Raw genomic sequence first — 144,179 nt, 5'->3', positions numbered from 1 at the left:
CATGGGCTGTATAGTCCATGTGGTCTCAAAGAATTGGACACAACTGAATGACTTTCACTGCCTTCTACAGAGAGTCCTAAAGGAGAGATATTTCAAGGTAGTGCTATGGAAAGAGTAATTGTGATGCTGACAAAAACCAGAAAGGTGGTATGGAAGGCTTCTTTAAATTAAATTCCAGATATAGGAAATTTATAGAATTTATATATATATATATATTTATTTATTTATATATATATAGATATATAAATTCTATATATATATAGAATTTTATATATATAGAAATATAGTGTGATATTTAGCACTAATATCTTAAAGTATATTGAGACATATGACAAAAATTCAGAAGTCAGATAAGTATATTTTTAGTCTTATCAATACATAGTCATTAATGAGTATTAAAAAAACATGAAAAGAAACGTAGAGCAAGAAAAGCCCTTTCTCTTTAAACTAAAGGGAATATCCACATTTGGGAAGTTGTAGGAGACAGGAAGAATAAAAGAAAAGCAGGCCCTGACAAGGGCTGCAAAAGAAATTTATAATTATTGATAAACTGGATGCTATAAGGCATGAGGCTCTTGGAACAAGTCCAGAGGGAACAGTTCATAATCTTGAAAACAAGATATGACCCTGGGGTGGGAAAACCGACCCCAGACTGTTTCTCAACTGGCGTCTCAAAGTCACATGTTTTACGTGGAAAATCTATAGATAAGAATATTATTCTTAGCTACTGATTTGTTACTGATTACTGGTTCCTAATTACTCAATGGTTAATGATCATTTTGTTCTTTGGCCTTGAAGGCCACATGAGCTATAGTTTAACTCCCCACATATTCTTTCCTTCACGGCTGAAAGTATAATAAAGCTGCTTGGACTCCGTTTCGGCACCTTCACCTTAGACCAGTGTTGGTCCCCTGATCCTCGCTTTTCTCTAAATTCTTGTGTCTCGTCTCTCATTCTCTAACCGTATCACACTCTCAAAAACTCTGCTTGTCGTGCTGGTCTCGACAGGAAGTTAGTGAGGAGAGAATGTAAAAGTTCTGAAAGGTATGACTGGTAAAAGAAATGACTTTAGGCGAAAAGATCTTTTTCGAGGATGCAGAGTTGGTTAGAAGTGACACATACTTCAGTAAAATTTATAAAAACTAAAGCTAAAAGAGTACATTTTATTATGTAGTAGGAAAGTAATTTGAGATTTAAAGTGCATATTTATATATGGCAATATGTATATGATTGCATGCTCAGCTGTGTCCAACTCTTTGCAACCTCATGGTCTGTAGCCCGCCAGGCCCCTCTGTTCATGGAATTTTCCAGACAACAATACTGAGTGCATTCCCATTTCTTCCTCCAGGAGATTTTCCCCAGAAGTCTGCCATACTTCTCCTGCAACTCCTGAATTGCAGGCAGATTCTTTACCACTGAGCCACCAGGGAAATCTTGCTTTGGGTAAGTAAATCAAATTGAGAATATTAAGAAGAAGAAGAAATTACAATAAAATAAAGATAATTGGCACAGAACACTAAATTGAGAATTTTATGGGCAAAGATTTCTATTTTTGCCTTTGACTGCTGAAAATCTCATCAGCCCTCTTGTATAAAGTTGTTCACACAGTACCTTTCTTTTCTTATATTTCTCTTCTTTTTTTTTTTTTCAAGTCAGTGTGTCTAATTTGGGGACCATGCCTGTTTCTTGGCAGTAATGGAAGCTGAAATCATAAAGAAGGAAACTCCTTTCAACATATGAAGTGTGTTCTGAAAGTGCTAGGTAGCTAAAAAAGCTCTTTGACACTGTGTACTATGATATCATTTCTGTTTGGGTGAAGTATAAAACTCATTTTGTGGAAGAGTGTAAAATTCTAAATATAGAGCTGAGAAATTCAAATTCAGGAGAGTGTTAAGCATCAGACTAATGAATTGAGACCGTTTGGCAAATGATGTACTGTCAAGGAAACAAACAATATAATAGTGTATTTTTTTCAGAAGATTAATTTGGCAATAATATATGAAAGAGAAATCAGAGCAGAATCAAAGTAGTGAAGAGGTTTTTGCAACAGTGAAGTTACGATATCTCACAAGTTCTGTTTTTTCAGTCCTGGTGGCAGCAGAAATAAAAAGAGGTGGAGGACAGTATAATCATATGTAAACTGTGCAAGCTGATTTTAAAAAACTTGACAACAATGTGAAAAAAAAATGGTTTAAAAGTTGAGGCTGGTTCACTATGTTAAGTATATGAAAAAAGAGGAGAGCAAGGTGATGAATTAAATTTTTGTCTTAATGAAGGTTTGTAGTGGAACACTCAGGTGGATATTTAGTATTGGATAATAGACATTAGCAAGGAAGGGGCTAAGTATATGGTAAAGCAAGCATTTTAAAATATAAATGTTGGGAAGAGAGATACATCTTTTTCTGAGACCAGATGATAGAATAAGAGATAAATATGGTAAAAGAAATTTGCTGAGTTTGGGAGGATATTACCTGAGGAAGTTCTTATTGGGAGTTTTTATTAAAGTGTGTGTAAATTGGGGATTTAAAGTGATATGTTAGTTGCTCAGCTGTGTACAATTCTTTGCAACCCTGTGGACTATAGCCGGCCAGGCTCCTCTGTACATGGGATTTCCCAGTCAAGAATGCTGACGTGAGTTGCCATTCCTTTCTCCAGGGGATCTTCCTGGCCCAGGCATTGAACCTTTGTCTCCTGCATTGCAGGCAGATTCATAACCACTTGAGCTACCAGGAAAGCCCTCTTATAGTGATATGGTGATGTGTAAATTTTAGTATTTCTTTCTTGGAAGTATGTTAGGCAATGAGAAAAAATGTGTGAACTAAATATATTTTGCAATAGTGAGTCCCACTAAAAAAATGAATGTCATTTTTTTTTTTTGAAGGAGCATTTGCCAGATGGCTCAGCAGGCAAATAATCTGCCTGCAATGCAGAAGACACAGGAGACATGAATTCAGTCCCTGGGTTGGAAAGATCCCCTGGAGGAGGAAACGGCATGCCACTCCAGTATTCTTGCCTTGAAAATTCCATGGACATAGGAGCCGGACGGGTTATATAGTTCATGGGGTCACAAAGAGTCTGATACAACTGAGCTCATGGCACATATACATGACTTCATGTATTTAAATCTTTAATCAGCAATAATATATGGCCTCAGTTCAGTTCACTTCAGTTCAGTCGCTCAGTCGTGTCCGACTCTTTGCGACCCCATGAATCGCAGCACACCAGGCCTCCCTGTCCATCACCAACTCCCAGAGTTCACGCAGATTCATGTCCATAGAGTCAGTGATGCCATCCAGCCATCTCATCCTCTGTCGTCCCCTTCTTCTCCTGCCCCCAATCCCTCCCAGCATCAGAGTCTTTTCCAATGAGTCAACTCTTCTCATGAGGTGGCCAAAGTACTAGAGTTTCAGCTTTAGCATCATTCCTTCCAAAGAAATCCCAGGGCTGATCTCCTTCAGAATGGACTGGTTGGATCTCCTTGCAGTCCAAAGGACTCTCAATAGTCGTCTCCAACACCACAGTTCAAAAGCATCAATTTTTTGGCACTCAGCTTTCTTCACAGTCCAGCTCTCACATCCATACATGAAAAACCATATATGGAAAAACCATAGCCTTGACTAGACGGATATTTGTTGGAAAAGTAATGTCTCTGCTTTTCAATATGCTATCTAGGTTAATATATGGCCTAGATGTAGAGAAAGGGAATAAACTCTGGGGAAATCTGAGCTTTGGATGGGTGCGGTGGTAGAAATAAAGATCATGATGCATTCTGGAATCAATTACAGCTAGAGATTAAAGAGCTGAGTAAATTGGCAGAGGTGAGTGATAGGAAAGTGAAAGTCACTTAGTCATGTCTGACTCTTTGTGACCCCATGGAATTCTCTAGGCCAGAATACTGGAGTGGGTAGCTTTTCCCTTCTCCAGGGGAATCTTCCAAACCCAGGGATTGAACCCAGGTCTCACTCATTGCAGACAGATTTTTTACCAGCTGAGCCACAAGGGAAGCCCAAGAAAACTGAATTGGGTAGCCCATCTCTTCTCCAGGGGATCTTCCAGACCCAGGAATCAAACCGTGGTCTCCTGAATTGCAGATGGATTCTTTACCAACTGAGTTTTGAGGGAAGCAATTGGAGTTTATGATAAAAATACAAAGAATAAGTTTAGTGAACCTGAAAGAAAGAAAAGATAAGAGGTTTATAATAAGAGAAAGCATCTAATATAAGATCTTGGAGGTGGAGAGGTTCTGTGTGATGTTCAAGCTGATGAGAATATGATGTGGGGCTTGAAAAACATAACAGATGTTAAGAAGTTACTAAATAGATCATGGATTGGCAATAGGAAATATGAGATTGAAAGGATGATTGGGAGCACGGAAAAACAACAAAAATGATCCAGGTTCCATTTTGTTTTAGCTGAAGTCACATTTTGGAGGGATCTCTTGTGTTTAGTAGATGACAGTGTTACACAACCTCTAAAAGGATCCTAAACAGCCTGGTTTGACTTAAAAGTATCAGGAGAAGGCTGAACTTTTAAAGTTGAAAATGAACACATTCACAAGTAAGCAAGGTTTAAATAGGATGAGACAGACAGGATGAATGTGAAGTTACTGTTTTGTTACTTGGGAATCCACCTTTTTATCCTTATCCCCTTTAGCAATATATCTCCTAATTGATATTGGAAGCCTGTGCAGAGATGATTTTTTTTTTTAATTTTTTTATCATTTTACATTTCATGTTCTCTTGTTCTAAGGATGTCTATGTATAAAATTAGAACTTCCCTGGTGGCTCAGACAGTAAAAGCATCTGCCTACAATGCAGGAGACTGGGGTTCAATCCCTGGGTTGGGAAGATCCCCTGGATAAGGAAAAGGCAACCCACTCCAGTATTCTTGCCTGGAGAATCCCATGGATGGAGAAGCCTGGTAGGCTACAGTCCATGGGGTTGCAAAGAGTCAGACATAACTGAGCAACTTCACTTCTCTTCATGTATAAAATTAGGCCAATATATACACACTTTTAAAGGATACAATGTTAAATATAGAATATATATTTTAAATGTATATTTTTATTCAATAATAATTTACCACCTAATTAACTTTCTATGTACACCTCCACCTACTTCTTTAAACATACCCTGAATTCTGAACTCTTTTTTTGCCTGTACCATGTGGCAAACAGGATCTTAGTTCCCAGACCAGGGATCAAACTTGTGCCCACTGCAGTGGAAATGTGGAGTCCTGATCACTGACATGTTTATGTTCAATCGCACCTGACTCCAATGTCCATGGAATTTTCCAAGCAAGAATAGTGGAGTTGGTTGCCATTCTCTACTCCAGAGGATCTTCCCCAGCCAGGGATGAAACCCCTATCTCCTGTGTCTCCTACTTTGGCAGATGGATTCTTTATCAACTGCACCACCTGAGAAACCTCCTAACTGGACCTCAAAGGAATCCCTTCTCCATTCTCTTCTAAACTCTTTAGCCAAATTCATGTGATGTATAACTATCTTAATCCCTGGCTCTACTGGAAAAAAACACGCAACCTAAAAGTTGAGATGTATGTATTATTTGATAGACATTCTGAGGGCTTCAAACCCTCGAGACAGGAATCTCAGGTCACTCTGAGGGGTGGCTTTAAAGAGGCAAGGGGGGAGCCAGGATACATAAGAGTTTTTGCAACAAAAGTCATGAAGTCAGAATATCCGATCAGTTCAGTATCAGTACAGTCTCTCAGTCGTGTCTGACTCTCTGTGACCCCATGAACCACAGCACGCCAGGCCTTCCTGTCCATCACCAACTCCCAAAGTTCACCCAAACCCATGTCCATTGAGTCAGTGATGCCATCCAACCATCTCATCCTCTGGCATCCCCTTCTCCTCCTGCCCTCAATCTTTCCCAGCATCAGGGTCTTTTCAATGAGTCAGCTCTTTGCAACAGGTGGCCAAAGTATTGGAGTTTCAGCTTCAACATCAGTCCTTCCAATGAACACCCAGGACTGATCTCCTTTAGGATGGACTGGTTGGATCTCCTTACAGTTCAAGGGACTCTCAAGAGTCTTCCCCAACACCACAGTTCAAAAGCATCAATTCTTCCACTCTCTGCTTTCTTTACATGACTACTTGAAAAACCATAGCCTTGACTAGACAGACCTTTGTTGACAAAGTAATGTCTCTGCTTTTTAATATGCTGTCTAGGTTGGTCATAACTTTCCTTCCAAGAAGTAAGTGTCTTTTAATTTCATGGCTGCAATCACCATCTGCAGTGATTTTGGAGGCCCCCAAAATAAAGTCAGCCACTGTTTCCACTGTTTCCCCATATATTTGCCATGTGATGGGACCAGATGCCATGATCTCATCCAAAGATTCCTGTTAACTGAAAACACATGCACACACACACACACACACACACACACACACCTCAAACTAAGGAATTTAGGGCTTTTTGGTGTATATGAAGATGCAAATGTCTGGCCTCTCTGAAATCATTCATTTGATATGCACCTTACCATCTGGAGCCTCTGTATACTCTGTATCCTCAGTATCCTGTGTTTTCTCATCCTGAGTTTCCTCAGGTGCACTATTGTGGTGGCTGCAGTGGTTGACTGCTACAAGGGCAGGGGGAGTGCAGGCTGGGGGCAGGCATCCTGTGTCCATCTCGAGTTCTCTCAGGACTCATTGTCAGGGAGGCTGTGATGTGATGGCTTGATGACTGCAACATCCTTTGTTTACTGATATGACAGCCAATATTTTTCATTCACACTTTCTAGTATTTGTTAGTATTTTTATACTTAACATATTCTTCATTTCTCATACTTAAAATATACCCTGACTTTTTTATACTTTTTATTTCTTGCATATGAAATGGTAAATTTATTCATCTTTATATTCTCTGAATTGCCTTACATCAAGTTTTATAGATAATAAACTCCCATATTTGTTTGAAGATTTGCTATAATAGTGACTATAGTTTTTTATTTGATCCTATGTCTCCTTTTAATTTATTCAACTATATCATCTTTCAGTTGTACCATATATTCTGAACATATTAACGTAGTGTCATTCATTTTTTTATTTGTCTCCATACCTCAGTGGCATCACTGATTCGATGGACACAAGTTTCAGCAAGCTTCATGAGTTGGTGATGGACAGGGAAGCCTTGTGTGCTGCAGTCCATGGGGGTCGCAAAGAGTCAGACATGACTGAGTGACTGAACTGAATTGATACCCTAGAAAAATGAGGTTTTAAATACACTAGAGAAAATCTTTTTTTTTAATCATATTTATATCAACTCACTGGTGAATTTACCTTTAAATATTTATAATTTCTGTGTGATATTTGAGTTATAGTAACAATGACAGTAATTGTAGTTTGCCTCACATAATCTGTACTACCACTTTTAAATGATTTCAAAGAACTTTGTCTCCTCCAACAAACAGAAGTATTTTAAGTATTTTGATCACACGAATATCAAATTAATTCAAAGAATGTTTCAAAAAGGAGAATGTGTTCTGATTAGAGAATTCATAAACAATTGTAATCTAATTATATAATGTAAATTTTAAAACATCTAGAGTATCAATTGTATTTGAGTAAATAGTGGTTCTATAATAGTTACTGGCAATCCTTGCATCAAAGAGTTGTTTTCATTTAAGAAAAAAATTTCTGGAAGAAAAATTTAGTGATAATTTATATTATTGTAGCATAACCTTGAAAAAATTTCTATTATAAATGTCAATATAAATAAAAGTAATCTTAATATTGTTTGAGATTATTAAAGCAAAGCAAATGCAAACATTTGATATTATACCAGGATGCCATGATGTCAGGTTAAACAGTGAACAATTTACTCCTATGATACTAGATTGATTTTTGTTTGTGTAATCTACTTTGTACATGTTCTCAGAGTTAACTAGCCTGGCAGGCAGTAGCAAAATATGAATAAAATAATATCAGAATACTATCTCTTGCTTGAAATTGTTAACAAAACATAAAACTCCTAATTATGAGATTGATATTGTTACCGATATTCATTTTCAAATGAGAAAAACAAGGGATACTCTCTGTGAGATATATCACAGTTTGAGTTCTTCAGATGAGGAACCTAAACTTCTTGAGATGAAGGTTAGGGTGCAAGAAATTTATTAGTAATGGCCCTTGAAATTGATATCTGTGAAAGGGAGGAGAAAGAAGCAAGATTAGAGGAGAAGGTCCAGCTTTGATGCAGTCTGAAAGCCTCAGCAGACTTTACAGGAATTCTGGAACTAAAATTGACCTGTCAAAATTGTCCCAGGTTGGACTGAAATTGAAATGGTTCCAAGTTTATAGCCCTGTCCTCAATACATGTAGCCTCCAGGAAGAGTGTGACCTTGGAAGAAATAAGTCTCAGCTCAAACAATCCCTTAAGGACTGACAGCTGCAGGCTTTCGGCCAACAACACTGCCAATAGCTGAGCAATAAGTCCCTCTTTGACAGTGCATCTGAGCAGAGCATCTCTATGTTCACGACAGGGTTGCTTGACGAAAATCACATAGTTACTTGAAGAACCAAGAGCCAAATAAATCATATTTATATCCAAAGTAGGATACTACAAATCCCTCATCTCCCTCTCCTTTCAGGTCCTGAGAGCTGCCCACTAAGCTGAAAGCCTTTACCTTCAATCTAACTATTGCTTCTATTGACAGTACCATAGTTTATTTTTCACTGTCTACTGAGAATGCTCAGGACTATAGAAAGATAATCATCTTCAGGCTCATAAGATCACTTTTTGAGCTTCTAGTACTTTCAGTTTAAGAGAACTTGTAGCTACACAAGCTTATATATTATATACATGTACAAATGTGTATTTATATTATATGTATTATATGTCTATGTGTGTGTGTGTGTGTGTGTATTTATATAGAAAACATTTACTAAAAGTGCATGGGAGCATGCTAAGTTGCTTCAGTCATGTCCAACTCTTTGTGATCCCATGGACTATAACCCTCCAGGCTTCTCTTGTCTGTAGGATTCTCCAGGCAATACTGGAGTGGGCTGCCATGCCCTTTTTCAAGGGGTCTTCCTGACCTAGGGACTGAACCTGTGGTTCTTTTGTCTCCTGCATTGACAGACAGATTCTTTACCACTGGCACCACCTGGGAAGCCTGAGTAACAGGTATTTACCCACAACATGAAAACCCTAGTTTGTGAATAGAATGTAGAGAATAGTAGAATGGTCTTGATTCAAAGAGCATTTTCATTTCATTGGTTCTTTAATCACAGTTCCTTTGGTTCTAGGAAACTGAGAATGTCAGATCATAGATTTTATGCTTACCTACTTCTCCTCTCAAAATCATTCCTTCTCCCTGGTACCCACCAGCATCTTCAGACTATGCACCTGGATTCTCTAACTTGAGTCAGGGTTTTCTCCCAAACTTTTTATGCCGTAGTAGATGAAAGTCATTGATTTTTTTTTTTTTGAATTTTTACTCATGTGCTTCAACATTTATAGAATTTTGCTTACTACCTTTCCCATGGGACTCACAGGTGTTCATATAAATAAAATTCTGGTTGATCATGGTACCGTACCAGTCTTCAACTTGCCCAGAATTTGGTGTGTTCTGTTCTGAGAAATCTACTCTGGGACCATAGATACTTAAATATGGAAATATACATTTGATAGAACTTTATATTAATGACAATATTTCTACTGTGGTGGAAATATTTAGTTACTGTGGTGGAAATATTTGATTTTCAGTAGTAATTTTAGAGATTTCAAGATGGATGAAATGTATTGTAGAGGTGATACCAGGAAAAACTGGCCTTCTCTTTCACTGATACTTTCCTTCATATGGTTGTATCCATCACAGGTGGGGTCTGGCTACTCACCTTACAGTCTCAGAACCCAAATGTGTCAACCACCCTAGATGCAATCTCTCTTTCATGATTATCATTCTACAAAGTAATTAATATATTTTACCAATTTATGCTACCAACAACTGAAGCAATTTTCTTATCTGCATTTTCTGGATACAATTAAATCTTCAGAGGGTTAAGTTACATAGTGTAATTATTCAATAAGCTACCTTAAACTTAGATCTTTTGGACTCCAAAATTTATGCTTTTAACAAATAACAATGTATTTAATTATGCATATTAAATGAATAAACAGTTAAATGCTCAAGATAGGTTTTGGATACTTTGCCTTTTCACATTAATTTTAGAAATTGACACAGGTTCCATTAGCTAATTTTGTATTAAAACTTAAAATTTTAGAGTTATCATACTTTCTAGAATTAAATATTATTTTAGAGTTCACGTCTCACCATTTTCTCTTTATTTTGACTCAAGTTGCTCAGAACCGCCTAAATATTAACTAGTGTGAAGCGCTTTCAAATACACTCTGTATCTGTCCTGTTCAACTTTGAGAAATAACTTTAATAATCCCCATTTTCATGGAGATTATACATGCTTTTCAGAATTTAATTATGTGTCCAAGTGAAAACTCCACACTGACTTCCTGTAGTATAAATGATTGAGATGTTGGAGTTGAGGAGTCTGACAAAGAGAATTTGGTAAGATAAGGACAGCTTTTCGAGTTACCGCAGACATGTAATGCTAAAGGTTTCACTACTGCAAAATGTGTATCTGTCTCTTCAGCCTCTGATATTTTCCTAACTGGTTGCCACCTATTTGCTGCACTATTTGGCACAAACTGTAGGTTTTTAACTATCACCATACTCCATTTCCAAAGAAGTATGTATATTACTCAGGACCAGTTAAAATATTCTGAAGAATCAAATAAAATCTTAAATGCTAATGGCTAATACTTTAAATGTTTACTTCTAACTCAAGCATCATCTGATTCACACCAGGTGTCATGCTAGGTGTCTCTCCTCCAAGTATTGACTCATGGGTTTAAATCATTTCTGTTTTTTTCAGTCATGCTCTTGAAGAATATGGCTTTCAAGGTAACCATGATAGAACAAGGGGTGAGAAAGCTTGAGAGGTGTTTTAAATTGCTAGAGCAGTGAATTTTTGCATCTGTTCTATCTGTATTATGTGCACAGTCATATGACCAACATAATTGCAAGGATGACTAGAAAATCTAGAGGAGCACATGGAAACAGTTTCTGCCCCAGTCTCTCTTTGAATTATCTTGCGAAATTTTGAAATCTGATGAAACCTATAAAAATTTTACTATTAAGATAACAGGAGCATTTTTGGATTAGAAAATCTGTGAGATTGATTCCAGGATTGTTAGTTATGGTTTAGTCACTAAGTTGTGTTTGACACTTTTTGCAACCCCATGGACTGTAACCCATCAGGCTCCTCTGTCCATGGGATTTCCCAGACAAGAATACTGGAATGGGTTTCTATTTTCCTTCTCCAGGGGATCTTTCTGACCCACATTGATACCCACATCTTCTGCATTGGCAGCTGGGTTCTTTTCCACTGAGCCACCAGAGAAGCCCCATATGTCAAGGTACATAATAATATTTGTGTCCTTAGAAACTACAGTTACAAGACTAACCCCTATTAAACTTGTTTTATAAAATCATGATTTTATGCTTAGAGGAGAGGTAGTATAGGAAAACAGGTATTAGAAAGTTGGTGGAGTTGGGCCATAGTCCTGATATAACTGATCTAATCTGACACATTAGGTAAGCTTTCCATGTCTCATTGCCCTCATATGTTAAATGGAGGGGGTAGCTGATGTGTTCTTTAAATTCTCTTCCATTCCTAGACTTCTATGGCTTCAGCTATCTCAGAGGGCAGGACAGCAGTGGTTAAAGTCATAAACTCTAGTGTCAGAATTCCTTGGTTTTCATTTAATCCTGACTTATTACTTATTAGCAATATGAATTAAACAAACGTTCAGTTTTCTTTTCCACAAGATGTTTCCTCCTCATATGTTTCTTGAGAGGATTAAATGACTCAATATATGAACATATATATGTGAAAGTGAAAGTTGCTCAGTAGGGTCCGACCCTTTGCAACTCCAGGCCAGAATACTGGAGTGGGTAATCTTTCCCTTCTCCAGGGGATCTTCCCAACCCAGGGAACAAATCCAGGTTTCCCTCATTGCAGGCAGATTCTTTACTGGCTGACCTACCAGAGAAGCCCAAGAAAACTGGATTGGGTAGCCTATCCCTTCTCCAGCAGATCATCCCAACCCAGTAATTGAACCGGGGTCTCCTGCATTGCTGGTGGATTACCAACTGAGCTATGAGGGAAGCCCTCATATGTGTGTGACTAGGACATACTATTTAATGTTGTGTAACCCCATGGATTGTAGCCCACCAGTTCCTCTGTCAATGGAATTCTCCAGCAAGAATACTGGAGTCGATAGCCATTCCCTTCTCTAGGTGATCTTTCCAACCCAGGTATTGAATCCAGGTCTCTTGCATTGCAGGTGGATTCTTTACTATTTGAGACACCAGGGGAGTCCATAATACTTCACACTTTTAGTTATTATTTTCATCTGAGGAAAACCTCTGAAGGAAAATTTGGTGGCTTGTCAGAAGCACATAGCTATTTGAGAGCAAAACTAGAAATACAATAGTGATTTTAGTTCTTTCTACTTCTACTAGGTACCATTACTACTAAAAATTTTAAATATTTGTATATAATCATTGCTTCAGAAGTTTTTTTTTTTATAAAAGATACAGAAAATGTAATAATATCTATCCAACGGAAAATGTTTACAGATTTTCTTACAAAATGTTTATATACCTCTAACTATGGAGAAAAAATATTGAGAGCTTTTAACAAAATATTATTAAATATTTAACAACAACAGCAACTTATTTTAGACCTGAAATTACTTTAAAAATGAGATTTAAAATGTGAAATAGCCAATCTTATACATGGAATCTGTAAGGCAATTACAGAGACTGCAAAACAGGATGCTTTTCTGATTGTGAACATGGCCCCATTCCTTTGATTTATTTTTAAAAATCCCAATGTTTTAGCAGTATTTATTTCACTTGTTTAGCTAATTTAAAATATGTAATTATTACTAATAACTTGTCATATTTTAAAATAAGCACACTGTATTTCTTTTATAGAACTTAAAGAGGAAAACATTTATTTAGTGGCAGCTCCTTATCACATGTTTCTCACTTGCTTTCAAGTTTCTACAGCCACATTCAATATTATATTCTGGTTCAGAGGCTCACACAGTCTGTGCATGTCAGACCCAGGATTTATCCAAACTCAAATGCCAAACTCTGGATTTATTCTACTGAACATTAGTACCTGCCGCACTCTTCAAAAAACTGGAGCTCCATTGAAAAAGAGAGGCATCCTGTGATAAATCTGAAGGAGTATGGGGTTTGGAGTTAAAGGATCTGGCTTCTTTGAGGCTTAGATCTAATTTTTCTGACTGAAATTTTCACAGAAAAAGAATGACTTTTCTTCACACAAGGAAATATAGGAGAAACTATATTTAGAATTTGTAAAATAGCATGCTAATTATGTTCTTATTATTGTTATCATTCCTGTTTTATACAGAAATACAACTTATAGAAATATAACTTAAATGTTAATTTTTACCATAAAGACATTTGGCATATTTTCCTTCAGGTTATCAAGGCTACTTCTTGATTATTAAATTGCATAGCTTCTTTAATGTAACAATCTACCAAATTTCTTTATGGCATTTGATCTTTATTTACTTCCATTCAAAAACATTTTTCCCAGCTTTACTGAGATATTATTGACATATAACATATACAAATTTAAAGGGTGCAATATAATTGCACAATGATTGCCACAGTAAGGTTAATCAATGCCTCTATCGCCTCATGTAATCACAATTATTTTAATTATTTATTGTTTTGGTGATAACATTTATGGTTTACTGTCTTAACAACTTCAAGTTTATAATATGGTTATGTTAATAATAGTCACCGTGCTGTACATTAGATTCCCAGATCTTATTTATCTTACAGCTAGGAGTTTATTTGCTTCTTTAAACTTCTGTAGTGGCTTCTTGAGGAGAAGGCAATGGCACCCCACTTCAATACGCTTGCCTGGAAAATCCCATGGATGAAGGAGCCTGGAAGGCTGCAGTCCATGGAGTCGCTGAAGGTCAGACATGATTGAGTGACTTCACTTTCACTTTTCACTTTCATGCATTTCACTTTCAGTGTTCATTGAGAAGGACGGGGGGAAATGGCAACTACACTCCAGTGTTCTTTCCTGGAGAATCCCTTCTCAGGACGGGGAGCCTGGTGGGCTGATTTGGTCTCTTCCAGTGCAGTGCCTTGACTTGGTTTCACCTTGATTCATTTAAGTTTTTTTTTTTCTATTCTCCAGATTTATATTCTCAAGGCTCAACAAATTCAAACAAAAACAAATGAGTCTATTTTACAATCATCAACTATTTTTTTCAGGCCGGGTCCTGGGGTATGGACTGTAGCTTATCGGGCTCCTCTGTCCATGGGATTTTCCAGGCAAGAGGCTGGAGTGGGCCATTTCCTTTTCCAGGGATCTTCCGACCCAGGAATGGAACCCAGGCGCCGCATTGCAGGCAGACACTTTACCATCTGAGCCACCAGGGGCTTAATTTCAGAGGCTCTCCTTCCTTGCCTTAAACTAGATAGTCTCCAAATTTTATTTGTCCTAAGTCTGACCAGTGCCTTGGTTGGTTTTCACCGCGACACGCGGGTCCCCGGGGGAGGGGAAAAGGGGCGCCGTAGGACCCTAGGCTGGCGGACCAGACGCGACCGGGACGCTACCTCACCTTGATTCTTGTCTGATCTCCAACCATAGCTTCCTAAATGGCTATTTATTTTCCAAGTCTTCAAGTTACAAGAATCATCATTAATTTGGTTTGTCTTCTTAAAATATGAATTTTAAGTGTAATTTGCCCCCCAAATACATCACAATACCTGAGAGGCCCTGTTACAAATCTAGAAATATGACACTTAAAGGATGGGACCCTGTAGTCAGAGAGACTTGGATTAGCATCTGAGGCAGTCAATATTACTAGTTGTTTGTGAATTTAAACAAGTTTTATTTCTTTGAAGCATAGAATCCTCATCTGATTCTATATAGAATCATAAAGATGTGAGAATTAGAGAAAATATATACAAAACCCCTACCACAGCTTTGGCAACATAGGAGGTATTCAATAAGTGGTAATTAAGGTCTAACACTTCCCTTTCTTTTCAACCCAGTAATCTAAGCATCAATAGATCTGAGATTTTCAGCATTTTCCAAATATGTCTAGTTTATGCCACTGGCTCTACATGGAATATCATTTCTGCCTTCATTACTAAATACATTATTCCATGTTTATAGAGATATTTTTACACACACACACATACATATATACATATATATATATATGTATGTATACTTTTGTGAATTATTCTGTGACATTTAGGTAGCATTTGTGTGATTTATTACAACTCTTTTTTTTTATTACAATTCTTTGTCATTTGAATAACTCACTTAGGTAAGGAATCCCTGTGTCTCATTAACTTGGCACCTAGATTATTTATATACTCAGTAAATATTTGCTGAATGAATACAGTATGATCTTTCTACAAATACCTGCATGTTAGAATTTTGCCCAAATTAAATGTAACTTTCATTTTTTCTCCTGGTCTCTTCCCCAAATCTAGATATTTTAATCTCTATTTTCTAATTTTCCTCAAAATTTTTACCAAATTAAAAAGTTTTTGGAAAGATAGTACCTCAGTTATATGTGCTCTGTCGGTCAGTCATGTCCGACTCTTTGTGGCCCCATGGACTGTAACCTGCCAGGCTCCTCTCTCAATGCAATTTCCAGGCAAGAATAATGAGTGGGTTGCCATTTCCTACTCCATGGGATCTTTGGGACCCCGGAACTGAACCTCTCTTGTGTCTCCTGCATTGGCAGTGGATTCTTTACCACTAGCGCCACCTTGAAAGCCCATTTGTTATAAGAGAAGGTTTTTAAATTGTTTGCCTGTGTTATTTGGGGGCTTCCCTGGTGTCTCGGATCCTGAAGAATCTGCCTGCAATGAAGAAGACCTGGTTTTTATCCCTGGGTCAGGAAGATTAAAATAGCAAAATGAATATTTAATAAAATGGCAGCAAATGTGTGGAAAATATTTATATAAAATATTATAGAGGATAAAGTTATATAGTGGAAAAAAGCACAGGCTTTGAAAACAATCTGCCTGGGCTTTTTCTTCCCTGTATCTTCTTTTTCTTACCTTCTGGATTTTCCCTGTAGCTCAGATGGAAAAGAATCTGCCTGCAGTGCAAGAGACCTGGGTTCGATACCTGATTCAGGAAGATCCTTTGGAGAAGAGAATGACAATCCACTCCAGTATTCTTGCCTGGAGAATCCCTTGGACAGAGGAGTCCAGTGGGCCACAGTCCATGGTAAAGAGTCCGACACGACTAAACGACTAACACTAGTGTGCTACAGTTGTGATTCTCAATGAACTTATTGAAGCTGTATTTCAGCTACTTGATTGTGACTAGTAATACCTATGTCTAAGGTTAACGTGAACACTGAATGTAAAATAAACATGTAAAGTTACTAGACAGTACTTTTACTGAAATGGAAACATTTTCTTCAGATTTCTTCAAAAATATATAAAAATTCAAATAAATAAGCAAAAGAAAGAAAATTTACAGAAGATACATTAATAAATTTTGAAATACAGTATTCATTTTCTGTAAAAACTATGTGTAAATTATATTAACGTTGAGAGATCATTTTATAACCATTAAAGTAACAATATTTTTAGATATATAACAACTAATTCCAGAATAGTTTTGTGGATCTGGTATACTGATTTATTGCTGTTGGCACTATAAATGTATATAACTCTTTCATAAAATGCAATATATGTATGTATAATAAGACCTATAATAATATCTGTGACTTTAGCTTTATACATTTCTATATGCTGCTACTGCTAAGTCACTTCAGTCATGTCCAAATCTGTGCGACCCCATAGATGGCAGCCCACCAGGCTCCCCCGTCCCTGGGATTCTCCAGGAAAGAACACTGGAGGGGTTTCCATTTCCTTCTCCGGTGCATGAAAGTGAAAAGTGAAAGTGAAGTCGCTCAGTTGTGTCCAACTCTTAGCGACCCCATGGACCGCAGCCTACTAGGCTCCTCCATCCATGGGATTTTCCAGACAAGAGTTCTGGAGTGGTGTGCCATTGTCATCTCAAATATATATATATATATATATATATATATATATATATATTCTATATATATAAATATAAATAAATTTCAATTTATTCTCATTAAATAATTCAATAAGAACAGGAAGCAATAAACATTGTAGCCATATTATAAAAGTAAGAAAGAAAAGGAAAAATTAATGTTAGTAGTCCTTGAAATATGGTACATATTTTTTACTTAGTCCAAAGCACATTTCACTTTGGAATAACCATTTTTTCAACCTGAATAGCTACGTATGACAAGCTCCTACCATTTTAGACAGGGCAGATTACAGACATATATTCAGGAAAAATAGAAATATTCTTAATGACTTATACACTGTTGTTTCAAATATGAAGATGAAGTGTTCATTTTCATAAATATTTTGGTATAAATATTTCATAATATTTCATAAATATTTTGGAGAGCACGTGTATACAAAAAAAAAAAAAAATAAAAAAAAAACCTGGATATCTTCTGTTAAAAAAAATAAAAATAAAAATAAAATGTATATATAAAAAAATAAAAAATAAAAAAATAAATAAAGAACAAAGGCCACTTGACAATTTTAACAAAAAAAAAAAAAATATTTTGGTATAAGAAAGTGTAAAAAGAGGAGTGCAAGATTTTGGCTCTTTCTATACAAAATCAATTATTCTCACACATTTTTTTATTTTTTCAGGTAAAAAATCTTAAGCCTTCAAGTGCCTAATTTGTAAACTACAGCCACTGTCTCTGTAAACCTTCATAGAAAATGGTGGTGATTTTCAATTTGTATTATGTTCACATTTTAACCTCGTTTCTATGGAATTAATGTCTTTCTAACTCAGATCTGTTTGGTATGCAAAATAGCCTGAACATTCTCATAGTAACAAATATAATAACTTTGTGAATTCAGTCTGGCAGCCTGCTACTTTCAGTTTGTACAATCTATATTTGGTTGATCCTGTAAGTTAGTAAAGTAAAAAAAAGCACTCAGAACCTCATTTAAAATAATCTCTAGTATTGTGTTTTGTATGTGTTAGACACAAATGCATGATTATTGAATTAGTTTATTGTATCAATTCAGTTCAGTTCAGTTGCTCAGTTGTGTCTGACTCTTTGTGACCCCATGAATCGCAGTACACCAGGCCTCCCTGTCCATCACCAACTCCCGGAGTTCACTCAGACTCAGGCCATTGAGTCAGTGATGCCATTCAGCCATCTCATCCTCTGTCGTCCCCTTCTCCTCCTGCTCCCAATCCCTCCCAGCATCAGAGTCTTTTCCAATGAGTCAACTCTTCGCATGAGATGGCCAAAGTATTGGAGTTTCAGCTTTAGCATCATTCCTTCCAAAGAAATCCCAGGGCTGATCTCCTTCAGAATGGACTGGTTGGATCTCCTTGCAGTCCAAGGGACTCTCAAGAGTCTTCTCCAACACCACAGTTCAAAAGCACCAATTCTTTGGCGCTCAGCCTTCTTCACAGTCCAACTCTCACATCCATACATGATCACTGGAAAAGCCATAGCCTTGATTAGACGGACCTTTGTTGGCAAAGTAATGTCTCTGCTTTTTAATTTGCTGTCTAGGTTGGTCATAACTTTCCTTTCGAGGAGTAAGCATCTTTTAATTTCATGGCTGCAGTCACCATCTGCAGTGATTTTGGAGCCCAAAAAAATAAAGTCTGACACTGTTTCCACTGTTTCCCCATCTATTTATACTTCTATCAGTTGAATTGGAGTGGATTTGTTAAAAATCTTCTCAGGATTTTCTTTTTCTTCATCTACTTCAGTATGATGTGTTATAAGAAAGGAAAACCAGAAACATTGATAACAAAAGTATTAGAACTTTTGACAGCCCTGTAGATGAAAACAGAATTCTTTCATATAGCTATTTTCCACCTAAACATTTCTGCATGAATGAAATATGTCAGAATTTTTCCTTTCCTTTTCTACCACTTAATTGAGGTTTAATTTTGATATGTAAAAAGCCATTCATTTAATGTATACAACTTGATGCTTCAGGGGTGTGTATATATACTTACCTGGGCTTCCCAGGTGGCTCAGTGGTAAAGAATCTGCCTGACAATGTAGGAGACACAGGAAATGCATATCCCTGGGTCAGGAAGATACCCTGGAGGAGAAAATGGCAACCAACCCACTTCAATATTCTTGCCTGGATAATTCTATGGACAGAGGACTCTGGTGGACTCACAAGAGTTGGACAAGACTGAGCACACACACACATACAAATATACACTTGGAACTTTCAGCACAAGGCCATAGATGTATCCCATCATCCTTCAAACTTTTCTATCTCCCCCATTATTATTTTAATTATTTGTGTGTGTATTTGCATGTGTTTGTGTGTTTGTGGTAAGAACACAAGTTCTACCCTCTTTTAAGTATACAATCCAGGATTATTAGTTATACTCACTAAACTCCATAGTAGATCTCCAGAATTAATTTGTTTTGAGTAATGGAAACACTGTACCCTTTGACCATCACCTGCTCATTTCCTCCTCCACATGACTGATGATAATCACTATCCTGTGCTCTGCTTCTCTAGTTTGACTACTTTTCGTTCCACTTATAAATTAGATCATTTAGTGCTTATCTTTCTGTGTCTGGCTTATTTCACTTAGCATAATTATCCTCCAGGTCCATTCATGTCATTAAAATGGGAAGATTTTCTTCTTTAAGGCTAATAATATTTTATTATATAAATTAACATATATTTCATTATGTATATTTAGGATATATATTTTCCAAGTATATATTCCATTATATATATTTAAATAGGTTATTTCCATATCTTGGTTATTTTGGATATGCTACAATGAACTTGGGAATACAGATATTTCTCCAAATTTCAGTTCATTTGGATAAAATACCCACAAGTTGGATTGCTAGATCATATGGTAGTTCTATTTTTAAATAGAACTATTTATGTTTATATTTTTAAACCTCCATACTGTTTTACATAATGTCTGCACAAATTCACATTCCCAACAATAGTGTGCAAGATTCTCTTTTATCCACATCCTCACCAACACTTGTTATCATTTTTTTTAACAATAGCCATTTTAAAATGTATAAGGTGATATCTCTTTGTGGATTAGTGTCAAGGTGCATTTTCTCTATGTTTTCTTCTTAAAATTTCACTATTTCAGGACTGCATATAAAGCTTTAATCCATTTTGAGTTGAAATTTGTACGTGGTAAAAAGAGGGTACAATTTCATTGCTTTCCATATAGATATACAGTTTTTCCAATACTGTTTACTGAAGAGACTATACTTTCCCATTTTGTATTCATAGATCCCTTGTAGAAGAACTGTACAGTTAGCTGTAGCTATGTTGTTTTTGGTGTTGTTTTTCTGCAATCTCTGTCTGTTCCACTCATAACATGGTTTATAAGTCTGTTTTAAAGCCAGCACAATTCTGGTTGGATTACTATAGCTTTGTAATATGGTTTGAAATCAGGGAACATGATGCTTTCAGTTTTGTTATTCTTTCTCAATATTGCTTTTGTTGTTTGTATTCCTTTGAGGCTTCATATGAATTGTAGGATTGTTTTTTCTATTTCTATGAAAAATGTCATTGAAATTTTGATAGGGATTGAATTGAATCTCTAGGTCACTTTGGCTAGTATGAAATTATAGTGACATTAATTCTTCCAATCCATGAACATGAGTTACCTTTCCATATATTTGTATCTTCAAATTCTATTATCAATGGTTGATAGTTTTCAATGTACAAATTTTACTTAAATTTATTCTTGAATATTTAATTATTTAAAATTTTATTTTAAATGGGATTGTTTTATTAATTTTTTTCAGACATTTATTTTTGATGTATAGAAATGTGAATGATTTCTGTATGCTAATTTTGTATCCAGTAACTTTACTAAATTTGTTTATTAGTTCTGACAGTTTTTTGGAGGAGTCTTTAGAGTTCTCTATGTATAAAGTCAAATCATCTCCAGACAATTTTACTTCTACTTTTCTGATTTAGATAATTTATATTTCCTTTTCTTGTCTAATGGTTCTGGTTAGAACCTCTCAGTTCAGTTTAGTTCACTCACTCAGTCATGTACAATTCTTTATGACCCCATGGACTGCAGCATGGCAGGCTTCCCTGTTCATCACCAAACCCAGAAATTGCTCAAACCCATTGCCATGAAGTCAGTGATGCCATCCAGCCATCTCATCTCCTCTGTCACCCCTTCTCCTCCTGCCTTCAATCTTTCCCAACATCAGGGTCTTTTCCACAGAAAGAAGTTCCATAGAACCTCTAGTGCTATGCCAAATAGTAGTGGCAAGAGTGGCTATCCCTGTCTTGTCCATGATTTTAGAGAACATTTTCTGCTTTTCCCCATTGGATATGATGTTAGCTGTTAGCTTGTCATAAATATTTTTTCCTTTATTATGTTGAGGTACATTCCTTCCATACTTAATTTGTTGAGAGTTTTTATCAAGAACAAATATTAAATTTTGTGAAATATTTTTTCTACATCTCTTACAGATGATTATATGATTTTTGTCCACATTCTGTTAATATGATGTATCATATTTACTGATTTGCAAGTGATGAACCATCCTTGCATTTCAAGGATAAATCCCACTTGATCGAAGTATACAATAATTTTAATGTGCTGTGGAATTCAGTTTGCTAGGATTTTGTTAAGGATTTTTGCATCTATGTTTATCAGGGTTGAGTGAGCTGTGTGTGTTCCGTCATTTTTTAGTTGTATCCAACTCTTTGCAACCACATGGAATGCAGTCTACCAGAGTCCTCTGTCCATGGGATTTTCCAGGCAAGAATACTGGAGTGGGCTGTCATTTCATTCCTTCAGGGAATCTTCCCAACTCAGTGATCAAACCACATCTCCTCCGTCTCCTTTGTTAGCAGGGAATTCTTAACTGCTGAACTACCTGGTAAGCCTTATCAGGATTACTGCTCTGTAATTTTCTCTCTCTCTCTCTCTTTTTTTTAATGGTGTCCTTTTCTGGTTTTGATATCATGATAATGCTACTTTCATAAAATGAGTTTGGGAATGTCCCCTTCTTTCCCAACTGCTGCAAGGACTCTTTTCTTTTTGCTGTTCCTCAGTTCAGTCGCTCAGTCATGTCCGACTAATTGTAACCCTGTGAATCGCAGCACGCCATGCCTCCCTATCCATTACCAACTCCTGGAGTTCACCCAGACTCACATCCATCAAGTCAGTGATACCATCCAGCCATCTCATCCTCTGTCGTCCCCTTCTCCTCCTGCCCCCAATCCCTCCCAGCATCAGAGTCTTTTCTAATGAGTCAACTCTTTGCATGATGTAGCCAAAGTACTGGAGTTTCAGCTTTAGCATCATTCCTTCCAAAGAAATCCCAGGGCTTATCTCCTGTTCTGATTCTTTCAATATGGTAAGTGGGACAAGACGGTAAAGGGCCTCCTGGGCAGTGCCTCACAAGGCTGGAGAAGTCAGATACTCACTTAGACTCTGACTTTCCATCAAGGAAAGAGACTCTGGCCTAGTGAGTCTCTTAGCACTGGATTGCATCACTTTGGGCAATGAGTGACACAGATAAAGTGAAACTTCTCTTTCCTTCTTCCAGCATCTATTCTTGGATGTTTTGCTCTAATGAGGCATTTAAACCTCTCAACTAAACTCCTGGGCTCCCATAAAGTAACTCTTGTTTGTGAGTAATTATCGAAATCAGTATTTTTGTGGAGAGTTGAGGACTAGAACCTCCTATTCCATTATTTTACTGATGTCACTCTGAAATTTTCTATGCCTTTCATATTTTATTGATGACTAGATATTTATTGATATTTTAAAAAATATTTATTTATTCTGTAATATAATTCCTATTCTGTTGAAATTAGATTTTCACCTAATTTTAATTTGTTTTCTCAATGAAGTTTCAAACTGCTTGAGGACAGGAACATTGCATATTATTCCTAAAACCTGAATAATCTCAAATGATGCTATGCCTAATAAAATCTTCAAAATGTGTTCATCTAATTTCCTTTATAAATACTAGACTAAAGTTAATTAAGATTAAAAAATATGAACACAAGAATTAAAATTATATTTTTTCATAAATAATAAAAATAAAGGTTTTAAGTACTTTTTAACATAATTGGGGTATCAAAAACATCTAACAGTAAATAAATATGTATTTCATTAAGAAGAAAAAAAACAGAAAGAGTGAAAAGGTAAAAATTATGGAGTGCTATGTTATTTAAAATATTAATAAAATTAAAATGTTTCTTTGTATTTTTTGTAACTTTGTAGAAAAGTCTCCTTTGATCAAAACAACTGATTTTCAAATGATCTATGCCTTCAGACATATCTACTGTTGTGGGCAACAATTCCTTAGAAGAAATGGAGTAGCCCACATAGTCAACAAAAGAGTGAAATGCAGTACTTGAAGGCATTCTCAAAAATGACAGAATAATCTCTATTCATTTCCAAGGCAAACCATTCAATATCACAGTAATCCAAATCTATGCCCCAACCAGTAACACTGAAGAAGCTGAAATTGAACGGTTCTATGAAAACCTACAAGACCTTCTAGAACTAACACCCCCAAAATATGTCCTTTTCATAATAGGGCACTGGAATGCAAAAGTAGGAGGTCAAGAGATACCTGGAGTAACAGGCAAATTTAGCCTTGAGATACAAAATGAATAAGGGCAAAGGCTAACAGAGTTTTGCTAAGAGAACACATTGTTCATAGCAAACACACTCTTCCAACAACACAAGGGAAGATTCTACACATGGACATAACCAGGTGGTCAATATTGAAGTCAGATTGATTATATTTGCAGTCAAAGATGAAGAAGCTCTATACAATCAGCAAAAAAAAAAAAAAAAAAAGACTGTGGTGAGTGGACTATGGCGGCTTAGATCATGAACTCCTTTTGCCAAATTCAGACTTAAATCGAAGAAAGTAGGGAAAAACAATTGACCATTCAGGTATGACCTAAATCAAATCCCTTACGACTATACAGTGGAAGTGACAAATAGATTTAAGGGATTAGACTTGATAGAGTGCCCGAAAAACAATGGATGGAGGTTCGTGACATTGTACAGGAGGCAGTAATGAAGAAAAACAAATGCGAAAAGGCCAAATGGTTGTCTGACAAGGCCTTACAAATAGCTGAGAAAATAATAAAAGTGAAAGGCAAATGAGAAAAAGAAAGATATACCCATTTGAATGCAGAGTTCCAAAGAATAGCTAGGAGAAAATAGAAAGCCTTCCTCAGTGGTTAATGCAAAGAAATAGAGGAAAACAATAGTGAGAAAGTCTAGAGATCTCTCAAGAAAATTAGAAGAGGGTGGAATGATTTGGGAGAATGGCATTGAAACATGTATAATATCATATATGAAATGAGTCACAAGTCCAGGTTTGATGCACAATATTGGATGCTTGGGACTGGTGCACTGGGATGACCCAGAGGGATGGTATGGGAAGGGAGGAGGGAGGAGGGTTCAGGATGGGGAACACATGTATACCTGTGGCGGATTCATTTTGATATATGACAAAATCAATACAATATTGTAAAGTTAAAAAATAAAATAAAATTAAAACAATAAAAAATTTAAAAAATTAAAATTAAAAAAAAGAAAATTAAAAATACCAAAGGAATATTTCAGGCAGATTTGGGCACACTAAAAGACAGAAATGGTATGGCCCGAACAAAAGCAGAAGATATGAAGAAGAGGTGGCAAGAATACATAGAACTATACAAAAAAGATCTTCATGACCCAGATAATCACGATGGTGTGATCACTCACCTAGAGCCAACATCTTGAAATGTGAAGTCAAGTGGGGCTTAGGAAGCATCACTACAAGTAAATCTAATGGAGGTCATGGCATTCCATTTGAGCTATATCAAATCCTAAAAGAAGATGCTGTAGAAGTGCTCCAGTCAATATGTCAGCAAATTTGGAAAAGTCAGCAGTGCCCACATGACTAGAAAAGGTCAGTTTTTATTCCAATCCCAGAGAAGGGCAATGCCAACAAATGTTCAAATTACTACACAATTGCACTCGTTTCACATGCTAGCAAACTAATTCTCAAATTTCCCCAAGCCAGGCTTTAACAGTATATGAACGCTGAATTTCCAGATGTTCAAGCTGGATTTAGAAAAGGCAGAGAACCAGAGATCAAATTGCCAATATCTGTTGGATTACAGAAAAAAGCAAAATTCCAGAAAACATCTACTTCTGTTTTATTAATTATGCCAAAGCCTTTGACTGTGTATATGAAAACAAACTGTTGAAAATTCTGCAAGATCTCCTGAGAAACCTGTATGCAGATCAAGAAGCAACAGTTAGAGCTGGACATGGAACAACAGACTGGTTCCACACTGGGAGAGGGGTATGTCAAGGCTATATTATCACCCTACTTATTTAATCTTTATGCAGAGTACATCATGTGAAATGTCGGGCTGGATGAAACACAAGCTGGAATCAAGATTGCCAGGAGAAATAACATTACCCTCAGATACGCAGATGATACCACCCTCATGGCAGAAAGCTAAGAGGAACTAAAGTGCCTCTTGATGAAAGTGAAAGAGGAGAGTGAAAAAGCTGACTTAAAACTCAGCATTGAAAAAACTAAGATCATGGCATCCAGTCCCATCACTTCATGGCAAATAGATGGGGAAACAATGGAAACAGTGACAGACTTAATTTTTTTTTTTTTTTGCTCCAAAATCACTGCAGATGGTGACTGCAGCCATGAAATTAAAAGATGCTTGTTCCTTGGAATAAAATCTATGATAAACCTAGACAGCATATTAAAAATCAGAGAAATTTCTTTGCCAACAAAGGTCTGTCTAGTCAAAGCTATTGTTTTTCTAGCAGTTGTGGATGGATGTGAAAGTTGGCCTGTGAAGAAAGCTGAGAGCTGAAGAATTGATGCTTTTGAACTGTGGTTTTGGAGAAGGTTCTTGAGAGTACCTTGACTGCAAGGAGATCAAACCAGTCCATATTATAGGAAATCAGTCCTGAATATTCACTGGAAGAACTGATGCTGAAACTCCAATACTTTGGCTACCTGATGTGAATAACTGACTCTTTGGAAAAGACCCTGATGCTGGGAAAGATGGAAGGCAGGAGGAGAAGGGGTCAATAGAAGATGAGATGGCTAGATGGCATCACTGACGCGATGGACATGAGTTTGAGCAAGCTCCTGAAGTTAGTGATGGACAGGGAAGTCTGGCATGCTGTAGTCCATGGGGTAGCAAAGACTCAGGTATGACTGAGCTATTGTTCAGTCTGACTGATGACTGACTGATGTCTTCAGACTAAGTGTGACCAGCTTTTGGGTATACTTTCTTTTCTTTTTATCAACCTCCTCCAATAATTCAGATATTTCCTTTGTAGTCTCAGTTTTATTACTTTTTTCCACCAGTGTATTAGGTCATTGTTCAAAAAAAATGATCACAACTGAGTTTATCTAATATAAAGCAGATTTAGACTGTAAATGAGTCAGCTGCCATTTTTAAAGTCCTTGGTGCCAGAAGTCTAGTCTTCATTTGTAAATCTCCACAGCGATGACTGTGCCGTCTATCACTATCTATAGTATGCAAAGCCAGAATGTGATTACACATATTTTGTAAAATGAGAACTGCTGAAATGTTAGTATTTATGTCTGTTTCATAAATACTAAATAAATATTAGTATTTATGAAAGTGAAAATGTTTGTCACTCAGTCATGTCTGAGTCTGTGACACAATGGACTGTAGCATGTGTCCATGAAATTCTCCTGGCAAAAATACTAGAGTGGTTTGCCATTTCCTCCTCCAGGGGATCTTCCCAACCAAGGGATCAAATCCAGGTCTCCTGCATTGCAGGCAGGTTCTTTATTGTCTGAGCCATGTGTGTGTATATATATATATATATATGTATATTATATCTATATATATAGATATAGATATAAAAACACCAATTATGTATCTAAGTAACTAAGATTTTTAATGACACACTAAGTATTTATGATATATTTTCTTGTATACAATCTTCAGTTTCCCCATGAGCTATCCTAATTTAGGCAGTTATTTAAATAGAATCACTTCATTATGGTTGTTTTTCAGTTGTCTTGGGAACAATGTAATAACGTTAGTAAGATATTTTTTTCAAGATCTAAAAAAGAAAATATTTGGAAGATATTTAAGCTGTTTAAACATCAGATTTGAAGGAAAATAAGAACTGGCTAGTTGATTATGGATAAAATATCATTGTAGTAGGTGATAGACATGTAGATATTTATATGCCGATAAATTTCATTAATGTGAATCCACTGGATTTCTATTCAGTTGTTTTAACTGCTGAACCATTTTCATGTTAGAACTTATCAAATATTATATGCATTTCAATAGCAGCAGCATTTTAAAAGACCTTAAATTCCCTAAGGCAATGAAGTGTGTGTTGTAATAGATCTCTTAATGTAAAGTTTTGCTTAGTGCTTGACCTGAATGACTTTGCTGAATCTCCTCGCCTGGATCAGTACAAATGATATTTCAGTTTGGCTCTCAGAGAATCAAGTGTTAGGCCTTAATATATTAGAAATTAAATGGTAGTTCTTTATAGAAAATAATAATGGGGCAGAAAACATTGTAGTTGTACTTTTGAATGATGCAACCAGATTTCTGCCTTTACAGAGTTATCTTTTTTGATTGAGAACATGATTTTAATGTATAGTTTTGTTCTGATCTGCTAGCTTTGTTCTTTTGTTTCCCCAGAACTATGATTTATAAATTGTCAATAGGGGTAGAAATGTCCTAAATATGCATTGTTCTCAAGATACAGGGCAATTAAAAACTTGTAATTTATAAACTTAAAAATGTTTAAATATATGTAGCTCCCATGGTTTGACCTTGGTCATCCTTTCTTTCTTATCAACTTTACATTTGTAAGTAAAATTTTCATTCCCTAACTTCTGATATCATCCATAGTGCATACTCTCCATCCTTTCTCTCTCTTCTAAGCTTCATATTATATGTGTGCATGCTCAATTGCTCAATCATGTGCTACACTTTGCAACCCCATAGACTGTAACCTGCCAGGCTCATCTGTCCATTAAATTTTCCAGGCAAGAATACTGAAGTGGGTTGCCATTTCCTACTCCAGCGGATTTTCCCTATCCAGGAATCAAAGCCACATCTCCTGCAACTCCTGCATTGGCAGGTAGATTCTTTACTACTGAGGCAACCTGGAAGCCTTCAAATTAGTGTGTGTGTGTGTCTGAGTGTGTGTAGGCTTCCCTGGTAGCTCAGCTAGTACAGAATTAGCCTGCAACGCAGGAAACCTGGGTTCGATTCCTGGGTCAGGTAGTTCCCCTGCAGAAGGGATAGGTTACCACACCAGTAGTCTTGGACTTCCCTGGTGGCTCAGATAGTAAAGAATCTAGCTGCAATATGGGAGACCTGGGTTCGATCCCTGGGTTGGGAAGATCACCTGGAGAAGGGCATGGAAACCCACTTCAGTGTTCTTGCCGGGAGAATCCCCTTGGACAGAGGAGCCTGGAGGCTACAGTCCAAGGGGTCACAAAGAGTTGGACATGAGTAAGCAACTAAGCACAGCACAGCATACACACACGCACACACACACACACAGATATATATCTTCCTCCTTCAGTCTTAGTCATATGAATATATAGCATCGCATCCACTCTGTTCATGAAACTAATCTATTAGTATCATTATTTATTTGACTTTCAGCTCTCATACTTTACCCATCAGTGCATCCTGTCATTTCTTTTTAAAATGCATCTCATTTGCATTGCTACTGATTTTCAGCTGCGTAAAATTTTACCAACATAACAGTGCTACTTTTAACTTTCATCATATATTTATATTTTGCTTTAAAGCCTTGATAAAGAGCAAATATGTATTAAAGAAAAGCTTGTCATAGATAGAGAACATATTGTGAAAATGTATATTTATTGAATTCCAAGGTATCTATATAGAATCATAGTTATATCCATAGAATCAGTGTTATATTTTTAAACCTCATTCCTGGAAGCACTGCAGATGTCAGATCAATTTGGAATGCTGAATTGTTCCTCTGGGAATGACATGGCAGCAACCAAAATAGTATTTGGCCAAATTAAAAATGTATGCCAATGATGCCAAAAGTCACAGTAACCTGGCAGGTATGTAGCTATTATTTAACTGCATGATAATTGTTGGTTTTTCCACTGAAAAACTATTGGCTGTTTATGCAGAAATGGAGCCCATGACTTAGGCAGTCTCTCTTTTGATGTCATTGGTAACTGGTTGGGGATTGTATCCAGTTACAGGACACAATCTCACAAGCAAACTATTTGGAAGAAGTTTTAATAAATTACATAGTATCTCACCTACAAATGGAAATGGGAGAATATCTAATTAAGGACTAATTTTCATTATACATTTTTAATAATCAGAATGATGTCCATATTCTGAAATGATAACAAACTTTTTTTGTTACAAATTAGCCTGATCTTAGTGTTTACTGAAGATTCTTTCAGTTTTAAATGTTTATTCATAAGACCACTAATAAAATAAATGTTACTGTAAGTGATTTTCTTTGTATGTTCATGGGTTGTAGAACTCTCCTCTCTCACCTGCATGCTTGTCTTGTGGTTTATGTTGCTATTTGGAAAGAATTTTGTGTTCATAGTTCTTAAAATTCCAAATTGGCCAAAGTGGCCCAAGTGCCTGAAAATGCAGCATGTGTTCTTAAGTTTAGGAGAATTAGTAATATTTATAAATAGTCTCCTCTGGATCTACATTATTGTCGTTTTATTGGATAGTACTCAATGGGCAATATTATAAAGTGGGACAGTCTGCTGTTTTAAAAGTGCTGGACTTTTTCCATTTTATCATTCATGGAAGAATCTCACACTAAAGACATTACTTCAACCTTATAAATACATTATCCAGGAAAAAGTTGTATGAGGATACTTTCATATTATAAAGTTTGGAGTAGTCAAATAGTCTCATTAATTATATATACAGCGAATATAATATTAAATTTGATCTGTATTTGTGACTTGCCTCTTCCAGGTAGAGTGTTAGATCACATCATTTATCTTCAATTTAACTCTTTAATTGATAACTGTAATGATACTTAGCAATGAAATAGTATTATTTTAAATAAATGCAAATAATTATTACATCATCATCACTGTCACCTTTATCATCACCAATTTACATCATGATTATCATCAAATTTAATGTTATTGTGGAAGATTCCAGAACCCTCGCACTACAAACATATATATGAATTTGAATCCACTGTTCATTGAGTTAAAAAGTAGAATTCAGAATTAATATATTATCAAGAAGCAAATACAATTTTGGCTATTTTCTACCTATTCTATGCTTGGACATGCCAAAATTTATAAATAACTAACTTGGAAAAATGAAATAAGATACAGAAAGTATAGATTTGGGAGGTGAAAATGTTTAATTCACATAAAATAGATTATCAGGTGCTTCTAGGCTATTTCATGGCCAAGTTGAAAACACAGAAAAGGCTTTGGGCAATCACAAATAAATGAATGCTCTATGCTGAATTTTAACTCCTCAAACTATCTTTTAAGTAATGTTGTTATATCAGTTATAGAATCTGACAGAGAAATTACATTTGCTAGAGTTATTATAATAAATGAATAATGATACAAAATAAATTATAATATAAAAATTAGTTTTGAAATAAAATATACTTTATGCCATTTGTGCTGAACAATGATAATCTAAGATAAAATTAGATCATTAAAAAATTCAGAAATTCTCTAATATACAAATGAAAGTATTTTTGATAGATTCAATAATCAGCATTGTTTACAGCAAAACAAAAAGTTACACACATCTGGCAAATAAAACTGAATCCTTTATCATTTGTTATAAGTTTAATGTTTGCCCTGCATGTTTTCTGACTCTTACATTGGTATTGTGTGGTTTTGCATAACCATACATGACATATTATGTACTAAAATATAAAATACTAAGCTTGAATAGTTGGTGAATAGTCCAGTTGCTCATTCATTCATTTAGGAAACAAAGATATCTTAGTATCTATGTTCAGTTAGCATTGTACATAGAAAACTAATGTCACATCTTGGTGTCTCACAGTCTAGATAATGAAGAAGATTTAAAAATAATGACTGAAATGTAATATTAAGAGACTGTCTTTTCTCCACTATATATTTTTGCCTTTTTTGTTATAGTTTAAGTAACCATAGGTGTGTGGGGTCTCTGGACTTCCTATCCTATTCCATTGATCTATGTTTTTATTCCTTTTTGTGCCAGGACAATGCTGTTTTGATTACTCTAGCTTTGCAGTATAGTAGTCAAAAATCTGGGATCCTGATTCCCACAGCTCCATTCTTCTTTCTCAAGATTGTTTAGCTATTCAGGGGCTTTTGTGTTTCCATGCTATGGAAAGCAATCTAGAAGTTCCTTAAAAAATTGAAAAGATAAGCTACCATAGGACCCAGAAATCCCACTCTTAAGCATATATTCAGAGAAAACCATAAGTTGAGAAGATTCATGCACCTTGATGTTCACTGCAGCACTATTTACAATAGCAAGGACATGGAAGCAATTTAAATGTCAACAAAGGAGTGGATAAAGAAGGTGTTGTACATTATATATATATAAATGAGTATCACTTAGCCATAAAAAGGAATAAAATATTTCCATTTGCAGAGATGTAAATGGACCTAGTGTGAAATAAGTCACAAAATGAAAAATAAATATCATATACTATCCCTTGTATGTGAAATCTAGAAAAATGATACAGTTGAACCTAATTGCTAAGTACAGTCACAGATGTAGAGAACAAACTTAAGGCTACCAAGGGGAGAAGACAGGGGAGGGATAAGCTGGGAGATTGGGATCTACATATACATAATATTATATATAAAATAACCAATAAGACAGGACTGGAAAAGGGAAGTTTTCATTCGAATCGCAAAGAAAAGCAATGCCAAAGAATGCTCAAACTACTGCACAATTGCACTCATCTCACACACTAGCAAAGTAATGCTCAAAATTCTCCAAGCCAGGCTTTAACAGCAAGTGAACTGTGAACTTCCAGATGTTCAAGCTGGATTTAGAAAAGGCAGAGGAACCAGAGATCAAATTGCCAACATCTGTTGGATCATTAAAAAAGCAAGAGAGTTCCAGGAAAACATCTATTTCTGCTTTATTGACTTTGCCAAAGCCTTTGACTGTGTGGATCACAACAAACTATGAAAAATTCTTAGAGGTGGGAATACCAGACCACTTAACCTGCCTTCTGAGAAATCTGTATGCAGGTCAAGAAGCATGTGCAGTTAGAATTGAACATGGAACAGCAGACTGGTTCCAAATAAGGAAAGGAGTGCATCAAGGCTGTATATTGTCACTCTGCTTATTTAACTTAGTGCAGAGTACATCATGAGAAATGCTGGTCTGGAGGAAACACAAGCTGGAATCAAGATTGCCGGGAGAAATATCAATAACTTCAGATATGCAGATGACACCACCCTTATGGCAGAAAGTGAAGAACTAAAGAGTCTCTTGATAAAAGTGAAATAGGAGAGTGAAAAAGTTGGCTTAAAAACTCAACATTCAGAAAACTAAGATCATGGCATCCAGTCCCATCACTTCATGGCAAATAGATGGGGAAACAATGGAAACAGTGACAGACTTTATGTTTTGGGGCTCCAAAATCACTGCAGACGGTGATTGAAGCCATGAAATTAAAAGACGATCGCTCCTTGGAAGGAAAGTTATCACCAAACTAGACAGCAAATTAAAAAGCAGAGACATTACTTTTCTGACAAAGGTCCATGTAGTCAAAGCTATGGTTTTTCCAATACTCATGCATGGATGTGAAAGTTGGACTATAAAGAAAGCTGAGCACCTAAGAGTTGATGCTTTTGAACTGTGTTGTTGGAGAGGACTCTTGAGAGTCCCTTGGACTGCAAGAAGCTCCAACCAGTCCATCCTAAAGGAAATCAGTCCTGAATATTCATTGGAAGGACTGATGATGAAGCTGAAACTCCAATACTTTGGCCACCTGATGTGAAGAACTTACTCATTTGAAAAGACCCTCATTCTGGGAAAGATTGAAGGTGGGAGGAGAAAGGGACACAGAGAATGAGTGGTTGGATGGCATCACTGACTCGATGGACATGAGTTTGAGTAAGCTTGGAGAGTTGGTGATGGTCAGGGAAGCCTGGTGCGCTGCAGTCTATGGGGTCTCAAGGAGTCAGACATGACTGAGTGACTTAACTGACTTGAACTGAACTGATATGACAATAACGACTATAGCAAAGGTGTGAAGGCTACTATAAACTATGATAGGACCCTTCTACTGGTATGTCCTCCATATATTTTATGTACACTTAACTTTTACTTTCCCACATTTCATATGACCTCCACTGAATGGAGGTTAACAATTTTTTGAAACTTACAAGCTGTGGGACAGGCCACAGACAATTAGCTGCAACACCAAATGGCACAAGGGTGAAGTATCAAATAATTCCTGTACTACCACTTGAAACTAAAAGGTGGTACCTGTCTGTGCTAATTATGTCTGAGAATGCTTTGTATTTTCATATGTGCACTATCCCGTGTAGTTCCTTTGTCTCTGGAAAGGATCAGGAAAAGGTAGAAGTGTTACAACTAGTCTTTCCCACCCCCCATGTTATTTGCATACTAAAGGGAATATTCTATTTACTGAATTACTTCTCACACCCTACTAGATGACACCATGGCCAAACCTGGAAGGCAAAAAGTCGAGATTTATTTACCACATTCAAATTATTTTAAGGCAATTTTTAGTACAAAGACTTCCTAAAAATGAAATTGATTTTTTAGTGGGACAAGAGCTAAATTAAATAGGATACAGGATCAACAAGAAAAGCTAGTGCTGTCTTAAGCTAATAGATAGGTAAAGTCATTCTAGATATAGATGACTGTCCATTAATCTAGGAAGGAGGAGATAATTTTGAGTTTTAATGATGAGTTCTACTTGAGTATGACCAGTTGTTGATAACTATAGTATATCTGGGTGATAATGTCCAGAAGATATCTGGAAATATTACTTTGGAGTACAGGAGAGTGGTGAAAGATAGAAACACAGATCTGAAAGTTTTCAGCATACTGGTAGTAGCTAAAACCATGCAAGATGAAAGATTATGTAAGACATTTTCAATACTAATATTTGTAGAACATTTCATTGGCATTTTTTCGGAATTGGACCAATGGTCTTTGTTAACATTACAACAAAGGAGAGAATGCAATGCTATTATATTACTCTAAATTGCTTGTGTGCTAGTTTCCTGTAGCTGCTATAACACTTTCCCAGAAACTCGATGGTTTAAAACAATAGAAGCTTATTCTCTCACAATTCTGGATGCCAGCAGTCCACAATAAGTATCACTGGGAATAAATCAGGGTGTTATCATAGCCACAGTTCCTCCTGAGACTCTAAGAAATAATTTGTTCCTTGCCCTTTCCAGGGCTTCCCAGGTGGCTCAAGGGTTAAAGAATCTACCTGTCAATGCAGGAGATGCAGGGAACACAGGTTCCTGGGTCAGGAAGATCCCCTGGAGAAAGAAATGGAAACCCACTCCAGTATTCTTGCCTGGGATGATCCCTTGGACAGAGGAGCCTGGTGGGCTACAGTCCATGGGGTCACAAAGAGTTTGACAGGACTGAGCATACATGAATGCATTCTTCTTCCAGGGGCTCTTCTGGGGGCTTCTGATATTCCTTGGCACATGGCCACATCACTCTAGTCTTTGCTTCTGTCATTGCATTGTTTACATCACTTCTTCCTCTGTGGTAAAATCTCCTTCTGCTTCCCCCTTATAATGATACATGTGATTGTATTTAAAGCTTATGCAATTTAAAGCTGATAACCAAGAAATCTCCCCATTCCCCATCCCAAGATCTCTAATTTAAATATATCTATAAAATCCTTTGTTGATATGTAAGGTAACATCTACAGATTCCAAGGATTAGGATGGGAACATCTTTTTATTTTCCCCATTGGAATTTGGGGAGGTGCTATAAGCAGCCATGGAGAAGGCGATGGTAACCCACTCTGGTACTCTTGCCTGGAAAATCCTATGGACGGAGGAGCCTGGTAGGCTGCAGACCATGGGGTCGCTAGGAGTCGGACACGACTGAGTGACTTCACTTTCACTTTTCACTTTCATGTATTGGAGAAGGAAATGGCAACCCACTCCAGTGTTCTTGCCTGGAGAATCCCAGGGACCGGGGAGCCTGGTGGGCTGCCGTCTCTGGGGTCACACAGAGTCAGACATGACTGAAGCGACTGAGCAGCAATAGCAGCAGCATAAGCAGCCAACCACAACTCAGATCTATCCTCATTGTGTAGATTTTTCATTATTTCTAACATCACCCCTGAACTTGGAAAACTGTTAAAAAAAAAAAAGTAACATCAAACATCTCATCATTTTTTTATTGATTACAAGTTGATATGACATTTTAGGCATACTGCATTAAGTAAAATATGTATTTGGAATAATTTTACTTCCTTTTCAGGATGGCTATTAGAAAATTTTAAATTGCATGTGAAATTAACATTTCATTTCTATTAGCAGTTATCTAGAATGTGCGTGTGTGTGTCAGATTAAATCACTTGATATTATAGATAAGTTGCTATTTTCTTACAAATAAATAATTATAATTTCTGAAATCTTCATACCAAGGGAATTAAATGCTTAGTTTTATTTTATAGGTGTACTTTATTGTAGTCCATATTGAATCAAACTGCTTACTGTTGCTTTTTTTCATTTCACAGCAACAAATCAACAGAAATTCATGTGAAAATCATTGACCACCATATGCTGCTCCAGCTTCCTTCAGCTCCTAATTCTAGGAGCTTGACAACTAAAGCAAACCACAGACAGCCACAGGCACTCACTGCCAGCCCTGACAAAAAAAATCACAAAAGTCGCCTCACAGGGTGAGTGACAGACTGATGGACAAACTCTTAGAACTGAAAGGAAATAAGATAATTGAGGAAGTTGACAGTTTTGTTTTGTTTTTTTAAAGGTCATATTCTAAAGGGGAAAGGGTGGTGAGGAAAAAAGGGGAAATGTTTATGATGGGGAGAGATCCAAGGGAAGCTTGTAGGTGGAAGTCTTCCCAGAAAGGAAGTCTGAAATTTGAAGAGACTTGTTTGTAGGTCTGGAGAAGAGTTGGAGAGGAGTGGTCAGAGGAGAAAACCTAGGAGGTTCTGACCAGTAAAGTCTTGAGAGGAAGAATGTACCTTCATATGCTGCTGCTGTTGCTAAGTCGCTTCAGTTGTGACCCACTCTGTGCGACCCCATAGATGGCAGCCCACAAGGCTGCTCCATCCCTTGGACTCTCCAGGCAAGAATACTGGAGTGGGTTGCCATTTCCTTCTCCAATGCATGAAAATGAAAAGTGAAAGTGAAGTTACTCAGTCGTGTCCGACTCCTAGCGACCCCATGGACTGCAGCCTACCAGGCTCCTCCATCCATGGGATTTTCCAGGCAAGAGTACTGGGGTGGGTTGCCATTGCCTTCTCCAAGTACCTTCATATATGTCATTCAAAATTTATTTATAATATTCATTTTTGAATGCAAAACTTTTGAGGTACAGAATGATGAAATGATTTCCCCAAGGTCACAGCAATATTAAATATCAAGTGTAAATTTAGATCTATCAATAGTGAGTAGGTTCTTTTAGAATATTAAAGCCTGACTGAATGGTGAATATATGAGGGTGGAAAACATGATATGCAACTTGAGAAAATTTGGGTAATTTCAATGATAGGAGTCTGTGTGTGACTGGAGTTGGAGAAAGAGGAGGCAGGCCATGAAAGTGTTCGTACTTGAAACTATTTGTGGCAGCTATGGGAAAACACCATGTCCAGAGAGCTCAGAAGAAATGGGACATTGGTTGGCCTTTTATCTAGTCAAAGTTTTGAACTTGACTGGTTTCCTAGCATCCCACTATATTTCTAGTAAGTGTTGACCTTTACATTTTTTGATAAGTGCCTGTAAGAAATGTAAGTCTAGTTATACTTCAAATCTCACACATCTGAAAAAAACACAGTGAAAACACGAGTTCAAGTTTTAGTTCACTGTCAAAATGAAGGTGTTCAAAGGACTATGCTAGCACACAACTAAGGTGACTTAAAAGGGCCATGACATCACATCAGCCTTCAGAATTCCCAACTACATACTTCTCAATTTATGCTATTCTTGTTAGAAATCATTTCATTACACCCAGAAACTTCTGGAGCTCAATGCTTTTTTTTTTTTTTAATTCAAATGTTAGCATTGCTCTTGCTTCAGTGGACTCTTTTATCCTTGGGCTCTGAGATAAGTTATTTTATTGATGCCCTCCCCTGGCACACTATTGGTCTCTAATCACTGAAGCATTCAGTCCATAAGTAAATGAGAGTAGTGGCTGGATATAAATGGAGAGAAGAAAATTCTATGCACTAACAGACTTGGCCCAGAAAAAATTTACAAATTCCAAATATGACTTTCATCCTTGCTGCTCTTTGGAAACCTCTTTTCATTAACTGCTTGGAGTTTTCCATATTCTGATTTCTCAATATCCTTCTTGACTTGTAGCTGTTAATCTTGCATTTCATTTAGCTAAAATCATGACACTTGATCCAGGCTCTCTCATTTCACCTCATTTCAATCAATCACTGTCTCTCTATAGAGATCATTTCATCCTTCCCCAAAGTCTGAGGAAAAGAGAGCATTTTAAAGCATATATCCTTTAACTAAGCTCTACTTCAAATCCCTTTTTGTTTTCTTAAAAATGTAATTGTCAGTATTTACATTTCTTCTTTTACCTCTTCTATTTACTCTTTCTAAAGTCTTGATCATTTAAGCTTACTATTTATTTTAAATTTTGGCAAATCAATAAGAGAAATAACATATCATTATTAATTAAATTGATCTTTAGTTATATGATTGAAAATTTAAATATTTAGCACTCATTTCCTATTCTGTGAACTGTCTTTTGAATATTTATTAACTATATCTATGGACACATTATTATAAATTTTGCAATGTTTTTAAACTTGTTTATGTTGATGTTTTTGAACTGTGGTATTGGAGAAGACTCTTGAGTCCCTTGGACTGCAAGGAGATCCAACCAGTCCATTCTAAAGGAGATCAGCCCTGGGTGTTCTTTGGAAGGATGATGCTAAAGCTGAAACTCCAGTACTTTGGCCACCTCATATAAAGAGTTGACTCACTGGAAAAGACTCTGATGCTGGGAGGGATTGGGGGCAAGAGGAGAAGGGGACGACAGAGGATGAGATGGATGGCTGGCATCACCAACTCAATGGGCCTGAGTTTGGGTGAACTCCCGAGGGACGGTGATGGACAGAGAGGCCTGGCGTGCTGCGATTCATGAGGTCGCAGGGAGTTGGAGACGACTGAGTGACTAAACTGAACTGAACTGATGAATTAGCACTTATCATTTTTATGACAAATATGTTTGTTTGCGATATCTTACCAATGTGTAAGAAAAATGGTAAAAATTATAAAGGTTTAATTTTGTGCACCACGTTAGTCACCATTTTTCTTTGGGATATCTTCAAATATTTCTAATCTTAGAATGTCATTCAGTTCAGTTCAGTTCAGTCCCTTAGTCCTGTTTGACTCTTTGCGACCCCATGAATCACAGCACGCCAGGCCTCCCTGTCCATCACCAACTCCCAGAGTTCACTCAAACTCACATCTATTGAGTTGGTGATGCCATCCAGCCATCTCATCCTCTGTCGTCCCCTTTTCCTCCTGCCCCCAATCCCTCCCAGCATCAGAGTCTTTTCCAATGAGTCAACTCTTTGCATAATGTGGCCAAAGTACTGGAGTTTCAGCTTTAGCATCATTCCTTCCAAAGAACACCCAGGGCTGATCTCCTTTAGAATGGACTGGTTGGACCTCCTTACAGTCCAAGGGACTCTCAAGAATCTTTTCCAACACCACAGTTCAAAAGCATCAATTATTTGGTGCTCAGCTTTCTTCACAGTCCAAATCTCACATCCATACATGACTACTGGAAAAACCATAGCCTTGACTAGATGGACCTTTGTTGGCAAAGTAATGTCTCTGCTTTTGATTATGCTATCTAGGTTGGTCATAACTTTCTTTCCAAGGAGTAAGTGTCTTTTAATTTCATGGCTGCAATCACTATCTGCAGTGATTTTGGAGCCCCCAAAAATAAAGTCTGACACTGTTTCCACTGTTTCCCCATCTATTTCCCATGAAGTGATTTCCCATGAAGTGATTTCCCATATGCCATGATCTTAGTTTTCTGAATGTTGAGCTTTAAGCCAACTTTTTCACTCTCCTTTTTCACTTTCATCAAGAGGCTTTAAGTTCCTTTTCACCTTCTGCCATAAGCGTGGTGTCATCTGCATATCTGAGGTTATTGATATTTCTCCCAGCAATCTTGATTCCAGCTTGTGCTTCTTCTAGCCCAGCGTTTCTCATGATGTATTCTGCATATAAGTTAAATAAGCAGGGTGACAATATACAGCCTTTTCCTATTTGGAACCAGTCTGTTGTTCCATGTCCAGTTCTAACTGTTGCTTCCTGACCTGCATACAGGTTTCTCAAGAAGTAGGTCAGGTGGCCTGGTGTTCCCATCTCTTTCAGAATTTTCCACAGTTTATTTTGATCCACACAGTCAAAGGCTTTGACATAGTCAATAAAGCAGAAATAGATGTTTTTCTGGAACTCTCTTGCACTTTCTATGATCCAGCGGATGTTGGAATTTGATCTCTGGTTCCTCTGCCTTTTCTAAAACCAGCTTCAACATCTGGAAGTTCATGGTTCATGTACTGCTGAAGCTTGGCTTAGAGAATTTTGAGCATTAGTTTACTAGCATGTGAGATGAGTACAATTGTGCGATAGTTTGAGTATTCTTTGGCATTGCCTTTCTTTGGGATTGGAATTAAAACTTTTCCAGTCCTGTGGCCACTGCTGAGTTTTCCAAATTTGCTGGCATATTGAGTGCAGCACTTTCACAGCATCATCTTTAAGGATTTGAAATAGCTCAACCTGAATTCCATCACCTCCACTAGCTTTGTTCATAGTGATGCTTTCTAAGGCCCACTTGACTTCACATTCCAGCATGTCTGGTTCTAGGTGAGTGATCACACAGTCGTGATTATCTTGGTTGTGAAGATCTTTTTTTTATTTCAAAATAATATATCATTAAATATTTTTCTTATTAATTTCAAATTTTGAATTCATGTAGAATCATTTTACTCTTTCTCATAATACCCAGTTTATCATAGGTAATGAAAACAGTAAATCATCTAGCTTAATTCATACTCCATGTCACTAATTTAGAAGATATACATTTCTAAAATTAAATCATATTTGACAAATTTACTGATTCATTCTGTTAGACAAAGACAATAAGCGTAAGAATGATAAGAATTGTTTATATTTTTATGCACACAATATAATATTTAATACTGTTAATGTTATGTATATTACATAATGGGCTTTCAATGACTTGTTTGCTGAATTGGATTACAAAATTGAGTTGTCACATTGTCAATGCCATTGTATTTTATTAATACTTTGCAGGATCTTCTTGAAACTATTCTTTTAACCAAGTCAAGTTACACATTATTCCTTCTATATTCTTTCTTATTTCTATCCAGTTTTGGACCATGTTGGCATAGTCTCCTCTCTGTTTCTCATTCTTGAATTTAACTGCCTTATTTCAAAAGGCATACTTTTCCCCAGTAATGTTGCTTCTATCTGTCACACTTTGGTTGCCCACCATCTTCAGTCCTTAGTACTCATATCTGCATGAGATTTTTTTCTTTTTATGGGAATGGCCATGTCCATTAACAAATATGTCAGCCATCACTTTCCCCCAAATCACTATACTTCAGGCTTTCTGATATTACCTGTAGTAAGAAGTGCTGGGAGCCAGCACAGGAGGTCCTACCCATGACAAGGTCATGCAGAACAGATCTGATAGGCAAGGCAGATCAGGACTCAAGGGACTCCCTGGACCTGCTCGAACATCTACCCCGAAACCAAAGTCTGTCTGTCTACTGTTTATTATATTATGCCTTTCACCAACACTTCTGACATTAATAGGGGGCTATCCCTGAGAGAGTCATTTCCTAGGCAGGTTGATAGGGAGTCTAGGGGTCCCCAAAGAGAGAGGGGTCTGGAATTCTCAAGGAGGAAAAAAGGACAAACTTTTTTTCTTTCTCCACATTCCTTAGGATTATATACCAATAATGTATCCTGCCTAAGGACAGTCTTTGGATTCAACCTTCTGTTATTTTAAAAAGTTAATTATGGGAGTATACCTGGTCTTTACAAGGATGTATCTTGCCTGAGGACAGTGTTATCTTAAAATGTAAATTATGGGAGTAGGTCGGAGGAGGTCTTTACAACCTCCAGACATTCTTTGGATTATATAACCTCATTATTAACACTAGCAAGCGGGTACTCTTTCTGCCCCCTTCTGATGCCTATGTCAGAAGCTTTCTCTATCTCCTTTATACTTTAATAAAACTTTACTACACAAAAGCTCTGAGCGATCAAGCCTCGTCTCTGGCCCCGGATTGAATTCTTCTCCTCCGGGGGCCAAGAATCCCGGTGTATTCGCGTGATTCAACAACAACCTTTCATCCCCGACCACCTTTCTCTGAAGAAAATCAACTTAGGGCTCTAGTTATAAGTCTCCTGGGCATGAAAGGAATATTTCTATTCTAACCCCTCTGTTGGCATTCTAGCCTGCTTGACAGGTTTTTCCTTACTCTTACAACTAATGCACATGGTTGTTCACAACTTCCCAACCGTGAAAGGCACAGGAAGCCCAAGCATTGTAAAAGTCCTAATGAGCATAGAGCCCTTTGAGAGATGAAAAATTATTAGAATAGTATTGGTAAAGGGCTTCATTATTGGGCCAATGCTTGCTGCCAAGTTCACATATCCCTTATCCATTGTGCACCTGGGAGTGCATTAGTTAATGTAGTTGGAATGTAAGGAAAACAAGTAGTAGCCTTGGTATTAACCGTATCAGACCTTTGAGCTAATAAGTTCTTTCTGTGTTGTGACCCACTGCACCTTTGCTCTGTGAGAATGTAACTTTATTTAGTACTTTCTGAGGCTGGGAGAAATAAAGAAAAAATACTTTAAAGGAAAACAAGTTTTCTGGCTGATCAACCTTTATCAGAAAAGAGTCATGAAATGTTAACAGGCCACAGGGCCAGACATAACATAAGACCTTTGTTTATGAAAAGGTGTACAGAAAATGTCCTGGTTTTGATAAAGGTAAAATTGATGTAAAGTTGAGCTGACTCTGTATCTTTCACTTTGAGAAATGTGTAACTCAGAGTATAAAAGTTCCTTTTGAAAATAAAGCTGCAGATCCCACTTCACCAGAGCTCTGGTCTCCTTTCTTTCTCTTTCTGTCTCTCTTTCTTTCTCCCTTTTTTCAGGCTGAATCCCTGGAGCACAGAGGCCCTCTGAGTTCACTTTTTTGCCTGGGCTTCTAAGACCCAATCAGGAAGGCGCTCTGTGTCTTCACCCCACCGAGAGGGCAACTGAGGCCTCCGTGAACAGAGCAAGTCCCATGTCAGGGGCTTTATTGGCTTTCTGTGTAAACCAAGGAGTATCAGCCTCTTTCTCTCTCCCTTATTCTTTCTATTTGTTTTTTATTTTTATTTTTGACCCCGGACCAACAGGTCCCAGTCCATCATAAGACCCGTGTCGTCTCTCTCGCCGATGCCGTTCATCCTGAGAGTTCCCCTGGATCCTGCTGGGGCTGGACCCCAGCAAAGAACACAGAGATATAGTTGCTTGGTTAATTGTTTATTGACCATATATTTTATTTTATGAAAATCATTTTTAATAGTGTTAGCCCTAGCAAAGACCATTCCAAATTGGAAATTATTAAGCAGATTGTGTTTGCTAAGGAATGAAACCCCATACTCCATATATTGTATAAAAAAATAAAGGAAATAAAAGAATGGCAATGGAAGAAAAACAGTTTTCTGGTATTTGTCTTAATATTGGAAAAGAGCTTCATATGCAGTTAGATGGGCTTCCCTGATGGCTCAGCAGATAAAGAATCCACTTGCAATTCAGAAGACACAGGAGATGTGGGTTTGATCCCTGGGTCAGGTAGATCCTCTGGAGATGGAAATGGCAACCCACTCTAGTATTCTTGCCTTAAAAGAATCCCAAGGGCAGAGGAGCCTGCTGGGCGACAATCCACGGGGTCGAAAAAAGTCGGATACAACTGAGCACACACGCACACACTCACATGTAGTTAGATGATCAAACATTAATATATATATATATATATATGTATTTATTTATTTGTTTGTTTTTGGCTACATGGGTCTTCATTGCTGCCCTTGGGCTTTTTCTAGTTGTGGCAAGTGAAAGCTACTCTTTAGTTTCAGTGTGTGGGCTTCTCATTACTGTGGCTTCTGTTGCTGTAGACCACAGGCTCTAGATGCATAGGTTCAGTAGTTGCAGCTTTTGTCTCTAGAGAATGGACTAAGTAGTTTTGACTTATGGGTTTAATTACTCTGTGGCATGTGGAATCTTCCCCGACTAGGGATAAAACCCATGTGCCCTGCATTGGCAGACTGATTCTTAACCACTGGACCACCAAGGAAGTTGCCAAATGTTCTTAGAGGATATAGATTGAGTTTATAATTTAAAACTTCCTAAAACAGAAATAGAGGATAGGGAGGAGGGATGGTCAGAAATGAATGCAAGAAACCAGATAAGAAAATAATATAAAGATCTTGATAGAACACCTAGTGTTTCCTCCCTTCTATAATTATATTTTTTAAAGAAATAGACTTGAAGAAGAATAAACAGGTGTCCATGTTGTTTTAAGACTGGTTAGAAGAAAAAGAATGACTCTGAGGCTAAAACTGTGTGGTAACACCATAAAACAAGATTTATAGATAGAACTGGGAGTGTGAGAGTTCACAGTTTTGCCTAAGGCCACTTCCATTGATCTTCATCTGTACACCAGGCAAATACAAGTATTGTAGAAGTATTTCCTGCCTTGTATATCTCCGTAAGTTCACATTTTTGTATGAACTATATCATACTTTTTGCAGGAACTACAACATAATGTTTATGTTTAATAAGAAACTTATAGACTAAAATGTCTCTCTATGGCTAATTAAAATAATAGTAACCAGCATTTATTAAATACTAACTGTAGGTCAGATATTATGCTAATATGCTAAGTCCTTAAATCATGTTTAATTTTATTCTCACAAAAATGAAGTAAATGTAATACACACTTTACAGATGAGGAGACTGGGATTTAAGGAGATCAGTATCTGGTGAGGGTCACACAAGTGTAAGTGATAGAGCTGGAAAGTGAGTGAGTCATCAATAAAAAGAATCTGATCACAGAGCTACTATAGGAGAAAACCCTGATATTAAGTCACCTTAAATCCAATTTCCAATATTCAGTTCAGTTCAGTTCAGTCACTCAGTCGTGTCCGACTCTTTGCGACCCCGTGAATCGCAGCACACCAGGCTTCCAATATTAGCAATATCAAAATTGCTGGTTATGTTAAGAGTACTTATATACATTGTCATTGCAGCTTTACAGACTTAGTCTTTCACGCATGGACTTAATCATATTTACAAAACATTACATATTTGTCTTCATTAGTAAGTGGTGTGTGTGTGTGTGTGTGTGTGTGTGCTTAACCACTCAGTCATGTCCAACTCATTGCGAGCCTATGGACTGTAGCCCACCAGGGTCCTCTGTCCATGGGATTTTCCAGGCAAAATTACTGGAGTGGGTAGCCATTCCCGTCTCCCAGGATCTTCCCAATCCAGGGTTTGAACCCAGGTGTCCTACAGTGCAGGTGGATTCTTTACCATCTGAGACACCAAGGAAGCCCAGTAAGTGGCATACTAATAAAAATTTGCGTTTTTATTGATGATTCACTCAAGTTCTTGACAATATTCATGTAAAAAGATGGAAATGATGTAGTTCATTGAATTAATTCTACATATAAAAGGTCATATCAGCTATCTGGATTTCATGAATAAATCCATAATCCCATGACCTTTGGATAACTTTATTTATTTAAGTGCAGAAACTAGTAAGCAATGTGAAATGGGTATCTTTGTGAAGAATATTGAATTAAGACTGAGACAGAGGAGGGAAGTGGGTGGGGGGTTCAGGATGAGGAACACATGTACACTCATGGCTGATTCATATCAACATATGGCAAAAACCACTACAATATTGTAAAGTAATTAGCCTCCAATTAAAAAAAAAAAAAGACTGAGCCTGAGCCTGCTGTGCCATCAGGTTTACCTAAGTGGCAATACTTGATATTTCCAAAATTTAGAGTGATGGATTATTGAAATATAGTTCTGCTTTTTAATTATTTGGAGATTTTAAATGAAAGAGAGAGTACTGAATAGAAAAAGTGAAAATCTGTTGCTCAGTGGTGTCAAACTCTTTGCAACCCTACGGACTATAGGCCACCAGGCTCCTCTGTCTGTGGGATTTCTCAGGCAAGAACACTAGAATGGGTTGCCATTTCCTTCTCCATGGGATTTTCCCAGTCCAGGGACTGAACCCACGTCTCCTGCTTAGTAGGCAGATTCTTTACTACTGAGCCACCAGGGAAGCCCTAACGAAGCATAAAGAATGTATTAAACGTGAGACAGGTTTATGGGGATTATAAGGTTTTAACAAAGGAGAGGGGCAGGAGACTTTATCAGGAAAGTAAATTTGCACATTGCTTCATAGGAAATGCATAACAAGAAATTAGGGAATGGAAAGACAGTTTTCTTGGTTTATTTCTGTTAAAATAATTTTGACATGACACCTGGAAGTAACCTGTGTTCCCATTAACCTCTGCTCCCTTGCTACTGTTTGCAAACCCTTCAGATGGCCTTATGGTTAAAGTTTGCTTCTAAACATCCAAGATTGGAGAAAACAGCCTATTATATTCCCTTTGAGGATATTATTCAATTTGAAAAAGAAACCCTAAGAAAATCTCACTTGATGCCCCTCCTCTTTTATTGTTGTTCTGGTAAAATATACGCAACACAAAGTTAGCCATCTTAATCATTTTAAGTGCACATTTCAGTGGTATAAAATACAATCTGTATGCAATGCTGTGAAAACATCAGCACTGTTCAATGCAACTGTATGTCTATTTTCTTCTTGAAAAGCTGAAACTCTACTCGTCAGACAATAATCTCTTATTACTCCTTTCCTTATCCCCTGGCAACTGCCATTCTACTTTCAGTTTCTTAGAGTTTCCCTACTTTGGGTAACTTATAAAAGTGGAATCATGCAGTGTCTATATTGTGACTGATATACTGCACTTAGAATAATGTCCTCAAAGTTCATCCATGCTGTGGCATATTTCAGAATTCCCTTCATTTTTAAAGCTGAGCAATATTCAGTTGTATGTATATACCACATTTTACTCATCTATTCATCCATTAATGGACACCTGGGTCGTTGCTATATTTTAGCTACTGTAAATAATACTGCTATGAAATATCTTAAGACCCTGCTTTCAGTTATTTTGGGTATATACCCAGAAATGGAATTGCTGGAACATATATAAATTCTATTTTCAACTTTTTGAGGACCTGTCATAGTTTTTCACAGTGACTTTTCCATTTTACATTTCTCATTGTAGTGTGTATGGATTTCAAATTCAAATCATAGCCATCTTAATGGGCTATTAAGTATCTTATTGTATTTTTTATTTTCATGTCCCTAATAATTAGTTTTGGCCACCTCATGCGAAGAGTTGACTCATTGGAAAAGACTCTGATGTTGGGAGGGATTGGGGGCAGGAGGAGAAGGGGATGACAGAGAATGAGATGGCTGGATGGCATCACTGACTCGATGGATGTGAGTCTGGGTGAACTCCAGGAGTTGGTGATGGACAGGGAGGCCTGGCGTGATGCAATTCATGGGATCGTAAAGAGTCGGACACGATTGAACTGAACTGAACTGAATAGTTACTGTTGTTGAGCTTATCATGTGGTAACTGGCCTTTTGATATCTTTAGAGAAATGCCTTTTTAAGTCCTTTGTCCACTTTTGATTTTTCTTTGTTGTTGTTGAGGTTTGAAAGTTCTTTACATATTCTGGATATTAAAGACAGGGAAGCCTGACGTGCTGCAGTTCATGGGGTTTCAAAGAGTCAGACATAACTGAATAACAAAATCCCTCATATATGACTATTAATTATTTTCTCTCATTCTGTGGGTTTCACTTTTACTGTTAGTATCTTTTAATGAAAAGTATTTCATGAAATCTAGTATGTCTATTTTTTCATTTGTTGCCTGTTGCCTTTGGTGTCAAGAAAGCATTGCCAATCTCATGGCATGAAGCTTTTGTCCTGTTATCATCTAAGAATTTTTTAGCTTTCATTTTACATTTAAGTCTTTGATTCATTATTAGACAAGGGTCCAACTTATATTTTTGCATATGGATACTTGGTTTTCCCAACACTGTTGAAAAGACTATCTTTTTGCTAGTGAATTGTCTTGGGACCCTATCAAAAATCATTTAGCCATATATTTTAGGGTTTAATTTTTGGATTTTTTATTCTGTTTTATTGACTTATATGTCTGCCTTTATGCTAGTACAACACTGTCTTAATTACTATAACTTTGTTGTAGACTCTGATATCAGGATCTAGATACCAAGTTTTTTCTTCTTTATCAAGATTGTTGTGAGTATTCAGAGTCCCTTGAGATTCCACATGAATTTTAGGATTGACTTTTCTATTTCTTAAGAAAAACATTATTGAGATTTTGGTAGGAATTGTATGAATCTATAGAGTGCTTTGGATAAATATTGATATCTCAGAACTACTGTCTTCTAGTCCATTAATATGTTTCCATTTGTTTATATTTTCTTCACTTTTTTTCAGCAATGCTTTGTAGTTTTTATTTTATAAGTCTTTCACTTCTTGCTTAAGTTAACATCCAAGTATTGTGTTCTTTTTGATCCTATTATAAATTTAATTGTTTTCAATATTTCTTTTCCAGATTGCTCATTGTTAATGTATTTAAAAATGCAAATGATTTTTGTGGGTTGATTTTATATCCTGTTGAATTTGTTTATTAGTTCTAATTGTTTAATGGAATCATTAGGATTTTCCTATATATAAGATCTTACACATATAAATATATACCTCTTCCTTTCCACTGTTTTAATTTTTATAATACAAATTTCTGAAATTTTATAGTTCTACTTCCCTTGTTTGTTTTTAATTTCATCGTACTGTGTTCAGAAAAAGTATTTTATATGCCTTTTTAAATCTATTGAGACTTAATCTGTGTCCTAACATATGTTCTATCTTGGAAAACTGCTCTATGTACCGTTGAGAAGAATACGCATGCTATTGTTGTTAGATGGACTGTTCTGTATATATATTCTATCTAGGTTTACTGTGCTGTTTAAGTCTTCCATCTCTTACTCATCTTCTGTCTGGAATTTTAACCATTATTGAGGGTGAAGTATTAAAATCTCTATTATTATATAGTTGTTTATTTCTCTCTTTAGTTCTGTCAGTTTTTCTTCATGTATTTTGATGGTCTTTTATTGGGTGTTTAAATGTTTATAATTTTTCTTTCTTCTTGCTATATTGAATATTTTGTTAATAGATACTATGCATTTTTGTCTCCTGTAACCTTTTCTTGTGTAAAGTCTTCTTTACCTCATGTTAGGCTTACCAGGTAGTTCAGTGGCAAAGAATCTGCCTGGCAATTGCAAGAGATGCAGTAGACATGGATTTGATCCCTGGGTCCGGAAGATCTCCTGGAAGAGGAAATAGCAACCCATTCCAGTATTTCTTGCCTAGAAAGTTCCATGGACAGAAGAGCATGGTGGGCTACAGTCCAAGGGATTGCAAAGAGTCTGATAAAACTGAGCATGCACCTCATCTTAACTCATATTAGCATAGCCACTTCTGTTTTGGTTATTATTTGCAATGGAATATATTTTTCCATCCTTTTACTTTCATTCTATTTGTATCTTTGGATCTAATTTGTGTTTCTTATAGACAGTATATAGTTTGATCATGTGTTTTAGACATTCTGGTCATCTTTGGGTTTTGACTGGAGAGTTTAATCCATTTACTTTTAAAGTAATTACTAAAAGAAGGACTTAAAATCTGTAATTTTGCTGTTTGTTATCTGTATATCTAAAGCATTTTTGTCCCTCGTTTCCTGCATTACCATCTTCTTTGTGTTTAGTTGATTTTTTTTTTTTTTTTTGGTACTGAAATATCTCAATTTCTTCCTCCTTTTTTATGTTTATTCTGTGGCTCTTTTCTTTATGGTTACTATTTGATATACCCTAAACATTCTAAAGTTACAAGAGTTTAATCTGAATTTATACCAGCCTAATTTCAATAACATACCAAAACTTTGATACTTAATAGCTCTTTCCTACTCCTTTTAGTTGCCAGTGTCCCAAAGTTACATCTTTATAAATTATGTGCTTCTGTGGGACAGTTTGCCAGAAATAGGATTTTGGATTTGACTTATTATTATTATTTGTATTAGTACTTTGAATATACTGATCCACAATCTTCTTGCCTTTAAAATTTCTGATGAAAAACTGTTCATATTCTTATTGATGATCCCTCATATGTGACCAGTTGCATCTTTCTTGTTGCTTTCAGGACTCTCTATCTTTGGAAAGTTCATTATGTATCTTGATGTGGGTCTCACTGAGTTCAGCTCGGTTGGAGTTTATTGAGTTTATTGGATGTTTTAATTCATGTTTTTACCAAGTCTTCTTCAGTGGTTCTCTTATGTTCTTCTCTCTTCTTTTCCTGGCACTTCCACAATGTATATGATGTTCCATCTGCTGGTGTCCCACAGGTTGCGTAGGTTATTTTCACTTCTTTTTTTCTTTCTATTCCTCAGACTCAAAAAGTTATTGTCTTATCTTCAAGTTTACTAATTCTTTTCTTTTTTCCATTTGCTCAAATCTGCATGTTAATCCTTCTAGTAAATTTTCCTTTTCAATTATTATACCTTTTAGCTCTAGAATTTCTTTTTGGTTACTCTTTAGGGTTTCTGTCTCTTACTGATATTCCTTCTTTTCATGCATCATTTTCTTTACTTTTTCTCCATGTTCCTTTGTTCTTTCAAAATTTGAAAGATAATTATTTTTAAGTCACTGCCTAGTAGATATGCCACCAAATCTTTTTCAGAGACAGTTTCTATTGATATTTTTTCTTTTGAATGGAAAATACTTTTATGTATTTTGTATGCTATGTAATTTGTTGTTGTTGAAAAATGGACATTTAAATCTGATAATGTGGTAACTCTGAAAATCAGATATTTCCTCTACCTCAGGGTTTGCTGGGTTTTGCTTTTTTTTTTTTTTAATAACCTGTCTCTGTGATGAGAATCATCCTGAGAGAGAAAAGTAAGATCTCAAGTCTATTCTGAGCCTGTACCTTTACTCCAGGTATGCAAAGTCACTTTCTAATTTGTCCCATTTATGAAGTCTCTTTTGAATGCTATAGGTTTTACAACTGGTCTCAAAAAGGAAAAACAAAAATCAATGAAAGGGAATAAAAGTGCCCTCCTGAAAGTCACTTTAGCCAGGTTGGGAGGGGACTACAACAATGCGGGGAGCTGCAACAATGGCCATTTGCCTCTTTTTCTGTATCTCTGAGGTAAAGGCATCAATCAGCAACCAGAACAGAGATCCCCAATATGTAAAGGACAGAGTGCTTTTTTCTCTCTTTCAAGATTTGTGCAGGCTGCTCCAGCAATACCTATACAATACTACACACAGCAGCAACACCTACCATGGTGTGTGTGTGAAGGAGGGTGGGGAGGGTACCCTTAGCTGCTATTGTGCTAAGAGTTGAAATTAGTTGAAATTAGCCAGTTTACCCAGAGAAGGCAATGGCACCCCACTCCAGTACTCTTGCCTGGAAAATCCCATGGACGGAGGAGCCAGTAGGCTGCAGTCCATGGGGTCTCTAAGAGTCGGACATGATTGAGCGACTTCACTTTCACTTTTCACTTTCATGCATTGGAGAAGGAAATGGCAACCCACTCCAGTGCTCTTGTCTGGAGAATCCCAGGGATGGGGAAGCCTGGTGGGCTGCCGTCTATGGGGTTGCACAGAGTCGGACACGACTGAAGCGACTTAGCAGCAGCAGCAGCAGCAGCAGCCAATTTAACACTCAAGATTTTCCCTAGATATTGCAAACCTTTAGTAGACTACAGAGTTGTAAAATCATTAAATTAGACAGGTTTTGCAAGTGCAGTTTTTGCCTACATTGAGACACTATTTCTTGGTACTTGCTACTCCTCTATCTTCCTAGAACCCTTCTACTTGATGTTTTAAAATAGTTACAGGCGATTTTAATGGCTGAACTTTTAAAATTTTTAAATAAATTCAATGAAAATATAATAAAATGAAATATCCACAGACTTACTCAGCTACCAAAGTAAAGGAAGTGAATCAAAATAGGATAATTATATTTATTTTCATTATATGCTTAAGAATTTATATATCAGTAAAATGATTTTTAATTGTTTTCACTTAAAAGCCATACTTCTTTTACCAATGGTGCAGGGAATTATGAATTTTTATAATCAGTGAAAATTAATACATATGTAATGGAGAAAATATTGAATATAAATTCTCAGTTTGAAATTTTATCTTGTGTTTTTCTCATAAATTATCATCAACTTATCACTGAACTTGGATTAATGTAGAAGAAACATTTAAACATTTAGCAGTTGCCTTTTTCTGATTCAGTAATTCAGTTATATCAAGCATGATCGCTTTTACTAAGTTTACTCCTTCAGTCATTTTCCTGTTGAGATATAGAACAGTCTCATTTACCTAAATGTGCTTAGAAAGTTTTTATCCTGAGTCAAAAATAGTGATCATCTCAGCCTGTGTTATTATACTGACAGGTTGGCAACTTTCAAACCTGCAGAAGGTATTTTAAAGAGTCATTTATTTTTCATTCATTTACTCATGACACATTTATTTACTTAAACAGTTAATAAGTACCTGTTATATATAAGCTGCTGTTTGTAGTGCTATGGACATAGAAAGAGATCAAGACATGATATTTGCTTTCAAGGAACTTCTAGACCAGTAATGAGAAGTAAAGCTGACTACAAAAACTAGCTTATCAAATTATCACCCATTAATTTCTGTTTTCTGTTAGATACCAGTATAAGACTCAATAAAGGCTAGAAAGAAAAGGCTATTAGTTTTATATATAAGGTCAGGAAATACTTCATAGAGAAAGCAACACTAGATGTCTTAAAAGATAAGTGAGCACAGTAGAGAAAGGGATTGGTGTATTGAAAAGCAATATGAAGAGATACCATTCTAAATAAAGGGACTTAGAATGGACAAAGACAAAGAATCAAACCATGTGACAGTTAGAGAACTGTATGTTACTGGCAATGGCCAGAATGTAGGTCATGAGGGGAGTCATGGTAAGTACTATGACTGGAGACATAGGCAGGGCTCAGGACATGTCTAACCAAGGTGTTTGCATTTGTTGTAGCAATACATAAAAACTTTAATGTATGGAAATAGAATAAACATATTTGCAGTCCAGAAGATATCTAATCCCTATAGTACTCTGGGTACTGTGAAATTCATATATGTGAAGCTTAGAGATGTATGTCTGAGAGTAAGATTCGGTTCAGTTCAGTTCAGTTCAGTCACTCAGTCGTGTCCGACTCTTTGCGACCCCATGAATCACAATATCGCAAATCTGAGTGCTTGGGTTGGCCCGTTTATCTTTCTTCCCCATTGAGATTCAGCACTTGTCTTGCAGGGAACTGGTGTCCAGCTCTGCTTTGTTTATGGCTTTCTAGATGATTCCTTCCACTAGAGATGTCTATTTCTAGTACAAGGTAACATTTTGCAGCCAGCTATACATTAAACCATTTTAAGGACTTTCTTGATTTTGCTTCATTGTAGAATGAAAACATCTCAATGTGTTGATTTGGCTATTTTAAACCTAAAACTTATTTCTCTATCTTTTTAAAGCATATATTTGTGGTTTGTTTTAAAAAACAAAGTGATATCCAACTGTTTTAATATTAAAAATCTTAATTTTGACAATATTGTAAATCTTAATTTAAAAATGTATAGTCTTAAGTTTTAACTTTCCCCCAATAATTCTCCCCTTCATAGGCAATGGGTTTAATTCTTTTACTTATTTCCTGGTGTTTAAATATATTTAATAAATGTGTTTTGTTAGCATTTACTATTGTTTTTAATTCATAGATTAAAATTCTTTATTAATGCACTGCCCTGATGGCTGCAGATTTAGTGGTGTACCATATTTTCTCAATATTAATTAAATCATTTATCAGTTTTCACAACAGATGACTGCCAGTTCAGGCTATCTGCAATCTAAGGAGTTTACTATAAGAGCATTTCTTTTTCTGTATACTGTTTCTTGCATCAAGTTTCACTTGTATAATATTTCTTTAAATAGACTTGATTAAATAAAATCATAGACTTGATTATTTGAAATATTTAATTAGATTACCTATTCATTAATGTCTCTAATTTTTCATAAACTCTTTCCTTCCTGCTTTCATTTTCTAACTATACTCTGAGGTGGTTCTTCTCTCACCATCTTTTATATCTCACCTTTTTCCTTGATGGGATCTATTATTTTTTGAATTCTATATCTTGATTTGATTCACTGGTTGATTAGTTGATTGGTAATTCCTTATTTCCTCTGTGCATACCTTTAAGTCCACACTAAGGAGGGTATTTTCATGAGTTCCTGTGTCTGATTGTATTTTATGTTTTTATTAAACCTTTATTCTACCTTAAAATTTAAGTTTTAGTTAGATATTGAAAATTATTTGTTCCCTCATAGCTTTAGTAGCTTTTAGTCAGTGTGGCTAGTGAAAAATCTGTCATTCTGAATCCTGTTCTGAAACATAGTGATGTGATGTGCTTACTGTGTGACATTTCAAGCTAGATATTTCTTGGATAGTTTATTCTGTTACTTCCTTGATAATTTCTTTCACTTTCCATTTTCCAATGTTTTCTAGAACTTTATTAACTCACACATTAGGCCTCCTATATCAATCTTCTAGGCCCTCATCTTTAGTTTTCTCTTTTCTCTTATTTATTTTTCTTTTTGCTATAATACATATGGAAGATTAAAATATCTGCACTTACAGTTTAAGCCATAATAATAAAATGAATATTCTTGTACTAATCTCCCAAAGTAAAAATAGAGCATTCCAAAAAACTCAGAAGCATTTGATATTTCACTTAAGAAATATATACACTTGAGGCTAAATAAATTTATATATCATTTTAGTTATAAGCTTTTTTTCTTTTTTTTTGAGTAAATATTCTTTGGAAAATGTATTTTTTTCTGTTTTACCATGCTTAAATGGTTGACTACTTTCCTAATATTGAAACAAGACTATATTCATGATACAAATTCAACATGATATCTTTTATATATTGTCCTTTGGCTTAGTAATATTTTGTGTACAAACTACACAAAATATTACTAAGCTTCAATATTCATGGGTAAGATTCATTTGTAATTCTTTTTTTCTTCTACTATGTCTGTTTAAGTTTGAAAACAAGTCAAGGAGTGTTCTCTCTTGGCCAGTTCTCTGAGAGTGTTAATATAATGTTGTGTGGTAACTTTATAGTGTCAATTTAAGCTATAACTACATTTCCCAGAACTCCCTTCCCTTTCTGGTTCCATGTAAGAGAAGGCCATGGGAAAAATTTGTGTGGACTTTAAAAGAGAAGATTTGGTATCTACCATTATGCTCAAGGTCAGCATTAAGTAGCAAGCACCATTGCTGCCTGCATGTAGTTTTCTTGATTAACTTGCTCACTTTATTGGGCTCTCTGCTCTTTAACTGTCTGTACTTCATCCTCCTGCAGTTTCTCTGACTCCTGAGCCAGGTGCATGCAGCTAAGGGCACTAATATCTGCTATACAAGATTGAAACTGGTGAGAGGCAGAGATGGGTTCCATATTGTCCTTGTGTGTTCCTGTTTATCCACCTAGTTCTAGATGAGCCTCTTTCTCCTCCTTCATGTCCACCTATTATCTTTCCATTTGCCACCCATGTAGATGTACAGTGACTTCAATCCCATTGCAATTTGCAAAGGTAACAGCTTTCCATGGACCTTTTTTTTTATACTTCAAAAGATGTTAATTCTTTTTAGAGAAGATTTAGGTTCACAGCAAAATTGAGTAGAGGTTACAGAGATGTTCCATATATCCCTTACTGCCACTCATGTATATCCTCCCCCTTTTTCCATATATGTTGTCTTCATCTTCCACAATTGTGTAAGAACTGATTAGTCTGTTCCATGAGGTTACAGCCAGTGCAGTCACTCTAAGCACCATATTCAGAGGTGTGCTCATGCTCAGTTGTCATTTTGAAATTCGTGAATAATTTTATTTTTGAACAGGTGTTGTGTAAAGTCTGACAGGACAATGGAGCATGACCTAGGTGCTTAAAGCCTTGACTGACATGTGCATCTGCCTTCTTTGGAGAAGTTCTTGGCTGTCCACTTCTTGGCCCTGCCCAGTGATGGCTGCTGTCCTCTAGACCCCTCAGCCCCCTGGGCATGAATGTGGGAAGAGTCAAGGTCAAGCACAGGCACCCCAAGCGTTAGGTTACGGGGCTGGCCTCAGGAGCCTCTGAGGATCTGCATACAAATGTAAACACACAAAATGTATTTGGGGAATGTCAGATGCTAAAACTCGCTCAGCCATTCTAACGCATGCACAAACTTCGAAGTACAAGAGAGTTAACACTCCTCGGGATAAAAAGGGGTCTTGACCAATAAGGATAATAGGACAGCTAGTAAGTAAACACTTATTCAGTTCCTAGGTGACTCCTCAAGAAGTCCCCATTTGAACTGAGCCCAGGTGTTTTCTCAATGACCATCCTGGGGTTGGGTTTCCTTTTTCTTTTTACTTTTCCCAGTGCCCTACTCAAATCCTTTGAAAATCATTTTCCAAAATAAACTATTTTGTAAACCCTTGTCTCACACTTTCCTTTTTGAACCAAACCATTTTAACAAAAATTGTATTAATGGAAATGCTAAGGCATAACCACACAAAACAGTGAAAAAATTCTTCAAATTTTCTAAAACCATTTCTTCACATGAATAGTTTTGAGAATGCATAATATATATTTATTTTTAAAAATATGTACTTTCTACCTATTCTGTAAAATGTACTAAGTACATCCTTTAGATCAAGTTTATTAACTTTGCTATCCAAATTGTTTATATCAGTGTGTCAGTAGTATTCTATCAGTAGTATTCTATCCATCATTTTACAGATATGTGGGAGAAGTATGTATTTTAGTGGTCACAGTCGTGGTGGGGGAGCTGTTGTCATTTTGTTAGTGTAGGAGTTCAGTGGTGCTAAACATTCTTACAATGCCTAAGCAAGTGCCCAACAATAAACAGCTGTACCAAATGCTAACTGACTAAACTTAGAGTCTAGATCTGTTTTACCTACACAAAATATCTTCTCCGTGTGTTTGATGTACACTGAGTTGTCAAAGCATGCAATTATCATGAAGATTAAGGGAAGATAAAGGCAACACTGAGGAGGCAGAGTCAGAAGCTAACTGGATTATTGGCGAACCCACTGTAGGCTGAATCAACTGATTCAAAATCTGTTCTCATTTGTACAGCTGGTTATTTGTGCTAGTACATTTCCTTACTGGATAAGCCCATTTAAGATGGGTTTCTAAACATACGTAGTAGCTACAAGAGACCTAAAACTTCAACAATTTTTTTTATTATGATTGTCTATATTATGGTGTTTTGTTTAGCATGAATGATAATCCCCTCATTATATAATCTATAAATAAAATGCAAAAAGCATAATACTTTTACATTTATTTTAAATAAGATTTTTGAATAAACTTTATAAACAAAGTGAAATTCTATTCTCTAGTTATATAATTATATACCTACTGATAATCACCATTTTTAAACACTGCATAGTTGAAATGAGTATTAAATTTTTCAAATGCTTATTCAGCACTGAGATGATGACATTATCATGCTTAAGAGATTCTTTTATATTTTCTAATTCTAAAATGAATTTTGTGAGTCTTATGTGTATAATACTCTTTTAAAGTATTATATAATTCAGTTGATGGGCTTCCCAGGTAGCTCAGTGGTAAAGAATCTGCCTGCCAGTGCAGGAGATGCAGGAGACAAGGGTTTGATCCTTGGGTTGGGAAGATCCCTTAGAGAAGGAAATGACAACCCACTCCAGTATTCTTGCCTGGAAAATTCCATGAACAGAGGAGTCTGGCAGGCTATATTCCGTATGGTCACAAATAGTTGGATAAGACTGAGCAACTGAGCATGCATGTATAATTCAGTTGATAGCTTTCTATTTGCTATTTTTTAAATCTGTTGCAGAGTCATAAATGTTTTTTAAAAAAACCTGTATTTGTAATGTTTGGTAATGGATTGAGCTGGTTTTCATGCATTCTATACCATGAAAAGTTTAAGTAGCATCTGAATTTTCAAAATTACTATAATTGTGTATTTTCATAACTTAAAAGTATCCTTTATATATTTCATGATCCTATGTCTATTTCTTTTTTTTTTTTTTTTATTCTTCCAATTTTATTTTATTTTTAAACTTTACATAATTGTATTAGTTTTGCCAAATATCAAAATGAATCCGCCACAGGTATACATGTGTTCCCCATCCCGAACCCTCCTCCCTCCTCCCTCCCCATACCCTCCCTCTGGGCCGTCCCAGTGCACCAGCCCCAAGCATCCAGCATCATGCATCGAACCTGGACTGGCAACTCGTTTCCTACATGATATTTTACATGTTTCATTGCCATTCTCCCAAATCTTCCCACCTTCTCCCTCTCCCACAGAGTCCATAAGACTGTTCTATACATCAGTGTCTCTTTTGCTGTCTCGCATAATCGGTTATTGTTACCATCTTTCTATATGCGTTAGTATACTGTATTTATGTTTTTCCTTCTGGCTTACTTCACTCTGTATAATAGGCTCCAGTTTCATCCACCTCATTAGAACTGATTCAAATGTATTCTTTTTAATGGCTGAGTAATACTCCATTGTGTATATGTACCACAGCTTTCTTATCCATTCATCTGCTGATGGACATCTAGGTTGCTTCCATGTCTTGGCTATTATAAACAGTGCTGCAATGAACATTGGGGTACATGTGTCTCTTTCCTTCTGGTTTCCTCAGTGTGTATGCCCAGCAGTGGGGTTGCTGGATCATAAGGCAGTTCTATTTCCAGTTTTTAAGGAATCTCCACACTGTTCTCCATAGTGGCTGTACTAGTTTGCATTCCCACCAACAGTGTAAGAGGGTTCCCTTTTCTCCACACCCTCTCCAGCATTTATTATTTGTAGACTTTTGGATCGCAGCCATTCTGACTGGTGTGAAATGGTACCTCATAGTGGTTTTGATTTGCATTTCTCTGATAATGAGTGATGTTGAGCATCTTTTCATGTGTTTGTTAGCCATCTGTATGTCTTCTTTGGAGAAATGTCTATTTAGTTCTTTGGCCCATTTTTTGATTGGGTCGTTTATTTTTCTGGAGTTGAGCTGTAGGAGTTGCTTGTATATTTTTGAGATTAGTTGTCGGTTGCTTCATTTGCTATTATTTTCTCCCATTCTGAAGGCTGTCTTTTCACCTTGCTAATAGTTTCCTTTGATGTGCAGAAGCTTTTAAGGTTAATTAGGTCCCATTTGTTTATTTTTGCTTTGATTTCCAATATTCTGGGAGGTGGGTCATAGAGGATCCTGCTGTGATGTATGTCGGAGAGTGTTTTGCCTATGTTCTCCTCTAGGAGTTTTATAGTTTCTGGTCTTACGTTTAGATCTTTAATCCATTTTGAGTTTATTTTTGTGTATGGTGTTAGAAAGTGGTCCAGTTTCATTCTTTTTACAAGTGGTTGACCAGATTTCCCAGCACCACTTGTTAAAGAGATTGTCTTTAATCCATTGTATATTCTTGCCTCCTTTGTCGAAGATAAGGTGTCCATATGTGCGTGGATTTATCTCTGGGCTTTCTATTTTATTCCATTTATTTAATTTTCTCATTTTTCTTAATTATAATTGCAAATCTTTCTGTTGTTGTGTCTTATTTATTTTAAAGACCCTCATCTTGCATATATTTTCTAGTACTGTTTTTTTATGTCTTTTTCTTTATCCCATGTCTGCAATTATTTTATTATTTATACAAAAATATAGTTTGTATTATATATACTGTTATGTTTAGCATCATTCATTATTAGTATATCTTTTTATGAATATGCAATAACTTGCTATTTGCTTATTTTGAGTTATTTATACTATTTCTAAATTTCCTCTCTTTTTACTATTATATATCACTGTGATAAATATCATTAGAAATTCTTGTGAATTTCTCTGATTACTTCCTGAAGGTAAATTCTTGTAAGAAAAATCACTAGGCTAAATACTTTCCCTCTTGCTCTCTTTCTTTCTTTTTATAACTTTTTATGAAACAAATAAATTGCCTCTTACGAAGTTTGTACAGTATCTACTGGTATACATTTATAAGTTTGCTTTTGAACCATATGGAAAAAAATAGATAATATTTTATCTTTTTCCAACAATCACTCATTAAAAATATAAATGTAAGTGGATGACCTTGTATTCTCTTTTTGCAGTTTATAAAATCAATTGAAAAACATCTCTAAGCTATTGAGTTTTAAAATTCTCTTAATGAGGAGGAAAAAAATGGATATGAAAATAATAAATTTCTAAAGATTTTGGTGCTATGCACAGCAGGAATAATTTAAGTGATTTAGCACTGTTATAAACTTTGAACTCTTAACTTTTCTGTAATGTCATTCTTTAGCTTTGTTAGAGGAAGGGAAACTTAACTAGAGTTGTTCATGCTTTCACTGAGATATGAAAAGGAATATCAATAGGGAGAAGCGGAATGAGGCTTTCTCCATAAATTTAATAATCTCTCTCCTTCTGATTTTCAGCTTCTTTTTCTTGTCAAATTCTCTGTAGCCTCCAAGGACACTCTAACTAGTAGAAAAGTACATATCAACAAAGTTTAGAATAGCAAAACAACTCTTCTGACCTCCAGTTTTGTATATTAAAATAGTTGATTAGATGAAGGAATATGATTTTATGGTATAAGCTCACCAATTGTTTATATTTTTGTGGTCTAAAGAAATATAGGACGATATGAGCCATTGGCTTTGGAATTAGAAATAGCTGTATTCAGATGTGTGTCTGCTAATTAGTCTCAGGAATATGTAAAATAGTAGGATGAAAATTTATATAAATTTACTTCTAAACTTTTTTACTATTTATGTTAATATGTTTCACTGTTCAGCTGAGGTGTGTGTATTTGTGTAGGATTTAGTTGCTGAGTTATATCTGACTTTTGCCATGCCATGGTCTGTAGCCTGCCATGGAATTTCCCAGGCAAGAATACTTAAGTTGGTTGCCATTTCCTACTCCAGAGGATTTTCCTGACCCAGGAATTGAACCCCAATCTCCTGCATCACAGGTGGATTCTTTACCAGTGGAGCCACCTCGTAACACCACAGCCTTTTTTTTTTTTCTAAAGGAGAAAACTTACTGAAGGGAGGCTTCAGGTTTCAGATTTACTCTCCATTAGCTATATAACCTTGAATAAGCTATTTAATTCTTTTTTGTTTTATGCATCACCCATCTTCTTTCCTATACTGGCCAGTTGAAGAAATTGCTTGAGTAAAGTGAGCTTTATTCCTGGAGCAGATTCTTTATCTCTTCCAGACCTTTTATTATCCCCTAGCTAACCATCTCATTATGTGTACTGCTAAGGTCAGAGAAAGGATGTCAAACAGCAAAAACCTCCTTTGTCTTTCAGTATCATTACCACACATGGAGTATATTCTTTATACTAACCTACCACATATTTAAATTTCTTTCTTTCGTCTGTCAATATTGGTGTAATAGCAGTATGAAAAATTTTAAAAATTGTATACCAGTCTGCCCAGAACATATGTCAAACTATTACTGCAAAGCACTGGGTGATCCATTCCCCACGAGAAATCTGTATTGAATCAGAAACTCCCTGGAGCTATGAATATTTTGTTTTGTTTCAGTAGTTTTTCTTTGTATTTTCTTTTTTCTTTCATAATCTTTACTTGGGAAAATTTTGCATTGAATTCACAATCAGGTTTATTCTATTATTCCCAAGACAATAGTAGAAATGAAGCAAAATGTATAGCCAGCATATTGTTGATACACAGTCACAGTAATGTTGGTGAATGTGTCGTTTACATGCCTGACAGATGTTTGCCTTTGTGATTATTTAGAATTATATTTTACATTGCTTTTCTGTAATGTCTATTAACAGGAAGCTGAGAACTGAAAATTTAACTATGAATAAATTTTTCACAAGTAGAAGAAACAAGTGATGTTGTTTTTAATCTCTATTATTATAAATTACGTCTGATTCTGACAATAAATGATAGTTAGAAGTCGATCATCTGACTCTCCATCACCTTTTAAAGATGAGTCCTTTATAACCCTTCTTCACCAGCCACCACCCCCTATAAAATCTTTTCTCCTTCCTCAGTAAATTGTATTTTATGTACAAACTATATTATTTGTTTTCAAACTATTATTTACTACTCATGCTAAATATGTTTCCACTGTTCAATTGATATATTTTTATTACTGAAAAATTATTGTTTATTTGAGATGGAAAATATCTTCTTTTTCCCATTAAAGTTAATGGAGATATATACAAACAGACACATATACATATATACACATAAACATGTACATACATATATATATATATATATACACAACATTTATAGACATATGTATATGTGTATACTACAGAAGGGAATGGCAACTTATTCCAGTATTCCAGTATTCTTGCCTGGAGAATCCCATGGACATATGAGCCTGATGGGCAAAATCCATGGGGTTGCGGGGAGTTGAACACAACTGAGTGACTAACACACACATTTGTGTGTACAGACAAAATTTTAAGGTACCAATAAAACTTGCTAACTAAAAAATGTATATAAATTTACTCCTAAGAAATTCAAAAGCCAATATAAATTTATTGTCTATAAATATAACTTCCTTATTGACTATCATAAATGAATCTTTAGATTAAATATCAATTGTTATTATATTCCATAAATATCATACTGCATGCATAAAGTTGCATAATATACATGTAAAAGGCATTTGTATAATTGTTGATATAAATTTCAAATACATCATATAAATGATATATGAATCTTTACATTCTGTATTAAAATTTGAGAGTTTCAGTTCAGTTCAGTCTCTCAGTTGTGTCTGACTCTTTGTGACCCCATGAACCACAGCACCCCAGGCCTCCCTGTCCATCACCAACTCCCGGAGTCCACCCAAACCCATGTCCATTGAGTCAGTGATGCCATCCAACCATCTCATCCTCTGCCATCCCCTTCTCCTCCTGCCCTCAATCTTTCCCAGCATCAGAGTCTTTTCCAATGAGTCAACTCTTCGCATGAGGTGGCCAAAGTACTGGAGTTTCAGCTTTAGCATCATTCCTTCCAACGAAATCCCAGGGCTGATCTCCTTCAGAATGGACTGGTTGGATCTCCTTGCAGTCCAAGGGACTCTCAAGAGTCTTTTCCAACACCACAATTCAAAAGCATCAAATCTTCTTCACTCAGCTTTCTTTATAGTCCAACTCTAGAAATACCAAAATTTAATAGTAAATGTGTCTAATTTAAATATGTGAAATAAAAGACTGTAATCACAAAATCCAGTCTTTCTTGTTAGAAATTAGGATTTTAAAAAATCTTTTGTCTAAAATTTTAACATCCTTATGCTCATAAATGTTAAAATTTTAGACAAAAGGTTTTTTTAAAATCCTAATTTCTAACAAGAAAGACTAAATTTTGTGATTACAGTCTTTTATTTCACATATTTAAATTAGACACATTTACTATTAAATTTTGGTATTTCTAGAGTTGGACTATAAAGAGAGCTGAGTGAAGAAGAATTGATGCTTTTGAATTGTGGTGTTGGAAAAGACTCTATGCTCATAAATTGGAGAAGGCAATGGCACCCCACTCCAGTACTCTTGCCTGGAAAATCCCATGGATGGAGGAGCCTGGTAGGCTGCAGTCCATGCGGTCGCACAGAGTCAAACACGACTGAGCAACTTCACTCTCACTTTTCACTTTCATGCATTGGAGAAGGAAATGGCAGCCCACTCCAGTGTTCTTGCCTGGAGAATCCCAGGGACAGGGGAGCCTGGTGGGCTGCCGTCTATGGTGTCGCACAGAGTTGGACATGACTGAAGTGACTTAGCAGCAGCATGCTCATAAATTGTAGAATTCAAAAATATCCATTATATTATCTATTTAAAAATAAATTCTTCTACACCCTATTGTTTACAATAATGGTTCTTTCAAAAAGTATCTTCCATTAAGATATTTCTGTATATATATATGATCTCTTAGTGGCACTAGTGAAGGTATGAAAGCTTCAACAACATTTGTGGCTTTGTCCTTGTAAACATGGATAAATCATAATTTGGATGGAGACCATCTATATTTCTTTATCCATTCATCTAATATCTGCTTATCTGTCCATCTATCCATACCCATCCATCCATCCCTTTCTCCCTATATATTTATCTATCATCTCTCTGTATTAGATGTATTCTTTTCTTTAAGAATAATATATACTTGAATTTTATATGAATATAATAAAGTACATTTGAACTTGCTTGAAGAAGAACTCCATTGATTATCCTGGGTTGTGTTATTATTGCATGGGTTACTTAATTGAAACAACTTGATCTTTCTAATAAAAATAGGCAGGTTGAATGCATCAACATTTCAAATGGAGGCTACAATTGTTAAAATATGAGCCCTTGAAATAACCAGTTTACCAGAATCAGAGAAAGGTGAAAAAATATTTAGCAATTTTATTAACATACGAAGAGACTATCAGTTCAGTCAGTTCTGTTGTTCAGTCATGTCCAACTCTTTGTGACACCATGGACTGGCAGCATACCAGGATTCCCTGATTTTTTTAACCATGGGATGTATCCACTGAGATTAATTCCAAAGTTAAAATGGAGTTACCAATTTAACAGCTTTGGCATAAAGAGAACTTGACTCTTGTACTGATAGTGATAATAGTGATAAATTAATTTTTAATATTAATTACTATTACTATAGCTAACATTTTCTAAACAAGTAAAATTGGCCAGACATCGTCTTAAGTATTTGGCCTTAATAATTTTATTTTATTTTGCATTCCAATGTAAAAAAATAGTATTATTACCTATCATTTTACAGATGAGGAAATAAACTTAAAGAAATTTAAAAAAAAAATCTACCAATAGTTTCTCAGCTCATAAACTGAGGATCTTGGATTTAAAAGCAGCTTATTTGACTATGCTGCTGCTGCTGCTAAGCTGTTTTAGTTGTGTCCGACTCTGTGCGACCCCATGGACGACAGCGCACCAGGCTCCCCTGTCCCTGGGATTCTCCAGGCAAGAACACTGGAGTGGGTTGCCATTTCCTTCTCCAATGCATGAAAGTGAAAAGTGAAAGTGAAATCGCTCAGTCGTGTCCGACTCCCAGCAACCCTATGGACTGCAGCCCACCAGGCTCCTCTGTCCATGGGATTTTCCAGGCAAGAGTACTGGAGTGGGGTGCCATTGCCTTCTCCGTATTTGACTATAGAAGCTACCTTATTAAACACATGCACTATCATTCTGAAGATAATCACCTTCTTAGGCTCTCCATTTCTTTATCTGGAAAATGAAAAATATCAGATATTTTACTTTTTATTCTCTCTGATAGCACAATGTGTAGCCTAAATATTTGTATCCACGATACCCTTTGCTTTTCCTTGATTAATATTTGTGGATTTAGAAAATCACTTTATAAATGTGTAAAGAATATGACATGTATAAAGTAATCTTTTTATCTTTTATTCCCATTTCTCTAATTTATTGTTTTGTTGTAATATTTTCTTAAGTTCAGTTATTTATTTTGAGGCTTTTTATTGGTAACAAGTCTTGTAGCCTATTATTTATTATGTTATTAACTACCATGAAGTCATATTCATATTTTTAAAAGGAGCATTCCATTATTGATCATTATTCACCAATTTCCTAATCACTTTTGGCATTTACATCAAATTATCATCCTTGTCTCAAAGGAAGATATTATGTTTAATAGAATCTCCTTTCCTGTAGTTCAGATTTATGGACAAGGGTAGGGGAGAAGAGGAAGAGGGTGAGACAAATGGAGAGTAGCATGAATGCATATACACCACCATATGTAAACTGACAGCCAATGGGAATTTGCTGTAGGACTCAGGGAGCTCAAACTGGGTCTCTGTACTAACCTAGAGGGGTGGGAATGGCCAGGAGGTGAGAGGGAGATTCAAGAGGGATAGGACATATGTACACCTATGGTTAATTTATGATGATGTATGAAAGAAATTGAACCAATATTGTAAACTTATCATCAATCAATTAAAAATAAATAAATGTTTTTAAAAAAGAAAAAAAACACTTAAGTGATAACTGAAACATCTAAGATGTTTTAAGAGAAGCTTATTTAATTCAGCTGAAATTATGGGAAAAAAGCATCAAAATTTCACATAATTCTTGATATTCTCAGGTTAGTCTTGGCATTATAACTCTGATATTGTAGGAAAAAGTAGATATCTTACTGATAGCATAAAGTCATTATGTTTAATTTGAAAAAAAGCAAGGTAGTCATTATATAAGAGTTTTTAAATAGATGTTTTTGTTTTTTAATTTCTCCTTTCCTCTTGGTTGATTTAATGGCCCCTATCACTGTGTGACATAAAATCAATCACTAGCTAAAGGATTAAAATCTGGGATATTTGTTTTAGAAGATACATTGAAATATTCTACATGCTGGTTTAAGTCTTGACCCTCCAGAATAACATTTCGGGGCATTGATTAACATGTGTATAGTATGGTTAACTACACCTAACTGTACCCAACATATGGAACCTGTCTAATTCCTTGTGCAGTACATGGTAAATCTCTTTTTTGCTATTTATGCAGTAGCAAGTAGTAAACTTTATTTATTAGGAACATATAAAGTGAACAGAAGTTTTTATCTCCTAACAGCTAAATAGTTAAATTGAGCCAGACCAAAATGTGGAAGAACTTTAATCAATATAGCACATTACAAGACTGGGATTTACTTTCCCTGATCACAGTTAAAGAATGCCAGTTTTATGGGAAATAAAAACAATTTCAGTACACTTCTGTGTCTTTGGGTTCCTTTTTCAGTATTATTTTAAACAACTATGGTAGAAAATACATTTGAGAAAATGTGTCTTAGGTTTATTATTTCCTCTTTATTACTGATTGTGGATACATTACTTAAACTATTGCACATTCAATGGCTATAGTGTTTATTAGTACATTTTATTTTTATCATGATATATCCTTATTTAAAAATCAGCAAAGTTTAAATATAAATTCATAGGTGAATTAATGTTATCCTGACATACCATTATCTTTTCTAAACACACTTGCCATAACTTTTCATTGTATTTAAATATGTTCAAAACATCATTAATTATAATTTATAAATAATATTTTATTAATTTTATTGGTTAAAATATGATTGAATGCAGGTTGCACATGACCAAATCAGTTACAATGAGAGTAATAACTTTACTTAGGATATATTTTTTAATGGAATTGGTTAATTCATTTTGATCATAATTATTTCATTATAAAGTTAACCCTATTTGCCAAAATAATTAAAAGTATCCAATATGTAACAAAAATGATCAAATGAAAAATACCTCTTTAGTTTGTAATACATCATATATTTTGTATTTGTTCTATGCCTACTATCAAAAAACTTTTAAGATGACATAATTTTAAAACATATATATAAAGATAATTTTGACTCAATTTTTTAAAGTAGAAAAAAATATAACAGATACTTTAGACATATTGTTTAAACCTTTAATATACTGGGATAATTTGAGAACAGATGGGATAAAGTATTCAAATTTCTCCCTGTAGATTAAGTTATAATAAATATATGTGATGAAATTCATACAGAATTCCCAAGCCTCTTTTTCAAGAAATAAAATTTTCATATATTCATTTCTCACTGCCCATTGTTACTCCTTGTTTTCTCTCACTGGGAGTTCATGATCAAAAGAACAGCACTGAAGAGGCTTAATGACTCTTAACTTAAGGTCACTCAATACAGTGATGAGTACCTGAAGTATATATGTTAATTCATAACCAGGCATCAACAGAAAGACGGAAAGTGTTCGTATATGTATTCAATGTGAAAGGAGTGCCTTCTATAGTGGCCTATGCATGTGCAGGACCTGGCAAGAGAGGGACAGATGGTTAGAGCATAGCTAGAAGAATTACAAACATTTGCACATCAATGACACCAATGCTGAACAACTTACAGTCACAAATTTTTAAAAAATGGAAAAGAAAAAAATCCCTTAGGCTACTTCAAGAACTTAGGAAGTTTCTGGAAAAGTTACTCTATAAGAAACTCATTTTTGCTGGGAAGTGGAAGAGATGTCTATCAAGAGTATAAGGCAACTCGCATACTGGGAGAAAACATGCAAAACACACATCTGCCAAAGGTCTGTTATCAGAAATATACAAAGAAGTCTTAAAATTCAACAAAAGAAAATGAAAAACCTAATTTTTAAACTGGGAAATGGACCTAAACAGACACCTTACTGAAGAAGATAAACATATGGCAGGTAAGCATATGAAAAGACAGTCCAAAGCATATGCCATCAGGGAAATGCAACTTAAAATGAGATATCATGGCAAAACCAATACAATATTGTAAAGTTAAATAATAAAATAAAATTTAAAAAAAATGAGATATCACTACACACCTATAAGAATGGCCAAAACATAGAATACTGACAACAGCAAATGTTGGTGAGGATGTAGAGCCACAGAAACTCTCATTCATTGCTACAGGAATCAAAATTGTAGAGCCGTTTTGGAAGAGAGTTTGGAAGTTTCTTACAAAATAAACATACACCTACCAAATGATCCAACAGCTGTGTGTCCTGACATTTACCAAGGAGTTGAATAAGTTGAAAACTCACGTTCACACAAAATCCTGTACACAGATGTGTACAGAAGCATTATGCATAATTTCAAATTCAAATCCAAACTTTGAAGCAACCAGGATGTCCTTCAGTAGATGAATGGACAAAATATTTCATTGTCTACTTGTCCCACAGTGCCATAAATTCATGTAAACGCATTGAGGAATCTTAAATGCATATTACTAAGTAGAAGAAGTCAATCTGAACAGGTGCACACTATGTGAATCCAATTATACAATTCTGGAAAAGCCAAAACTATGGAGATGGTATAAGTACTGGTGATTTCCAAGGATGTAAGGGAAGAAAGGATGAATAAGGAGAGTACGGGTGTACTAAGTTGCTTCAGTCGTATCTGGCTCTTTGCGACCCTATGGGCCTTAGCCTGCCCCACTGCTTACCCTGCCCCATGGGATTCTCCAGGCGAAAATGTACCACTTGTGCCACCTGAGAAACTCAAATAAGAAAAGAATAGGGAATTTTTGAGTCAATGAAACTAATCTGTATGATAATATAATGAGGATCCCTGTCATTATAAATTTGTCAAAACCTATAAAATGTCCAAGAGTATATGCTAATGTAAACTATGAGTTTTGGGTGATAATGATGTATCAATGTAGGTTCATTGATTGAAACAAAAACTTCACTCTGGTGGGGGATGTTGATAGTGAGAGAAGTTCTGCATGTGTGGAATAGGGGTGTAAAGGAACTTTCTGTATTTTCTACTCAATTTTGCAGTGAATCTAAAACTATTCTAAAAAATAAAGTCTATGGAAAAAGAGAGAGGAAGACAGGGAGAAGGAGGCAGAGAGGAGGGTGAGAGAGAGAGAGCAACCAACCATTGAAGTGCAGAAGAAAAAAAAAAAAAGTCTAAATAGACCAAGGGAACCAGAAATGAAAAATTTTGTCATAGCTTTTTTAAGTCCCATTGGTTAGCCATACATTTCTATTGAACTGGAAAATATGAATTATTCAAAACCTGTCATGAAACCCTTTACACCTTTTTCATACTGTTTAGCTTATGATCCACATAAGAAATACATTTTCTGTTGGGATCCACTGTACATATACACTCATTATACATATACCAAACAGTTGAAAGAAAACATTCACTCAAAAATTCTACATCTTCCCTGGTGGCTCAGTGGTAAAGAATCTGCATGCTAATGCAGGAGACATAGAAGACATGGGTTCAATCCCTGGGTTTGAAAGATCCCCTGGAGAAGGAAATGGCAACCCTCTCCAGTATTCTTGCCTGGGAAATCCCATGGACAGAGGAGCCTGGTGGGCTATAGTACACGGGGTTGCAGAAGAGTTGGACATGACTTACCAACTAAACAACAAAACAACTCTACACTTAATACATGCACTGTACTATTTTATTTCCTCTTTTATTAAAATATGCTGGACAAGATTCAGTTAAATGACTTTTCCCCACAACTCCAATTTACAAAATATCATCTGGAAGAGATCCTGTTAAGGTTAGTCACACAAATAATTGCTGTTCTTTGGTATACTGCAGATCCCAAAATGGATAGATTAAACTAATTAAAAATCTTCTGACAGGCTGGATATTTAAGGGTTGACTTCAACTAAGGGACACCTTATGGTTGAACTCACACATGAAGAACAGGATGTAGCAAATATTCCATCTTTTGTCTTTGTCTAGAGGCATAACCTTAACGACTGACAGTTACTGAATACTAACTTCCAAGTGCTTGCTTCCTGGGAATTGATTAGGTTAGACAGAAAAGTTCATGAGGATCCATGCAGCCAAAGAAAGTCACACATCATCCTCTGGGTTATCAGAATGGAATCCTACCCTACACAAAGAAAAATAGGAAAATAATTGCTGTTGGACTAAGGATATCTGGATCACTGACTGTCACTGACATTTTATCCCTTTTTGTGGACTACTGCAGAGATTTGATTTGGTGAAAAGAAGCAGAGGAAAATTTTTCTACAAGTGTACTCAATACTTTAGTCCTTCCCATGATCACAAAGGAGAATATCTGGCTTCTTTATCATTTCATTTCTCTACCACTAGGAACTCCTGTTAGCTTGCCCCACCATACAAAGGACTGGTCTGCGGGAGCTGGGGAGTTGCATCTTTACTTGATTAGCTCCAGGGCATATCTACATCAGAGTAATAGCTGGACTAGTGAGATAAAATCATAACCCATTTACCATAGTCAGACAGAGAAAGGGGTAAGGCGCTAGAGAAATGAGTCTGAACAAGGTGGGTTGGGATAATGCTCTAATGAGTTTTTTTTGAGAGGAAAAGAGAATTTTAGGAGAGTATCCTGCTTATAAGTGCTAAGTTTCTTTAGTCATGTCCGACTCTTTGTGACCCTATGGACTGTGATCCCCCAGGCTCCTCGGTCCATGGGATTCTCCAGGCAGGAATATTGGAGTGTGTTGTGATGTCCTCCTCCAAAGGATCTTCCCGACCCAGGGATCGAACCTGCATCTCTTGTACCTCCTGCATTGGGAGGTGGGCTCTTTACCAATGACACCACCTGGGAAGTCCATCCTGCTTATGAGGGTAAGAAAAAAAGAAAGGAATTTTATAGTGTGTTGCTGTACAGTTTAAAAAACGACTCCATTGGTGCTTTTTCTGGAAATGCATTAAAGAGTTTAGTTGCTCTCAGTCATATTTTAGTTGAAATTCTTTGTGTTGTTGCAGTGTTATTTTTGTTGTAACAGTAGTACTCCTAATATTATTATCATAAATAATACTAAAATCATCATGATTATTTCAAGAATGCTATGTGCCAGGAGTTATCTACAAACTGATAGGAGTTAAATAAAAACTGAAAATTAATAGTGCTAATGTCTCACATAGTTATTTTTTACAACATTCAGTTCAGTTCGGTTCAGTCACTCAGTCGTGTCAGACTCTTTGTGACCCCATGAATTGCAGCAACCCAGGCCACCCTGTCCATCACCAACTCCCAGAGTCTACTCAAACTCATGTCCATCGAGTTGGTGATGCCATCCAGCCATCTCATCCTCTGTTGTTCCCTTCTCCTCCTGCCCCCAGTCCCTCCCAGCATCAGGATCTTTTCCAGTGAGTCAACTCTTCACATCAGGTGGCCAAAGGATTGGAGTTTTAGCTTTAGCATCAGTCCTTCCAATGAACACCCAGGACTGATCTCCTTTAGGATGGATTGGTTGGATCTCCTTGCAGCCCAAGGGTCTCTCAAGAGTCTTCTCCAACACCACAGTTCAAAAGCATCAATTCTTCAGCACTCAGCTTTCTTCACAGTCCAACTCTCACATTCATACATGACCACTGAAAAAACCATAGCCTTGACTAGATGGACCTTATGTAACACCTAAGATTGCTCTTTAATACAACTCTGAATCTCAACTCACATTTTGAAGTTGCTGGCAAAGGAAGGATTTAGAATACTAGTAAATCTAAATAGAGTGTAGGTATAAAATCAAGGAAGCTAAATTTAGTTCTTGAAAATACATTTTTAAAATATGAGTCATTTCATTTTTTCTTCTTAGGAATACAATTCAAAGTTTAAAGTTAGTATACAGTGGTATTCAGCAACTCTTGGAAAAGATTAAGACTCTAATCTTAAAGCAGAAAAGCAGACAGCCATGTGAATCTAGATATATTTCAGTTTTACAAAGTTTTCTTTTTAATGTCTCAGTAGTTGTTGGCATTATTAGATACATTTTACCATCTACCAGCTACAGTAAATAGTAGACAAGATAGAAAATATGAATGGAGATCACTATTGTTCATGGATTATATTTGACATGATATACTATGGTCCTTCAAATACTCAGTTATATGTATCTCTGCTGAGAAATGGAAATCTTTATTCTGTCTTTTTCATCTGATTTATTACACTATTGAATACAGAAACTGCACTCAATCCAGTATGATTCCTCATATGTCTTTCAATTTAAAAATAACAACCAAACAAAAATCAATGACCGTTACTTAAAAAAAATGAACCAGATATAGCCTCCCGTCTCATAAAAGAAAAAAAAATAGAAAGCCTTTTCTTTAAACAAATATTAGCCTAGCCAGGGACAATCATGTTCCAGGGTATTAGTTTGATAAATATTAATGTCTAGTTTAATATTAATACTTTGTTTTTTTAGTTGTGACACCTCAATATCAGCAAAAATGTCATGTATTACAATCGTAAATCTATATATTGAAGTAAGATTACATCAATTGTTTGTTGGGCTTGAGGGAAGGATTTTGATTCCTCTTCTGAGGCATTCTATGGCAGTGTTTCTCAAAATCTGTTCTGAGGACTACAAGCATCAGTCATTTGTTAAAGGAAATTCCTCAATACTGCCCCCAATCCTATTGACAAAAATCTTCAAGAGTTATAACTCAGAACCTACATTTTTAAAAAGTACATCTTGAATGAGAAACAGTGACCTATGTTTCAGAATAAATTCATAGTCTACAGAAAGTAGAAGTAAAAATAAATAAATTCTACAGATAAATACTTTCACAGAAAGTTGAAAGCAACTGGAATTAACTACCAAGAATGTTGCAATTAATAATAACTGATAATTTGCAATTAATCTTAATTAGAATTGAAATTATAAGTTTAATTCAATTTGAGATAATTATATCATTTTAAGAAATGTAACTATTTTCATATCAGTTTATAAATATGGACTAAAAGTTTAATTGTGTAATGATAATTGAGAATCTAATTAGTAAAAATTAAGAATTATATAAAATGTAATATTAAATTTTAATATTTAATAATATTTAACATTATCATGACATTATATATTCCAAAATAGTTTAGTGTTTCATGTACTCTACCTAAGAACACTTGTGCCAAAGAATTTATTTTAAAGAAAATAGCAGAGTTTATAAGATATTATGGGTAGAAGGCGGCTTAAGGATCCACTACTCCAAAACTTCCACTATCATGATGAGAAAAGAGAAGCTGGGGGGAGGGCAGAGCTAAGAAAGTATATGTCACCCCAGGAAATTTTTTGTGTACACTACTGGAATGTTAGGTCCATGAATCAAGGAAAATTGGAAGTGGTCAAACAGGAGATGGCAAGAGTGAACTTCAACATCTTAGAAATCAATGAACTAAAATGGACTGAAATGGGTGAATTTAACTCAGATGGCCCTATATCTACTACTGTGGGCAAGAATCCCTTAGAAGAAATGGAGTGGCCATCATAGTCAACAAAAGAGTCCAAAATGCAGTACTTGGATGCAATCTCAAAAATGACAGAATGATCTCTGTTCCTTTCCAAGGCAAACCATTCAATATCACAGTAATCCAAGTCTATGCCCCAACCAGTAATGCTGTAGAAGCTGAAGTTGAATGGTTCTATGAAGACCTACAAGACCTTCTAGAACTAACACCCAAAAAAGATGTCCTTTTCCTTATAGGGGACTTGAATGCAAAAGAAGGAAGTCAAGAGATAACTGAAATAACAGGTAAATTTGGCCTTTGAGTACAAAATAAAGCAGGGCAAAGGTTAACAGGAGTTTTGCCAAGAGTATACACTGGTCATATCAAGCACCCTCTTCCAACAACACAAGAGTAGACTCTACACACGGACATCACCAGATGTTCAACACCGAAATCAGATTGATAAATTCTTTGCAGCCAAAGATGAAGAAGCTCTATAAGGTCAGCAAAAATAGGACCGGGAACTGACTGTGGCTCAGATCATGAACTTCTTATTCCCAAATTCATACTTAAACTGAAGAAAGTTGGGAAAAACACTAGACCATTCAGGTATGACCTAAATCAAATCCCTTACAATTGTACAGTGAAAGTGAGAAATAGATTCAAGGGATTAGATCTGATAGAGTGCCTGAAGAAATACAGACAGAGGTTCATAACATTGTACCGGAGGCAGGGATCAAGATCATCCCAGGAAAAATAAATGAAAAAAGGCAAAATGGTTATCTGAGGAGGCCTTACAAATAGCTGAGAAATGAAAAGAAGCTAAAGGCAAGGGATAAAAGGAAAGATTTACCCAATTTTATGCCGAGTTCCAAAGAATAACAAGGAGAGATAAGAAAGCCTTCCTCAGTGATCAATGAAAACAAATAGAGAAAAATAATAGAATGGGAAAGACTAGAGATCTCTTTAAGAAAATTAGAGATACCAAGGGAACATTTCATGCAAAAATGAGCACCATAAAGAACAGAAATGGCATGGACCTAACCGAGCAGAAGATATTAAGAAGAGGTGGCAAGAATACACAGAAGAACTTTATAAAAAAGATCATCATGATCCAGAAAACCACATTGCTGTGATCACTCACCTAGAGCCAGACATCTTGGAATGCAAAGTCAAGTGGACCTTGGGAAGCATCACTATGAACAAAGCTAATGGAGGTGATGGAATTCCAGTTGAAGTATTTCAAATCATAAAAGATAATGATGTGAAAGTGTTGCACTCAATATGCCAGCAAATCTGGCTCAGCAGTGGCCACAGGACTGGAAAAGGTCAGTTTTCATTCAAACCCCAAAGAAAGGAAATGCCAAAGAGTGTTCAAAATACTGCACAATTGCACTCATCTCACACACTAGCAAAATAATGCTCAAAATTCTACAAGTCAGACTTCAACAGTTACATGAACCATGAGCTTCCAGATGTTCAAGCAGGATGTAGGAAAGGCAGTGGACCCAGTGATCAAATTGCCAACATCTGCTGGATCATCAAAAAAGCAAGAGAGTTCCAGAAAAACATCTACTTTTGCTTTACTGACTATGCCAAAGCCTTTGACTATGTGGATCACAGCAAAATGTGGAAAATTCTTCAAGAGATGGGAATACCAGGCCACCTGACCTGTCTCCTGAGAAATCTGTATGCAGGTCAAGAAGCAACAGTTAGAACTGGACATGGAACAACAGACTGGTTCCAAATTGGGACAGGAGTATGTCAAGGCTGTATACTGTCACCCCGCTTATTTAACCTATATGCAGAGTACCTCATGCGAAATTCCCTGCTGGATGAAGCACAAGCTGGAATCAAGATTGCCATAAGAAATATCAATAAGCTCAGATACACAGATGATACCACCCTTATGGCAGAAAGTGAAGAAGAACCAAAGAGCTTCTTGATGAAAGTGAAAGAGGAGAGTGAAAAAGCTGGCTTAAAGGTCAACATTCAGAAAACTAAGATCATGGCATCCAGTCCCATCACTTCATGGCAAATAGATGGGGAAACGATGGAAAAAGTGAGAGACTTATTTTTTGGAGGGCTCCAAAATCACTGCAGATGGTGACTACAGCCATGAAATTAAAAGATGCTTGCTCCTTGGAAGAAAAGTTATGACCAACCTAGACAGCATATTAAAAAGCAGAGATTACTTTGCCAACTACGGCCCTTGTAGCCAAAGCTATGGTTTTTCCAGTAGTCATGTATAGATGTGAGAGTTAGTCTATAAAGAAAGCTGAGTGCCAATGAATTGATGCTTTTGAACTGTGGTGTTGGATAAGACTCTTGTGAGTCCCTTTGACTGTAAGGAGATCCAACCAGTCCATCCTAAAGGAAATCAGTCCTGAATATTCATTGGAAGGACTGATGTTAAAGCTGAAACGCCAATACTTTGGACACCTGATCTGAAGAACTGACTCATTGGAAAAGACCCTGATGCTGGGAAGGATTGAAGGGGGGAGGATAAGGGGACAACAGAGGATGAGATGGTTGGATGGCATCACCGACTCAATGGACATGAGTTTGAGTAAACTCCAGGAGTTGGTGAAGGACAGGGAAGCCTGGCGTGCTGCAGTCCCTAGGGTTGCAAAGAGCTGGACACGACTGAGCGTCTAAACTAACTGACTGACATATCATTCTGATTTGCTATACATGTGCCTTTCAAAACAGTGGTTAAGAACATATACTTTGAAGTCAGAAAGATTTAAACTTGAACACTAACCTATTTTTGTAAAGCTAGAAAATTTCTTAAGTCTCTGTGTCTCGATTTTTCAGTGTATTGAGGATAGCTACTACTAATAATAATACTAAGTCGCTTCAGTCGTGTCTGACTCTATGCGACCCCATAGACGGCAGCCCACCAGGCTTCTCCGTCCATGGGATTCTCCAGGCAAGAACACTGGAGTGGGTTGCCATTTCCTTCTCCAATGCATGAAAGTGAAAAGTGAAAGTGCAGTCGCTCAGTCATGTCCGACCCTCAGCGACCCCATGGACTGCAGCCTACCAGGCTCCTCCATCCATGGGATTTTTCTAGGCAGGAGTACTGGAGTGGGGTGCCATTGCCTTCTCCATAATGGTTATACCTATATATAAATAATGACTTGTTTATAACCACTTTATTTTGCATTTTGAGGGATTTCCAGGTGGCTCAGTGGTAAAGCATCTGCCTGTCAATACAGGAGATGTGCAGTTGGATCCTGGGTGGGGAAGAGCCCCTGGAGGAGGAAATGGAAAACCACTCCAATATTCTTAATGGAATAATCCCATGGACAGAGAGCCTGGCAAGTTACATTCTGTGGGGTTGCAAAGAGTTGGACAGGACTGAGCACACAAGCATATTTTTAATTTAATATATTTTCAATAGGGTAATGCATTCAAATTGTTTTTTTTTTTAATCAAACCTATGAAAAGCTATACAGTAAAAATGCTCTCACTTTGCCTCTACAAGTCTTCTTCCATTTACCTATAGATAGCCACATTTGTGTATGTGTGTGCCTGCTTCTAGATTTTCTTCATGTAAATACCAACAAGTGCAAATTAGCATATATTCCCTTTTCTCTTCATGCTTTAATGATGGCTGCAGACTGTCTTACACATATTTTTTTAACATCATTATATCTTAGATGTCACACCATGTCAAAGTACAGAGACTGTCTTCAGTTTTGTTTTTTTTTTTTTTTTTGCAGCAGAATCATAATAGTAGTCAACAATTTTATGGCAATTAGCATGCACAAGGGACTATGTTAAATGTTTTAGCTGTTATATGATGGCATATACTTCAAAAGCACACTAGGAAACATATATTTATTTCATCCCCATTTATGGATGAAGAAGCCAAGATTTATGAATCTTGCTCTAATCTCACAATATTGAGGTCTAAAGTAAGGATTTGAACCTGATACTCCCGCAACAATTTGTGCTCTTAAATTCTATATTGTAATGCCTTTCAACGTATGATTTACCAATAGATTAATGTAATTTATTTATCCAGTACTCTACTAATGCAAAATTATGTTGCTTCCAAACTTTTTTTTTTTTTAACAACCAATTCTGCAGTAAATAATCTTGGACAGAAAAAATATTTGCAAGGATATCTATAGGATAAATTCCTAGAAGTCAGATTACTGAAAATGTAATCTGCCTTTGTAAAATGTAAATACATTTGTAACTTTGATAGATGCTGCCAAATTACCCTCTTTAGTGATTTTTAATGTGTAGTTTCATCAGTAATGTAGGAGAGTCTTTATTTCCCCAAAGCCCTGCTATGGGGAAATGTTGCCAAACATTAAGATTGTATCCCCAAATAGGAAAAAAAAATGCTAACTCACTGTAGTGCTAATATTCATTTTTCTTACTAAGAATTAGGTTGAGCATCTTTTCACTTTTTCAAGACCAATTTGTATTTCCTGTATTTTCTGTTCATAACCTTTGTCTATTTTTAGAAATTGGACTGTTGGTCTTTTTCTAAAAAAGAATAAATGTCCAGGAATTCTTTCTATGTATTCAGGAGATTGACTCTTTGGATGCAATGTGAGTTGACATTTTTTTTTTTCAGGTTTTCACTTCTATAAAGGGATTTTATTTTTTGGAACAGTTTTAGATTTACAGAAAAATTAAAAGGATAGTACAGCTAGTTCTTGAATAGCTTGTACCCAGATTTCCATTTTCATATCTCACATTAGTGTTAGTATTAGTCGCTCAGTTGTGCCTGACTCTTTGCGACCCCATGGACTGCAGTCCACCAGGCTCCTCTGTCCATGAGATCCTCCAGGCAAGGACACTGGAGTGGATTGCCATTTCCTTCTCCAGGGGATCCTACTGCTGCTAAGTCACTTCAATATCTCACATTACTATGGCACATTTATTAAAATTAATGAACTAATATTGATATATTATTATTACTTAAAGGTGATGCTTTCTTCAGATTTCCTTTGTTCTACCTTAGATCTAATGTACCATTTTCATCATATCATGTCAAGAGTACATGCTCCTGCATCATTTATCAGTGTTGATGTTTATCACCTATCAACAGTAGAGTTTGTGGGTTTCTCTATTGTAAAATCACCCTCCATCCCACTCTCTTTCCCTTCTGTGGCCTTTGGGGGAAAGCCACTATGCTCAGCCAAAACATAAGCATGGAGAATTATGCTCCTCCTTCTCAATGGGGTCATTTCTACACTAATAACTTGGAATTGTTCACATGAGATGCATTTATTATTCTCCCTTGAAATATTCATTCACTCTTTTATATCAGTATGGAATCTTTTTTTTTTTTTTTTTTTGTACTTTGGGTGAAAATTCAATACTACTTTTTGTATTTCATTGTTCAGAAAAACGTTGCCATTTGGGAGCTCTTTCAGTTGGTTCCTGTGACTTTTTGACATAGCCCCATTAATGCTTGGTTTTTTAGCACTGCAACACACTCTACCCTCATCTTGTATATTTAAAGCTTCAGTCCTAGAATCAGCCATTTCTTCAGAGTCTTGATTCCTGTTATTGTGGAATGATATTAGAAACCAAAACCTGGGCAGTATGTGTGTTTCTTGCTTGGGTACTGTTATTGCCTTCAGGCCTTCTCAGCTGACAAAGGAGAAAATACATGTGTATGTATTACCTCCTGTATGATATGTAATTTTTATAAATTGCCATGTGTATCTGTATTGATTAAACATGAGTTCATATGGATTTCTTCAACTCTAATCCATCACTAAAAGGATGTTCTATCCCCTCCTTTTAGTGAGTGAAAGTTGCTCATTCATGTCTGACTTTTTACAACCCCATGGACTATACAGTCTATGGATTTCTCCAGGCAAAAATACTGGAGTGTGTAGCCTTTCCTTTCTCCAGGGGATCTTCCCAACCCATGGATTGAACCCAGGGATCCCACATTGCAGGCGGATTCTTTACCATCTGAGCCACCAGGGAAGCCCCAGAATACTGGGGTGGGTAGACTATACCTTCTCCAGCAAATCTTCCTGACCTAGGAATCCAACCAGAGTCTCCTCATTGCAGGCATATTCTTTTACAACTGAGCTATCAGGGAAGCTATCAAGAAAGCCCCTCCCTTGATTAGCTATAAATTCTCACCCAAAGGTGAAAAACCTGGTTTCCAATCTGCTATCCACTCAATTATTCAATTGAAATATATGTTTAAAAGTATCAAAATTAACTAGGACCTGTATGAAAACTAAAGTGCAGGGCTTAGGTGTAGTCTTTATGCCTTTAGTTTTACAAACTTATATTATTTTCAGAGACCAGCATATTTTCTCCTCAACTCCTTTAGTGAGGTTGTTTCATGTATTTATAGAAAATACAGTTAGGTTCTTTCTGCCTTCCTTTCTGGGATCCCCAAATTCCTAAATGAGGTTTTTTTTTTTTTTTTTTTTGTATATTCAGTAAGTTTTACCTTTGTACATTAAACTGTGATGAGTTTTGACAAGTGCGTAACAAAATTACATTATACCAAATATTCAGTTCACTTCAGGTCAGTTAAGTCACTCAGTCTTGTCCAATTCTTTGCAACTCCATGGACTTTGGCACGCCAGGCTTACCTGTCCGTCACCAACTTCCAGACCTTGCTCGAACGCATATCCATCGAGTTGGTGATGCCATCCAACCATGTCATCCTCTGTTGTCCCCTTATCTGTTGGTTGGCTCACAGACTGGGGCTGGAAACTAGAAAGACCAAACCATGATTAGGAGCTTGGAATTTTCAGCTCTCATCCTCCAGAAAAGGCAGAAGGGCTAGAAATTGAGTTAATAATGGATTAAGCCCACATGTTCTAAAGGAGATCAGCCCTGAGTGTTCTTTGGAAGGAATGATGCTAAAGCTGAAACTCCAGTACTTTGGCTACCTCATACGAAGAGCTGACTCATTGGAAAAGACTCTGATGCTGGGAGGGATTGCGGGCAGGAGGAAAAGGGGACCTCTGCGGGACAGAGGATGAGATGTCTGAATGGCATCACCGACTCGATGGACGTGAGTTTGACTGAACTCCGGGAGATGGTGATGGACATGGTGGCCTGGCGTGCTGTGATTCATGGGGTCCCAAAGAGTCGAACACGACTGAGTGACCAAATTGAACTGAACTGAAGCCCACATGAGGGCTTAAAAATCCCAATTGTATATGTCAAACCCAAACTCCCTAATTATCCTTTCTCCACCTGTGTACACTGCTCTATTTAGACTGGATAACCAACAGGGACATACTGTTTAGCACAGGGAGCTCAGATCAATATTATATAACCACCTAAATATGAAACACATTTTTGAAAAAGAATATATATATATATAACTGAATCACTTTGCTATATATCTGAAACTAACACAACATTGTTAATCAGCTATTCTTCAATATAAGATTAAAAGTTTAAAAACATAAATTAAAAAAATCCCAATAGTAAGGAGCTTTGGAGAGCATGCATGCTGGTGAATACAACCACACTAGGGGGTTGAACACAACCAACTCCATGAGGACAGAAGTTCCTGTGTTCTGGAATCTCCCAAACCTTGTCCTATGTATATCTTCACCTGGATATTCATCTGTATCTTTTATCATATCCCCAGTAAACTAGTAACCTAAGTAAGTGTTTCTCTGAGTTCTGTGAGATTCTCTAGAAAACTAATCAAATATGAGGTGGAGGGTTGTTGGAAACTCTGATCTATTGTCTGTTGGTCAGGACAGGTGACAACATGGGCTTGTGACTGGTATCTGAATGGGACTAGAAGAAGGGGAATAATCTTGTGGGACTGAGCCCTTACCTGTGGGTGGGTAATTAGTGTCAGAACCAAGTTAAATTGTTGGACATCTAGCTAGTGTTGGAGTCTTACTTGTTGTAAGGGAAACACCCCACATATTTGGTGACTGGAAGTGTCAGAAGTGAGGTGTTTTGTGTGAATGGTAACAGAAACATGGAGGTTTTTCTTCACAACAGGAGGTCAGGCTGAGTTTTTCTTTTAAGCTGATATTCATTTTATTTTCTGAACAAATATCAAATTGTCCCAGTTCCATTGAACCAAACTAATATTTTTGCAACATGGAATTATCTTGGAGCCCTTGTAAAATTGCCTATATATATATTCTGCTCCATTGGTCAATTTGTCTATTCCCACACTGGTATGAAAATATCTTCTTTACTGTTTAATGTAGCTTTTGAAGTCAGATAATGTGAGTCCTTCAACTTTTTTCTGTTTTCCCAAGATTGTTTCAGCTATTCTAGAGCCTTTGCATCTTCATATAAATTTTAGAATTAGCTAGTAATTATTTACCAAAAAAGAAAATAAAAAAGCCTATTAGGATTTAAGGTGTGAGATTTCATTTATTCCATGGAATAATTAATATCTTAGCAATACTAAATCTTGAAATCTATGAGCATGGTATATCTGTTCATGTATTTAAGTCTTTCTTAATTTTGCTCAGCAAAGTTTTATAGCTTTCATTGTGAATCTTTGACCAACTATCATTGCATTGAGTCTTGTTTCTTTTTAATAGTTTTGATGTTAATAAGTAGTATTTTTAAATGCTTATATTCCGATTTTGTGTTGTTAATATGTAATAATACAATTGTTTTTCTAATATTAACGTTGACTTCTTAGACCTTGCTCAATTCACTTTATTTTACCTATCCTAGGATTTCCTACATATATGTCATCATCTCTGAATAAAAAGTTTTACTTTTACCTTTCTAAATGTTATCACTTTCTTTCCTTGCTTGTTGCATTGACTAGGAACTCCATTTGAATATTGAATAGAAGTGGTGGGAATGAATATTTTATCTTTTTTCCAATCTTCTGAGACAGTATAAAATATTTTATCAGAAAAAATGATGTTGGCTATAGGTTTGTCAATGCTGTCCTTAGGCTGAAGAAGTTTGTTTCTATTCCTAAATTGCTAAAGATTTCTTAAAATTGTGAATGAATGAATTTTGTCAAAGAGATTTCTGCTTCTATTTAGATCATCATATTTCTGTTTTAATTATTATTCTGATAATGTGATGTTACACTAGTTTTCTGAGTTTCAAACCAATCTTTGATCCCTTCATTAAGCCCTAAATTCTCATGGTGTATTATCTATTTTATGTATTGCTGGATTTGATTTATTAACATTTTTGAGGATTTTTGCATTTTTGTTTATGAGAAATACTGACATGAAATGTCTTTTTGTGGAAATATCCTTGATAAATTTAAATCTAAGTTACTCTGGACTCAACAAATGAGTTAAGAAATAATCCCTCCTCTATTTCCTGAAAAAAATTTGGGTACTACTGATACTAATTTCTCTATGCATTTGATAAAATTCATCACTCAAGCCATCTGGGTTAGGGTTTTGTTTTTAGAAAGGTTTTGAATTACAATTTTAATATCCTCAACATATACAGGGATCTCAATTTTTTTCCTTGTATTGGTTTTCAACTGTATTTTCCAAAGTATTTGTTCATTTTATCTAAGTTCCTGAATTTATTAGAAGAACTTTAAATGATATCTCAAATTTTTTTTTCAATATATGTGGGTGAGTCTCTTTTTTCCTCTCAATATTAGTAACTGTCTCTCTTTTCATTCTCCTCTCTCCCTCTCTCTTTTCTTGTTCATTTTTCTATGAATATACCAGTTTTGTTAATCTTATAGACCACATTTTGATGTGTTAATTTTCTGTTTGTTTTCTATCACACTTACTACTTCTTTACTCTGGCCTTTATATTTCCTGTCATGTTCCTTTTCATTATCATTCAGTTCAATATAAATTCTAATTTACTTCTGATCTTTCTGATTTATTTTTATTTAGAAGTGTATTGCAAAATTACAACTAAGTATTTCCTATCATATTGTTGTTGATTTCTTATTAATTCAGTTGTGATCAGAAAATATACACTATATTCTTCAGTACTGTGAAATTTATTGAGACTTACTTTATGGTCCAAAAATCCCATGGATGGAGGAGCCTAGAAGGCTGCAGTCCATGGGGTCGCTGAGGGTTGGACACGACTGAGTGACTTCACTTTCACTTTTCACTTTCATGCATTGGAGAAGGAAATGGCAACCCACTCCAGTGTTCTTGCCTGGAGGATCTCAGAGACGGGGAAGCCTGGTTGGCTGCCGTCTATGGGGTCACACAGAGTCGGACAGGACTGAAGTGACTTAGCAAAAAATTAGCAATATGGTCACTCTTTTGCATATTCTGTTTGCACTTGAAGAGAATATGTGTTCTTCTGCTATTGGATGTAACATTCTATATACTATCATTCCAACACTTTGGTCAAGTGATTTGATAGTTTTGATTGCATTTTAAATATCCTTCCCTTGTGGCTCAGCTGGTAAAGAATCTTCCTGCAATGCAAGAGACCTGGGTTCAATCCCTGGGTTGGGAAGATCCACTAGAGAAGGGAAAGACTACCCATTCCAGTATTCTGGCCTGGAGAATTCCATAGAATACAGTCCATGGGGGTCACAAAGAGTCAGACGCAACTGAGTGACTTTCACTTTCACTTTTAATATCCTTACTTATTTTTTGTGTGTTATCTACTGAGAGAAAATTGTTAAAAATATCTAAGATTATGAATTTGTTTCTTTCTGTCTTCAATTCTGTTTAGTTCAATTTTGTTGTATGTATTTTAAAGTTATGCAATTAAAAAAAAATAAAGTTCTGCAATTAAGTACTAAACATTCAGAATTGCTATTTATTTTTGGTGAATTGAAATTTTATTATTATAAAAATGACTCTATCTCCATTAACAATCTTTTCCTTTGTTTTATATTATTTTAACCACACTAGGATTCTTATCGGAGAAGGCAATGGCAACCCACTCCAGTCCTCTTGCCTGGAAAATCCCCTGGGTGGAGGAGCCTGGTAGGCTGCAGTCCATGGGGTCGATAAGAGTCTGACATGACTGAGTGACTTCACTTTCACTTTTCACTTTCATGCATTGGAGAAGGAAATGGCAACCCACTCCAGTGTTCTTGCCTGGAGAATCCCAGGGACGGGGGAGCCTGGTGGGCTGCCATCTATGGGGTCACACAGAGTCGGACACGACTGATGGGACTTAGCAGCAGCAGGATTCTTATGCTTAGTGCTTGCATAATATACATTTTTTTATCCTTTTATTCTATACCTATCTGAATGTAGATATAGAATACTAAATATAATAAATACTAAATACTAATAATAAATATTAAATATTCTAAACAATATTTAGTTAGGTCTAGCTCTTTATTCAGTTGTCAAGCTCTGCTTTTCAGAGGTTTAGGCCACTTAAATTTAATGTAATTATTGACATGGATGAGTTTAAACTTACCATGGCTTTCCATTTTGGAGAAGGTAATGGCAACTCACTCCAGTACTCTTGCCTGGGAAATTCCATGGATACAGGAGCCTGGCGGGGACAGTCCATGGGGTTGAAAGAGTCAAACATGACTGAACACTCACAAGTTTTTCTCATTTCTATTTATTTCTTTTGCCTTGTTTTATGGACTTAATTGAGCTAAGTGAGTATCTTTAGTATTCCATTCTATCTACTCCAATAACTTTTGAGATATTGATATCTATTTGACTTCCATATATTTCTATGGGTTAAAAACATACATCTTTAACTTACCACAATTACTTTAAATTAGTTATTATATCACTATATGTATAACGTAAAAATCACACAAAAATTATTAATTTTGTTTTCTATCCCTGCACACCTGCTCTCCCTATCTAACACATACACAGACACACAGACACACTTGCATACACATTGTATTTTCAAAAAGGACAACAAATTGAGAAGCCAGTCTGGGACCTTAAACACTGAAATTGAATTGTGTGGCTAGGCATAAAAAAGTAAAAGACTTAGTCTCCTTGAGGAGACCACTGCAGAGGCAACAACTGCAAGAAACTGATGCAAATTACTCTCCTGAACAGGAAAATAGGATGCACTTTGTCAAAGAAAAGCGTATGTTTTAGAACTGAAACTTCTCTTAGTTGTCAGAAACACTGAAGATAATCTGTCTGTCTCAAGAGATTTTTTGTTGTTCGTGTTTTCAGAATTATGGATATTTTAAATATATAGTAAGGCCAAAAATATGAAAAAGCATAAGGTTGTAGTCACTAATGTATCAATCACTTAGGTTTAATATGTTAAGATTTTTATCATATTTACTTCTGACTGTTTTTTTTTTTTTTTAATAAAATGTTACAAATATATCTAAAGCCTGGCTCTCTCCATCTCATTCTTTGTCCTCTCTTCTCACATATATGTTCTTTCCAGTAATTGGAGTATATTTTTCTGGACCACAGTTAAGGAAGAAAAACAGACATGCTTTGGATTGACCATAATATGTAATTTGTCTCAAATATTTTATATCCCTCCTAATTTTTAATATATCTAGTCTATTAGTTTCTAAGGTATGCATTAAAATATTTTGCACTATGTTTTTGGACTATACATTTCTTCTACTTTTTAGTGTTACATGTGTTTAAGATTATTTTATTAGGCCACAGGAAATCATGAAAGTTTCATCTTGTTTTTTTCTTTTTTTAATCATATGATGACCTCCTTGTCCTTAGGTTCAGTATAGGGAAACTTTTTAATTAAACCCTGCCATTACTTTAGACATGTTAATTTATGTCTCTGTATCACAGTTTGATTATTATTTTTTCATTTTTATTTTTTAGTATATTATGTGATAGTTTTTAAATTCCACATTTGATACAGAAAGTGAAACCTCTTTCTTAAAACAGGATTTCTCAGGGTTTTGACCATTCCCACTTACACTGTGACTGGCCAAGTGGGCTAGAGTGCAGGCCAGATTCCCAGATATTGGGCAGCAGGTATTTTCACTGTGCCATAAAGATCACTGGGGATTTCTCTCAATGTGAAGAAATTCTTCTTCTTTTTAAAATTTATTTATTTAAATTTATTTATTTTAATTGTTTATTTTATTTAATTCTTTATTTATTTTAATTTATTTTAATTATTCTAATTACATTACAATATTGTAGTAATTTTTGCCATATATTGACATGAATCAGCTGTGGGTGTACACGTGGCCCCCATCTTGAACCCCCTCCTATATCCTTTCCCATCCCATCCTTCAGGGTTGTCCCAGTACGGCAGCCCTGAATGCCCTGTCTCATGCATCCAACCTGGACTGGCAATCTATTTCATATATAGTAATATACATGCTTCAATGCTATTCTCTCAAATCATCCCACCTTCACCTTCTCCCACAAAGTCCAAAAGTCTATTCTTTACATCTGTGTCTCTTTTGCTGTCTGGCATATAGGGTCATCATTACCGTCTTTCTAAATTCCATATATATGCATTAATATACTGTATTGGCAGAGAAAGCAATGACACCCCATTCCAGTACTCTTGCCTGGAAAATCCCATGGATGGAGGAGCCTGGTAGGCTGCAGTCCATGGGATCGCTAGGAGTCGGACACAACTGAGTAACTTCACTTTCACTTTTCACTTTCATGCACTGGAGAAGGAAATGGCAACCCACTCCAGTGTTCTTGCCTGGAGAATCCCAGGGATGGGGGAGCCTTCTATGGGGTCGCACAAAGTCAGACACGACTGAAGTGACTTAGCAGCAGCAGCAGCAGCACACTGTATTGGTATTTTTCTTTCTGACTTACTTCACTCTGTGTTCTTAAACATGTGGAGTTGTGCTACTTGGTCATGTTTCTAACAGTCACAGTTTTCCTGGGGATGGTATGGCAGTTATTTTCATTCAAAAAGACCTGATTCCATTTACATAGGAATACTAAATGAACTTAAAGTAAGATTGAGGATAAAATGAGCTAAATTTAGTAGTAGTTTGAGGATTAAATGAGTTTGTACATATAAAGTATTCATAGGAATGTTTGGTTTGTGATAAGCTCTAATGTGTATTAGGGTAACAGCATGTTAACTGTCATTTTTCTGTTGTCTCAGTTTAGGCAGAGATTCCTAAGGTCAAATATAATATAATAGGTGCAAGTGGCCCCTCATTCCAAAGGTGCCACCTTCCTATGCAAGACATTTTAAAAGTTTGTTTGACCTATTAGCTTGCTTTTAATTTTACTTAACTTGAAATTGTATGAAAGGAATAAAATTGAAAAATCCTTTATATAATTATCAGCATGGTTCCTTTTTTAATAGTTCAGTTCAGTTCAGGTGCTCAGTTGTGTCTGACTCTGCGACCCCAAGGACTGCAGCATGCCAGGTTTCCGTGTCCATCACCAATTCCTGGTGTTTACTCAGGCTCATGTCCTTTGAGTTGGTGATGCCATCCAACCATCTCATTCTCTGTCCTCCTTCTCCTTCTGCCTTCAATCTTTCCCAGCATCAGGGTCTTTTCAAATGATTCAGTTCTTCACATCAGGTGGTCAAAGTATTGGAATTTCAGCTTCAGTATCAGTCCTTCCAAAGAATATTCAGGACTGATTTACTTTGGGATGGACTGGTTGGCTCTCCTTGCTGCCCAAGAGACTCTCAAGAGTCTTCTCCAACATCAAAGTTCAGAAGCATCAATTCTTTGGCCCTCAGTCCTTTATGGTACAACTCTCACATCCATACATGACTACTGAAAAAACCATAGCTTTGACTAGATGGACCTTTATTGGCAAAGTAAAATCTCTGCTTTTTAATATGCTGTCTAGGTTGGTCATAACTTTTCTTCCAAGGAGCAAGCTTAGCCTAGGAAAGATGAATGTTTCATGGAGGCTACTAAACAAACCTAATCATCATCCTAGAACTCACCCTCATTTTATAAGAAGAAATAACAAATCTTTGTGATTTTTCCTGGGTCCACTAGGAATACTCAAAGATAGTTCTAGCTGTGAAATATATCCTGAAAATGTTATTTTATTTTAGTTTTTAGCTTAGGATCTGATTTTGGGAAGGCAAAATCAAAATTATTTTTAAAAATTTGATCATTTAATAAAGTTAGAAACAAGTGCTTAAAAATTTTTATTTATTCACTTATTTAATCAAAGTGATGGAATGTTTATAGTATTACATACAATATTATAAGGAACTCTAGTCTTTCACAATGGAGAAGGCAATGGCACCCCACTCCAGTACTCTTGCCTGGAAAATCCCATGGACGGAGGAGCCTGGTAGGCTGCAGTCCATGGGATCGCTAGGAGTTGGACACGACTGAGAGACTTCACTTTCACTTTTTGCTTTCATGTATTAGAGAAGGAAATGGCAACCCACTCCAGTGTTCTTGCTTGGAGAATCCCAGGGACGAGGGAGCCTGGTGGGCTGCCTTTTATGGGGATGCACAGAGTCAAACATGACTGAAGCGAATTAGCAGCAGTAGCAGCAGCAGTCTTTCACAAAGGGGAAAGTTTGTTTTTTTGTTTTTGTATATTGTTATCATTATTTTAAGTACTCAAAGATATGATAAAAGTTAACACAAAATAGAGAAAATCATCCTGGAGACTCATGAAACCTCATGACTATGTGGACAAATTACAGAAAAGGTGAAGAGTAACATTAATCATTATGTTAGTAACTTTAATACAATTTACCATTTTAGCAGAAATAAAGTCAAATACAATACATGGTATTGAATAATATGGACTATCTTATTAAAATATTATATATATATTATATATATTATTATAAAACAGTGATCTTGGCAAAGTTTTAACATTTGGATGATTAAATGCTTCTCATATTGCAGTTTCCATAAGAATTCTTTTCTTAAGATGTCTAGAATCCTTAAGGTATTAGAAGCTCACTTTCCTTATTTTCTGTGAGTTTTAGGAACATTAAATTTATCTTTATTTAAACAAGTAGAGTAGAGGTACTTTAAGAAACCTAATCATCTAATTTATTTTAATACCCTTTGGTGATAGGAAAATATGTCACTCTTACATCAGAAAATGTAAAGTCTTTTCTGAATTACAGTCTCCTAAAGAACTTACAGTTTTAGTTCTGTAACATCCGTCACAGGTCAGAAGTAAACCATAAACACAAAACCCACCAGGTAGATATCAAAAACCTATTTCCCTTCCCAGTGGGGTGCAACATTCTTAAGAGATTGGGTTCATAAGTAGATAACAAACAAATAAGGAAACTCTCAAAACATGTTTGGCCTCTATCACCCAACATAAATAGATCACCATCATACATCTGACAGAGAGTTTCAAATGGGCAAACCATAAACCCACATTCCCAATTACCGCAGGTCTCAATGGAAAAAACTTATCAGCTCACAAATTAGACACAAAAGCAAAACACAAAATCGCCAGGAAAAAAGTAAAAGCACAACTAGAGAGTCAGGAAATGTAAAGTTCTGTGCTTTACTCTGAGTCAAAAAAGACTTGCCCGTGTATTCAGGCAACCCACGAGGTACACTTTTGTGGAAATGCGTTTTGTTTTTTTTTACGTCATTGGTTAAATCCACTTGGGCATCAAAGTAAGTGACCTCCACAACAGTTAAAGGTTTAAGAAACATGATTCTCATGCAAATAAAAATAAACATGTGTTGAAGATTTTATTTACCCAGTAGTTAATGAGGGAAGCAATACCATAATAAAACCATATCAAGGAACATTTAAAAAGTTAAGATTTAGGGGCAATGATAACATTAGATTGCTGAGTTAGATCCAAACTGTCCATAACTTGTAAGTTTGAGGGAGACTTTTTAACAGAAAAAAAATCACTTGCATTTCTTCTAGTCAAAAATCCACACATTAATCTCAGACCCCTTAAGAGTCATAGGAGACTAGTGTATAGAAAGTTTAGAAAATGAAGCCCAGCACTGTACTGAAGAACACATTGCTTTCTCCATGTATTACCTGGCTTGTCTATTTCCATGTTTTATATCATTTTCTTCACCAGGATTTTTCTTATTTTCCTTTCCCATTATTCATTTCCTTGTTTTATGAATTTATCTTAAATCTTATTGAGTGGTAATAATTAGAAATCTTTATGTTTCCTTTGGGGCTTCCCTGGTGGCTCAGATGATAAAGAATCTGCCTGCAATGAAGGAAACCCAGGTTCAATCCCTGGGTTAAGAAGATCCCCTGGAGAAGGGAATGGCTACCCACTCCAGTATTCTTGCCTGGAGAATTCCATGGACAGAGAAACCTGGTGGGCTACAGTAGGGTCACAAAGGGTGACACAGGGTCACAAAAAGTCAGACACGACTGAGCAACTAACACTTTCATTTTACCTTTGTATCCTGAGGTGTTTCTGTGTCCCTTAGTGTCACTTACTCCATTTTTCATTTTTGTCCTTCACATGCATTATATTGATTTTTAACCTTCAGGGTCCTATGATCCTTAATTCTTCATTCAATGGGCAAAATATGTTGATTTGTACAAGGAACTAGCAATGTTCCTCTAATGTGTCATTAGAGGTTATCTCCTTTATAAGCTTCACTTTTGCATCAGGTGGTGACTGTATATTTTGTGTAAGTGGATTGTGCATTTTGAAGTTCAGGGCTTCCTGTAGAGTGCATGGACAACAAGGGGCAATTAAATCGGTGACATCCATCATTTCCAAATTAAAATGGATTTGTGAGATGGTATCCTTTGATATCATTCTTCTCTGGACCCTTTTGCTTTCCCTTTATGTTAGGATTTACTGCAAGTTGATGAAGTAGCTTAGTTCTGCTTTGCTTTTCTCTCAAGTCTCAGAGCTTTAACCAGGAGTCTTTTCTTCTACAGAGTGTGAGACCTTAAGGAAAAGTCCATTCCTTCCTGATGGTTGGTTTAAGAATGGAAAAGGGGGAAAGGCCCAATGAACAGCTATTCTGAATGCTGTTATTCCTCGGCTTCCTGCTGTGTATTTGCTGATTCTGAGGCTATAGTTTACCTAAGTTCTCTTGAAAAGGACAGTACATAGCTTGTTTTTCTTAGATTTTGCTGTCATGATTTCTCCTCTATTCAATTATGTATGCCTTTAAACTTTCAAGGTATCTAATGGGATTTCTCCTCTCCCCACTGCTATCTGGTTTCATTATGTTTTAAATTAGTGTAATTTTTATAATAACTTTGCCATTAAAATTCAAAACTTAGAATGATAGGTAAGAAAACATTTGTGATTAGTCTTCCATTTTCAAACTGAATTTAATCTGTCATAACCTAACACTTATTTTGCTTGCAGACTGTATAAATTATATTGCAATGAAGTTATTAAAGGTACAATTGATTAACAAACACATTTGTTGTAATAATATTTTCACTTCAAGAGAGGTCATTGAAATATATGTAGATGTGTTGGGAGCACAAATTTTACCTATTCCTACTTGGGTCCAGTGTTTGGGAATTTGCAACTTAATTGACAATAAGCAGATTAACAGAAGTGAAAATTATGTTTATACATTTTACATGCAGGAGATGAGCAACTCGCTGAATAGCCAGAAATAAAGATTTGTATTCAAGAATTAACAAAAACTGGAGAGGGGGAATTTAGGACTTCCATGGGAAATTACGGAAGGTTCTCATAAACTTTATTATTTTAATGTGGATAGCAATGGACAGTCTGTTTCCTGGATAGCTAAATTCACAGGAAATTTCTTCTAAGGGAAGTTCATGACAGCTTCATTTTCAGGAGGCCCTGATTTAGTCAGATAAAGGAAGTTCACATAATATTCTTCTGCCTCTTCTGCAGCTCAGATGTTTTCACTTTACAATCATCTTTCCAACTCCTAGAATACAGATGGGTCCTGACATTTCCCCCACTTGAAACTTCCCTAGAACTTTTATTTTTTGAAAAAATCTATATTGGTTGGAGTAGAGAGAGATTTCAATTAGAAACTGTGAGGTTAGAAATGTACCAAAGGGGAAAGAGCATTGATTAAAACAAGAATGAATAAGCAGAAAAGAACAAACCTAAGGATGCTACTTTAGAAATCAGTATGCAGGTCAGGAAGCAACATTTAGAACTGGACAAGGAACAGACTGGTTCCAAATTGGGAAAGGAGTTCACCAAGGCTCTATATTACCACCCTGCTTATTTAACTTATATGCAGAGTACATCATGAGAAATGTTGAGCTGGAAGAAGCACAAGCTGGAATCAATATTGCCGGAGAAATATTAGTAACCTCAGATATGCAGATGACATCACCTTTATGGCAGAGAGTGAAGAAGAACTAAAGAGTCTCTTGATGAAAGTGAAAGAGGAGAATGAAAAAGCTGGCTTAAAACACAATATTCAGAAAACTAAGATCATGACATCTGGTCCCATCACTTCATGGCAAATAGATGGGGAAACAATGGAAGCAGTGACAAACTTCATTTTCTTGAGCTTCAAAATCACTGCAGATGGTGACTGCAGCCATGAAATTAAAAGACACTTGCTCCTTGGGAGAAAAGTTATGACCAATCTAGACAGCATATTAAAAAGCAGAGACATTACTTTGCCAACAGAGGTCTGTCTAGTCAAAGCTTTGGTTTTTCCAGTAGTCACATATGGATGTGAGAGTTGGACTATAAAGAAAGCTGAGTGCTGAAGAATTGATGCTTTTGAACTGTGGTGTTGGAGAAGACTCTTGAGAGTCTCTTGGACAACAAGGAGATCCAACCAGTCCATGCTAAAGGAAATCAGTTCTGAATATTCATTGGAAGGACTGATGCTGAAGCTGAAATGCCAATACTTTGGCCACCTGATGTGAAGAACAGACTCATTTGAAAAGACCCTGATGTGGGACAGATTGAAGGCAGGAGGAGAAAGGGACGACAGAAGAGGAGATGGTTGTATGGCATCACCAACTCAAAGGACATATGTTTGAGTAAGCTCCAAGAGTTGGTGATGGACAGGGAGGCCTGGCATGCTGCAGTCCATGAGGTCGCAAGGAGTCAGACACAACTGAGTGACTGAACTGAACTGAAGGATACTAATCCATATCCCAATAGACCAGTCCAGGACATGGGTAAATTAATCTAGTTAAATGATTGTGTCTCATTTAAGGAAGCATTGATGCAGGTTGAGACACAGCACACATCAAATTTTGCTTCTAAATGGTGGAAGCAGTCAAACACCAGTGAATGGAATTTCTATGGAAACAAAAGATTTTTAAGAAAGAACAGTGGTTGGAGCAGTTGATAAAGGCTAGTTTCAGAGTCCAGAGTGTAGAGTTGAGAAGAGTAGGGTCAATGTGTTTGTAGATGGTGGAGAGAGGACAGCAATGGCAATCTGGTGGATTCCCCAGTTTGTAGTCTGAGTGCTCTCCATTACAGCATAGATCTCAGTGTCATCATCATAGTTATTTTCAGGCACAAAGAATGAAAACTTTAGGGATTCTGGTGAACTTACCAACTGCTCCAAACTATTGTGATGTATGTTCTTTGAAATTATGTCAAGTTGTCCAGCTTGCAGGGCTTTGGAAAAGTAACAGTGACTGCACAATGTAGAGTCTCCATAAAGATCTGAACAGTTTTTAGTTTTCAGTGACACCAAGACAGGAAGGGGGGGAGAAAAACTGGAAACATGAGTTATTGACAAATTACTGGGGAAAATGCTCAAAATAGCAGGATCCAATTTACAAAGAGTTGAAAAATAGCTCAAAGACAGTGCACAGGACTAAAATCTGATAAGCCACATGGTGGATTATAGTTTCATTGAAACAAAATTTCTCTCTACTATAACTCTCATTTATTCAAAGATAATCAAAGTAAGATGATTTTTGTTACAAAGTTTTTATTACAAAGTCTAGTCTTATTAAATTTGTCCTAAATATTTAAGTAAGTGCAATGGCTCAGCAGTAAAGATTCCATTTGCCAATGCAGAAGATGCAAGAGATGAGGGTTTGATCCCTGAGTCAGAAGGATCCCCTGGAGAAGGAAATGGCAACTCACTCCAGTATTCTTGCCTGGAGAATCCTATGGAAAGACAAACTGGCCACCTCTGATTCACCAGGTCAGAAGGAGTCGAACATGACTGAGCACAGGCTCCAAGAGCACATCATCATCTTTGAGCAAGAATTGTAACTGAAAACAGGCTTCTGTTTAAGTTTTCTTTACTGCAACTTTTTATAGAGAGCCTTAGATTGGACTTCTAGAAGCCATGCCAAGAACTCATCATCATACTTTGCATGCAGTAATTAGCGATTTGGATAAGTTATTCTCTTCTCAATGTACTTCCAAATATCCTAAGTTTCCTGAATCTGTCAGGAAGTTACCATGGTCACTTGCAAGTCTGGAATCCTTATATGCTAAGTATCAGATGAGTTTTTCCCCAAGAGGTCTTTGTAAACATTGGCTCATAAAATCCATCTAAGTTGCTTAAGACTGTCTAGTCACATCTGATTCTATGCACATCATTCTCAAATATGGCATTGCAGTTAAAGCCTTGATAATATGATCCATTTCCCCAATTATGTTCTGTTACAAGAACAGATTCTCACTGAATTTATGCAAATAACTATATTGCCATGTAAGAATACTTAATGAGAGTTTCTGAATTCTAGAGTGATCAGGCAGAAAGAAAAGAAAATGTTTCATTTCTGTTTACAAAATTATAATCTACTAAATTTTTGTAAGTTATAGGTAACAAGAAAAAGAATAAAGGAGTTTCCTTTTTTCAATAAGTATTTTTGCCTGCACCACATGACTTGTGTGATCTTAGTTCTCCAACCTAGGATTGAACCTTCTTGGAGGCCCAGCCATTAGATAATCAGGAAATTCCCCCCAAAAGAATTACTTAAACCTGATAAATAGAACACTAAAGAACCAGGCAATATTTCACAGTTGTTCATGGAAAACATAGTAATTATTTTCGGACTTAATACTTTTTCCCAAAATCACACCAAAAATGCAGCCACTGTACCCAAAAATAGCCAAGGGAAAAAAAAAAAAAAAACAACAAGAACACTGCTATAGGAAGTAAGCAAAGGCAACAGAAGTGAAATAAGAGTCTTTATAGGCTGAGACCCTTTATTTTTACTCAAAAGAAATCCCAGAGAGCTGACAATAATCAGTAAGATAACAGCCACAAATGGAGTTTCCAGGCTTCCCACATTTCTTCCCAGCTGTCTACAAATTGTTGGCCCCAACCTAACCTCCAACCACAGATCTGACAGTCTCCCTCCAACCCACTCCAGGCATACAAAAAACTGAAAAGAACACTCTTTCTGGATCCAAGCCAAACTTTTGGAATACAAAATTGAGCCAGAAGGAGACCTTTGTTGCTGTTATCCAGTATTACTAGTCAGTCAGTTCAGTCACTCAGTCATGTCCGGCTCTTTGCAACCTCATGAATCGCAGCATACCAGGCCTCCCTGTCCATCACCAACTCCCAGAGTTCACTCAAACTCATGTCCATCGAGTTGGTGATGCCATCCAGCCATCTCATCCTCTGTTGTCCCCTTCTCCTCCTGCCCCCAATTGCTCCCAGCATCACAGTCTTTTCCAATGAGTCAACTCTTCACATGAAGTGGCCAAAGTACTGGAGTTTCAGCTTTGGCATCAGTCCTTCCAAAGAAATCCCAGGGCTGATCTCCTTCAGAATGGACTGGTTGGATCTCCTTGCAGTCCAAGGGACTCTCAAGAGTCTTCTCCAACACCACAGTTCAAAAGCATCAATTCTTCGGCGCTCAGCTTTCTTCACAGTCCAACTCTCACATTTATACATGACCACTGGAAAAACCATAGCCTTGACTACATGGACCTTTGTTGGCAAAGTAATATCTCTGCTTTTCAATATGCTATCTAGGTTGGTCATAACTTTCCTTCCAAGGAGCAACCATCTTTTAATTTCATGGCTGCAATCACCATCTGCAGAGATTTTGGAGTCCCAAAAAATAAAGTCTGACACTGTTTCCACTCTTTCCCCATCTATTTCCCATGAAGTAATGGGACCAGATGCCATGATCTTAGATTTCTGAATGTTGAGCTTTAAGCCAGCTTTTTCACTCTCCTCTTTCACTTTCATCAAGAGACTTTTTAGTTCCTCTTCACTTTCTGCCAGTATTATTGGTGACCCACAAACTCATCAACTTATGGAGTAGGTTCAAAAAATAGGTGTTCAGGGAGGAAAGTGTTTCCTCTGCCCTTCTTGGTTCTTTGGGTGGTCTAATAGTCAATTTATCATAAAACAGATTAACAGGAGAAAAATAATTAGATACTTGCATATGAGGTCCCATTAAAATATGAGACACAATGGAAGTCAGGCAGTTGGAGCCTATGTGCTCTCTTGAGCTAAGGAGTGGGATAAGGCTGTGGGGCTACAAAGGGGAGGAAGGCTAATTCACAAGACAGTGAAATAAACACATGTTTGGGAATTAGATGTTAACCCTGGCATACAGATAGGTCATTCAGATGAAAGTTATCTTTAGCAATAACTTTTTATGAACCAGACCACCTATCACAATTCTTTCAGGCAGTTGAAGGGGGGATACAAAGCTCTTCCTGTATCTTTTGGGCCTTCAACATCTTCACCTGTAATCCAACATGTCACATTTTGGGGTAGCTTGCTCTGAACCCCTTCACAGATATATAAGACTTATACCTGTGTTCTACCCTGAGATTTCTGTCCTTGATATAGTACAATACAACACAAAAGACAGAGAGAAACAGGACACATAGTGATATATATTAAGAGCCACAATATCCAACAACTAATTCTAATTAGTTTTCTGTAAATCTAAATTTTGAAGATAACCTTTAGTGAAAACAAAAAGGCTCTACTGTCCTTTTAACAAGACCCTGAGCAGAGATTTAGGAATCTATTAAAAATGTTACTGAGTCCAGGGGGGAAGAAGATGGTGGAGAAATAAGACAGAGAGATCACCAGCCTCCCCACAAATACATCAAAAATACATCAAATATGGAACAACTCTTACAAAGCAACTTCTAGGCAACAGTAGAAGACCCCAGGCCTCCAGGGGAACAGGCTAAGCTCACTGAAATGAGACACCTATGAGCTAAACACAATCCTTGCTAAGGATTAACAAAATATAAATGTTTATCTGTTAAAAAAAAAAAAAAATGTTACCGAGTCCAAGCTCAGTCGGCTTGCTGCACAACAGGCCAGTTAATGAAGAGACGATTTGTTGAGGCAAAGAATACAACTTTATTGGGAAAGCCAGATGAGCAAGAAGATGGCAAACTGATAATTTTAAAATAACCAACTTGTTGGGGTCTGGATGTGAAAGACTCTCAGCTATGTCTGACTCTGTCGCCCCGTGGACTATAGCCCACAAGGCTCCTCTGTCCATGGAACTCTCCAGGCAAGAATAGTGGAGTGGGTTGCCATTTCCATGTCCAGGATATCTTCCCAACCCAGGAATCAAACCCAGGTCTCCTGCAATGCAGGAGATTCTTTACCATCTGAGCCTTCAGGGAAGTCTGATGGATACCAGATTCTTATATACAGCAGAGAAGGGGAGAAGTTGAGTGTGTAAAGGCCGTATCTTCTGGAATGGCCAACCTCAGGGAAAGGATGTGTTAATCTCTTCAAGCAGAGGACCAGGCCTCCCTGAGGTAGGCCATTATGTATGATTACAATAACTCTACCATCTAAGCCACCAGGGAAGCTCAGTAAATTTTTAAAAATATGCACACATATTCTAGGTAGATTTCCTCCAATACTCCTTTTCTCAGTTTATCAGAGTCTAAGAGCACAGAAAGTGTTAGAGTATGTCCTCTTGAGTGTTACATAAGACAGGTCACCAAATGTAATGTAATGATGCTCAAATCCATGTGTACCAGCTGAATTTTGTTTCTAATACTAAGAAAACAGTCATAATCTGTCATAATAGCCACACTATTGGAATGGTCTGCCTCTGCTTGTTTTGTGATTGTATTCATGTCAGTTGGTAAAGAATCCACCTGCAAAGCAGGAGACCCCGGTTCAATTCCTGCATCAGGAAGATCTGCTGGAGAAGGGATAGGCTACCCACTCCAGTCTTCTTGGGCTTCCCTTGTGGCTCAGCTGGTAAAGAATCCATCTTCAATGCAGGAGATCTGGGTTCAGTCCCTGGGTTAGTAAATCCCCTGGAGAAGGGATAAGCTACCCGCTCCAGTATTCTGCCCTAGAAAATTCCATGGACTTTATAGTCCATGGGGTCACAAAGAGTCAGATATGACTGAGCAACTTTCACTTTAATGTTAAAATATGGAAGACAGCCTCCCTGTTAGTATATTATACTTCAACTTACACTTTCTTTTTTTTTTTTTCTTCTCTAATTTTATTTTATTTTTAAACTTTACATAATTGTATTAGTTTTGCCAAATATCAAAATGAATCCGCCACAGGTATACATGTGCTCCCCATCCCGAACCCTCCTCCCTCCTCCCTCCCCATACCATCCCTCTGGGCCGTCCCAGTGCACCAGCCCCAAGCATCCAGCATCATGCATCGAACCTGGACTGGCAACTCGTTTCCTACATGATATTTTACATGTTTCATTGCCATTCTCCCAAATCTTCCCACCTTCTCCCTCTCCCACAGAGTCCATAAGACTGTTCTATACATCAGTGTCTCTTTTGCTGTCTCGTACACCGGGTTATTGTTACCATCTTTCTAAATTCCATATATATGCGTTAGTATACTGTATTTTTGTTTTTCCTTCTGGCTTACTTCACTCTGTATAATAGGCTCCAGTTTCATCCACCTCATTAGAACTGATTCAAATGTATTCTTTTTAATGGCTGAGTAATACTCCATTGTGTATATGTACCACAGCTTTCTTATCCATTCATCTGCTGATGGACATCTAGGTTGCTTCCATGTCTTGGCTATTATAAACAGTGCTGCGATGAACATTGGGGTACACGTGTCTCTTTCCCTTCTGGTTTCCTCAGTGTGTATGCCCAGCAGTGGGGTTGCTGGATCATAAGGCAGTTCTATTTCCAGTTTTTAAGGAATCTCCACACTGTTCTCCATAGTGGCTGTACTAGTTTGCATTCCCACCAACAGTGTAAAAGGGTTCCCTTTTCTCCACACCCTCTCCAGCATTTATTATTTGTAGACTTTTGGATCGCAGCCATTCTGACTGGTGTGAAATGGTACCTCATAGTGGTTTTGATTTGCATTTCTCTGATAATGAGTGATGTTGAGCATCTTTTCATGTGTTTGTTAGCCATCTGTATGTCTTTTTGGAGAAATGTCTATTTAGTTCTTTGGCCCATTTTTTGATTGGGTCGTTTATTTTTCTGGAGTTGAGCTGTAGGAGTTGCTTGTATATTTTTGAGATTAGTTGTTTGTCCGTTGCTTCATTTGCTATTATTTTCTCCCATTCTGAAGGCTGTCTTTTCACCTTGCTAATAGTTTCCTTTGATGTGCAGAAGCTTTTAAGGTTAATTAGGTCCCATTTGTTTATTTTTGCTTTTATTTCCAATATTCTGGGATGTGGGTCATAGAGGATCCTGCTGTGATGTATGTCGGAGAGTGTTTTGCCTATGTTCTCCTCTTTCATTTTAATATCTCTCAGATTTTTACTCAGAAAATTGAAGATTTACTGCATTAAAGCAATGCTGACTGGCCCTGAATCTCTTTAAGAAATAACAGTTGTAAGGAAAGGAGAAGGAAAGGATAAGGAAGATGACGTGATGCCAGGGAAAATAAAATGCTCATTTGACTCAAGAGCTTGTGAAAGTGAAAGTGGGATAAAGGAAGAAGAGGAATTGCAAACATTTGATAGTTCGATGCAATCCGAAAAAGTTTTAATGATAAAGGAAATGTGACTTTTTTCTGTTTCTATTCATCTTCATCTGGAATTTTCTCTGTGGCCTACCTTGTCTTGCATTTTTTAAGAGAATTTGGTCTTTATCACTTTCCCATTCACTCTTCTCTGCATCTGTGTTAGTACTTTCAGAGGCAGCATTTGTTGTCTTTGACAGACATACCACTGTCTTTCTTATCATATCCTTTTGGTACTTTTTAGAATTCATAGTCTCTACATCTGTAGTTTCCTTTTGTTTTCTCTTTGCAGTAAGGAACAGAACACCATCTTTTTTCCTTCCCTTTGTCCCTTTGTTTTCTTTCTCATTTCATTGACCTCTACTTGGTCTGACATTTTATGCAGTTCTGTGTCATAGATGGGCTTCCCTGGTGGCTCGATGGTAAAAAAAAAACTTGCCTGCCAATGCAGGAGACAAGAGTTTGATCCCTGAGTTGTAAGATCCCTTGAAGAAGGAAATGGCTACCACTCCAGTATTCTTGACTGGAAAATCCCATGGACAGAGGAGTCTGGTGGGCTTCAGTCCATGGGGTCACAAAAGAGTCAGACATGGCTTAGTGACTAAAGGACAACATGCCACAGATACTTCTGACTTACCTGTGTCTCTGTTCCTTGTCAAGCTTTTTGAATGCTTTGTTGCTGGAAAAAAATACCATCTCTCCTGTTACTTATCTCTGCAAAGCACCTTAGTGACTATCAGAAAATATATTTGTAACATCTCAGGTTTATATTAAATGATAGTTTGAGATAAAAGTTAAAATTATCTGTTGTGTCTGCTCTCATGAGGTGTTTCCTCATGTGCTATTTAACATTTAGCTTGCACTGTAAGCTGTATTTGTGGGAATCTCTTATGCTAGAAATTTTGTACATACTTGCTGGGTCCCTTGGTTTCAAGTTTCTTAAGTGCAGAAAGTCCTGGATGAGTAATTAAGCTATCATTGTCATTTAGATTAGCTATTAACATACATATTATTTATTTTTTAGGGAGTCACAGAATATAGTTATTGTGTTTGGATTTATCTTTACTATATTTTATATAATTTTTAAATTATCTTCATAAATGAAATTGATTTGTGATTAAAATATTTTATCCATCAGAACACACTAAACTCTGTATACCAAATTACCATGTCATTTTAGAATTTAAAATCACATAACTTTTTAATCTCACAATTTTTTTCAAAAATTGATTTTCTTATTTTTAAAAGAGTAATATTGCTTTAAATATTCATTACCTCAAATAATACCAGGTCTTACTGATTTGTCCAGAAATAATTAGAAATATTTTAAAAAGAAATGTTACATTTTCTCTAAAAGAAAAAAAGACAAAACAAAAATATATCATAGACTTAAGACTGTTAGAGCTGGAAAAGTTGACCTTAAAGACTTCATGTTATTACATTTCAAGTCCAAATGTGATACATTTTGTCAACTGTAACAAAAACAACAAACAAACACACACATAAAAATGTGCAATTTAAGAGTTGTAAGTTGAGTTTTATTCTTGTCCTACTGAGATCTTCAGGCTTCCAAGTTGGCTCAGTGGTAAAGAATCCACCTGCCACACAGGAGAAACAGATTCTATCCCTGGCTTGAGATCTCCTGGAGAAGGCAACGACAACCACTTCAGTAGTCTTGCCTTGGAAATTCTAAGAACAGAGAAGTCTAGCGGGCTATAGTCTATGTGGGTCACAAAATAATCAGACATCAACTGAGGTCTAGAGCCCTGGAGACAGCCTCTCAGATAGCTCTGAGGAAAAGTCATTTGATGAAACTTGGATCACTAAGTAAAAGTTGTAGATGAAAATTTAACTTATTTATATTAGCTTTAAGCATAAAATTTATATTATATGTACATATATATTTAAATTCAAATCTATACAGAAAATGAAATTTTAAACTGAAGTAAATAATTTAACCTCAAGGTTTGGGAAATTTTTTTAGAGCTGCCTACAAAATTATGACATCTTCACCTGGTACATTTAGGCATCACAAAAACATATCAGGTGAATTCTTCTTAACTGTTAATTGTTTGTGAGCCTGTAATTCTATTTTGCAATTTTGATTTAAACCAAATTAATTCTTATATCTTCAGTAGTAGAAAAAAGCCTGGCATGAAGTATATACATAAATGATCAACAAATGAATAAACAAATGAACAAGTGCATTGTCAGCTGGAACTACTGTATGTATATATTTATGGCCTAGAAGGAAAAGGAAAAACTAACGCATTTTTCAATGATAGACATAGTTTCTCTCTGAACTTCTTTTAGGGTGATAATACATTCCACTTTATATAGAACAGTCCTACTTTATACTTGTTGTCCTATTGTAACTTATTGTATTTCCTTTCACTCTTCAAAAGCCCTGGTTTGGGCAATAAAGTATATGGCTCTTCTAGTACTTGTATTTATATAAGTGCGTATGTGAAAGAGAATAGAGAAATGGTTTTTCTTTACTGTTTTCATATCTTTCCTAGACCTTAAATGAAATGGTTCTTCTATATGGATATGACCAGTTTTTGTCTCAAAATATTACTTTGGTTGTAAAAACCTAATGTCAAAATTCTCATATCGCTAATTTATTTGAGTCAAGGCATCAAATGTCTGTCTCTGTTTGGAGTATGTCATCAGATAAACTAATTTATGTTCTAGGAGGACACTAGTGAAATGGAAATAGGTAGGTTTTAAAGCACTATATGAAAATTATATTTAGGTTGTCTGCTTATTTCTGAGCCATCACCAGTGTAGATTTTTATTGTCATTATTAAGAGAGTAATGTGTAACCAAGTGATTAAAGTATCATACAGACAAAAAGAAGGTGACCGTAGTAGTCATTGCAGCTGTTTATGTCCAGTTAAATATGTTCAGGTTTCCTTTTTCTGGACATACAATAGAATTTGTTGTTGCTCCTCTGAAACTAAACTAATGGTCAAAGCAGAAATTTTACAAGCAACTTCACGATTTTCTGCCTTCCCTTTCCATGAAAACTTGAATCAAGATTAAGCTTCTGTAAAATCTGTGCTCCTGAGTATCAAATATGAGTGGGACTTCTGCTGTTCTGTTTGTAGCATGAATGAAAAATGAATTTTTTGTTATGTTAAATAATTGAGATTGTAATATACCTTTTTACCATAACATATCTTTCCTGCTGGCTCCGAAGTAGAATCTGCCTGCAAATGCAGGAGACTTGGGTTAAATTTCTGGATTGGGAGGATCCCCTGGAGAAGAAAACAGCTACTCACTGCAATATTCTTACCTGGGAATTCCCATGAACAGAGGAGCCTGGCAGGCTATAGTCCCTGGGGTTGCAAGAGTTGGACATGACTGAACAACTAAACAACAACAACCATACATAACACAGCCTCCATTAATAGCTAAAATAACTTTCTTAAATAGTACTCTCAACTTCCTATGAAAAGCAACTACATTATTTGCTTTCAGACCAGTATATCATTTCCCAATCCTCCCAGCACATTGTCCCTCTATTCTGCTTAGGTCAGCTGGCCACTAGTATGTTTTGATCACACAGTCTGTAACCCACTTATGACGAAAAAAAAGTCATGGAATTGTAGCGCTGGAAAGATTTTTAGGTATTATATAGTTCGACTCCACAATTTAGACAGGTCATTTGGAAAAGCACAACCTAAATAGGCTCTGATAGTCACTTATGTGAACTCAAATAAAGTACTTAATCTTTCTTTCTTGACTTTTCTTAACTGGAAAAATGCAGATATCTTTCCTGACAATTTCCTGTCAGGTTTGTTTAAAAGAATGTGTAAATTTAAGTAAATCTGTCAGACATTGTGGTCACAGGGCATCTCAGTTCAGTTCAGTTCAGTTCAGTTCAGTCGCTCAGTCGTGTCCGACTCCTTGCGACCCCATGAATCCCAAGCCAGGCAACCCTGTCCATCAGCAACTCCCGGAGTTCACCCAGACTCACGTCCATCGAGTCACTGATGCCATCCAGCCATCTCATCCTCCGTCGTCCCCTTCTCCTCCTGTCCCCTATCCCTCCCAGCATCAGAGTCTTTTCCAACAAATCAATTCTTCGCATGAGGAGACCAAAGTACTGGAGTTTCAGCTTTAGCATCGTTCCTTCCAAAGAAATCCCAGGGCTGATCTCCTTCAGAATGGACTGGTTGGATCTCCTTGCAGCCCAAGGGACTCTCAAGAGTCTTCTCCAACACCACAGTTCAAAAGCATCAATTCTTCGGCGCTCAGCTTTCTTCACAGTCCAACTCTCACATCCATACATGACCACAGGAAAACCATAGCCTTGACTAGACAGACCTTTGTTGGCAAAGTAATGTCTCTGCTTTTGAATATGCTATCTAGGTTGGTCATAAGTTTCCTACCAAGGAGTAAGCGTCTTTTAATTTCATGGCTGCAGTCACCATCTGCAGTGATTTTGGAGCACAAAAAAATAAATAAATAAATAAAGTCTGACACTGTTTCCACTGTTTTCCCATCTAATTCCCATGAAGTGATGGGACCAGATGCCATGATCTTTGTTTTCTGAATGTTGAGCTTTAAGCCAACTTTTTCACTCTCCACTTTCACTTTCATCAAGAGGCTTTTGAGTTCCTCTTCACTTTCTGCCATAAGGGTGGTGTCATCTGCATATCTGAGGTTATTGATATGTCTCCTGGCAATCTTGATTCCAGCTTGTGTTTCTTCCAGCCCAGCGTTTCTCATATACTCTGCATAGAAGTTAAATAAGCAGGGCGACAATATACAGTCTTGACGTACTCCTTTTCCTATTTGGAACCAGCCTGTTGTTCCATGTCCATTTCTAACTGTTGCTTCCTGACCTGCATACAGTTTTCTCAAGAGGCACGTCAGGTGGTCTGGTATGCCCATCTCTTTCAGAATTATCCACAGTTTATTGTGATACACACAGTCAAAGGCTTTGGCATAGTCAATAAAGCAGAAATAGATTATTTTTCTGGAACTCTCTTGCTTTTTCGATGATCCATTGGATGTTGCCAATTTGGTCTCTGGTTCCTCTGCCTTTTCTAAAACCAGCTTGAACATCTGGAATTTCATAGTTCATGTATTGCTGAAGCCTGGCTTGGAGAATTTTGAGCATTACTTTACTAGCATGTGAGATGAGTGCAATTGTGTGGTAGCTTGAGCATTCTTTGGCATTGCCTTTCTTTGGGATTGGAATGAAAACTGACCTTTTCCAGTCCTGTGGCCACTGCTGAGTTTTCCAAATTTGCTGGCATATTGAGTGCAGCACTTTCACAGCATCATCTTTCAGGATTTGAAATAGCTCAACTGGAATTCTATCACCTCCACTAGCTTTGTTCATAGTGACACTTCTATAGCCCACTTGACTTCACATTCCAGGATGTCTGGCTCTAGGTCAGTGATCACACCATCGTGATTATCTTGGTCATGAAGATCTTTTTGTACAGTTCCTCTGTACAAAAAGTTCCTCTGTATTCTTGCCACCTCTTCTTAATATCTTCTGCTTCTGTTAGGTCCATACCATTTCTGTCCTTTATCGAGCCCATCTTTGAATGAAGTGTTCCCTTGGTATCTTTAACTTTCTTGAAGAGATTTCTAGTCTTTCCCATTCTGTTGTTTTCCTCTATTTCTTTGCACTGATTGCTGAGGAAGGCTTTCTTATCTCTCCTTGCTATTCTTTGGAACTCTGCATTCAGATGCTTATATCTTTCCTTTTCTCCTTTGCTTTTCACTTCTCTTCTTTTCACAGCTATTTGTAAGGCCTCCCCAGACAGCCATTTTGCTTTTTTGCATTTCTTTTCCATGGGGATGATCTTGATCCCTGTCTCCTATATAATGTCACAAACCTCCATCCATAGTTCATCAGGCACTCTGTCAGATCTAGTCCCTTAAATCTATTTCTCACTTCCACTGTATAATCATAAGGGATTTGATTTAGGTCATACCTGAATGGTCCAGTGGTTTTCCGTACTTTCTTCAATTTAAGTCTGAATTTGGCAATATGGAGTTCATGATCTGAGCCACAGTCAGCTCCCGGTCTTGTTTTTGTTGACTATGTAGAGCTTCTCCATCTTTGGCAGCAAAAATATAAGCAATCTGATTTCAGAGTTGACCATCTGGTGATGTCCATGTGTAAAGTCTTCTCTTGTATTGTTGGAAGAGGGTGTTTGCTATGAGCAGTGCATTTTCTTGGCAAAACTCTATTAGTCTTTTTCCTGCTTCATTCCATATTCCAAGGCCAAATTTGTCTGTTACTCCAGGTGTTTCTTGACTTCCTACTTTTGCATTCCAGTCACCTATAATGAAAAGGACATCTTTTTTGGGTGTTAGTTCTAAAAGGCCTTGTAGGTCTTCATAGAACCATTCAACTTCAGCTTCTTCTGCATTACTGGTTGGGGCATAGACTTGGATTACTGTGATATTGAATGGTTTGCCTTGGAAATGAACAGAGATCATTCTGTCATTTTTGAGATTGCATCCAAGTACTGCATTTTGGACTCTTTTGTTGACCATGATGGCTACTCCATTTTTTCTAAGGGATTCCTGCCCACAGTAGTAGATATAATGGTTATCTGATTTAAATTCACCCATTCCAGTCCATTTGAGTTCACTGATTCCTAGAATGTCGACATTCACTCTTGGCATCTCCTCTTTGAGCAGTTCCAATTTGCCTTGATTCATGGACCTGACATTCCAGATTCCTATGCATTATTGCTCTTTACAGCATCGGACCTTGCTTCTATCACCAGTCACATCCACAACTGAGTGTTGTTTTTGCTTTGGCTCCATCCCTTCCTTCTTTGTGGAGTTATTTCTCCACTGATCTCCAGTAGCATATTGGGAACCAACTGACCTGGGAAGTTCCTTTTTCAGTATCCTATCATTTTGCCTTTTCATACTGTTCATGGGGTTCTCAAGGCAAGTATACTGATGTGGTTTGCCATTCCCTTCTCCAGTGGACCACATTGTGTCCGACCTCTCCATCATGCCTGCCCATCTTGGGTGGCCCCACAGGGCATGGCTTATTTTCACTGAGTTAGACAAGGCTGTGGTCCTAGTGTGATTAGATTGACTAGTTTTCTGTGATTATGGTTTCAGTGTGTCTGCCCACTGATGCCCTCTTGCAACACCTACCGTCTTACCTGGGTTTCTCTTACCTTGGATGTGGGGTATCTCTTCACGGCTGCCCCAGCAAAGCACAGCTACTGTTCCTTACCTTGGACGAGGGGTATCTCCTCACAGCCGCCCCTCGTGACCTTGAATGTGGAATAGCTCCTCTAGGCCCTCCAGCGCCAGCGCAGCCACCGCTCCTTGGACGTGGGGTAACTCCTTTTGGCCGCCACCCCTGACCTCGGATGTGGAGTAGCTCCCCTCGTCCACGCTCTGCGTGCTGTCACAGCCAGGGCATCTACATATTCCTAAACTCCTTAAAAGTTTCATCCAGTTACAGGTAAAACACAGTAGAGCTATGACTTAGAAATAACATGTATGAAGAGTTTTATAATTTTATTTCCACTTCTATTAGCTGCTGCTGCTGATGCTAAGTTGCTTCAGTCGTGTTTGACTCTGTGCGACCCCATAGATGGCAGCCCACCAGGTTCTGCCATCCCTGGGATTCTCCAGGCAAGAACACTGGAGAACACCCCTTCCAGGGCCCGAACACTGGAGAACACCCCTTCCAGGGCCCGAAACTGGGCTCTTGCCTAACTCTTGGAAATGAATTGTCCAAAGAGACAAATGTGCTGACAAAGCAAGAGATTTTATTGGGAAAGGGCACCCAGGTGGACAGGAGTAGGGTAAGGGAACCCAGGAAATGTGCTCTGCCACATAGCTTGAAGTCTCGGGTTTTATGGTGATGGGATTAGTTTGCGGGTGGTCTTTGGCCAATCATTCTAATTCAGAGTCTTTCCTGGTGGTGCACACATAGCTCAGCCAAGACGGGTGCTAGCGAGAGGGATTCTGGGAAGTGGACAGACACGCGGTGTTTTTCCTTTCGACCTTTCCCCAACTCTTCTGGTTGGTGGTGGCTTATTAGTTCCGTATTCCTTATCAGTATTTCCTGTCATAAAACAACTCATGGAAATGATTACTGTGATGCCTGGCCAGGGTGGGCGGTTTCAATCAGTGTGCTTCCCCTAAGAGAGTGGGTTACCTTTTCCTTCTCCAACACATGAAAGTGAAAAGTGAAAGTGAAGTCACTCAGTGGTGTCTGACTCTTCGAGACCCCATGGACTGCAGCCTACCAGGCTCCTTTGTCTATGGGATTTTCCAGGCAAAGAACAATTTTATGTAAACTTATGGCATCCGGTCCCATCACTTCATGGGAAATAGATGGGGAAACAGTGGAAACAGTGTCAGACTTTATTTTTCTGGGCTCCAAAATCACTACAGATGGTGACTGCAGCCATGAAATTAAAAGACACTTACTCCTTGGAAGGAAACTTATGACCAACTTAGATAGCATATTCAAAAGCAGAGACATTACTTTGCCAACAAAGGTCCGTCTAGTCAAGGCTATGGTTTTTCCAGTGGTCATGTATGGATGTGAGAGTTGGACTGTGAAGAAGGCTGAGTGCCAAAGAATTGATGCTTTTGAACTGTGATGTTGGAGAAGACTCTTGAGAGTCCCTTGGACTGCAAGGAGATCCAACCAGTCCACTCTAAAGGAGATCAGCCCTGGGATTTCTTTGGAAGGAATGATGCTAAAGCTGAAACTCCAGTACTTTGGCCACCTCACGTGAAGAGTTGACTTGTTGGAAAAGACTCTGATGCTGGGAGGGATTGGGGGCAAGAGGAGAAGGGGACAACAGAGGATGAGATGGCTGGATGGCATCACTGACTTGATGGACATGAGTCTGAGTGAACTCTGGGAGTCGGTGATGGACAGGGAGGCCTGGCGTGCTGCGATTCATGGGGTCACAAAGAGTCGGACTCTACTGAGTGACTGATCTGATCTGTTGTTTAAGCAAAGCAGGAATTATTATTATATCTATTTCATTATAGTCAGTTGAGATCCAGAAAAGCCATCCTGTTACCACCCTATTCAGGTGGCACTAGTGGTTAAAAAAAAAAAAAAAAAAAAAAACCCACCTGCAAATACAGGAGATTTAAAAGACATGGGTTTGATCTCTGGGTCAAGAAGATCCCCTCGAGGAGGGCATGGCAACCCACTCCTATGTTCTTGCCTGGAGAATCCCCATGGACAGAGGAGCCTGACAGGCTATAGTTCATAGGTTTTCAAAGAGTCAGACATGACTGAAGGGACTTAGCACAGTGCTCATCCTATTTGTATAGAGCAGAATTAGTCTTGAACCAATAGCCTCTGACTTGAATATCACATTCTTTCTTTTCCATCACCTTGAAGCACAGATTGGGTGCCATAGACTTCCTAGTCAGAGCTTTTATACTATAAATAGCCTTTGTAGAAGAGAGTCTTTCTAATTTTCTCAATACTCAATCCACAATAACAATAGTTAACATGGTATTGAACTCCAGTTTGTTGACTGAAGAAAAAAATCATAGTAAATCCCTACATGATAAAGAACTTATCTGCCCTTTGTTACCAATTCCTGAGAGGTAACCTCTAAAGCCTTGGAATTCCTTTAGTAATATGAATATTTTTGTTATTCACAGTGGGCCCTGATGATAAAGCTTATGCTAAGGAAGTAACTAATAGGAGGTCCCTAGTTGGTGTGAGCTAATGAGATGACTCAAGATAGAGACTAGCCAAGCCAGAAAGACCAGTCACAATATTAAAAGGTCAGAGGTAAGAACCAAACCATATCAGCCCATTCTCCAGGTAGGAGAGGATAGCCAGAGATTGAGCCTAGTTTTACAGAAAATGATTAAATCAATCATGCCTATGTAATGAAACCCCAATAAAAATTCTAAGAAGCAAAGCTTGAGTGAGCTTTACTAGTTGGCAATAATCTGTATATTGTTGTGCATGGACATGCCAGGAAGGTAGTAAGTCCTGACTCCACAGGCAGAGGACAATGGAAGTTTCCTTTTTGGGATCTTTCAATATATTGCTATTTGTCCTTTTGCTATAATACTCTTGTACAGGCTTACCTAAGAAAAACTGTAGGTTCAGTTTCAGACCAATGCAATAAAGTGAATATCCTAGTAAAGTGAGTCACAAATTATTTGGTTCCCCAGTGCATATAAAAAGGTGCATTTATACTATACTGTAGTCTATTAAATGAGCAATAGCATTATGTCTAAAAAATGTACATACCTTGATTAAAAATATTTTATTCTAAAAAATGCTGACCATCATCTGAGCCTTCAGTGAGTTGTAACAGTAACATCAAAAATCACTCATCACATATCACCATAACAAATATAATAATGTTGCAGGAAAGGGGACCCCTTCTGGGGCCTAAGATTGGGCTCTTATCTAACATTCAGAAATGAATTTGTCAACACACATGTTGACAAAGCAAGAGATTTTAATGGGAAGGGGCCCCTGGGTAGAGAGCAGGAGGGTAAGGGAACCCAAGGGAACTTTTCTAGCTTGTGGCTTGCAGTCTCAGGGCAGTCTCAGGTTTTACGGCAATTGGATTAGTTTCTGGGTTGTCCCTGGCCAATCATTCTGACTCTGGGTGGCTCATGCATTGCTCAGCCAAAATGAATTCCAACGAGGCAGATTCTGGGAAGTCAGTAGGACATGCAGCATCTCCTTTTGACCTTTCCAGAATTCTTCAGGTGGTGGTGGTTTGTTAGTTCTGTGTGCCTTACCAGGATCTCCTGTCATGAAATAAATCACATGAATGATTACTGTGGTGCTTGGCCAGGGTGAGTGGTTTCAGCCATTGTGTTTCCCTAACAATAATAATGGAAAAGCATGAAATATTATGAGAATTACCAAAATATGACATAGAGACATGAGGTGAGCAAATGCTGGGAAAATGGTGCCAGTAAACACAGGATGCAGGATTGCCTGAAACCTCAATTTGTAAAAACGAAGAATGTCTTTTACAAGCAATAAAGGGAGGCATCATGGAATGAGGATGCCTGTAATCATATCACTTTCATGAGTTCTATGAGTCATCCCAGTTAATTATCAAATCTGAGCTGATATTGGAAACTTGTGACATTGCAGCCTGCAAGTGAGAAGTGTGGCTTGGGGATCTCTGCACTTGCAAGGGCATCTTTTGGAGGAGTGTGTCCTTAACTTTGAAGTTTGGCCAGTCTCTAAGCAGCTAATGTCAGAAGTTATTTTATAGATATATTTCAACACACACACACACACACACACATATATGTAGAAAGTGAAAAGTAGCTTTTTTCTAATACTTTTGACTCAAAAGTAAAGATAAACATCATCTGGTGTTGCTTCATTCTTTTAAAGTTTTGAATTATTTTTACATTAAAAAATCTTAAAATTTTTGTCCTTTTCAGAAATTTTTCAGGGGCAGTTAATGTTTATTCTGAATGTTCTTTAACTAATTTTTATATTTATTTTATGAGAACACAGTTTTTAAAACCTTATCTGAAGGAAATATGACAAAAAGTTAACATTTTTCTTTTGGGGATATAAATACACGAATTGGTTCATTGTATTATGTATTCTGTATCTTTCTTCATATGTGAAATATTTTAAGTGTATCTATGATTCAACAGTAATCTTGCTTTATTTTCTAGCGATGCTGAATAAATAAATCATTATAATAATTTAGCAGTATGAAATCAGAGCTCTGAAGGAATTTGCAAATACTATAATTCAGAGCTTTTCTTTCACCTATGGAGAGCTGGTGTTAAGCAGCCTACAATTGTGTAGTGGTCTTTTTCAATCTCCTGGACAATATAAACACAATTTCTACCAGAAGCACATTCTCTTAATGATTTGCTTTGCAGAATTGGTATCTTACTGGATATAGTGTTACATTGCCTGCATTGTTACTGATTGGCAATCTCACCATGCATTCTGCTCAGTCATCACCTGCCAACTGCATAATGAGAAAAAGGCTGCCATTCACAAGGTTCCCAATTGGTGAAGTACTTTAGTTTCATATAACTTCAAAATGTTGAAATCTGTTTTTTTTATGAATTCACCTGCTATCTCCCTGCTTTGCACCGATACCATTAATAAAATTTAAATAAATATTATCTTAAACTCATGACCAATAAAACTATTAATCTTGACAGTACACAAGTAGTTGTAGTAAATAAATTTTCCTCGATAATAATACGTATTTAATTTACATGAAGATTATTTTTTGTCTACCATTTAGTGAACATCAACTTCATGCCAAGTGTTAATTAGTTTCTGTAGTTTCATTTTCCTATTTCTTTCTCAAAAGCCCCTCAGGGAGATAGGATCCACATATATATCTATCTTGCATCGGACTATAAACTTCAGTAGGGATAGAGTGTTGTCTGCTTTTTCAATGACAGATTTGAAGAAGGTAGAACAATGGTAGGAGCATAGTGGATACTCAATAAGTATTAGCTGAATTAATGAGTGGCTTTAACTATCCACAGAAATAAAATTTAACTTTTTAATATCTCATAATTTATAAGCCTGATGCAATAGTTTCCATGCGTGCTAGTGCTTTCTCTTATTTGTTCCATAATACCAGTTATACAGCAATTAGCTGATATAATAATAATATATTTACCGACTAGGAACTCTCTGGCAACTCCTTTCTTATTCTGGAGTTGGCAAAAAGTATGGTAAAATTCATGACTGGCCAGAATCATTGAAGGTATTATACTCAGGTATCTAGCAAGATAATAATCTCACAAGGATATTTGTTTTGATCCATGATTTAGCTTAAACCCCTAGAATAGAAACTAGCACACAATTGGCACTAAGCTATAAATATTTGTTGAGTAAGTGAATTTTATCTTCAAAGTGAATGATAAATTAACAAAATGACAACCCACTTCAGTATTCTTGCCTGGGAAATCTCATGGACAGAGGAGCTTGGTGGGCTACAGTCCATGGGGTTGCAAAGCATCCTACACCACTGAAGCAACTAAGCAAGCAAGATACTTCACAGTGAAAACTATAGTATTTTATGTGTTTTTCTTTATGCCATGTTTTTAAATAGTTTTCAGTAGTCTTTCTATATTTTATGATCCTAACAATAACTCTGAAGATGCATAAATCAAGTGTGATAGTTATCTTTTAATAAATGTATTTTCTGAATTGTCCAAGGTCAAATAAATTGATAACTGAAATAAATAACAGAAATAAATTGATAAACTGATGAGTACGACATCACTGAAAAACTGTGATTACATATTGATCTTCCTACATTTTAATAAAATGGGGCTTTTAAAGGCAACAGATTTTACTATCATTTGAGAAATTTTTATGATTTTAAATAATTATCTAAGAGTCACAAATACTGCTCATTTGTGAAAATGTATAAACAGTATATATTGTATGAAATACCCAATTCTTTGTGGTAAGTATGAACTGAAAGTAGAAAATTTATGGCTCAATGAATTTACTGTAAGGGGAGTGTGTAATTTCATCTCTTGACTACTGTGAATAGTACTTCAATGAACATTGATATGCTAGTATCTCTTTGAGTTCCTGATTTCAATTCTTTGCAATTAATATCCAGAAACTGAATTACTGAATTTTATGGTAATTCTATTTTTATTTTTTTAAGAATCACTATACTGTTTTCTAAAGCAGCTGTACCATTTTGCATTTTGAGCAAAAGTACACTGTGGATTATAATTTCTCCACGTTATATCTAACATGTGTTTTTGTTTGTTTGCTTTGTTAAGTAATAACAATTCTAACAGGTATGAGGTGAATTTGATTTTATATCTCCCTGATGTTAGTGACATTGAGTATTTTTTTATGTACTTATTGGCCATTTATGTGTCTCTGATTAAATCTGTATTCAAATCATTAGACCATTTTAAGACAAGGATTTTGTTTGTTTTTGTTATTTTGCCTGCATTTCTATTTTTTTTCTATTAAATTATAGAAGTTTCTCATATATTTTGGATATTAACCACATTCTGGTGTATGGTTTGCAAATATTTTCTCCGATTCTGTACATTGCCTTTTCACTTTGTTGATTTTTTCCTTTGTTGAGCAAAACATTTTAGTTTGATGAAGTCTTGCTTGTCTATTTTTGCTTTTGCAGTGTGTGGTTTTGGCTTCACCAATGAGCTTATTGCCTAAACCGATGTCAGGAAGTCCTTACATTGTCTTTAATCTGTTTTGAATTTATTTTTGCATATGGTGTAACATAGGGTATAAGCTCCTTCTTTTGCAATTGGATATCCAGTTTTTCCAGCACCATCTGTTGAAAAGAATATCCTTTCCCTATATGTGTTCTTGATATCCTTATTGAAGAACAGTTGACCTTACATAAGTGGATTTATTTCTAGGTTTTCTGTTCTGTCCCACTGGTTTATATGTTTGTTTTTAGACCAGTACTACACTGTCTTTTTTTTTTTTTTAATTATTTATTTATTTGACTGCACTGGGTCTTATTAATAGTTGGGTCTTAGTTGTGGCACTTGAAATCTTTGTCCTTTGTTGTGACATGTGTAATCTAGTTCCCTGACTAGAGATCAAATTCAGGCCCTCTGCTTTTGGGAACGCTGAGTTTAGCCACTGCATCATCAAGGAAGTCCCAGCTACAATGTTTTAGTTACTGTAGCTTTGTAATATATTTTAAAACAAGAAAGTATTATACCTCCAGCTTTTATTCTTCTTTTTCAAGATTATTTTAGCTATTCTGGGTCTCCTATGCTCTTATATGAATTGTAATATAGGTTTTATTTTCTATAAAAACTACCATTGGGGTTTTAATAGGGATTGAGCCACAGAACTGGAAAAGGTCAGTTTTCATTCCAATCCCAAAGAAAGGCAATTCCAAAGAATACTTAAACTACTACACAATTGCACTCATCTCACACACTAGTAAAGTAATGCTCAAAATTCTCCAAGCCAGTCTTCAGCATACGTGAACTGTGAACTTCCAGATGTTCAAGCCGGTTTTAGAAAAGGCAGAGAAACCAGACATCAAATGGCCAACATCCTTTGAATTATCGAAAAAACAAGAGTGTTCCAGAAAAACATCTATTTCTGCTTTATTGACTATGCCAAAGCCTTTGACTGTGAGGATCACAATAAATTTTGGAAAATTCTGAAAGAGATGAGACTAACAGACTACCTGACCTGCCTCTTGAGAAACCTATATGCAGGTCAGGAAGCAACAGTTAGAACTGGACATGGGACAACAGACTGGTTCCAAATAGGAAAAGTAGTACGTCAAGGCTGTATATTGTCACCCTGCTTATTTAACTGATATGCAGAGCACATCATGAGAAATGCTGGGCTGGAAAAACACAAGCTGGAATCAAGATTGCTGGGAGAAATATCAATAACCTCAGATATGCAGATGACACCACCCTTATGGTAGAAAGTGAAGAAGAACTAAAAAGCCTCTTGATGAATGTGAAAGAGGAGAGTGAAAAAGTTGGCTTAAAGCTCCACATTCAGAAAACTAAGATCATGACATCTGGTCCCATCACTTCATGGGAAATAGATGGGGAAACAGTGGAAACAGTGTCAGGCTTTATTTTGGGGGGCTCCAAAATCACTGCAGATGGTGATTACAGCCATGAAATCAAAAGACGTTTACTCCTTGGAAGGAAAGTTATGACCAACCTAGATAGCATATTCAAAAGCAGAGACATTACTATGTCAACAAAGCTCCATCTAGTCAAGGCTATGGTTTTTCCAGTGGTCATGTATGGATGTGAGAGTTGGACTGTGAAGAAGGCTGAGTGCCCAAGAATTGATGCTTTTGAACTGTGGTGTTGGAGAAGATTCTTTAGAGTCCCTTGGACTGCAAGGAGATCCAGCCAGTCCATTCTAAAGGAGATAAATCCTGGGTGTTCATTGGAAGGACTGATGCTTAAGCTGAAACTCCAATACTTTGGCCACCTCATGCTAAGAGTTGACTCATTGGAAAAGACTCTGATGCTGGGAGGGATTGGGGGCAGGAGGAAAAGGGGATGACAGAGAATGAGATGGCTGGATGGCATCACCAACTCGATGGACATGAGTTTGTGTGGACTCCGGGAGTTGGTGATGGACAGGGAGGCCTGGCCTGCTTCAGTCCTTGGGATTGCAAAGAGTTGGACACAACTGCACAACTGAACTGAACTGAATTGGGCTGAATCTGTAAATCACTTTGGGTAGCATGGACATTTTAACAATATTATCTTCCAATCTATGAACACAGAATGTTTTCCATTTCTTTTTATATTCTTTCCTTTCTTTTACCCGTGTTTTTAGTTTTTGTGTACAAATCTTTCCCTTCTTTAGTTCTATTTGTTCCTAAGTATTTTATTATTTTTAGAGGTATTACAAGATGATTTCCTTAATTTCCTTTTCAGATAGTTCATGTTTAGTGTATAGAAATGCAACTGTCTTTTACATCTTGATTTTGAGTTGCATAATTTTATATTGAGATTTCTTACTGTGATATCTAATAATTTTTTTGTGTGGAATATTTAGGATTTTCTTTATATAACTCTATGTCATAAAGAAAGAAGGAAATTTCACTTCTTCCCTTCTGATTTGGATGCTTTTTACTTCTTTTACTTGCCTAATTGTTCTGGCTGGATTTCCAGCACTATGTTGAGCAAAAGTAGCAGAATGGGACATCCTTGCCTGGATCCTGATCTTAAAAGAAAAGTTTTTAGTTTTCTACCATTTTACATGATATTAGCTATCAGTTTTTTAATATATTCCCTTTATTATGTAGAGATAATTTCCTTTTACTTATGGTTATAAAAGAGTATTGAGTTTTGTCAAATGCTTTTTCTTTTTTTTTTTTCTAATTTTATTTTATTTTTAAATTCTACATAATTGTATTAGTTTTGCCAAATATCAAAATGAATTCTTTGAGATGGCCATATGTTTTTATCATTCACTCCATTAACATGGTGTACCATATTAATTGATTTTAATATGGTATAACATCATTGAATCCTAGGGATATATCTCACTTAGTTATGATTTCTGACCATTTTAATATACTGTCAAATGCAGTTTGCTAGTATTTTGTTGGGAATTTTTCTATCTGTGTCCATCAAGGGTATTAGCCTATAGGTTTATTATAGTTGCCTTTGTCTAGCTTTGGTATGAGGGTAATGCTAGCCTAAAAGTGTTCCTTTTATTCGTTGAAGGAGATGTTTGTGTAATGTTTACTAATAAAGAATATTATTTGAAAATAAAAAGTTACTTCAGCAAAATGAGAAAAAGAAACAAAGCAGATGACATCAGCTATAAGAGGCAGCATGAGTTAATTATGACATAGCAGAAGATAGGAGATCACAAAAAAGGTATGCTGACTTTAGATTTAGATGATTCTTGGTGGTAATGTTTGAAGAATGTCAGATTATATTTCTTTCCCTATAGATCCAATACCATAACTTAATTCTACATTGAATATTGTTCACATGGTTTTGAATTTTAAATGATGTTTAGTGTTTGTTATTTATAGTCTATAAATAAGGCATAGAAGAGATATATAAGTGCAAATTAGTACATAAATACTAGATATTAAGTTATATGAGTAATCATTATTTACTTACATATACATTAATTTGTTTATAGATAATACCTATATATAATTAAGGTTTATAATATAAAAATTGGGAGGTGAAGATTAGATGAGAAGAGATTTAGGAAAGTATAAACATTTTATCTACTTTCTAGGCTTTCCCCAAGGTTTCCCTAAGGCTATCATTTGTGTCTAGTTCTCTAGAAGCAGAGCTGCAATGAGAAATTTCATGTTAATGATTGATTAAGCGGGTGTTTAAGATAAACCAATAAGGAGATGAGGGAAGCAAGAAGAAGGAGCTGCATAAGTTTTAGGTTTAGATAAACTCTAGGTTCTCTCTAATACTCTGGGAGCTCTGGAGAATAAATGGCAATATGGCTTGCTAGGACTTGGGGTCAGGAAGCAGGATCTTTTTCATTGACTATTCAGGGTGATTGGAGGCAGAGAGTGCTCCAGTAATTCTGAAGTATTTTTAGGAAAATGTGTGTGGTAGTTAACTTAATGTCACTGTGACTGAGCCTTAGGGTGTCCATTTGGTCAAACATTCTTCTGGGCATGTCTGTGAAGGTGTTTATGGATGAGATCAATATTTGAATCAGTAGAGTAAAGCAGATTGTTCTTGCCAATGTGGGTGGGCCTGACCCAATCCGTTGGCCTGAAAGTAACAAAAAGGCTCACCCTCTCCCAAGTAAGAAGGAGCTTTCTCTTATATACGACTGCCTTCCAGCAGAGATATATTGTTTTTTTCCTCCCTTTAGACTTGAAATAAAACATAAACTCTTCCTGGATCTCAAGCCTGCCAGTCTTTGGCCTGGAACTATACTCAGCTTTCCTGGTTCCCAGCCCTTCAGACTCAGACTGGAACTATGTCATCAGCACATTTGGGTCTTCAGCTTGCGAACTGCAGCTCTTGGGACTTTAGCCTCCATAATTGGGCAAGCCAATTCTTAACAAAAATTTTCTCTAGATATATGTAATTAGACAGATACTAGTGATTCCATTTCTCTGGAGAACCATAATACAGTGAGAGATGAATTCCATAGGATAAATGAAATCCTCCAGAAATTATCAGTCAATGTGAGACATTGACAGAAGCACCCAAGAAAGTAGTAAAAGTAACTCCAAGGGATTTTAAGAGGGCACCAACAGCATTTTCCACAAGTAGGTATCCTGTTTTTGTTAAGTGTCTGTGTCAAATAGGCTCTCCTCTATATATTCTAGGAAACCATGAATGCATGCTAAGTTGCTTCGGTCATTCTGACTCTGGGACTCCATGGGCCTATCAGATTCCTCTGTCCATGGGATTCTCCAGGCAAGAATACTGGAGTGGGTTGCCATGCCCTACTCCAGAGGATCTTCCTGATCCAGGGATCGAAACTGTGTCTCTCAAATCTCCTGATTTGGTAGGTGGATTCTTTACCACTAGTGCCACCTTGGAAGCCCTTCTAGGAAACCACCTGCATACAAATAGCATCTCCATCCAGCCTTTCTCTCCTAACCAGTATTCCAGCCAATCCTTGTGAAGTTTTGAGCACACCCTTGAACAAAAATCTTGACTCTTTCAACTTATCTGATAGTAAATACTGTTTTCTATTTGTTTATTCCTATGTTTTGCTCATAGTCTATCCTAAGATAAATTTTAGGATTTTAAATTTACTTAAGTTTTATGTAGGTTCTCTAACTTTTGCTCTCAACAAAACTATTCAAATGCCAAATTAACATTCCTTTTAAATACTTAGGTTCCCCCCAAATTCTGAAAGACACAAAAATACCATACACAGACCAAAAGCTAATCAATCTATTATTTGAAGCTAAAAAAAAAGTACTTTTTAGCAAACATTGGGGTACTTGGCTACTTAGTAGTGAGAGTGCAACAGCTCCCTTTTTGGAAATGATAGAATCAAAGTTTACAATTATAAAGCTTTAGGCTGGAAATCTCATAGAGATCCTCTTGTGCAACATACTTTCTCTTCTTAAAAGTAAACTGAAGAAGAGAATATATATATAATATATATAAAATAATTTTTTTACTTTACATTTTTAACACCTTGATCAGCAATTATTTTTAGCTGAAGCTCAGTATAAAATCATTTATATACAATTCATTTTTAATGTTGAAATCTTATTGCTCATGTCTCTAAATTCAACTCAAAAATGCCTCAGATGCAATTTTCCAGTAAATGTTTTATTAAAAAGACTGTATCCTTTATAAAGAATAGATAATTATGAATTAGATAGAGATGTGAATTTTAAAATATGTTATTGTTACATGTCTTTCAAGAACATAGTAATAGTGATGGCAGTGACAACAACTATATCAACAGCGCAAGCATCTTAACATATTTAATCCCCAAACAGTCCCATGAGGTCAGAAATTTTATTACCTCTATCTTCATTATGTGAAAATGGTGGAATCTGACCACAGTTATTCTGGCTTACAAAATTGTCTTCTCAACCATCCTACTCTTCTTTAGAACAAATATACTCTGAACACCTAGCTACTATTTAAAGCATCTGAATACACATTTAAACTATTTTCATACATTTTTCTGAAGCTTATGAATACACATACACACACACACACACACATATTTGGCTGCACTAGATCTTAGCTGTGGCACATGGGATCTAGTTCCCTGACTAGGGATAGAACCCAGGTCCCCTGCATTGGGAGTGTCACTGGACCCCCAGGGAAGTCCCTGAACTTATGGATATTGTTTCATTGTTTTTGTTTTGTTTGTGAACATTACAGTGGACAGTTGTTGGATGTAATTTAGTGATCAAATGGAAGATCATGTGCTTCAGCACAACTCTTGACCAGTTTTTGACTAATGCAGTTTGCAATATGAAAATGAAGAGGCTGATCCTGATCCACTCTCAAAGGGCATATTCCTGGGGTTGATTTTACAATGAATGAGGGATTGTGTAAGCTGTAATAATCATTCTTAGAAGAAAGTACAATGGCACAGAAGTCAATGGGCCTAGGTTTTAACTTCTGCTTTGTAAGTTGCCGTTTGGCTTTAGCCAAGTCACTTACCTCGTAGTGAATCATTTTTCTCTCTTTTAAAGGAAGGAGGTTCAAGTTTTGACCTAGATCAACTTGAAGGTTCCCTCTAGGTTTACTCTAACATTCTGTGACCTAGACTTCATTAGTGCTGTGCTAATAATTCAAATTAGGCCCAAATGAAATATCTTAGGGCTTCCCTGGTGACTCATATGGTAAAGAATCTGCTTGTAATGCAGGAGGCCCAGGTTTGATCCTTGGGTTGGGAAAACCCTCCTGGAGAAGGGAATGACTACCAACTCCGGCATTCTTGCCTGGAGAACTCGATGAACAGAGGAGCTTGGTGGGCTACAAACCATGATTTCACAAAGAATCAGACACAACTAAGCAACTAACACTTTCACTTTCATTAGGTTGTTTATTGTATGCAACAGATACTGTTGGATTGGAGATTCCCATTTCTAATTTCCATTTTGATATCCCCTTCTTTCTGCTGTATGCTCTTTCAGAAACCTGTGCTCTTAGGGAAAAAAAAAAAAAAATATATATATATATATATACACAGTGAAGAGATAGTTCTTTGAGTATTTTTAAATTATTTAACAAGCTAAATTAAAAGGATTTAATAATAAGTTAAGTGTCTAAATTTTAAAAAACAAACCTTAAATCGGTCTATCAACTATTCCCTGTCTGAACTGGGATGACAAATAAAATACATTATCATACCTTATCCATGTAGACAAGTTATGTAATGTGTCAAGAGAGAAGAATAACTTTGGCCCTGCCCTCTGGAAAAGATGCCTTTACTTGGCATTCTTCACTGTGATCCTCAAACAGTGTGCCAGAGCAATTGGAAGCAGGCTGAACAATTGAAAAACACTGCATTAGTGGGAGGTAAGGGGGATTTCTGCAACAGCTGAAGGAAAATGAACTTTTCTGCCGAGAAAAGCAGCTTAGTTACAACCCTCTGAGCTTAGACGTCAATCTATCCACAAGCAGGACAAGAGTGGGTGGTATATGGAAAGGATATTTTAAAATCTGCTGGAGCTTGCCAATCTGGAGATTAGCCCAGGAAAGAGAGCTTCAGAAAAAATCACGGTGGAAACAAGCAAATTTTATCATATTTGCACAGAATTTGAGAGTCCAAAAAACTAATTGGACAAACTCATTGCTAAGCAGATAAAGATTTCATATTAATAATCACTACAACAGAAAGCTCTTTTAAATGTTTATCTTCAGTATCTGTTGCAGAAATTAAATAATTGTGTATGATTTTTGTGTGACATCACAACAGAAAAAGTACTTTCCTCACATGCCCTTATAAAGCTCAAACTGCTCTCTTGTAACTTGCTGAATCTTAAATTAATGTTCAAATATGGCTATGCTGTCAAATAGAAATGGTAGAAACATTTCTTTCTGAAGTCAGAAGAATTTTATTTTGAACATTCAAGAAACTTACAGAAGCCAATTTCTTTGTTCCTTTAAAATGAAAATATGTTTAACATCTTGAAGTATGAAAAATTTTTGTAACACTAAATAATATTGGGTTGGCCAAAAAGTTTGTTGGGGTTTTTCCATAAGAGGTTATAGAAAAACCTGAATGAACTTTTTGGTCAACCCAATAACAGTGCACCTTTTCTTTAATATATACAGAATCATTTTATCTGCAAAGTCAAACACCACGTATTAAAAATATTAATACTCATTGACTGTGTGTGTTATTGTCTTTTGCAGACCTCAGTTGAATCATGATTTATTCCAGATGTGATATTTTTAATGAAAATGTGTCACATAGACAAGCTAACTCATTTCTAGTAATGTTGTAACAGCTTCAAAAAGAGACGATGTGGTGTTAAAGAAAGGCATATGATTCTTGATGTCAATGTCAGAGAGCTATAGTTTTAATGTGTTGAAGCAATACAAGTGATGACATGAATGATTAGATTTTACCATAGCAACTTAATTTGAAGGAAGGAGACATTCTTACTTAGAGATTAGCTAAAATTTCTTAAAGCTATAAAGAATTAGTTTGCCAAAAATTTTTCATTTGACTTATTTTTTAGTAAAAAAATGAACTTTAAGATATAATGATTAATTTTATAAGCAAGTAGTTTTGAGTTAAATAGAGTATAAGAAATCATATTTACTTTTGGAAAAATATTTAATATTTAGCTGTTAAGATGGTCATTTCAACCTTACTTTTTCATGAGTAATATAGGACATAATTTTCTTTGGGAGAAATCAGATGTTGAAGTTAGGAATATATTTGCTATAGAGAACATGTTACTTAGTTTTGGTAGTTTTAATTCAAATTGTAATTGAATAATTAGTTTTTGAATGACTATCTTTCAGCAACTAACATTCCTGAGATTATAAACTCAGTGAAGACTGGAATCCTAGCATAAGGACTTAAAAACCCCTACCATAGGGACTTAATGCAATAGGTAGTCACTCATTAAGGAATTGCTCATTTTGAATTGACTGCATGGGCCCACAGCTAGCAACTGGAAGAAAAAGAAATTCAAATCAAAGTTGCTAACTCTAGCTCTGTGTTTTAGAGACTATTTTGAATTTGCTAGTGACAGAGTGTGAAATATTTCTCAGTGAATTCAAACATCACTGTTGAATAAACTAAGTGTATAGTGAGTACCTTGACCAAATAAGTTGCTCTGTTCTTGTGACATAATTTCATGGTTTGTTATTTATGGAAATACCTTTAAGTTACAGTTTATACTGCATATCATGCTTCTAGAAAGTTCACTGTTTCAATTCTCAGTGGAAAATTATATTTTCCAGGCAAACTTTCTTTTTCCACAGTTTGTATTCCTAATACTAGTGGAAAATGCCTATTGGGTTCTAATGGAAAATTTCTGGGCCAAATGTGAGCAAACTTCAACCCTTTCCCATCTCCAACCCTGAATCATCTGTTGACCAAATGGCCAACGTTGAGTTACACTAAACATTCTCTAAGCTCTTTTCTGGTTCTGAATGTATATTAAAGTTTGTACATTTATTTCTTTTTGTCCTGAAAAAAAAATTTCATGAAATAGATATTAACATCCCAATTTAAGATGAAGAAAATGAGATGGAGAAGGAATTCAAATCTAAATCCCAACTTAAGCACTTAACCTTAGGTGATCATTCTATAGTAAAGTAAAGATGACAAAAATTGTACTTCTGCTCATAGTACTTTATGAGCATCAAGTATGATATAAAATACTATTGTAGTTAATATGACTTGTAAGATAAAAAGTAATGGATACAACACAGACTATTATTAATAGCATTCAATCTAGGTGTCAGAGTATTGCAAACTGGAGAAAAACATCCTGGGTTGATATGAAATTCTACAAATATCAGAAATATCAAAATTACTCCTGCTGCAGAATTATAGGGGCTCTTAAATGCTTGGGATATAACTTTTATGATTCTATGGTCATTTGGTTCTTTAAATGGCATAGTCTTTTCAAAATGCAACCATGAATATTATTACCACAATATAGATAGAACCCTCTGTACATTTTTAGGCCTGAGTAAGGATTCTCATTGTACCTTGGAGGTGAAGACTATCTAGGTCGTATTTTGTGCTTTATCTGAGAAAGAAGATTATACAGAATGAAGTGCTTGTAGTCCAGCATTTAAAAAAATATTTTCCTTATATATTTTGCAAAATTGATACCAAAAAAGATTCCAAAATTGAATTTCCCTGTCTTTTTGGCAGCTAAAATAAAGACATTTGACTAAGAATCCCTTAGTAAAATGTACTTCCAAAATGCTTCAGTTCGACAGGGAGAAAAACAAGAGGAACAGACTTTTTTGGTGAATACTGGTGAATTCAGCAGAGTTTGGCATAGACACTGAGTTTGAGAAGCAGCTATGGCAGAATTGCTGAGAATAAGATCCTGTGTCCTTGCCTGTGCTGGAATCAAGCCTGTGAATTGTTTGGTGGTCTGGTGTGGGCATTATTTCTGGTGCATGGTTTCTAAATTAGTTGTTTAATCCTCCTGGAACTTTTGCTGCTGTGCTGTGCTCAGTCATGTCCAACTCTTTGTGACCCCATGGATTGTAGCCCACCAAGCTATTCCATCCATGAAATTTTCCAGGCAAGAATACTAGAGTGGGTTGCCATTTCCTACTCCAGAGGGTCTTTCGACCCAAGGATTGAACCTGTATCTCTTGTGTCTCCTGTATTGCCAGGCAGATTCTTTACCACTGCACCACCTAGGAAGCCCTTCTTTGAACTTCTGAAGACTAGCTTACATAGTTTAATATATTTCTGTTTTGATTTACCTAGTTTGTTCTCTTCTTATGACCAATAAACCTGACTAAAATAAGTCTATCCCACATAGCAAACTGATGTTAGAACAATAATTGTCCCTAAAGATGTTCAAAATTCATGTTTTTTACCTGGTGCTTTTGAACTGTGGTGTTGGAAAAGAGTCTTGACAGTCCCTTGGACTGCAAGGAGATAAATCCAGTCCATCCTAAAGGAAATCAGTCCTGATTATTCATTGGAAGGACTGATGCTGAAGCTGAAACTCCAATACTTTGGCCACCAGATGCAAAGAACTGACTCATTTGAAAAGACCCCGATGCTGGGAAAGACTGAAGGCAGGAAGAGAAGGGGACAACAGAGGATGAGATGGTTGAATGGCATAACTGATTTGATGGACATGAGTTTGAGCAAGTTCCAGTAGTTGGTGAAGGACAGGGAAGCTTGGCTTGCTGCAGTCCATGGGGTTTCAAAGAGTTGGACATGACTGTGCAACTGAACTGAACTGATCTGAAAGATGTCCATTTCCTAATCCTTGGAACCTGTGAATATACAAAGTTGCATGATAAAAATGGATTTTTTTCAGGTGTGATTAAGATTACAGACCTTTGAATGGGGATCTTATCATGGATTATCCATGTGGGTCCAATCTAATCATGTAAGTCTTTAAAAGTAAAGACCTTTTCCAGGCTAGTTTCAGAGAGACAGAGATATGACAAATGTGGTAGGAGGAATTTTGAGCATGAGAATGATTCTATTCACTGTTGCTGACTTTAAAGATGGAGAAAGGGGGCTATGAAAGTACCAAGTTTATAGGCTTCCCTGGTGACTCAGAGGTAAAGAATCTGTCTGCATTGCAGGAGCCATAGGAAAAATGGATTTGATCCCTGAGTGGGGAACACTCCCTGGAGGAGGGCATGGCAACCCACTCCAGTATTCTTGCCTGGAGAATCCCATGGACAGAGGAGCATGGCAGGCTCCAGTCCATAGGGTCATAGAGAGTCAGGCATAACTGTAATAACTTAGCACACACAGCACACACATCAAGTTTATAATTATCTGTTATCTTATAGTTGGTTAAATTGCAAGTGAAGTCGCTCAGTCGTGTCCGACTCTTTGTGACCCCATGGACTGTAGCCTACCAGGCTCCTCTGTCCATGGGATTTTCCAGGCAAGAGTACTGGAGTGGGTTGCCATTTCCTTCTCTAGGTGATCTTCCTGACCCAGGGATTGAACCTGGGTCTCCCGTATTGCAGGCAGACGTTTTACCATCTGAGCCGATTATCAATCATCAAAAGTGCTGCTGGATTACAGAGCCAGTGCCCACTCCACATGGGCCACCGATACTCTTATCATTTATGTCTTGGTTCTTGTTATTAAATGCAACCAGCCTCCTGTATTTAACTGTTCTCTGCACTGGATCCTGTCACACTCTGCTTCTGTCACTCATTCTTTTGTTTTCTGCCTTGAACCTTGCCACCTAGCTGTCACCTGGTTTATGATATAATCCAAGCCCAGCTTGACTATGATTTTGATTTTTCTCTTACAGACTACTTTGTTCCACTGTCTGCTCCAGTCTATCTTATACAGCTCTCACCCTGACCTCTGTGTAGAGATTCTAAGTCAGAAAGATCTTTATGCTTATATTAGGAAACAAAGTGTAGAGCAGAAATAAGCAGTATCTTGTAAAAAGAATGGTATAAAGTAAAATTAAGAGAGAGCTAGCATGAAACACAGATAAGGACTGAATCATAAGATAAAGGAATTACTCAATATGAGTCATAGTGGACAGTTAAACCATCAATGCTTCCACAGCTGTATATGTAAAATTTGAATCATAATAGCACTTCATACATTGCTAATAGTACTGAATAAAATAATAACTTAAAGCTCTTAGTTTAGTCTCTGGTATAGTAAATGCTTTATAAATATACCAATTTTTATTGGCATGAGGTATTTATGCTAGTATACATTGTATATACAGTTTAAGGAGAGGGAAAGTTTGGAGTACCTTCTTAAATTTTTCTCTCTAAATTGAACTGTTGTCTTTGTGAAAAGTCTTTTGATTTTGAAATATATCTGATCATCAACATTTATTTAATAAATTTAAAATTAATAGTCCAATCAGTATGAAAGCTCTTTAGGAAGGAGACTTAGCTTAAAGCAAAAATCTGTGATTTAAAGTCCCGTTTTTCACAGTATGATCTGTGAAGCATGTTTGAATGCAGAATCTCAGACCTTACCTGAGACCTACCTAGTCAGAATCTGCATTTTAAAAAGATCTCGAGGTAATTTAAGGAAAAGAGTCGGACACAATTGAGTACACACACGCACACCAAGTAATTCATGTGACCTCTCCCCAAGGTTTAGGAAGCGCTGATCTAAAGCACAAACAGCAAAATACTGGGAAAATAGCCAAATTAAAAATTTAAACTATTCTACATTATCTACAGTGAAACTATTCTTATGCCTTTTCTATTGTGTTTAACATTAAGTGAGGATAATATGCTACCTATTTCATAGAGTTAAGGTAAAAATGTAATGACCCATAACCTGATTAACTAGATAATAATGTAAAGCTCTCTGTAAGTTGCTTGACTAATATAAATGCTTGTCACATGTAAATAATGCTGATATGTTTCTTTACTAGGGCTTTCCTGGTGGCTCTACGTTAAACGAAAAAAAAAACAAAAAACTTGCCTGGATTGCTGTAAACACGAGTTTGATCCCTGGTTTTGGAAGATCCCCTGAAGGAGGGCATGGTAACACACACCAAGGATAGTCTTGGTATCCTTGCCCGGAGAATTCTATGGACAGAGGAGTCTGGAAGATTACAGTCCACGGGGTCAAAATTAGTGTCAGACATGACTTAGCAACTAAACAACAATGCTTCTTTACTAGCCCATTTTTTCTACACAGGCCTCCTCTCTCCCCTTGTTCAAAAATATTTATTTAAATAACATCTATGCAATAACTTGAGTACTCTGGTGCAACTAAACATTTGAAATGGCAAACACAATGGATCAGGAGTAGAATCAACCCTTTTTTGTCCCTCTTTTGGCCAGAGCATAGGAAATAGGAAAAAAAAAGAAAAGTACCTTAAACTTATTAAAATGTCTAGAATTTATTGAGTTTTTGTGTAGATTAATTCATTGCCTATGCAAATTCTTAAACTCCAGATATTGAGGCCTATAAAAAAAGTATTTCTGTTTGTGAGAAATAAGCAATATAATAGATTTAAAATGAGAGAAGACATAGATTGAGACATCTGGATTTTTTTATCTGCTACAAGAGTATGACTATGACATACAGAAATACAGGCCTAACTTAGAAGCCAGCAAGACTTGGGTTTAAATTTTGACTATCTTTTTCTCACTCACTAGTGACATTTGCCAAATCAGTTAACTTCTCTTAAGTTTAGTTTTCTCATCTATAAACATCCACCTCATGGAATTGTGGTTCTTGCTAAATGTAAACATCTTTTCCATGCTGTTTGGCACAGAGTAGGCTTAAAGTTACTTTTTCTGTCTTTTCAGATTTTCTGATACATAAAGAGGATAAGATACATATCAAGATTATATCTCTAAAATATTAACCCATGTGTTTTCTGTGCATTTTTCTCACTCTCTTCACTTCGTTTACTAAGGCATTTTATCCCCTCTCAACTTGTCTGTGGATAAGCAGAAACAGACTCACAAGTAAGTAAGTGATACAAAGATTCAGCCATATGCTTACAGAGCAGCCTAAGAACAGATAAGAGTAGATCTGAATATGGAAGAACATGTGGAGGTGTGAGGGGTAACTTTAATAGAAAACAATAAGGAAAAGGATACTAAACACTAAAAGAAAAAGAGAGAGACAGAGGAGAGAGAAAGAAATAGTCTCTTTCTATTCAATGGCTAGTTATTGTTGTGTGTGCTCAGTCATGTCCGACTCTTTGTGACTTCATGGACTGTAGCCCACCAGGCTTCACTGTCCGTAGGATTTTCCAGGCAAGAATACTGAAGTGGGTTGCCATTTCCTACTCCAAGGGATCTTCTGACTAATAGACTGAACCCATGTGTTTTGCAGCTACTGCATTGGAAGGTGGATTCTTTAATACTGTGCCAGAACCAACATTTCTTCAAGGATATTTATCCAAGTCTTCACCAATCCATTACTTAAAAACAAAATTTGTCCAATAGTGCTAAACCATTGAGTATATCCTGAACATAGGTTAAAGGAGTTATATTGGTTACCGAGATAGAATGAAACGCAACCAGAGATGATTTCACTCTGTGTCGTAGCAGGACTATGCACCCTGCAAGGATAATTTCTATCTGGATCTTGACTCAAAAAGAAATCAGACTGAGCATGTATTTTCAAAAGGGTAATGACTGAGGCTACTTCTTCAAGTGAATCCCATATTTGGTTATGAAAATCTTGAACTTTCATGAACTTGAGTGAACTAAGGCTTCAGATTGTTAGGTAGTTAGAATAGGAAACAGGAGTCCAGAATGGCAGTAGCTAAAAGGCAAAGAAGGGAAAAGCCTGAGAAAATAGAACAAAGGAAGGTCTGAGGACTGGAGTGAGGACCTCAGGTAGAACAAACAGCACTCCTGGCTAGCCCAATTTACATAGCCTAGGCCCAGGGGAGAGGGAAAAAACATATAAAAAGAGGAGCCAAAGGGCTTAGGGCTCTCTTCTCTCCGCATCTTTGGGTCAGCATGCCCTCACGCTTCGAGGATGTATTTTCCTGTTATTTTCTAAGTAAAAGTGAGCCGTAACACAAAGCTGTAACACTGATCTGTCTAAGAGCAATAACACGGTCTGTCCAAGACCTGAAATCTATAACACAGTCTGTCTGAGACTTATGACATGGCTGAGGGCTCTAACGTCCATTGCTTCAAATTTTTTTTGAGACTAGATAGAACTGAGGAGAATACACTTGCCTGACAAAATCATCATAGAAACGCTAGAAACTTATTAACAAATTTTATGTAATTTTAAATGTGTGTATTATTTGTAGATTATTAAAAAGAACTCATATTTTTACTGATATGTGTACATAATGATTTTAGCGTATACAATTTACACTGTAAGTTTATTGTGTTGTTATATTGACATTTTAGTTTTTAGAACCTAATAAAGAGATGTCATTTTACACTGATGTTTAGTTTAGTATTTTCGTATGCATATTTGTAACCAACTAGGTAAAAGCAGCCACTTTAAAGTAGCCCAAGTTATTTGATGAAAATTCTTTTAATTTTATCGAATGTATTCAATTTTATAAAATTCATTGAGCACTTCCAATATACTATGTACTCAGATGGTAAAGAATCTGCCAGCAGTGCAGGAGACCTTGCTTTGATCCCTGGGTGGGGAAGATCCCCTGGAGAAGGAAATGGCTAACCACGCCAATATTCTCACCTAAAGAATCCTATGGACAGAGGAACCTGGCATGGGGTCACACAGAGTCAGACACAACTTAGGGACTGAGCACAGGAAATACAAACTAAACAAAAGGACACAGAAAGTTTGGAAATAATGGATAAAAACATTTATAATATGAAAACATTAACCCAAAGAAAACTACATTAGCTATATCTGAAAAAGTAGATTAAAAGATAGAATGAATTGTAAGAGATACACCTCATTATAAGGAAAGGTATAACTCAATAAGAATATATAAAATTCTTAATTTTTATATACTTAATAATATAATCTCAAAATATAAAAGTCAAAAATTGACAGATTGAAAGGAGGAATAGACAAATGCATAATCGTAGTGAGAAACTTAACTATTACTATGTTAGAAATGATAAATTTTTAACATAGTAATAGTTGAGAAGCAAACAAAAATTTATGACTATGGACAATTGAAAAATCTTGCAATTGGAATACAGTCTAAATATCACAAAACTTCTATGGAATTTTCCAATAATGATAGAAAATTTTCTTGTTTAAAACTAAAATTTTATAGATGCAAGTCAATAAATGTTAAAAAGTGTGTCAAATTGGCATTTTAGTTCAAAATAGTAAATTTAAAAATTACTAGTGTAGATTTCTTGGAAAAAATGTAGTCAGAAAGAGAAAATATTGAAATGTGCAAATCATCACTTGAATAATACAGAATATGCAGACTAACTTGGTATTATTGGAAATCCTTTCTTAGATCATAAGGCTCAGTGAAGTGCAATTAATAAACATAAAAAATAAGAAAATAATAGGAATAAATAAAAAGATGAATAATAAGTAGGTAAACAAAAAGATGAATAAAGGTAAAAGATGTATAGCTACATATCAAATATAAGTGGCAAAATAAAATCTTTTAAAAGACATCATTTTCAATGCCTAAAATATAACAAATACTTGGGAACTGAATTAGTCAAAATCGTATGTGATGGTTAATTCTGAGAACCCTGACTAATATTAATATTCCAGTTAAGAACTCTACCCAGACAGCTTTCTTGACAGATAAATGAATATATTCTTTTTATGGATTAAAAAAGTGCCCATGTTAAAGGTGTCAAATTCCCCACAAGTTTTTGTATAGACAAGTACAATCTGAGTGAAAGCTAAAATGGACATTCTTATGAAAACTGACAAGCTGATTCTAAAATGCATAGAGAGATTTCATGGGCCAATATTAGACAAGACATTCTTAATGAACAATAACACTGTTGGAGGACTTTCAGCAAGTCTTTTTACAAAGCTACAGTAAATAAAGAACAGTGGTATTAAAGCAAAGTTAGATATAAATCAATGAAATACAGAGCCCACGTATTCATGGACACTTTGACTTATGAGGTTACTGAAGAGTAGTGAAAGAAAGATGATATTTCGATAAGTCTATTGAATATCAATTTGACTTTTAAAACAGTGAAAAAAATTGATTTCTGTAACACATCCTGCCCCCAAATCAATCCCAGGATGATTTTAACATCAAAATGTGACATGTAATAAGTATAGCCAGAAGATGATGAAGTAAAATATCTTCACAGTATTGAGACAGCAATATTATTAAATATTGTCTAACTATTAAATATTATATTTTAAAGAGTGTTAATTATAAAGGCAAAGAATGATAAATTTGACTACATTAAATCAAGAACATCTGTTCAGAATATTCTTAATCTCTATTAACAGATTCAGTATAAAACAAAATATGAGAAGATATTTTCAATACATGTAATTTACTCTGAGCAAGAAATAGGAAGAAATACTTTATTAATGATAATATCAAAATATCCTACAAAATTATCTAAAAGGTGCATAGTTCACTAATATCAGGGACATACAGGAAAGTATTTCATAAGATACAATTCTTAATCAATCAGAATGGATAAAATTAAAATGTGCTTAGTCACTCAGTCATGTCTGACTCTTTGTGCCCCAAAGAACTGTAGCCCTCCAGGCTCCTCTGTCCATGAGATTGCCCAGGCAAGAATACTGGAGTGGGTTGCTATTCCCTTCAAGTATTTGAGAGGATATGGAGCACGAGAAGCAACTAAATTCACTAAAAAGGAGGTAAATTAATACAAATATTTGGAAAACAATTTAACAGTTTTTACTAATGTTATAGATCTGCATAACTTATGATTCAATGATTTCACTTCTGGGTATATTGAAAGAGAAAGGAATGTATGGAAAGACCATGTGGAAATGTTCATAGCAGTCCTCGTACAACAAAATCCATGCAGCAAAGAAAATGAATAAACTATAGCTACAAAAAGCACCAGATATCAGAAGAGTGGTTACTTTTGCAGAGGAGGGAAGTGTTAAACGTGGAAAAATATATAAAGGGTCTCTCAGGTTGATGTCTTTCTTAACCCGGATGCTGTTATATGGCTGTTTTCTATAATAAATTTGTGCACTTTTCTATGTTTGTATTATACTTCATAATACAAACATTTAAAAATCCTAATTGTAAATGTAATGAAAATCCTTTTTAAAATACATATTCCAGTTGCAAAGATTAAGAGAAGTCTATTAATAGAAAGTGGTCTCCTCTGTTTCACTTAGCTGGGTGTTTTGCTTGTTTGTGTATATAGAAACCCATGGTTCAGATTTCATTTATGTCCTTATGTGCTTGTGCCATTGAGAAAGGACTAATCTACCCATCTGGCAGCACTTTAACTCTTTCAGGCCAGTAGAAGTTATTTGGAAAATTACCTCTTTGAGGTGAATTAAATCTACCAAATAGGTTTGCATAATCTTACATGCCAAATGTAAGCAATAAAGCTGCTCTTACATTTAGAATTAAACAATGGAAGCTGACTTGTTTGAAAAATTGTTTCATTTGCCAAAAAAGGAAAACAGTGCCATTTTAAAAATCCAAACACAGTGATGATCACTGTGTTTCAAAGAAACTGTGTAGGGACCTGGAGTGAATCCCACCCCATCTTTTCTGTGAACTCCTCATCATAGATGACAACCACACTTATACAACTATATAAATATTATACTGAAAACAAGTACCTCAGAAAAACATAGAACCTGTTCTTTTGGTCAGGAATTGGATGCTGTATCAAGACGTATGAAACTTTTGTGTGTTTATTGTTTATTGCCAGTTAAATTAACAGCTTGTATCTAATGCTATGATTTTTTTTACAGATTCCTTCTGATATATTTTTACTGTTCAACAGAGAATTAAGCAGTGATCTAGCTGGGTAGCTGGCAAAAACTAAGATCATAGCATTTGGTTCCATCACTTCCTGGCAAATAGATGAGGGAAAAATGGAAACAGTGACATATTTTATTTTCTTGGAGTCCAAAACCACTGTGAATGGTAACTGCAACCACAAAATTAAAAGACACTTTTTCTTGGAAGAAAAGCTATGATAAACTTAAATAGTGTATTAAAAAGCAGAGACATCACTTCACTGACAAGATCCATATAGTCAAAGCTATGGTAATGTACAGATGTGAGAGTCAGACCATAACGAAGTCTGAGTGTCGAAGTACTGATGTTTTCAAACTGTGGTGCTGGAGAAGACTCCTGAGAGTCACTTGGACAGCAAGGAGAAACCAGTCAATCCTAAGGGAAATCAACCCTGCTGCTGCTGCTAAGTCACTTCAGTTGTGTCCGACTCTGTGTGATCCCATGGACAGAGGCCCACCAGGCTTCCCCGTCCCTGGGATTCTCCAGGCAAGAACACTGGAGTGGGTTGCCATTTCCTTCTCCAATGTATGAAAGTGAAAAAGTGAAAGTGAAGTCGCTCAGTCGTGTCCGACTCTTAGTGACCCCATGGACTGCAGGCTACCAAGCTCCTCTACCCATGGGATTTTCCAGGCAAGAGTACTGGAGTGGGGTGCCATTGCCTTCTCTGAATCAACCCTGAATAATCGTTAAAAGGACTGTTACTGAAGTTGAAGCTCCAACACTTTGACCACCTGGTGTGATAAACCAGCTTATTGGAAAAGACCCTGATCCTGGGAAAGACTAAAGGCAGAAGGAAAAGAGGGTGGTAGAGGATGAGATGGTTAGATAGCATCACTGACTCAATGGACATGAATCTAAGTGAACTCTGGGAGATAGTGAAGGACAGGGAAGCCTGGCATGCTGCATTCCATGGGGTTGCAAAAAGTTGGACAGAATTGAAGAACAACATCAAGGGTGGTTCATCAATTTTAAGAAATATACAAAACAAAACTGATACTAATTAATGACACATTTGTCTTTATACTAAAAGCTCTCCATTTACATACCTGCAATCATATACTAATATGTCATTTTAAAAAGTTTTTTTTTTTTTTTGCCAGTCCAGGTTTGAACGTTTTTTGGATTTTGGGGCTGGTGCACTGGGACGGCCCAGAGGGATGGTATGGGGAGGGAGGAGGAGGAGGGTTCGGGATGGGGAACACATGTATACCTGTGGCGGATTCATTTTGATATTTGGCAAAACTAATACAATTATGTAAAGTTTAAAAATAAAATAAAATTAGTTTTTTTTTTTTTTTTTTAATTTACTTGGCTGTGTTGGGTCTTAGCTGCAGCACTACCAGATCTCCAATCTTCCTTGTAGTGTGCAAGATCCAGTCTCTGATCAGGAAATGAACCTGGACCCCTGCATTAGGAATATGGAGTCTTAACCATTGGACTACCAGGGAAATCCCCTAATACGCCTTTATATATGCATCTATTTCCAGTTTTTTTTTTTAATTTAAATTTATTTATTTTAATTAGAGGCTAATTACTTTACAATATTGTATTGGTTTTGCCATACATCAACAAGAGTTGAGTCAGATACTCTATTAACAAACAATATAGGAGTTGATTTTCTTAGTTTTGTTTTTGTTGTTATTATTTTATTATGGTAAAAAATAACATAACATTTGCTGTCTTATTAAGTGTACAGTACAGCAGTGTTAACTATATGCACATGGCTGTGCAACAAATTTCTAGAACTTTTTCATCTTGCAGAATTAAAACCCTGTGTCCTTTAAACAACCCCACTTTCTGGCAACTCTCTGCTTTTAAGAGTTCAACTACTTTAGATACCTCATATATGTAGAATCATGCAGTTTTGTCTTGGGACTGACATTTCACTTAGCAGAATATCTTCAAGTTTCATCTATATTGTAACATATGACAAAATTTCCTTTTTTTCCTTCTTTTTTAAGATTAAATCGTATTTTATTGTATGTATGTATTACATTCTCTTTATCCATTAATCCACTGATGGATATTTAGTTTGCATCCACATCTTGTCTAGTGTGAATAATACTGCATTGAACATGGGAGTAAAATATTTATTTGTTGAAAGGAGCTTTCCCTTCCTATGTGTGTTCATTGAGATAAGTTGGGAATTTGTTTTTCACCTCAGTAAAGGAATTTTCAGTGGAGAAATGTATGGGATAAACCATTAAAAAGATCACGGGAAATAGTCCTTTAGGGAGTTTGTTTTGATGTAAGAAAAGAGGATATGACAATGGTTACAGAATGATATGGAGCTGAGTTAACATAGTAAAGAATTTATTTTATTTATAACTTTAATATAAGACCTGCTGCTAAGTCGCTTCAGTCATGTCCGACTCTGTGCGACCCCAGAGACGGCAGCCCACCAGGCTTCCCCATCCCTGGGATTCTCCAGGCAAGAACACTGGAGTGGGTTGCCATTTCCTTCTCCAATACATGAAAGTGAAAAGTAAAAGTGAAGTCGCTCAGTCATTCCCGACTCTTCTCGACCCCATGAACTGCAGCCCACCAGGCTCCTCTGTCCATGGATTTTCCAGGCAAGAGTACTGGAGTGGGGTGCTATTGCCTTCTCCGAATATAAGAACAGAGATTATCAAAAAGGAGAGTGTAAAATTGAAGAATTAGTATTTTATAGAAGATGAAAGAGTAGATAATTTAAGACCAAGTTTGGAATGTAGGTTTGGACTAAAAGAACAATTTCCCTTCAAAAATTTAGGCAAAAAAGTACAGTTGTGTACAGAAGTATATGTTTATAAGTAAAAGATTTCATGTTGAGAGTCACTTATATTCTTTGTGAAACAGAAATTATCTGTGTAAAATAAGGGTGACAGGCTGTTGAGGAACACGAGAAAAAGGAAGTAAATTTTCACTGAACAGAATTGTAGAGGGGGAAGTTAAGGCAGGGTTAAAAATGTTCCAAGCAATTGTTTTGACCCCATTGAAATTAGAGAGTATTGAGTTCAGCTAGGCAAAGTAGGAAATTATGAGAGTTAAGAATAGAATCCTGAAAAAGAGGATGAATATTAAATAGACTGGCTAAGAAAATTAAAACCTTCCAAAACAACTGGGAATGGTGGGTAAAAGAAAGCTTTGAGGAACACCAGGAGTGGGAAGGAGAGACTTTCAAAAATGAAAGATCAAAACCTGTGCCAAAAGAAGCAGAACAGTCAAAAATGATAGTCATGAATATAGTCATTATCAACAAGCTACTTAGAAAGCCAACTTTCAAATAATGTAATGGGAACAGTGTTTGAGGAGATTCATTTATTCAACGATTATTTATTGAGTTCCTACTCTGAGTCAGGCTCTGTTCTAAGCATGAGCATATAAGAGAGAACAGGAGAAAATAGAATCTCCATCCTAAAATGGGAAGTTTTTTTTTTTTTTTTTTTAAGGAAATAAATATATAAAGGTTTAGACAGTGAGAAATGCTGTGGAAAAAATTGAAGCAGGGGAAATGAAATGTCCAAAGAAGGAGGGGTACTATTTTATGTAGGGTAGTTAGGGAAACATCTAACTAAGGTAGCATTTGAGCAATGAGCCAAAGGAAGTATAGAAACAAGCCATATAGATATATGATTAAAGAATACTATAGGATAAAGTGAAGTCGCTCAGTCATGTCCTGCTCTTTGAGACCCCATGGACTATAGCCTTCAGGCTCCTCCGTCCATGGGATTCTCCAGGCAAGAATACTGGAGTGGGGTGCCATTTCCTTCTCCAATTATAGGATAAGGAAATAGCAAATGCAAGGGTCTGGTGTTGTGTGCATGTGTGGAATGTTTCAACATCAGTAAGGAGACCAGTGTGGGTAGGGGGAGAATCGTAGGAGAAAAATAGTAGAGAAACAGTAGAATTCTGGAAAGTATTTCAGGTCTTTTCAAGTTATTTAGTTTTTATTCTGAGAAACATGGGTTGCCATTAGGGGGGTTTAAAGTAGGTGGAAAATATGACATAAGTTAATAGGATTATTTTGGCTCTTGGCTGAGAATTGCTTGTAAATGAGTTGAGAGCAAACAAAAGTGAGCCCAGTTAGAGGTTATTATAATAATGGAGTTAGAAATAGTGCTTTGAACCAAGGTTAGCTGTAGTAAGGAAGTGACTGGAATTGTTTTACATAGTAAAACATAGTACTGAAAATAGCACAGGATTCATTCACTGGTGATTTGAATGAAGGTTAAGAAAGAAATACTTCAAGGATAATTCCAAGTATGTAGTTGAAAGGAATTAATTATTTTTAAATAATTAATAACTATTTAAATAATGGGAAGAAGACAATGGAAGGTACAACTTGGTCAGGAGTTGTCCAGGGCAAAGGTAGAGGTGAATTAGGTGTTCCATTTTAGACATGCTATGTTTGAAGTTTTTGTTTAAACATCCAAGTAGTGATATTGAAACCAAATTATACATGAGTCTAGAGTTCAGGTAAGAGAGTAGGTTGGAAATATAAATTTTGGAGCTATCATCGTATAGATATCATGTGTCTGAAGCAGATCATCTAGAAAATTAGTTAGAAGGTGAAAGAAAAGTGACTGAAGGACTGACGCTTGGGCCACTTCAATATTTAGAAGTCAGGCAGTTGACACAGGGAACAAACAAGCAGACAGAAGATACGGTCAGAAAGTTGGGGGGAAAGCCATGATTTCCTGGGCCTTTTTTATTAGCATACAATTTTTTTAATGTTTCCTTATTAAAAATTCACACTGATGTCACACTTTTCTCCAGGTTTCGCCACATTTTTTCCTACCAAGAGATATTTCTTTAAACTATGAGTAGTCTCTTCTCATTAGCTCCAATTTCTCTCTTATAATTCTCTCTTTAAAACACTCCAGTCAGATATTTTTTCCCAAAAATACATTACAAATGCTCTTTTAAGGTCACGGATGACATCCTCTTTGCTGAAAGCAGTGGTTAATTCTCAACTCTCATTAACTTGGCCCATCAACAACATTTGGTACAATTATATGCCATCTCTGTTTTGAAATGTTGGCTTCATTTGACCCCCTGTCCATCCACCCTGTATAACTCATGACTAAACCGTCACTGGGTTTCTAGGACATCACTGTGTCCTCATTTTCCTTCTGCCTCTCTGATTACTCCTTTTGAGTCTCATTTGTTGACTTCTCTTCATTTTCTATGCACATATTTTTCAGGACTTAGGCCTTGGAATCCTTTATAATATCTTAATCATCCAATTTCACAAGATTGTCTGCTAATGGCTCTAAATTCAAGACATTTTCTTTGAACTATAGACTTCTATATAGAACTGCCTAATCAATATCTACAATTAAATGTCTAATAGGCATCTTAGCATAGTGGACTCAAAACTTATCTCATAGCATTTGTCCCAAAGAGATCTACTCTCAGTTTTCACATCTCAATAAATGACAACTCCATTACTCTGGTACTTAAACATAAACCCATACATCATACTTTACTCCTTTTTCTCACGGTCTATACTTGATACATCAACTTTGCCTTTAAAATATCTTGAAATTATACTATTCTGCTCAATATCCTCCATTGGCCTCTCTTCCCATTCTAAATAGAAATTAAAACCCTTGTATAATCTACCAAACTCAAGATCTGGCTTCCTGTTATATCTCAGATGTTTTCTCCTGGCTCTTATTTACTTGACCTCAGCTCCACTGACCATGCCATTCCTCAAACATCAGGCATACTCTTGAAGTTAGGAAACTTGCACTTGCTGCTGCCTCTTCTGGAAAGTTCTTTCCTCAGATATCTTTCTACATGATGTAGTTTCTATCTTTTTTCAGATCTTTATTGAAATTTAGTTTTGTGTTTTTTTTTCCAGTGAGAACTACCTTGGCTACCTTATCTAAAATTGTCTGCATTATTCTTCTCTTTAGTAAACAATACATCAATATTTTACTTAAAAAGCTATTGTTTATTATTTTTAATAATAAATAATAAAGTTATCATATGATCCAACAAACCCACCCCTGGGCATATACCCAAAGAAAAACATAAACTGAAAGGATATTTGCACCCCAGTGTTCTTTGCACCACTGTTTACATTAGCCAAGACATGGAAGCAACCCAAATGTCCATTGACAGAGGAATGGATAAAGAAGATGGAATACTACTCATTAATTAAAAAAGAATGAAATAATGCCATTTGTGCATATAGGTGCACCTAGAAATTATTATACTAAGTGAAGTAAGTCAGGAAGAGAAAGACAAATACCATATGATATCACTTATATTTGGAATCTAAAATATGACCACAAATGAACTTATACACAAAATAGAAACAGACACATAAACTTAGAAAACAAACTTGTGGTTACCAAAGGGGAAAGGTTGGGGGAAGAATAAATTAGGTATTTGGGTTAGCAAATACAAACTTCTATATATAAAAATAGATAAATAAAAAGGTCTTAGTGTATAGCACAGGGAACTGTATTAAATATTCTTTGATAAATCAGATGGAAAGAATATGAAAACATATGTATATATATTAAAACTGAATCATATTACTATACACCAGAAACTAACATTGTGTTTCAACTGTACTTTGATTTAAAAAATTCGATAGCAATGCTCAGGTCATTTGTTCTCATCGATTAAAATTTTAAAGTAAGAATAAAAATCTCTTTAAGGTTGCTATTTCTTCTTCCTAATACTTCATCTATGCCATATCTAGCTCAAATAAATTTTCAAATTATACTTATCCCTTACCTCTGATGACTTTTTGGTTGCCAAAAGAACTTCTATTCACATCTTTGTCCTCTATACTTAAACCTCCTAGCAGCATTTAGCATAGTTGAATCTTCCTTCCTTCTGGAAACATTCTCTTCTCTTGCGTTTTTGGATAAAACATTGGTACCTCCTAGCTCAGATTTTGCTCCCTATACCAGTCTGTCTTCTGTATATCTGATTGCCAGAAGTTCACGTGTCTGAACTTCACCTTCAAAGAGGGGTAGGAAGTAGACTTTCAGACATTTTTAAGTAGAGGGGACTCATGATTGACAAATTTTTAAAAGTATATAGAAATATGTTTAAGGGTTATGGAGGCTAAAATATAATAAGTTCACTACATCTCTCCAGATAGAATTCATTACAAAAGACTTCCCGCCTTACCTTAAAAATCTATCTTGTGTCCATCTGTGTTGTTAGCTGTATACATGACCTCAGTTCACTGCTAAGTCGCTTCAGTTGTGTCCGACTCTGTGCGACCCCATAGACGTCAGCCCACCAGGCTCCCCTGTCCCTGGGATTCTCCAGGCAAGAACACTGGAGTGGGTTGCCATTTCCTTCTCCAGTGCATGAAAGTGAAAAGGGAAAGTGAAGTCGCTCAGTGGTGTCTGACTCTTAGCGACCCCATGGACTGCAGACTACCAGGCTCCTCCGTCCATGGGATTTTCCAGGCAAGAGTACTGGAGTGGGGTGCCATTGCCTTCTCCAGACCTCAGTTCAAGTTGCCACCAATTCTTTTCTGGAACACTGAAATCAGTACCTTTTCTTCCATGGCCACATTTCCCTCTATTTAGCACATTTTCCACAAGTAGCTTAAAATGGTCTTTAAAAATATATATATTGATATGCAACCACTTAGAAGTTGGAAAACTTAAAAGACTCAGTTCACTAAGTCCAAATCTTTCCCATGGCCTACAAGATTATATATGATCTGGTCCTTTAAATTCACGTGTCTCCAGGACATCCCATAATTTTCCTAATTGTCAAGGGTCTCCCTATCCTTGAATCTTTCCCATTATTCTTCCCTTTGCTTGCAATATTCTGCTCCCAACAATGTGCCTGTTTCTATGAGAATATAAGGCTACTTCCTTTTTACTATTCAATTATCATCTCAGAAGTACTTCCACAAATAAACTTTTCCTGACTAGTTAAAATAATTAGCCACTCATTCTATCAGCCATTTTATTTTATCACTGTTTTATTATTTTTTCTTTATGACACATATTGTCTGTTTCTGATTTTTCTATTCCCCCCTCTCTGTAATGAAAGCTATAGGTATTGCTACCGTTTCACTAGAGTCTAAGTACAGCACATAATAGAAACTCAATAAATTAGGTAATTTTCCATTTCAGCTCTATTTAATTGAAGAATGGAATAAGAACTCATTTTTTGAAATATGGGTATAAGCAGAAGCCTCCAACATGACCCACAATGATTTCAATGTCCTAATATTTGTATCTGTGTATTTCTTTCCCCTTGAGTGTGGCTGATTAATTGACTTGCTTCTAATGAACAGAATAAGGCAGAAGTGTTCGTTTGTCACTTCTGAGGTTAGTTTACCAAACGACTGTTGGGGTGCCCTCTATTGCACTCTCGTTCACTTACTCTGAGGGAATCCAGATGCCATGTTGTGAAGTGCTCATATGGCAAAAATAACTGATTATTTCAGCCAAGAGCCAGTGAGGACCTGAAGTTGCCAACAGCCACAAGTTTGGAAGGAATCTTTCCCCAGTCGAGTTTTGAAATGACTGCAGCCCCAGAGTGCAGTTTTTGAGAGATGCTAAGCCAGAACCACTGAGCTAAGCACTACACAAATTCCTGACCTTAAAGAACTGTGAGATAATAAATATGTTTTATTTTAAACAATGAAATTTGGGGAACTCTGCTACACAACTATAGTTAACAAATACTATGGGAAGAATCTTCAGTATTATGAATATTCAATATTATAGATTTGGATTGGGAGAGATCTTCTATACTCAGAAACCAGAATAAAAGGTAGAAATTTGAAACTCATAATTCAGAGAGTCACAGGATAGAAAATGGCTGAGGAAACACTGTATTTATTTTAATTACTTTTGAATTTTTCCTTATTTCCACCATTTTTCAGATTCTAAGCCATTTTAAAAATGCTTCTCAGATTCTCTTTCTCCAGCTGTAAGTGTGGTGGAGGGACAAGGACACTGGAAATGGAGCATCAATCTAGAGAAACAAGAAATATTGATTAGATTTGTCAGTATATAATAATGCACCAGCTGGGAGCTTGTTATAAATGCAGACTCTCAGGTTAGAACCCAAACCTACAGAATCTTTTTTTTTTCTTCCCAATTTAACACATCCCAGGATGGTCTTTATAACCAGTATAGCTTGAGAAGTGATGGTCTATGTACTAGTGAGGTTGGAATATTTCATCTACAAAACTGATATTATACTTAAACACAACCTAAGAAGAAAGAACATCTTGTATAATATAGTTTGCATGTATTACAGTTGGGTTTACAGTATCTAATTCTAATTCACAAAGAGATATTATCATAAGACCTGGAGTAATTACAGTTGTTAAATTACAATCAGAATTGCCAAGACATTTCAACTGGACTTCAAATGTTCATATAAACTTCATTGTTTAAGAAAATAAAGTTTGATTACCCTTTGCCAAGATTACTGTTTGAAAGTCAACTTTCTGAAAGTATTGATATGTGTATATTTCAAGAGCATTAAATTAAGAAAATGAAAAGTATATGACTTATCAGTTCATTGTGCTAGGAAGGTTTAAAGAGTAAATTAGATTTTGTAAAACTTGTTGAATCTACTGAATATATATTCAACATATCTTTAAGATACTTCAAATGCTTGAAGAGAAAAAGAAATCATTTTAATGTTCTGTCTTCAAAATGTAATTTTGTTCTTTAGCTGATTCAGCAGAGTAGAAATAATTTTGACATTTGTAGTTTCTAGATGTGGTTTAATATAAGAATAAAAGTCCTTTAGGGAAATTTGTGTTTGTGGATTTAAAAGTTCATGTTGAACAGTTTGAAAGGAAGAAGACTACTTTTACAACTCAGAAAAAAGCAAACATTTGAAATTGAACTGAAAGATTGAATCACCAGAATGGGAAACTGCTACCCACATAATATAGACCTACCTGTGATTTTACACTTAAGCACAGAAATAACACTACATCATATAATCCAAGAAACTCCCATGTCCAAGGTCAATGTTGGTAAGAACTGGGTGATTCGTAGGGTAACAGGAGTGGTAATCGGGCTGATAGGATTTTGAAATTTTCTCTTCTTTTTGGCAATTCTTAAAGGGGCAACTCTTACAAATGTCAAATATTTGTTTAAATTTAAATTAAAAATAAAAGTTTAGTCTCTATTAGCAAGTATGCAGTTTATCTTGATTTTTAATTGTATAACCTTTAACTTTTAATTGTGAAATGTATAAGTTGGTTTCCTGTACTGTGTCACATATTAACTAAGTAACATTCACTGTAGACAGTGTAGATGTATTCAACTGAGGATTACATTATAATTGATGCTGTATGTTAAATATTTTGCCTCAATTTCTCTGTGTGACTAGTGACCAGAAAGTTTATGCTTAAGGATATAAATTTAAGACAATAATTGACTAGTATAAAAATCTTAAGATGAACATGGTAGGGCAAATGTGACTATCAGTGTGGTCAATATGAGCTAATTACTGTAAATTAACTGTTTAGAAAATATTTTGAGTAAAACCATTTTAAAATGTTATAGAAGAACAAATAATTTTAATAACTCTTATCATGTACTTAAAAACACTTAAAACTTTTTCGAT

The sequence above is a fragment of the Bos mutus genome, chromosome 1 (genome assembly GCF_027580195.1).
Source record: "Bos mutus isolate GX-2022 chromosome 1, NWIPB_WYAK_1.1, whole genome shotgun sequence".
NCBI classification, from domain to species: Eukaryota; Metazoa; Chordata; class Mammalia; order Artiodactyla; family Bovidae; genus Bos; species Bos mutus.
The sequence above is the reverse complement of the archived record's forward strand: the minus strand, read 5'-3'. Positions refer to the sequence as shown.